Genomic DNA, 138952 nt, shown 5'->3' on the forward strand with positions numbered 1-138952 from the left:
TACTTAACTTTTACTAGCAATTTTCTGTCTTTGTTACTACATTTTACTCACTATTGCATAGTAATCTTTACCTAGATTACTAACTTTTTTTTACTTGTTAAGTAATATTTATATAATATTTCATCTACCTTTAACATAATTTGTTTTGTTATAGGCTTTTTATTGAATTAGACTGTAAACTGTAAATAAGGCTATTACAAAACATGAAATGACAGATCCTTATAAACAACAGCACCTTTATTATGTTTTGAAACACTGGTGCAAGCAACAGCTTCAAAATAAGGATACAAAATTACACACAAACAAAAGTAACACATTAAATAAAAGGTGACATTTTGAGTAAAAGCACTGGAATAATAATTTCTAGTTTTATATCTATATTTATAGGCCAAAAAAAACATTTTTATCAGTGTAGGAAACTGTGTTCAAAATTAGATTAGAATGAATTATCTTATATCTGTCTCTCGGAAAAACCCGGTATCACCATGAAGCATATTTTATAGCAAGAATTACATAATGAGATGAAACAGGGGAATGGTACCCAGCTGACAGAGGGAAGGGGGTGGGGATGTTTAAACTGGCTGCATTTGGACTGGTAGCTGTACCAGCTGTCCACCACGTGTTACACTGGCTACGTTATTAGCATGATGATGAAGTCAGATGATATATCGAGACAGGCTTTTTGTTGCGTAAGGGATTTCTGTTGGCCACAAAAAGAAGGAAAAGCTGTAGAAATGGCAAAAAAGAAAGCAGCAAGGGAATTCAGACAGCGAGTGAACGAACGAATGGGAGTTTGTGTGTGTGACGTTTATTCGTGCATGAAGTATGTACGGATGTTTTGTTTGGAGCTGATATGCCTGGCTGGCACACTGTGTTCAATTATGGCGATGTTTGGGCTTATCAATCATGATATAGCTTGTTCCCTGTGTGCCGGCCGCTCAGTCACATGTCCCAGACAGCTGCTGTTTACTTTATGCTGCTGCTCTGCAGAACATTATGTTTATGGGTTTATGGCGGAGAGTTTACATCATCACTTTGGAGCACAGCATTTTTTTTTGCCTAGGGATCCAAATGTAAGGCTGTAAATGCACACTGTAGACACAGGAAGAGACACGTGCCACTCTTGATTAGTGAGACTTCAGACTGACCTTCTATTGAACCATGTCGTGCGTTGAGTAACAAGGCCGAGGAAGAGGAAGGAACCCCCTGCCCTGATGTCCGTAAAGGTGGAAAGTTGAGAGCAATCCATCAGTGCCTGTATGTTCTGGCTCTGAAACCTCATTTTCTTGAAAGCCTCCCTTATGGTTATAACATCAGTCAATGGCGGGACGCTGCCAGCTTCCCGCAACGGCCGACTCTGAAATACAGCGACAGTTTGCATCCACTCAGCTGGAGCCTTTCTGTATTACTTGATAGCTTGCTGTCAATGGGGTTACAGCTGCAGAGCCAAATGTTTTTTTTCACATGTGATGCATGGCTGTGTGATGTAAGTAGGTGGACCGACTCTGAGTCATCCATAGTCTGTCCCGCCAAAACAGATTTATTGCAAGCTTGGAAGAGACAGCAATGGATGACAGAAAAAAAAGGAGCATCCACTATCCTAAACTGATATATTGTGTGTGTGTGTTTGAAGGTATTTATATCAATCTTGATGGGATTTTTCACTTTTCAAACTCTTGGCTCGCAATCTTTGCAAGAACAAAATGTTCCAGTTCAAAAGCAACAGAATTATAAAACAGTCTCATATTGACCAAAATAATTTCAATGCATATTTAAATTTTAAATTGTAGAACAGTTATTATCATAATTAATACGTTTTTGGCCCAAACCCTGTTGACTTGTATTGAGCGCAACAGATAAATTATCAAAACGGCAGCCCATCAAATGCTGGGGTGTAAGAAAATATTGATGAACTCAAGCGCCACTATATTATGTTCTGTGATACTGTATCAATTCTCAAAAAGACTATTGATTGTTAAAATATTAGTTTACTTGCAAAGATTCATGACTCCAGTTGCACAAAGAGGTAGTATTATGATGTTGGATGATTGATAGCGTTAATCGGTTAAAATTCTTAATGTCGGTTAACGGTAAAATTATTAACATCCCTAGTTTGTGGACAATATTTGTCATTGTTTTGTGTTGTTAATTGATTTTCAATAATAAATATATACATACATTTGCATAAAGCAAGCATATTTGCCCACTCCCATGTTGATAAGAGTATTAAATACTTGACTAATCTCCCTTTAAGGTACATTTTGAACAGATAAACAGTAGTAAATGACATGACAGGAGAGAGGAGATACTACAATCTATTTCCTGCACATTAAAAAAGCAGGACAGAGGTGAAAAACATTAGTAAGAGAATGAATAACAAGGTCTTGAATGATTTCAGTAAAGCAGCAGAAAGACCCCCACGAAATAATCTGAAGCACAGAATGAGCATTGCATTGGAATTCTCTTTCTCGCTATCTGTCAAATGCAAACTAAACATTTACTGACAATTTCGCTCTGGTTTGGTCTGCCAACTATCCTGAGAGTCTTTTGTCTGGTTTCATATTCTACTATCTTCACCAGCCACTTGTTTAGTTTGGCTCCTTGCCAGTTTGTGCTGTCCAGGTAGTGTATAATCAGCTTGTATGAGCTTGAGGGCTGAGAGTTGCTGCCCACAGTTTTATGAACAATGTTCTGGTTTGCCAGGAACCAATATTTATACTGTGACCTCTCTGTTAGGCGGTGGCAACAACATCTCTAGAAGCAGCTTTTTGAGTGCTGCATTAATTCTACCAACTACAATTCATTTGGATTCTTCTTCGCAGTCAGGTATTTTGCTGCAGTGATGAATCCCTCTCATTATGTGAAAATGAGGGTCATGTAATCTACATCACCAACACAGGAAGAGATAATTACCAACAATACAGTCACGTATGATATTACTCAACACTTTGGGGACCATCACACAACCTCAGTAGGCCCTAACGCAGGAAATAATATAGCTGGTCTGATCATTTTAAAGTTGTGAGTCGGCAAATGTTGCTGCCATATACAACCACAATTTCAACCTAGTTTTTCCCTGCTTCACATTTCTGTGCTAGGCTAAACATACCTGGACCTATCTCTCTCAGCTCAACAGCCAGCTCATATCCTGCTGCCTGCTTCTCCAGCTCATTAATCTGCTTATAACCAGCTAATGATATTAATAGCCATCAGAGCGCATGGTTATGGTCTTAACAATGACAACAGTCTAGGGTAATTAGCCTTTTACTCTGGATGGTTATGTCCGTCTATCGGTCAGTCCACTACTTTGTTCCAGACCGAAATATCTCAACAACTATTGGATGGATCGCTGTCATATTTGGTACAGACATGTTCCCCCTCAGGATGAATTGTAGCAAATAGCTTCAATGATCCTTTGATTTTTCCACCTAGCGCCATCTTCAGTTCAAAATTTCAGTTTGTCCAATACTTTGGTTTATTGCCAAATACCTGCAAATCTAATGATATTTCAGTCTCAGCTGGACTTTTTGTGGGGTGGTGATTAGCAAATGTTAGCAATGCTAACAAGGTAAACTAAGATGATGAACGTTGTGAACATCAGAGCTGCTAAACATCGACATGTTTGCATTGTCATTATGAGATGTTATCATGCTGATATTTGAAACTGCAACTAACGATTATTTTCTCGATTAATCGAATGGTTGTTTGGTCAATAAAACGTCGATCAGTGTTTCCCAAAGCCCAAGATGACGTCCTCAAATGTCTTGTTATGTCCACAACTCAAACATATTCAGTTTACTGTCATAGAGGAGGAAAGAAAGCAGAAAATATTCATATTTAAGAAGCTGGAATCAGAGAATTTGGACTTTAAAAAAAAATCCCCAACAACCTCAAACCAATTAATCGATTATCAAAATAGTCGGCGATTAATTTAACAGTTGACAACTAATCGATTAATTGTTGCAATTCTATATGAAAAAGAAGGAAATTACATTCAGTTTTAGGTGATTTTATTTCTCTTAGTGTTGTTGCATCTGTTGCTAGAGCTCTGTGGAGAGTAATGAGGATGTAGGACACTTTCCACTGACACTAATTTCTTCCACAATTGATCTCATTTAATCTTGTATAAAGACTAATTTGGCTGCTTCTTTGACTCGTTTGGAAAGAATCCCAGCAGCCGATGTATTGGCTGGAGGGTGAGAGTTGTGTCCAAATACGTAGATGGTTAAAAACAGGGCCAGCATTAAGCACCCGCAAATTACCCTCGGCTAATAATGACACGTCTAACAGATGAGATAAACCCACCCAAAGAAAACAGGGATTAGAATGCAGTAAAAACAAGATTAGGTCAGTCAATCTAACCTCCGGCCTGTTAAAGTCACAATATTTTGTTAAGAATGAGACAAGCAGGATAATAAAACCGACTCCTCTGGGGAAATAAGAGTTGCAGAAGAGGAGCTTTGTCACCTCCAGCAGCTAACACCTGAAACTAACAGAGTCATGCTGAAGTGTTGTTGGTTAAATGTTGGGTCTACTGATGTCAAGCCTGATGAGCTAAGTGAGTCATTAGTGACGGATTCATTAGCTTGAGATCGAACTGGGGCACCTTGCCATTGTGGGCTTCTTAATTATTCATAAGGGTGAGCTCAAAGGACTTAAACCTTGATCTAAAGCTTTGTCTTGGGCCTCTGTAGGTTCTAATGAATGTTTAAAATATAGACAGACAATGTAAATGTAAAAGAACATATTGCATACTGGCCAATAGTTGCTTTTTCTTCATTAAGACAACCGGTTTAGTTTCTTCCTGGTCCAGTGGATGAGAACAGCAACCTTGTGGTCACAATTTCACCTCTAGCCTCCGCTGAGTTATATTAGAGAAAACTTGAAATGATATGCTTAATCTGGAGTGGCACTTTAAAACGGACACCACATACTTGATTTCTAATGGTCAATTAAACATTAAGGCATCCTGACAGTATGGCTCACACTTTCTGATCCTGGCAAACAGAGAGCACAATAAATATTGCATTGGTTTAGAGACTGCTACGGCAATCCAAACCAATGCAATGCGTCAGTAAAAGGTTTTGTATCACGTTAAAAAGCAAAATAAATAGAAACATTTGTACTTGTTCTCAGGCTGGACCATTACAGCTAGCAAAATGCAATGCATCTGCTGTATTAAACCCCTGAATACATGCTGTATTTCTCTTTTCACCACCTGGGACTTGAGAGAAATGAAACCATATTAATTCAAGTCATATTCCAATATATGTGCCAGGTGCAACATCTTGTTTACTCTGCTACTGATGCAGCTCATCATCAACACAAGGCATGCAAAGACACACATTCAGCTCTCAACAAAACCCTAGAATATTTACTGCAAAATATACTTTGTAAGGATTAAGGCCGATATTTTGTACATTTATTTTAGCATTACATGGAGGCCATGACACATTTAAAATTACCAGTAAGGGTGGGGGTTACTCATAGTTATCAAAGGCTGAGCTGTCAGCTGTCAACATATCAATGACTCCGGTCCAACATAGTAAAGTAATTCATTCAGACAATCAGGAGACAGATGGCCCACATGAGACTCTCTAATCAATAGCTCCTTCTCAAAGTTACAACCTGATAATTCTGAAGCGATTCTTAATTATCTGTGAGCATTTCCCCACTCTGTTCCTGTCAGGAGTTTGATGATATTACTAGGGCTTCAACTAACGATTATTTTTTTTATAGATTAATTAATTAATCGATTATTTACTCTATTAATCAATACATTTTTTGGTCTACAAAGTGGTGACCAAAAAATGTCGATCGGCGTTTCCCAGAGCCCAAGATGACGTCCTCAAATGTCTTGTTTTGTCCACAACTCAAAGATATTCAGTTTACTGTCATAGAGGAGTAAAGAAACCTGAAAATACTCTCATTTAAGAAGCTGGAAACAGAGAATTTTGACTTAAAAAAAACAAAAACATCCACAAACCGCATAGTCGATTGGCAAAATAGTTAAATGGTAAATGGACTTGCATTTATATAGCGTTTTTCTAGTCGTCTGACCACTCAAAGCGCTTTACACTACATGTCAGCATTCACCCATTCACACACACATTCACACACTGATGGCAGAGGCTGCTCTGCCAACTTTGTCCATCAGGCTCTAATCTAAATACTCATTCACACACCGATGGCTAAGCCTTCGGAAGCAATTTGGGTTTGTCTTGCTCAAGGACACATCGACATGTGACCGGAGGAGCCGAGGATCGAACCAAGGACCTTCCGATTGGTGGACGACCTGTTCCACCCTCTGAGCCACAGCCGCCCACAAAATAGTTAGCGATTAATTTTAATAGTTAACAACTAATCAGTTAATCGTTGCAGCTCTAAATATTACACACGGTTAATAGGCCTTTCTCATAGGACATTTTCGAAATGTAATCGCAGGATAAGCACAGGAGTGACTAATAACCCATTTGACCCTTCGCTAAGCCCGGCCCGTTCCGCTACTCATTCAAGCTCTATTGTAAATGTTCCTATTTTTATTTTAAATTATATATATATATACTTTTTCACTGTTTATTGTTATGCACCAAATCACCAAGTCAAATAATTTGTATGTGCAAACCTCCTTGGCTTCTGATTTGATTGACGGCCCCCCAACCAAGCCCTGCCAATCAGCCAGCGTGCACAGTGGTAGGAAACTGGAAACTGGAATCTGGAAACTGGCTCAGCCATTGCAACTAATGTTATTAGTGTGTGTACACCTCTACCAGCAATGCACTGTTATTCATGATAGAAGCGATGGCTACAACTATGAAAGTAAAACTCAAGTTGAATTCTTTTTTCATAACATATAATCATGTATTATGCTAAAGATAAAGGTCGATGTAATCATTTAGGGGTGGGAATCACCAGAGGCCCCACGATACCATACTTGAGCTCCATGTTATTGCGATTTTAAACATTTTGATGCAGTATATTGCGATGTTTTTAACCTTTTTTCAACTGCAAATTATGCAGTTTGTCAACATCTGTTTTATCTAATAAGATGCAGTTTTCACTCTCCTCATCTCAGAGTTTTCATTCACATATTTTGAGTTCAGAGGTTAAGGGGACCCCTTTGAAAATGGCCATGCCAGTTTTTCCTTGCCAAAATTTAGAGTAACTTTGGAACGTTATTCTTCCCAAGAAGCTAACATGACATGGTTGGTACCAATCAATTCTTTAGATATTTTAGTTTCATATGATATCAGTATCACTCCAGATACTAGTAGGATGCACCGATCCGACTTTTTCAGGCCCGATAGCGATAGCGATACCTGGGCTCAGGGTATCGGCCGATACCGAGTACCGATCCGATACCAGTGTTTAATTAATAAGCTGTATGCCTCACTGTGTGGAAGTGACTGGGATCATTCTTTTATGTGTAAGGCAACATCAGGCTTGATTTAACAATTGGTTTCTTAACATTGTAAAACAAAATGTAACTAATAAATACATGTATATAAATTCACTAAATTGTTATTTATTATTAAAATGATAAATCATACACCAGCAACTTGGTAAAAAATCTTCAAAATTAACAGTAATTACAATTAAACCTTTTTGACGCAGCAACAAATTTGTCAAAATGTATATACTGGAATTATAATTCCAGTATATAATGTATACAGTATATAAATATAGAATTAAATTGAATAGATCGGCCCCATTGTCACCGATAACCGAAACTTGACGTCCTTGTATCGATACAATATTGCCACGCAAAATATCAATGAGTCATTGAGCTTATCCTAGATCCTGAATTTTATCAGGGACTTTCTTGTCACGAGTTGATCGCCTGAGACAACACATTGCCTGCTCACAAATCCTGTCTTCCTTGTGAGGATTTGCAGACCTTAAACGTAGTCATTTGATTGGTGGAGCTTGTTGGGGGCAGCTTGGGATTAAAAACTGCCTGAGGGGCTGGAATCAAGGCAAGAAAGTTCAGAGATTAAGAGACTTTGTCACTGTGAAATGACCTTGACTCCTCCATGACCACCTCTGAGCCTCTGACCTTCACTCTTATGACAACACGCTAATCTGCTGCAGTGCATGTAACGGGGGTTTGATTGAGGACAGTTGCCACAGTGCATGCATCTTCCAATGCTTCCTCTTTATCTACCCTTTTTTTGTATCTGAAATGTATAATCAAGCCTGACTATTGTCAGTCTTCCAAGGTGAGGGCACCGTATGTGGTAATGGATAGAGCTGCAGGGAACCTCTTTCTTTTGGGAGATTTAACCTTGCTGTGCTGCTGAGGCAGCAGACCAGAACACCAGGAAGCCTTACCGCCATGACAGAACGGGGAAAATCTAGAGAGCTGAATGATAGGTTGGGGTTTAAGGAGGACAGATGAAGAGGTAAGAGGTAACGGAGGATAAAAGGGGTGTGAACGGGGGAGGGCTAGTGTCACGACTAAAAATATAGCTTGGGAGGAATAGTCGACAGGGAGGCTCAGTGTTTAAACAGGAAAAAGGGGGATAAGGCAGAGGATGGATGAGGGAAGAGGTGACGTCACAGGTTACGTATTTGCGTCTGTAGAGTACCCTTCACTTCATTTCCCCAGCCTTGGACTGGGAACACATCGTATCCTCTTACCCTAAAACGTTCCGAATTCATCTAAAGTAATTCCCTCCTCTCGTTCGCTGCCCCAAATGCAGACAGACACACATACAAGCATGCACACACAGGCGGACACTTGTCTGTCTGCAGCTGGCTGTGGTCTGCGCTGTCTGGGAGCTAGAGTACTTCAGATCACCATGGATTACTATGGGATTTTCCCAACAGCCTCTAAACCTCTGGCTTTCAACGTTTAGGCGATTTGACTTTTCGGAGCCATAATTAACATTTAGATTCCTCTCATACTCGGCCAGCCATGGCGTAGCCGTCGTTTTACTCCGGGGTTTCAACTCGCTCATAGCATGGCGGACACGTATACGCAACATTTCAGACATGATAAGGTTTAAAAGCTGAACCGCAGATCATTTATGTATCCTAAAAACAGAAAAGTCACACTATTGAAATAAAGTCCGCCAGTTATCAGTACTTATTGATGTGATACAAGCGGCTTGCTTACATATAACATCAATAGGTTATTATATCAAGAAATCATAATGACACAGACAATTACATAAAAATAAATATAATGGAGAAACATTATGAGATAGAAATTTGAAGTTTCCAGCTTGGTGTCCACAAAGAAGGGACTCATCCACTGTGAGGTAAAACCACTGCATGCTACAGGTGCCTCAGAGAGAAAAGACACACTAATATAGTGATTCTCAAAGTAGGGTCTGGGGACCCCCAGGGGTCCGTGGCACTCTGTCAGGGGGTCCATCATTCAATTGTGTATTAAAAGGTTCATATGTACAGATGTGGACCGTTTGCCCCAATAAAACAAGCATATTGTTCATAGCTCCCACCCACGTTAGCTTTGGGCCAATAGAAACAGGTCAATCAGGTCAATCTGTCATGAATCAGTCACTTCACTCAGGGCTCAACGAACCGTTCCTGCTGCTGCTTAGCTTAGCTTATTAGCCAGCTAGCTAGCCAGCGAGCATGGAGAAATATTTTGAGTCAGTCCATATCGTCAAGTGACGCTAAGCCCAAACTAGCTTAATTGAGAAAATATGACAACAGTTATATCGAGTTTTATAGAGAACAGCGATGGGGGACCAAAATGCGTCACGTGTCTTCAAGGGCTAGCGAACGAAGCCATGAAGCCAGCCGAGCTAAAGCGACATCTGATTACAAAGCACCCGGAATATCAGGGCAAAACAAAGTGATGTTAACAGGATTTCAATTGAAACACGTTTCTCTATATCACTATCAAACAGGTCTGAAGTATTTAGGTTGAAAAGTTTTAGAATTCAAATAGTTCCAATGGCATATCAAAGTACAAATTGTAGTAGGCTAAGCATATGCTGCATCGGTGTTATGATTAAGAGGGGGGTCCTTGGAAAATGTTCTCCTCTACAAGCGGTCCCCGGTCCCAAAAAGTTCCAGACCCCCTCACTAATACAGCAGACATTGAAAGTTATAATGCAGACGGACAGAAAGTTACCAGAAGCTTGTTCTTATATCAATATTGTTTAAAGTAGAAGACACTATTTGAGTCCTAAACTGCACCGAGCTAGGGTTGGTCATATTATTGTGAAAACAGAAAAGCTTTTTTCTTTTTTTGCCTCTTTAATTGCTCGACAAAATTCAGACGGGTGAAAAATGCTCTGATTTCATCTTGATTCTTGGCGCAGAAACACAAAAGTGTGATGGTGTGGTGGTGGTATTACTGATGCATTATCAGAGGCACTTTGAAGACGGATCTGTCTTGAAATAGATACACGTACGTCTGCGGAGCCAATGTTTACAAACTTTAAAGGAGGAATATCTTGTAATATCTTTAATATGTAAGTCAAATGAGAGTTTCTCCCACTTTCAAATGGTGATTATTTCCTGCATCAACCTAGCAACTGGCACACCCTGTTCTAAAATCAGTTCAGTTTCTTACAGTACTGTGAACATTTGATCATTGTGGAGCAGAAATGATGAGAAACACAGCAGGAAAGCAAACTCAGACCAAGAAAAGACAGTCTAACAAACCAACACTGCTGAGCACACAAAGGAATAACCCATGGTCGAGATCCTCATCAGATTCTTGTTTGGTTTTCATCACGCTGACTTTCAGATAACGGCAGACAGAAACATGGCAACTTTCTTAAGTTAGAATGGAAGAAAACTGGGTTTACTCTACTATTATTATTCAAGCACTGTGCTTGGGTCTTTAAGTTGATGACTGAGAAGCCTACACACACACACACACACACACACACACACACACACGCGTGCATACTGGTAAACACTCTGCTCAGCAAGGCCGGGGTGGTCCATGACTGTTCTGAAAGACGCCACCCATCAAGGGATCAACGGACGTCAGTAAATCCATTACTAAAAATACTTGCCAATCCTTTGGGATTACTACGCGTAGCAAGTGGACACTGTGTATGCCACAAATCTGGAATTAGGCAGTGAAAGGCTGTCAATGGTGCACCAACACCTGATCCACTGTCTAGGCATGTGTGTCCTCAGGGTAGAGGTGCCTGTAGCTGTGTCATTCGACTGACATGCGACATATGTCACACTGAACTTTCTTGAAAAAGGTTAAAAGCACAAACTTTAATTTTGATGGAGAAAGTAGGTGCTTAAAGGCTTATGCATTCTGTGCCACTGCAAGAAATATGGTTAGATATGAGCAAAAATAGACATGCACGAATAGTAAAGTCCATTATATAAGTTACTGCATACATATACTGTTGAAATTCAATAGCTTTAATAGGTTGTAGTGTTTGAGTTTTGTCAGAAGACTTGGTGGCACAGATTCAGAGGAGATGCAAGATTTGTTGGAGTATTACTAATACGTATTACTATATTTTCGGATCATGCAACAGTGTTTCTCATTGGGCTACATATTCCAGGGTAAGGTATTATGTACTTAGTGAGCTCCAAAATGATTTACTTGTAATCGCCACCAATTATTAGTCCTCCAAGCTAATCAGGATCAGGTGTTGGGCCACTCTGTTGTGTGAAAAAGCTGGGTTGCATCCAGGTTAGAGCGTGTTAGGAACTAACTCCTGCTGTGTCTCAATTCCATAATACATGATACTAATAGTATACAGTATGACAATATATATCGCCTTTCTAACAGTATCGCAATATATTGAATCGTTACCCCTGTATCATGATATGTATCGTATCACCAGATTCTTGCCAATACACAGCCCTATTGCTTGCACTATGCAACTTCAGCCGCTGACAATGTGACATCACCTCATTAGCTTTGAGGCACACAAACTGCGTTATGTGGTGTTGATAAGCAGCAGATGACCATTAATTCATGGATATGAGCTTAAAGGTTAAGTGCAGCCTGTAGCCTCGTGGCTGCATAATCTGTAGAGGTTAAACAAGAGCTCAGCTGCGTGGATCTAATTATGATATGGTAATGCCAACTGTCACATTAACCCCGCTGACATGTAACTGGTTTACTTATTTGATTGATGCACTGTCCTGTTGCGACTAGCATCAAGTTAAGTAAGTGGGTTGTTCTGCAAATTTTTGATTTTTGATTTAATATTGTTTTTATTGTAACGGGAACACTAATTGGTTTGCGGTTGCAGTGGATTCTTGCGGACGAGTTCATAGATCGGTGAAATTGCCTACTGTTGAAGAAGAGCAACAATGGGACGGTGTGTTTTTGTACACTCCATTAATTGGGTTGCTCGTTTTGCTGTTTACAAAACCTATACCCCGTCGTTTTATCATAATCATCTTCTTGACTGAGCTTCGTAAATGCTCTCATTTGTTTATACCAGTTTGCTGATTAAGTCAACCTTGGCCTCAGCTGGTCCCCGTCCAATGCCTCCGCCTCATCCCTGAGGTCCATGATACCCTGATAGTCTCAGCTGGAGACGGACCAAAGCTTGCAATCCTATTACACCACTACCATCTTCCCAGCCCCAATCACGGTTTAATTAAAGCAATCAGTCATGGGACAAGAGTCCAAAGAGGACAAGTGAATTAGTAGTCATGTCTGACCCAGGAGGAGGAAGATTTGGATTTTTAATTTGTGTCAGTTATTGAGCTTGGTCTCTCGGATGTTTCAGTGACACTAGAGATGATTTACAACTTTTAATACCAAAGTTTACTGGAAATGGGACAACTCCTTAAACAATGGACACTACAGATAATGTATTCCAGTTAAGGGTGTCACAATATACCGGTATTGGTGATAACAGTGATGTTTAAAAAATTAAATATTTATATCATGTTAAAAATACACATAAGAAACAACCTTGCGCCTCTTAAATCAGGCCTTTGTACAGTTATGGCCATCATGGTATAGTGATAATCTGATATTGTGACTTCCAGTATACTAAAACAAACAAATTTTGTTGTAGGCATTACTCTAAATGTTGCCTCAAAATATTGTGAGCAGAACCCTGGCCTCTCTGAAGGATAAACTCACTATACATTGAATGACTTGCAGAAAATGAAAAGGGGCCAAGGGGGGGCATTGTAACACAATGCTGCCATCCTTTAGCTGGCCGGTGCTATTTGTGGCATAAGCAATAGCTGGCAGAGCGGGGGTATGTAATGTTTCATGTCCAGATGAGGTATTGACTGTAAGCAGAGATGACTGGATGTAATCTTAGAGACACAATGCAATTTCAGCAGGGCCAATGAGACCATCATAAGGAATCAGGCACACATTTTATCAAGCAGGAAGCAGGATATTTGGGCCACTGTACTCTGGATATTCTGTACTATAATACGAGGCAATTTCCGAGCTGTATGAGGTTAGAAATCTCAATACTAATATCTCAATTTCCACTATACATTTTTATCAAAAAATGTCAAAATACAGGAGTTCACCTATCTAATTTTTGACATTTTTACCCAGAGAATCACACCCCTCACTCATTCCTACAATAACACACTGTCGTTTCAATAGAGGAATGAGATGCATGATGTCACTTGGGATCAGAGATGAGATTTGGCCAAACCTAAAATGAAGGTTTAAGCTACATGAATCCATCTGACGCACATATTCCACTACGGGTAAATATGATTCTTGTTGTATTTATTCCCTGACATGCAAATGGGCCATCTGGCATTTACAGTTTGTTCAATATCAGTATTACTTTAAGCCATAAATCTTATGCAACATTTTTTTTTTTTTCTTCTCTCAGTACCCCTCCCTGCCCCATCAACTGTGTAACTGAAGTTACACAAGCGTTGTGTAGGGGGAAACAGTTGGCATGCCAACTAATCCAACCCAACACAAACCCAGCTGAGAGAAAAAAACGCACACAAAAAAAAAAAAAAATCAAGGGATGTCTGTTTCAATTACGATAACATTTGGATCATTACATAATAATCCAGTACCAAACATGCAAAATATCTGAGCTAATGTCCTCTCTGGTGATGTACACGGCCAGCTGCCGTTTTGTGTAGCCATGAAAAGACTGAGCGTGTGGGTTCTGTCAGTGTGGGTATGTAATGTCACATTGTGGAGAGTCTCAGTCTCACTGAATGGTGCTCTCTGACAACTCTAGTGTTTCTATTATTATTTGATAAAATATATATTATATAATGGTTCAATATACACATATTCATTAAAAAATCAAGCAAGAATGTTAATGAAATATTTAATTCACAATTAAAGGCACAATATACACGGATCAAAGTAAAGTATCTGTCTGTGTACCTATACAGCAGTGGTTGAAAAAGTACTTTTTACTTGAGTAAAAGTAGCAAAACCTCAATGGAAAAGTACTCTATTTAAAGTGCTGCATTTGAAATATCATGTAAAAGTACAGAATTAATCAAATGTGCCCATAGTATTACTTTAAAAATAGTCTCCTGTGAGTGTTCAACATTTTATAATTGGATTATTATTGTTATTGATGCATTAATCTGTAAGCAGCATTTTGTTATTTTAGCTAATTTTACTAATTTATATACTTTTAGTTGAGAAGTTTAATCCAGTGGTTTTCAAAGTGGGGTCTGGGGACCCCCAGGGGTCGCTGAGGAGGTTCCAGGGGGTCCCCAGCAAAAAGGGGAATCACCACTAGTTTAATCTATAACAGTGCATGGTATTATATAAATGGATTATATGTTTTGTATACAAAATCTTTATCTGAAAAGTTACTACTACCTAAAGTTGTGAAATAAATGTAGTAATGCAGTAAAAAGTACAATATATCATTCTGAAATGAAGTGGAGTAGGAGTATATGTATGAAAGTGGAGAAGCTGGAGCTATCAGGAATTAGAAAACGAATCAATTATGAAAATAGTTGCTGATTAGGTTTTCTACCGACTGACTAATTGATCTCTACAGTTGTCTGCTGTGCATCCTGTGTTGCTCTCCAACACCATTACTCCTTCTGCTCTCTCCTTTCTCTGTAATAAATATTCATTCCCTGCTCTTTTACCTCTTTGTACTTTTTTCACTGTTTCTCTTTAATCTTATTCTGTCTTGGTCTTTTTTCTCATTCTGACTTTTTTTCAGTAGTGGAAGGTTAAGTAAGTACATTTACCCAAGAACTGTATTTAAATGCACATTTGAAGTACTTGTACTTGAGTATTTTATTGTCATGCCACTTTTTTACTTCTACTTCACTACCATTTATAGGGAAATATTGTAATTTTTACTGCACTACATTTGTCTGACAGCTTTAGTTACTTTACAAATGATGACTTTTACAATAAGTGCTTATAAAATATGGCGCTTTATCACAAATGAAACTTCCCCACTGTATATACAAGTAGAGCTGAAACGATTAGTCGGTTAATCAATTAGACAATTGACAGAAAATGAATTGGTAACTATTCTGATAATCGTTTAAAGAATTTTTCAAGCAAAATGCCAAATATTTCATGGTTCCAGCCAGGGTTGGAAATTAACTTTTTTGTCTACCTGCCACGGTGGCTGGTGGTTTCCAAGTTTTACCAGCCCACTCAATAGTCTACCGTTGTGTATTTTTGGCTGGTGAGTGAAGAAAATCTAGCAGCCACTTGCATATTTTACCAGCACTTGGCTGCTGGCTGGTGTTAGTTTCCAACCCTGGTTCCAACTCCTGAAATGTGAGGATTTGCTGCCAATTTATTTTCAAAAGGTCTTATTGATAACATTTTTATGTAGACGGATAATAATACATGTTAGAGCTTTTAGAAAGGTGCCAAATAAAAGTATGACTTTTTCTGAAAAGAATTATGATTGTGAATTGAAAATGACTGTTTTGTTTATCTCTAGTGGAATATATCAGATGTTGGGTTCCCACTTCTAACAAGGCTTGTGAGACAATCGTATAACGACGTTGGTGTCACGTGGTATCTCTGGGGTCGTCAGTTAGTGTGAAAAACAAATAAATGGCTGAGATTGACGGTGAGTGCCTGGCAACGACTTGTTGTGAAGTAAATGCAATTGAACAGGGGGGAGGGAGAAAATAATCAGGAGTTTGATCATTAAAAATGAGCAGTTCATGTAAAATCCTGCTTTTACATGAATGCATGAGTAATAATAATAACATGATATAATGTTAAATACATTCACACAGTCACAGGGAGAAGTTTTCTGCAGTGAACTTTTAATACTTTAATTATTGTGCATACTTTACATAATGAATGTAGGACTTTAACTTGTAATGGAGCTTTTTTTATAGTGGTATTAGCAACTTGAATAAAAGGTCTTTTATATCAGTAATCACATTATATTCTGGCTAGTGTCCCATGTACAGGTGGCTGTTTTATAAACAACAATTAACCCTATAATTAATTAGAAATGCTTTCAGAGAAAGCTGATATAACAAAGTTTGTAGATGTTTTAAGAAATGAGGAGATGTATAAGTGACATTACCTCATTAACTGTGGCTTAAAATACACCATGAAGATGCTTATTATCTACTTGCAATGCATAATGAACCTTATGTTGCTTACATGCAAACAGGTTGCGTTCACACTCTAAAATGTTGGATCATGTCTGCAACACCTTCTTTGAAAGGTGTGACTTCCACAAGATGTTCCAACTAGTTTTTTTCCTCTCAAAACGACCAGTGGCTCAAACTTCCGATCACACCGGCATCACAATCTGTTTCACCGTGTTGTCTTTATTATTATTATCGCTCCTCAGTAGGAAACCAACCTGCCCGCCAGGCGAGCCACAGGACGCACACTGTAAACAATTGCTGTTAACCTCTACTTGTATTTACTGTGGGGAAGTTTCATTTATGATAAAGCATCATATTTTATAAGCACTTTGTATGTTTTAATGTAAAGGTTATCATTTGTAAAGTAATTAAAGCTGTCAGACAAATGTAGTGCAGTAAAAAAAGTACAATATTTCCCTATAAATTGTAGTGAAGTAGAAGTAAAAAGCGGCATGACAATAAAATACTCAAGTACAAATACTTCAAATGTGCATTTAAATACAGTTCTTGGGTAAATGTACTTACTTACGTTCCACTACTGAAAAAAAAGTCAGAATGAGAAAAAAGACCCAGACAGAATAAGATTAAACCAGTGGTGATTCCCCTTTTTGCTGGGGACCCCCTGGAACTGTATTTAAATACAGCCACTACATTTGTCTGACAGCTTTAGTTACTTTACAAATGATAACTTTTACATTAAAAACATACAAAGTGCTTATAAAATATGATGCTTTATCATAAATGAAACTTCCCCACAGTATATACAAGTAGAGCTGAAACGATTAGTCGATTAATCAATTAGACAATTGACAGAAAATGAATTGGTAACTACTCTGATAATCGTTTAAAGGATTTTTCAAACAAAATGCCAAATACTTCATGGTTCCAGCCAGGGTTGGAAATTAACTTTTTTGTGTACCTGCCACGGTGGCTGGTGGTTTCCAAATTTTACCAGCCCACTCAATAGTCTACCGTTGTGTATTTTTTGGCTGGTGAGTGAAGAAAATCTAGCAGCCACTTGTATATTTTACCAGCACTTGGCTGCTGGCTGACATCAAAATCATGTTGGAGAAGCTGGAGCTAGATCAGGAATTAGAAAACAAATCAAATAGTTGCTGATTACACGTCTTCATTATAAGTTCATATATTGGCTGTGCTCCTCCTATAATGTGGGCTTGTGTATATATGTATACAGTATATATATATGTATAAATATAAATAGATTTTATTTTATTTTATTGTTTTAAATTGTATTTCTTTTACTTGTGTATATTCTTTTTACTTATATATCTATTTTTTTTATATATATATGTTTTTCCTGTATCTATACTGGCTTATTTTATATTAATATTAGGTTTATTAACTTTCTTTGTACCAAGAATGTTATTATTGGGGACGTTGTGAATGTTTGTTCTGTTGTTTCAAAATGAACAAAAAAAACAATAAATATAATATTGAAAGAAAAAAACAAAACACCACTTTTAGGCTCACATATCAGCTTTTATTCTATTCTGTCTGTAGCTTTATCTATCTATCTTTTGTTTCAGGAGTGAAATCTATTAATTTATCTCCAGTTTTCACTCGAAATTGCAACAGTTTGCAAACATGCATGAGTTTTAAGATTAAAACTTTTTTAAATCAGACCTCATAAACAAACAGCAGCCTGTTGTAAAAACACATATCTAAACACAGATGACTGTAGTAGTGCATAGTTTTGGCAAAAACAGTGAATAATATACCTCTTAATGGACTCATTTGTTATATATACTTTGCATTTTACTCGTTTAATAGTAACACAACTGCTTTAGAGGTATTTTCTGAAAAGCTGAGTGTATAAAAAATATATTCTTTTTACTTATTTATCTATTTTATGTATATAATATGTTTTTCCTGTATCTATACTGGCTTATTTTATATTAATATTAGGTTTATTAAGTTTCTTTGTACCGAGAATGTTATTATTGGGGACGTTGTGAATGTTTGTTCTGTTGTTTCAAAATGAACAAAAAAAACAATAAATATAATATTGAAAAAAATAAAAAAAAACACCACTTTTAAGCTCACATATCAGCTTTTATTCTATTCTGTCTGTAGCTTTATCTATCTATCTATTGTTTCAGGAGTGAAATCTATTAATTTATCTCCAGTTTTCACTCAAAATTGCAACAGTTTGCAAACATGCATGAGTTTTAAGATTAAAACTTTTAAAATCAGACCTCATAAACAAACAGCAGTCTGTTGTAAAAACACATATCTAAACACAGATGACTGTAGTAGTGTATAATTTGGGCAAAAACAGTGAATAATATACCTCTTAATGGACTCATTTGTTATATATACTTTGCATTTTACTCGTTTAATAGTAACACAACTGCTTTAGAGGTATTTTCTGAAAAGCTGAGTGTATAAAAAATATATTCTTTTTACTTATTTATCTATTTTATGTATATAATATGTTTTTCCTGTATCTATACTGGCTTATTTTATATTAATATTAGGTTTATTAAGTTTCTTTGTACCGAGAATGTTATTATTGGGGACGTTGTGAATGTTTGTTCTGTTGTTTCAAAATGAACAAAAAAAAACAATAAATATAATATTGAAAGAAAAAAACAAAACACCACTTTTAGGCTCACATATCAGCTTTTATTCTATTCTGTCTGTAGCTTTATCTATCTATCTTTTGTTTCAGGAGTGAAATCTATTAATTTATCTCCAGTTTTCACTCGAAATTGCAACAGTTTGCAAACATGCATGAGTTTTAAGATTAAAACTTTTTTAAATCAGACCTCATAAACAAACAGCAGTCTGTTGTAAAAACACATATCTAAACACAGATGACTGTAGTAGTGCATAGTTTTGGCAAAAACAGTGAATAATATACCTCTTAATGGACTCATTTGTTATATATACTTTGCATTTTACTCGTTTAATAGTAACACAACTGCTTTAGAGGTATTTTCTGAAAAGCTGAGTGTATAAAAAATATATTCTTTTTACTTATTTATCTATTTTATGTATATAATATGTTTTTCCTGTATCTATACTGGCTTATTTTATATTAATATTAGGTTTATTAAGTTTCTTTGTACCAAGAATGTTATTATTGGGGACGTTGTGAATGTTTGTTCTGTTGTTTCAAAATGAACAAAAAAAACAATAAATATAATATTGAAAGAAAAAAACAAAACACCACTTTTAAGCTCACATATCAGCTTTTATTCTATTCTGTCTGTAGCTTTATCTATCTATCTTTTGTTTCAGGAGTGAAATCTATTCATTTATCTCCAGTTTGCACTCGAAATTGCAACAGTTTGCAAACATGCATGAGTTTTAAGATTAAAACTTTTTAAATCAGACCTCATAAACAAACAGCAGTCTGTTGTAAAAACACATATCTAAACACAGATGACTGTAGTAGTGTATAATTTGGGCAAAAACAGTGAATAATATACCTCTTAATGGACTCATTTGTTATATATACTTTGCATTTTACTCGTTTAATAGTAACACAACTGCTTTAGAGGTATTTTCTGAAAAGCTGAGTGTATAAAAAATATATTCTTTTTACTTATTTATCTATTTTATGTATATAATATGTTTTTCCTGTATCTATACTGGCTTATTTTATATTAATATTAGGTTTATTAAGTTTCTTTGTACCAAGAATGTTATTATTGGGGACGTTGTGAATGTTTGTTCTGTTGTTTCAAAATGAACAAAAAAAAACAATAAATATAATATTGTAAAAAATAAAAAAAACACCACTTTTAGGCTCACATATCAGCTTTTATTCTATTCTGTTTGTAGCTTTATCTATCTATCTATTGTTTCAGGAGTGAAATCTATTAATTTATCTCCAGTTTTCACTCGAAATTGCAACAGTTTGCAAACATGCATGAGTTTTAAGATTAAAACTTTTTAAATCAGACCTCATAAACAAACAGCAGTCTGTTGTAAAAACACATATCTAAACACAGATGACTGTAGTAGTGCATAGTTTTGGCAAAAACAGTGAATAATATACCTCTTAATAGACTCATTTGTTATATATACTTTGCATTTTACTCGTTTAATAGTAACACAACTGCTTTAGAGGTATTTTCTGAAAAGCTGAGTGTATAAAAAATATATTCTTTTTACTTATTTATCTATTTTATGTATATAATATGTTTTTCCTGTATCTATACTGGCTTATTTTATATTAATATTAGGTTTATTAAGTTTCTTTGTACCGAGAATGTTATTACTGGGGACGTTTGTGAATGTTTGTTCTGTTGTAATAATAATAATAATAATAATAATATTGAAAAGAAAAAAAAAAGTGGATATTTCTCTCCATATTTCTCTCTTGCATCCCCCCAGCAGTATAGCTCTACTTGATACTGGGTGACAGAGGATGATGGGAGGAAGAGAGAGAGAGAGAGGTGGGAGGCCACATTATGTAAATAAGGTGCAGGAGCATGTGCCAGTGAAACCGCAGTGCCGTGCGGAGTGAGACAGACAGAAAGCAGCAGCAGAGCAGCTTTTGGACGGTACAGCAGCAGCCGGGGCCGTCGGTAGATGGCGGTAACCCAAGAAACCTGATCCACAGGGTTCCTCGGCCACTCTGTCTCTCAGTTTGCAGCACTCGCACTGAAAGGCAGAGAGGAGCTGAAACACTTTTTTGAAGGACATAATACAAGAAAAGAAAAAGAGCAAAAAGGAGAGCTCACAGGCGGCTCCCTCTCCGAAGAGACGCAGAGAAAAAACCCCACCATGGAAGACAAATCCAATTCGTTCTCCAGCAGCAACAAGGAGGAGAAGGCGGATGGGAATAATGTTTTCCAGAGGCAAGACTCGATACAGAAGAACAACACAGGCAGCCAGAAGGAGCACGCTAACTCGGTGGGCTTCAACAAGGGAGAGCGAGAAGAGGCCATGGTTGGGTTTGACGATCTGGACGGTGCGGCCAGGCAACACGGTTTCATGCAGAGGCAATTTGGGGCCATGATGCAGCCCGGAGTCAATAAGTTCTCCTTGCGTATGTTCGGCAGTCAGAAAGCCGTGGAGAAAGAGCAGGAGAGGGTGCAAACGGCCGGATACTGGATCATTCATCCATATAGCGATTTTAGGTAAGAGCTGGAAAAAAGACACCTGCTCCTTCTTCTTTTCTCCTCCCTCCTTTTTTTTTTTTTTTTATCCACCCAGAGGCTCTGCAAAGCTAGATACACCTTCCACACATAAAAGCTCTGTCATCCATGCCATGCACCCTGCAGCCCCTGCATCCGATTATCTACCTCTGTATGCAGGGGCTGAAAGGATCAAGCCTTCACTTCACATGATGTGCTCGGTGCATTGGTGTTTCATTGCGGCATTTTCATTCTAATAAGAGAGAGAGAGAGAGAGAGAGAGAGGGGACACTGCATTATAAGCGCAAAGGTGCATCATCATGTGTTGAGATGTCCTTGGAAAAGGGCTGGTGAATGTCATGATTTGGAAACACACACACACACACACACCTCTTCTCTGCTTGTTATAGAAGCACATTCAGTGTCAGCTTTCTCCTCATCGTTTATTGCGACAGTATGCCTGCACACAACGTGACACACTAAGTGAGACGTTGCACCATCATGGGTTGTAAACATTTCATTGTAGGCGACGAAAGGGGGCCTTTGTGCGTAAAAAAAATGCACAGATTGCGGTAAAAAATCGTGCAGGGTGAAACGATTATGAGGGAAAATGGCCGGTGTTTTTGAATGAATCAAGTCAGAATTGATCCCTGCAAACATGCACTAATGAATGAATGATTTAGGGAGGAAAATGTGATGGAATGTGTGTTTTCATGCCACACTCTCCTTCCTTCACCTCCCTCCCAATTGGCATTCACTAAATACCACAGTGGACATGATTATTATTTATTTTTTTTTATTTTTGGGCTTGTCATTCTCTCACCTGCAGAGCCCATATTGTGATTGTGCTAAAAAGAGTGAGGCTGTAAACTACATGCCACTCTTCCTTCACCTCCCCTCCCAATTGGCATTCACCAAACACCACATCAGTGACATGATTATTTATTTATTTTTTGGGCTTGTCATTCTCTCACCTGCAAAGCCCATATTGTGATTGTGCTAAAAAGAGTGAGGCTGTAAACTACATTTTGGATTGAAAAGATGCAACGCCCCTATTATCACACATTTATGATAAGTAAGTGTTGCAAATGAGTCCACTAATGAATGAGTGGTGTGTGTTTTTTAGGGAAGGAAATGTGATGGAATGTGTTTCATGCCACTTTTCCTTCACCTCCCTCCTTGGCATTCACTAAATACCACAGTGGACATAATTATTATTTATTTTTTATTTTGGCTTGTCATTCTCTCACCTTGCAAAGCCCATATTGTGATTGTGCTAAAGGAGTGAGGCTGTAAACTACATTTTAAGTGTTGCAAAATGAGCCCAGCCAGTGTTGAGTTCAGACTTCTAATTTGTTCCAACATTTCTGGCACAGTGCGTTCAAATGGTAAACAAATGAGATCAGGTACACAGCCAGGGCGCCGGGTTCTCCACAAGCTGCGTGTTTACAGTTCACCACTCGACCAATTAAGCATCTCATCTGGCCCAGTCTCTTTACCGGTGTCCCCTGGCAGCAGCTTGATGGTGACAATCATCCCCGTTTTCCATTGAAGCTAAATGGAACGTGCCAGGACACGTTGATCCCTCCTTGCCTTTAACACAGGAGGAGCTGTCCTTGGTCCTGAAGTCAGAGCAGGCCTGAGTATGCAGCATCCTCAGCTTTTATGCTGCTGCTGCTACATCTGACCAAAAAAAGCTGAATTCTAACCTAAAGAACTGAAAGTTACAATTGCTTTTATTGGTTTGCAACAATTTGAATCATGCAAAAGTGAGATAATATACATCACAACGGCTCTATACACTTCCCTTATAGTCACACATAAAGAATAATGCTATATCCTGCACTTGACACGGGCATATGCACATGTGCAAATGACTTGATCATGAACTTTGAACTTTTTCTTTCTCTTTTTTAACCACAGACTAATCTAGTTATGTTTATGTTTCCCACAAAGATCCCTAAAAGCATCGTTATAATCATGGTTTCATCTTTATTTTTCTTCTTGTTCCCCTCAGATATGAATAGTTTTTTTCAGTGTGTATTGTTATGAAACTACGGAAAAGATGAATCATAGCGGATGTCGTCGCTGCAGCCTCTTATTAAACATTTAAAAGTAAATAAAAAGAATAAGTCATGACGCACAGAGAGACATACTTTGTCCCAGCGTGTCGGCTGAAGCGGTAGCAATAGATTGAAAGGTTGACAGTAGTGTGTGTGTTCAAAATGGTATGATTTAGGGTGTGTGGTATTAGCTATGGTGAGCGCAAATCTCATGCTCATTGTCATTGCTGCATAAGTATGTTTATGCCATTAAAAAACTCTCGGCTTCTTTGCTGCTGGAGTCTGCAAGCTGAATTTATAACCTAAAGAATTGAAAGTTACAATTGCTTCTATTGGTGTGCAACAATTTGAATTATGCAACAGTGAGATGAAACACATCACAATGGCTCTAAACTACACTTCCCGTATAATCACACATAAATGATAATGCTAAGTAGGATATCCTGTATGCGCCCACGCAAAGACACGGGCATATGCACATGCCCATGTGCTCACACAGATGTACAATGATGGTGGGCAAGGATTAGTATCACAACACAACAGTCAATGAGCTTAGCAGTCTCTGAAAACAATTATGTAAGGAGATTGACCCCCACTCTGCAAGATGGCCAAAGGGTTACTAGACCTGAACAATTCAATGATACGCATATAGTCCTTTTCACAGCTGGCAATTAATTAGTGGTCTTAAGTGTATTTGTGATCTACAGTATGCTGAACCATAAACCTACATAACGGGAAATAATGGATTTGTATTACACATACAGTATGCATGTCTTAGAGCATGTTCTATGAGACATATTGGGCCATCAATGTGGATTTTGCTATTTAATCTCAGCTCAAGGAGATTGTCCCTTTTATATCACTAACTCGGGCCCCCTAAGGTTCCTTCCTCGTGACATTTTCTAAAGGGCGTTTCATCTGGAGTCCTTGTCCTCTAGCCAGTTTAAAGACACAACCCCTTTATGCCAGTGAGATTGCTTCGTGGCTTGTGAAGTCATATCCCAGTGCTTCAAGCTACCTATCACGCTGGTGCATAAATGATGGAGGTGCAAGGGTACACTTTGTTTGACAGGTCCCCTTGTACTGTAGCTTAAAAGGTAATCTAGTTCTCTACCGCGGGGCTTAACTTAACCACTTAGTTATGAACAGCCGCGTCAGCCTGTGTGTGTGACCGGTATTGTTTTTACCTTGGTGAGTCTGTGTGTTGTCATGGCGAAATGTGGTCCTGGAGACACCTATCGTAGGGGGAACTACCGCAGAACGTGGTTTTCGGTACTCTGACAGGTGTTGTCTGTGGACAGATTTAGCGTTACAACTGTGCAAGATGCAGTTATCAAACTTTACAGGTGTGTAGTTGAGATCAAAATGAAGGCTAAGTTTGAAAATTGGATGTGGTCTGGGAAAGGGTACTCTTTGCGGAGACGCTCAGTTTTACAGATCGATTAGGCGACAAAATTATATGAGTGTTAGTCGACTAAGAAGTTCTTTAGTCGAGGACAGCTGTAGTCTCTAGTTTTAGATTGTTTGTATAAGAATATATGAAACATTTACTGTCCCCTATACTTTTCTATATCAGTGGCAGAACTTAATACGACCAAAAAGAGAAAACCCTGTATGGTCTCTTAATGAAAACTCTTACGTAAAGTACAGTCCATGAATGACACCGCTATTCACACAGGGCTTATTACGCTTTTGGGGGAGTGTTTGAAACTTGATATCCAACTTATTCTTTGTACACAGTGGCTGCTTAAAGATTAATGGCAGGTTAGTAATATTCATTATTCATAGATTTTTAGAGAGGCCTCATGCATGGCCTCATACACGCCTAGGGTTATGCTAAGGAGAGGCCTTTGTCGTAGTCTAAATGACTCTCAGGGATGTTTTCTTTCAGAGTAGGTTTTGAAGAGGGCCAAGACAGATGGGTGTGTTTTAGCCATAACAAGTAGTTAAAAAGCCACATTGCTGTTCTGTTTGTGCAGAAAATTAGGGGCAGTGTTTTTCTGGCAACCTGTCCAGGTCATTTAAAATTTGCCCTCCAAGAGACGGATGATGATGATGATTTTGACCTCCATTTATGTATGTCCAATTCCCATTTTTTCACTGTATACATCAGTACATGTATGTCACCTCTTGTAGCACAGACCCATACAGTATACTTGTCAAACTGCAGATTGAATTGGGTTGGCTTGTGCTGAGTAAGATTGTCTGGGGTTCCCTCTGTTGCTTGGCAGAAGTGGTCTGGCATTGATTATGATGGAGCACTTGTTGTAGGGAGGAAACCTACAAGAAAGAATGAGCTGGCTTGATTTGGAGCAGGACTGTTCGACTGACGCTGGTTCTTTGATCTACGGCAGGGGTGGTAGCTACAGTATGATCACCGTGCTTCATGGTTTGGTTTACAACCAAGCTGTAGCTCCAAGCTCCTGTTTTAGGTACTATAGACCGGTCCATCGGGCTATAAGAGAGTCAACCTTTGGCAAATAACCTGTATGGCTTTTTGGTTGGTTTTGTTGTCTGTGATATATTGAGGTAAGAATCACTCATTTGTATTAGTTCATACAGGGTGCGTACTGTACAACCTGGCAGATGAACCAATGCTGTGTCGGCAGTGTGAATGCGGAGCCTACTGTGTTTGCGAACAGTGATCCAGTGATTGCAACTCCCACTTTAATCAATCAGAACAGCAGTTTGTTGGTGCGTTCCAGTGCGGGGTGACAAATTGAAGAGGGACTCAGCATACAAAATGACTAGCAGCAGTACAGGGTGCAGAGCTCATAAGGATGTGAATGCATAGCTGTGGCAAAACCTCTGGGCAACATGTGGGCCGGAGCTGGAGGTGGGCGTATACTGCTAGAGCTCCGGGTGGATGTGGAAGGGAAGTAAGTGCACCGATGGAGCTGCTGAACCTGAAGCAGGAGGTTGACTGAAATGCCGGTGTATGACGCACATGCTCTCAGCTACTGGTTAAACTGGGACTGGGTGCACTCCCAGAGCTGGAGCATTAAAGTAAAGAGCTTAATAAAACGATGTAGCAAGAGCTGGGTGCAGTCTTCGAGCTGTCGTCATAGCTGACTGCATCGAATGGCTCTTTAAAAAGAAAGGGGGCAACTCACGTAGCATCTGAAATGCTCTTTTATTCTTTAACTTTGTAAACAACTTCTCTCTAATGCAGCTTTTTTTTTTTTGTTTGCTGTTTCCTGTTTTATTCTAATTCAAGAAGTGAAAACACAATGTTTTATTCATTAGATAAGTGGGTGTCTGAGAGGTCATGTACAGTATAAACGCCACCTACACAAGTCATGAGAGAAAGAGAAATATCTTGGATATGTGGGCACTCTGTGGGCTTTTGATTATGTTAATATGAGTGGAAAACATTTCTATTACTTGAAACATAGCAGTTTAACAGATGCTAATGTTTAATGTTTGAGTGGTATAAAGATCTTTTCAGATGTTTCTACCATTAAAACTTGAGGAATGAATAGCGTCAAATCATGTTCTGTGCTTCGTTGTCCCACCCAAGGTATTAAGTCAAGGCTCTTTTGTATGAAGAGTCCACTCCATAAGCCCCGGTTCAATGCCTGCTGGTGTAAAAATACCTATGGTGGATATTATGAACCACCTAGGTGACCGCTGTTTAGTTGAAGTGAAGACAATTATCGGACACATGATCTGTGGATATTTATAAAGCCAAGGCCCTGTCTTAATTCATTCAAACAGATCCATTACTGGGTGGCCAGCCAGACAGGCAGCCTGCCAAACCAGCCAGCCAGTCCATTTCCATCTCCCAACAGCAGCAATGCATGGGCAGCAAGGCGTAGCAGAGGAGCAGGCGGGGATGGCGTCAGTGGAGAGTTTTTAGCCACGAGATAGGATTCCTGAAAGCATCTATTTTCATTCACGGTTGCTCGGCCCTTTATCGAGGCCCAGGACACTTCGTGAAAAGAGCAGGGTGCTGATGAATCACTTCTGGCTCTGTTCATCACAAGACAGAGGGCAGGGACATTAACACAGCCAGGAAGGATGAGAGGGTCTCATTCTAGCAGGGCCCTGAGCACATACAGCAAGTGCCAGCAGCACATTTTCTTCGTGTCCTTGAATCATAGTTAACTTTGAGCCTTGGCAAAAGACTGAGAAGAGATTTAGGGAACATTGTACCTGCTAAACAACAACATGTTTCATTGTAAGTTAGCATTCATCTCAAAGCACTGCTGCTGTAGACTGTATATACTTTATTACTTTTACTTTAATGCTTCCTAGCCTCACTCTTACAGCCTTAATGGATGATTTTGATGCATAAATTGGACAGCTTTATCCTCTCAGACAAAGTCTTTGTGAGGCGTATTTACATTCTTTGGAAATGTGAATACATTATGTCTTGCATTAACAACATGTTTTTCTACCGCTCATTACTGATTCATGTGTGTCGCTTTGCAGGTTCTACTGGGACTTGATAATGCTCATCATGATGATGGGGAATCTAATCATCATTCCTGTGGGAATAACCTTCTTCTCAGAGCAGACTACCACCACCTGGCTGGTCTTCAACGTGGCCTCGGACACCATCTTCCTGGTGGACCTGGTCATGAACTTCAGGACGGGGATCGTCAACGAGGAGAGCTCCGAGATCATCCTCGACCCCAAGGTCATCAAGATGAATTACCTGAAGAGCTGGTTCGTAGTGGACTTCCTCTCCTCCATTCCAGTGGATTATATCTTTTTAATAGTGGAGAAAGGCTTTGACTCGGAGGTATATAAAACAGCCCGCGCCCTGCGAATCGTCCGCTTCACCAAGATCCTCAGTCTTCTGCGTCTGTTGAGACTGTCCCGACTCATCAGATACATACATCAGTGGGAGGAGGTGTGTATATGTGTGTTTGTCTTGTCTACATCAGTTAACAGAAAGGAGATTGATATAAAAGCAGATAGCAGGATGAAGATGCACAGTAAGAGAATTCTGGTTGTTTATATTCCTGTGCTGCACTGTGGTTCCCTGGCTGGATTCTTTTCCCAGCAGCACGGAAACAACCTTGAAAGGTTAACACGCAGATATAATTGTGCACATTCAATACTAATAGATGCTGTCAATCACCCCTGGTCAGAAGGCTTATCTGTGGATAACAAGTGGTAATGTCAGTTTCAGCTCATTGATGGGTGAAATTAATTGAAAATCAGTAATCAAAAGTAATTGCTTCCATTCTTTCAGGAAGAAATGCTTTATATAATGGGTATATATGGATTCAGGGCATAATATAATGTAGGCAACTATTTTATCAAGACTATAACGATGTGTCTATATAAAGGTATATTAGAGGCTAAATGAGCTACTTTCTTAAAGGGATAGTTCGGTTGTTTTGAAGAGGGGTTGTATGAGGTACTTATCCATAGTAGGTGTATTACTTACAGTAAATGATGGTCGGCACGCCCCCAGCTTGGAAAAACAGACATGAGTTGCCGCACGGAAGCAAAGTAATGTACTGCTGTGGACGGGGCCGCCGGCAGCATGATGTATTTTAGCCGCCCGCCTAAAAGAAAGACTCATCTAAACATGACTGTTTTCTTTTTCAATAGAGTCTGGTGGCTTTGGCGAGAGCGTAGCTTACAGCTTCGGTTCCCCGTCAAAAACACAGACTATAGCTAACTCACGGCAAGGTAAACTTGGCTTTTCTTTTAGTTGGCTAAAATATGTTTTGTTGCCGGCCCCGTCCACAGCAGTATATTACTTTGCTTCAGTGCGGTAACTCCTGCCTGCTTCTCCAAACTGGAGGCGTGCCGGCCGTCATCTACTGTAGGTAATACACTGACTATGGATAAGTACCTCACATAAACCCCACTTCAAAACACCCGATGCTTTAATGTTTTGTTGGTGTGGTTGTACTAGGTGACTCTGGTTGATTTTGTGTGAACACCCACAAGGTTAAACCCCACCGGACATAACAAAGAGTGATACAGCATTACCCTCCATCGAATCATTGCACTCCCTGACTCCAAAACCAAGCTCTAGTCTTCTCCTCCTCCTGGTAACGACTTCATTACACACCGAAAGATCGGTGCTTCTCCGTATCACGACTGAACCATTCCAGCAGATGGATACATTTTAGACATCATGACCTAAAGCATTACGTTTTGATTTGAAATGTAGTTTAGATAAGCGGTCGGCCATAACACCATCATTTTCAGATGAGCTAGCCTCACTCTCTCTCACCTCGTCCTGAACGTCCTTGTCTCACAGCTCGCTGTCCGTCCCCTCATTGTCTGACTCCCCTGTTGTTATCGCTGCTGTTATCCGTGCTGTTTGTTACACTGGCTGAAGCAAATTGTGCTGTTGTCAGGGCTCAACCTGGGTTTACATTCTTGGCAGTGCACACACTGTATAGTTCAATGATATATCAGTAACAATGGGGGTTGAAAAAATAGGTTATTTATTGTATAAAGATGCATTTGGCAAAACATTTGGTTACACCAGCACACTAGCAGCTATAATCACGAACAGTATCCGGCCAGAACTTATAGTATAATTGTGCAGCGTGTCCAATTCCCAGCCTCCATGCTATGGATCAGTGAACATTTCTGGAGCAGGGAAAAGATCATCTTTGTGCTCGAGCACCAGTGAGGCAACAGACTTTTATAGTGTTTATGCTAGCTTATATTTTTCTCCCAGTGGATGTTTGAAACTGTGTTATATTACCCTCGCTGCATAATGTGGCATTTGAAAAACAAAAGCATTATTCATGCTTCGGCAAAGCATTATTCAAGCTGTTACCGTAAGATACACACACACAGCACAAACCATATTCTGAAAGTGAGCACCATATGGATTGCAATTGGTGTTATTATCTTGGCATGAACACTATGTGGGAAGTCGTTTATGAATTTCAGATAGGGGCAGTACCGTATATGATATCGCCGTCTAGTTTGCGGGAGCTGCATGCAGTGGGAGGATGAGGTGGTATGGACCAGGTTAGCAAAACACAAATAGACGGTGCCGCAAGGTTAATGAAAATCTGCAGTGAGCATGCAGGCAGTGCAGTATACAGGGATGTGTCATAACGCTCGGATACAACAGCCGAGCTCGCAGCCCCGCGCTCTCACTTCGTCTCTCTCATGCTCAGTCATTCCTCTTTGTCTCCAATCGTCTTTCTGCTTATCAAACTCTGCCTGCCTCTCTGCTTCTCCCCCCTCCTTGCGTGCCTTTTTCTCACCCTTTCCACTCATCATCTTTCTCTACATGTTGTTGTGTCTAAATAATACAGTATAGAAATTAACTACAGTTATTTTGGTGTAAACCACATTAAATAGAGACACACTGAATAATGGAAACAAACAGCGAATCGGACACGTCCGCAAGAGACGTTAGAGGAAAGAAAAGGCACTCGATGGGAAATATTCCAAGCTGTCGTAACATGTTAGGTGTAGGATGCGTGATTAGCGTTTTAATGGAGGGACAAATGCAGTCCCCTGCCTTCATAATGGGTTTCAAGCAGTGAGCCATCATTACATCAGCCTTGGGACGGACTCAGTTAGTTATTCAGACAGTGAGTTTCGACAATAAATCATCTCCCAGCCTGCATGTCCGTCATTCCTTCATCTGTCGTGTGCTCCCTGCCCCCCTCTTTTTCACTTTGTCACCATCTCTTCCCTCCATCTGGGAAGTAAAGAGGGACGTTATTTCATCAGCGTCAGAACTGGGCTAAGTCAGATTTGTTGTTCGGCCAACACTCTCCGTTGGTTTTATATCCGTGTCTTCTTCTCACAGGCTCCTACAAGCTTCATTTTTTAACCTCACAGGAGCAGTTTTTCCTGCTTGGTGTGATAGATACCAGAGATATACATGTTAAACGAGTTGTCTTAATGTCTTATTTCATGTCTCTGTAAATACTTTCCGTCGTTAAGAGGTCAAAACAGGAACCTCTTACTGTATGGACGGCACTGCTGGGAAGTGGCTGCTGCGTATTGTGGTCTAAGTATAACAGCTGAGTGGCAACAGTATTAGTGGCCACAAAGGAACTGATGCATCTTATTTAAGCAGCTCACTCCGATTGTCAGTCATTAGAGAGGAGTAGTAGATGACTCCATCTGGCTCTGCCCGTTAGTGAGGAAAATAATGACGGCAAAAAAGAGAAATCTATATTTGACGCAATAGTTTGAATAAGCATTAGTACGACACCTCTGACCTCAGCTCATGCCACTAGATGCTACTATTTCTATCTGTATGCGTGGTTCTCTCTGTGTGTGCTTGTTCAGTAATTCATTCGATTGTTTGCTCACACATAATTATTGCGATGCACGGTGCTTAGGGAAATTGCAGCATGCAGTGTGAAGGTCACGCAGAGCAGTAAATACGCCGTGTATACTCAAACATCCCAATTTAAACAAGCACCGATCAAACGGAGGCCGGCGACACTGTTTGCACAACCTGGAAGTTACTCAGTGTTTTTTTTAATAATCTTGTGATCATGTAAGCACTTGGATTACACATTATAAGTGATTCTAAGTGACATCAGCATGTTTTTCGCTGCACAGTATGTGTAGCTCGATTCGAAGACGTGTATAACCTGCTCGCTACACAGAAAGTGTTTTGGGCACTTTGTATGTGCGCCAGAAAGGGCAACAAGAAATGTAGACTAAGTCACATCTTGTGCCTAGGGGAATGTCTTTTCAAGGGCATGTTGTTTTGCCTCGTTGATATCATCTTAAGCATTCTGGTCATTGTAACTACTTAATAAAACATTAGTTAAAACAGTGTTTTAATATAAAATTAGTAGGGCTGTCAATCGATTAAAATATTGAATCGCTAGATTGTCTACAGTTAATTGTGATTAAGCTGTCAGTGTGTCAGTCTGCAAAGTGGAGACTTGTGGGTACCAATAGAACCCATTTTCTTTCAGATATCTTGAGGTCAGAGGTCAAGGGATCCCTTTGAAAATGACCATACCAGTTTTTCCTCGCTAAAATTTAGCTTAAATTTTGAGTGTTATTTAGCCTCTTTCGCAACAAGCTATTATGACATGGTTGGTAACAATGGATTCCTTAGGTTTTTCTAGTCTCATATGATGCCAGGATCTTCACTCTCACTTTATAACTGAGCCCACTACAACCTAAAATGCATTAAAGAAATTAGTGGCGTTAAAATAATCTGATAACCCGCTCTACACTACCCACCTATAGCACCAAACAGCAGGCAGACAAAGTTAGCAACTAGCAGGTGAACATAGTGAAGCATTTAACAGCTAAAGCAGCAGATATTTCCCTCAGGAGTTGGTGGAGACCAAAACAGAGCTAAAAGGAGAGTGAATACTGGACTGAAACATGACACCAAATGATGCTCCGAACTTTCGCTAATTTTGCAGAGGAAAAATGATCATGGCCATTTACAAAGAGGTGAAAATGGGTTCTATGGGTACCTACGAGTCTCCCCTTTACAGACATGCCCACTTTATGATAATCACATGCAGTTTGGGGCAAGTCATAGTCAAGTCAGCACACTGACACACTGACAGCTGTTGTTGCCTGTTGGGCTGCAGTTTGCCATGTTATGATTTGAGCATATTTTTTATGCTAAATGTAGTACCTGTGAGGGTTTCTGGACAATATTTGTCATTGTTTTGTGTTGTTAATTGATTTCTAATAATAAATATATACATATGTTTCCATTAAGCAGCATATTTGCCCACTTCCATGTTGATAAGAGTATTAAATACTTGACAGATCTCCCTTTAAGGTACATTTTGAACAGATACAAAAAATGTGCGATTAATTTGCGATTAATTGCGATTAAATATTTTAATCAATTGACAGCCCTATTATATATGAATATATATATATGCCCACATGTTGCCCTAGTCATAGATTCCTACCATTCACTTATAGTGGCCCACAGGGGAATTATATTTAATAATTCAATGGACTAATGAGAACAGTTATCAGGGGCATTTTTTGCCCTTTCATCTTTATTTTCACAGGCATTTTCAGATCTTTCAAGGGCATTTTTGCCCCCTGCTCCTATTCATTTCTAACCCTGCTTCCCTTATGTTTTTCCTTATTATTTCATGTCCTCTCAGATACAGAGCTAATTATCCCAATGACCTTACAGTCACAGTTTTTTCCAACTTCTGCTGTTTCCTTTGGATACAGTATGTGCTAATGTTGGAGAGATCTTCTAGGAATAGATTTACTGCTGGTTTTGGTTCATTATTTTTAATAAAAACACACGAAAGCAGACCGAGGGGATAACATTTGTAAACTGCTGTAGAGAATCCCCACAGCTCCCAGTGCCACATCTGGCTCATCACAGCCACCAGGCCAACCGCCAGATCCCAGCTCAAGCACGAGGGCTCAGGTTGGGCTTGTGGCAGCATACCATCCCCCCCCCGGGGGCGGTTGTAGCCTTTACTGAGGCCTCAGGCACAATTTATCTGTTAACTCTACAACAGTCTACAACTGTATTACTTAACTTATGTCGTGTCTCACTGCAAACATTAGCACATTTCATACTGTCTAGTACCACGCCTGTGCTCAGTGAAAGGTATATTGACTTGGAGTCTAAATCACAAGTTTCATCATGATATAATATTATATTGATTCTTTAAACAACAATATGATATTTGCTGATATGACAACCAGGTGGCAATTTCCCCTTATTCAATTCAGGGGCCTGCGATCCATATGAGATGATATCATATTCCTATTTAACACAATCAGTTACATTCATATCAACTGGGCTCTCTAGCGAGGAGGTGCGCTTGGACGGAAATGGTGACGCAGACGTGCCATGGGAGTTTCAAAGTAAAGGTGAATCTTAAAGATGATTGATGTTTTCACTATACATCGATGATATTGGAGCATTGATCACTGAACCGATATATCGATCCAGATCGATGTATCGTTACACCCTCCAATATTGACCATAATTGAGTACATACTAAATACTAAAAAGAGGAACATCTCAGCTTCAGGCTAAAGCTTTTGAGATGTTTGTTATAATACTTCAGACATAGCAAGCTGCCAATATGTCCGTTACTGTGCTATAATCTACAGTATCTAAGGTACAATATATTCAAACATTCTCAGTTTTAGTATCTATTTTAACTGGCAAAAATACAAACATCAGTTTAAATTAGTTACTTTACTGTTTGTTGTATTTACAGTAATAGTAAATAGTATATATATTGTGTCTTTTCTCTGCAGAATTGTCATCGATGATTGCTTTATAAGACATCTGTTGGGACCTAATTATTATTTTTCTCTGTGATGCTGCATTGAACATCTGAATGAATACATTAGTATTACATTTTACAAGCTAACTTAGCAAACTAGAGAGAGCTAACATTATTCTAACCTTGTATAATCCCTACTAGTATGTTGGGACAAATAATTGATATATGGCAATATATTACAATAGCTTTTTTTATTGATAAACTAGCTGTAAAATCATGATTTATTCTCTTATGTTTGAGGGATATTTGTCCTATTGGCATTTAACTGTGAAACTGTTTTGTGGCAGCTGAGGCCATACATTTGAATGATGGCACACCATTTGTGTGTGTGTGTGTGTTACACACTGTAACCTTAATTAACCATAATTATTAAACATACCTACTTAATAATACAGTGAATGCATACGGTAGATAGATGTGTTTTGACACATTTTCCCTCCAGTTTCGGGGTTGTTTTCCTCTCTTAGTTAAACAGATATTGAGGTGTATCACAATACATGTTGTCTGGTCATGTTGCACAGTCAACTGTATTCTGATACTGTTGTAACACACTGTCTCACATGGTGAGTTACACAATGATTGCCACCCCCTGTAGTCATTATAAACATACTAGAGTAGCAGGAGGTAATGTTACCAGTTTCACCCACCACCTTACTTTATTCCTCTTATTTATTTATTTCTTCTTTATACACATAGAGTTCCATCATATCTTCACTAAACAATTTAACATTTTGGGGTATTTCATGTTTAAATGTACTTTACATGTTGTTGAGAGTCTTGTTATTCCACCCCATTCTTACTCTTTCTCTTGCTGTGTTTCTGTCTTTCTCTCCTTTCCTTCTTTCTCAGCTTCTTTATTTTCTTTTTTTCTCCGTAATAATTTATTGGGAGTAACAACAGGTGTATAGAAACATACAAATAGAGCACAAATGTAAATGATTGTCCCTCCATATTTTGGTATTTTTCCCAAAAAGCCCCCTCGCACTCAACCCTCACCCATTACCGATGCAAAAAGGATAAAGAACAAAAAACAAAGTTGAATTAAATAAAAAATTAAATAATAAAAAATAACAGAAGATAAACTACACATTGACAGTAATGATAATAATTGGATAAATCCCAAACTACAGATAAAATAGGCTCCTAAACTTTACCATGTACTGTTAATGCTCGTTTCCATTTACATAAATCATATTTGTATTGTTTATTCTTATTCCTACCCACAATTCTGAGCCACTTCATTGATAAAACATACAGTGTAGTTCCTGAGTGGTGTACTTTTTCTTCTTTGCGTGTTCCAATTTCTTTTTTATGCTTCTGAGAGGGCGCTCCTGGTGATGAAACTGTGTCATCATCATCTCGTGACTTCGTGTCATCACCAGAGCTGGGGTTTGTGGCATACATATGCCCTGAAGCGTCTTTTTACAAGGGCCTCTGCCAATCAGATGCACAGTCTTGATGTGGGGTAGAGCCTTCCCTGAATCACTGATGTTTATTTATTTCATGATCTCTGGCATGCAATAAGAACTACATTAATTTTTTAATAGGAGGTTGAACTGAATGTGCGTGAGGCACATTGCGAGTGTGCTACGTAACCCCCTACACTATGTGCAGCTCCACTTTGTCAGCATCAGAGTCATCGAGCTGTCATGCAAAAGCAACGTCAAAGTGAGAGACTGAGTCACTTCTCGAGATCAGATTGTTCTATTAATTCACCGCTAATTGCCTGGAAAAGATACTGGTTGATGATTTGTCTTTTTAAAGGTACAGTGTGTAGGATTCAGTGGCATCTAGAGGTGTGGTTGCAGATTGCAACCAACTGAATACTCCTCCGCTAACCCCTCCCTTTCCAAGCTTGTAGAGAACCTACGGTGGCCTTCAGGTAACGTTATAACGCGACAGGCTCTCTCTCGAGCCAGTGTTTGGTTTGTCCGTTCTGGACTTCTGTAGAAACATGACGGAGCAACATGGCGAACTCCGTGAAGAGGACCCGCTCCCTTTGTACTGTAGATATGAAGGGCTCCTTCTAAGCTAACGAAAACACAATGATTCTTAGTTTCAGGTGATTGTACACTAATGAAAACATATACCTGAATATTATATTCCATTTCTGCTGATAAATCCCCCTAAATCCTACGCACTGGTCCTTTAACTAGGTGGTATTTGCTACGGCCGACTGCAGAGCATGATGCAAGTGATCTGTTTAATTACAGTGTCTGTAGGGATCCCTCGTCCAAAGTGAAGGTGCACGGTTGACTCACAGCTCGGTCTGTAAATTGATCTGAAAGTAGGGAAAATGTCAGCCAAATGACCTGGGTGTATCTACTTCAGCAGTAGAGGAGACTTAAACTACATCACACTGGCTAAATTTGGTCTCCACCGAAATAACCCACTATTGTGTGACAGTCTGACAGCAGACCTGTTTTTAGCTCATTTGACACAGTATGTCAACAGACTGACATTGGAGGTGTGAATGTTGGTCTGTACCTTTCCACAGTGTTTTCTTTTAGTTTAATCGCAATGCAGAATTAAAGCCAAGACAGAACTTCAGAGGTGTTTCTTGATATACATTGTTATAAAAATAGCTTCTCTTTACCTGTTGCATACAGCACTTCTTTTAAAGTACAGGGCAGTTACAAAATTAGATACTAGGGGTTGTAATCACCAGAGGCCCCACGATACGACATTATCATGATACTTGAGTCAGGATATGGTCTTATTGCGATTTTAAACATGCTGAGTATTGCGATAAGATATATTGCGATTTATAACTTTTTTCAACTGCAAATTATGCAGTTTGTCAACATCAGTTTTTTTCTAATAAGACACAGTTCACATATCTTGAGGTCAGAGGTCAAAGGACCCCTTTGAAAATGGCCATGCCAGTTTTTCCTCGCCAAAATTTAGTGCAAATTTGGAGAGTTATTTAGCCTTCTTCCCGACGAGCTAACATGACATGGCCGGTACCAATGAATTCGTTAGGTTTACCAGTATACCAGTATCTTCATAGCTTTACAACTTTGAGCCAACTACAACCTTTGAAAGTCAGAATAGCATCGGATTTTTAAGAGGTTAATAGTTTATATAATAAACGATTGATACTTGATATCTGTGTATCGATACAATATTACCAGGCAAAATATAAAATATATTTTAAATAATAAATATATATTTCCCCCACCACTATTAGATACATTCATGTAAAAAAAAACAGACATTTCACGTCAAGTTATAAGACAAGAGAAGGTTGATAACAGGGCTGCAAGTACCGATTATTTCCTGTGTGTACATTACTTCTTTGGCAAATACCCATGTGATGCCTTTCAGTTGCTTTTTTCTCCAACCAACAGTCCAAAAGTCAAAGATTAACAGTTTATGTATATAATAAACCGACAGAAAGCACTGGCATCGTGAGATGACAAAAAGGAGATGACGATGAAGCCACACAGTGTACTGTAATTTGCCACCTCAGCAACAGATAGTGCGGCGTCAAAGGAGATTAGTCGGCTTTGGTTTATAGACTCCTGTGGACTTGATTCACCTGTCTCTCTGAACAGGCTTTGCCAAGTCTTTGGTGCCTTGAGGCCTCTGCCCCAGTCCCATGCAGGGACACAGGTGCATAAGCACACACACACACACACACACACAGAAGGTGTGTTGTATCTTGAAGTGCTGAATCATGCGTCAGGTTGAGAGAGACTAAGAAAGGCAGATGGAAACAGAGAAGAAACAAAGGGAGGAGGGCAGTGTTTGTATCACACAGCAGCAACAGTGATTCCTGTACTATGTTCCCTTGATTGATTTCCTATTGTGTTGAGCCTCTTTCTCTCTGTAATTACAGCTTGTAATTGAAGTAAGAACAAAGGTTTTTAAAACGTGACCCGGTAGTGTTTTTTTTTGTCTGTTTGTATGCAATCACGCAATCGACCTCTGCTCTGTTTAAGCTGCGTGTTCATGTAATTTATCACAGTGACTGCAGCACTATACCTTCCACAAAGACAACACGAATCTATATACGTCTACAATGCATTCATCACAGAGGAGAGCGGATGGCATTTATAGGAGGGTAACTAAAAGGAGCCTGGCCTCATTACCCTGCTCTCTCAAATGGCATTTAGTTGTAGGACACACATACGTACAGTAGTGAGGAGGAGCAGGATGTGACCGGCTGCAGGACTCTCCTCCGTCAGCCAACAGCTCTGATGACTGTATGCAACTGTTTCCTGTCATGTGATTTGATGTGATGTGACATTGGGCTGTGTCATGTCTATACGTTTGTGCGTGTGTGTGCTTCTGGATATTTCATACCCTGTAGCCTAGAGGTGAAATATGACAGCTTGGTTGCACAACCGATCTCTTTCCTTCCTGAAATATACTCTAAATATCAACCTGCCAATACAATGTGGGCAAAAAAATATTAATTATTGACTCAAAAATGAGTGTTTGAAGACATCAAATCAAAACTGATAAATAACTTTAAAGCACCAATGAATCAGATCATCTTTTTTCAAGTTCACACACTGCTGGTGGAGATTTACAGTAACTCTGCTAGGAAAGTTGTATAACCCAGGACATTATTTCAACTTTGCAGCAGGTGCTGGTTAGCCCAGATTCTCTACGAGGCACACGTAGGCTACACAGCTGGTTGTTTATATTTGTGTCCTCAACAAGACAAACTTGGGTAATTCAACATTGTTTTGCAAAGCACACAAAGGTCTGGCCTCACTCGAGGGTACTGTAGGTCGAGGACAGTAAAGGAGCAACTTCTCTGTGCCTGGAGACGTACATGTCATTTATCAAACAGAGGCAGCAGCCTGTGCGTCATGAGTGAAGATAACATGTAATTTTTTTATGCATTAAAGGAGGAAGGATGGAGCTTTACAGATTGCATGAAGATTAAAGAATACAGACACATTTTTCCACCTGCAAATGTTGCAGTTGTTCTAAACTTGATATCCAATGCACAATGACACGTCGATGAGACATTTCTAGTGGGCATTTGGATACAGTAACGTGGTGGGAGTCCAGGGAGACATCAATCATATCGGTGCCACCTACATCCTCCGTGCAGCTGCGATGTGAGCTTCTGCTGGAGCAGTTGCTCTGTCTGGGTCACCTGTCTCTGCTTTGGTGCTTCTCCAGTGACTTTATGCTGCTTCTTTGTGTTCTGTATTTCACATTATGTCCCTCCGTCTTATTTGACTTTGTCTTTAAAAGGTACTCTATATGATATCCAGAGCATTAGTATAGCATCAGACAACTATTGTCTATGTAAAGATATAGAGGAATAATGTCTACCTGAGCAGATAATGAAGTCTCTCTCCCTCTGTGTGTGTTGTAATCCCAGCTTCTCCGTGCTTTGTTGACATAGCCGGGGCTGGCCACGCGTGTTTTTAGTGCATGTTCATACATGTGAGCGTGCGCCTCCGTAATATAGCTCACGGCTGCCGCTTCGCACTGCTCTTATACGACAGTTAGTGTGTGTACAGTTTATGTGTCGGTGAATAAATGCTACAACTCCTCCGCTCAAGACCCGAGCCAACTTCCTGTATCCTGCAACGCCGGCTCAGACTCTCTTAAGGCGGGCTGTTAAGGTGGACCAGCTTCTCTCCTTAAAGTGACAAGCCACTCCTCTGAGTTTTGCTCAGCTTTTAATTCATTTTGACTATTTCTTTAAACCGTTTAACCGATGGCATTAATCGGTTAAAATTCTTAATGCCGGTTAACGGTTAAACGGTTGTTTATTAACATCCCTAGTAGGAAAGTATGTACACACTGTGTAGTGTATTGAGAGGGGACCCACTATTAACCGTTACACTCTCCGTAGTTGTTGGTGTGAGCTTTTGCACCCAACTGTAGCATTGCTTGGGGATGCAGCTATGTCATGGCAGGACCCAAGGAAGCACAGTCTCGAGTGTGAAGTTGTTTGGATGAGCAGTTCTGGAGAAAGCTGCAAGCAGCAACACCGCAGGCCAAGCAGTCGGCCTGTTCCGAACAGGCACGTTTTAAAAACGGGCGCTGCACTAGTATCCATAATTGGACAAACACATCATAGTAGAAGCAAATTTTCTGTCCAGTGCTACTAAGCACTTGGCTACGGAACAGTGAATTCACTGTTCCGTAGCTCCATAGTGGTGTTCGTGCATGCTTTATCCCATTTGGATGAGCAAGTCTTAAAACAGCAGCAGCCCCCTTTTCATGGAAAAAGCTAACAAATTATCATTTTCATGTTAACAATGAGCATGTTTTTATTCAGGTTTGGCTTTCTGACAGGATAGCTTGTGAATGCCTTTATTTGATATCCAACTCAGATTGTATTCCGCTTTGAATAGTTTTGTTGTTGGAGGACGCAACAGAGTATTGTACTGTAGCATTTTAACGGATTTGGGAACCCCCACCCTGTATGTGGTACTGCAGAGCATGACAGTGGCCGGCTGTCGGAGGCGAAGCAGACCTTTGTTGTCTGGACTGTGGGAGCTGCAGCCTGCGGGGGGCTAAAGAGCTCTGTCACGTGTCTTTATGTGTGACAATCTGCCTGTCACACATTTGACATGTTCTGAGGAGGGGGACCTTCCTCTGCGAAAGACGCACCCACAGTGTCACAGGACCAGCATCAATGTTACATTTGTTGTACTAAAAATGTAGAAAATGTGCTTTTTAAACCACATATTGTCATTTCTGTGACCTATAGTTGTTGATTTATTTGAGCTTTAGATTGTGCATCTTTAAATGTATTAAAATGTAGAATTATTAATTAATGTAGTATTAAATTTAGTTTGACAAAACAGTAGCTCACATTTGTTGGGGTGCAGTTCTTTCTTTTAATTCATCATTCAAACAATCTCTCTCCCTCTCTGTCCATTTCTATCTATTCACCCTGTCACACACACACACACACACACACACACACACACTCACACACTACAGCCTAATGGACTCCTCCGGTCCAATTTTGTCTCGCAGACAAAAATGAAAGACAATGCTTTTTCCACTCCGCTGCCGTCTGGGTTGTTGTTGTCCTCTCTGTTTTAAGACGCGGCTCTCTGACGATGAACATAATGTGCCTTGAATCATGTTGCTGCTCGGCTCACTGAGGGGAAGCTCACTCTTGGCCCACGGGATGGAAAATCCCCGACTCCACCGCCTGAAAGAAAGAGTTTTTCCCTCCTCATCCCCTGTAGATTTAACCCATTTTCCCTTGCCAAGTCACTCAGTGCTCCTTCTGCTGCTAGTCGGTCTTGTTAACTGCAGTAGAGAGTGTTAATTGCTTGACCATATGGTTTAGAGTACAGAGTTAATTGTCAGACCCGCGTTGTTAAAGTGGAGAGGAAAGTATAGCTTTAAACAGACTGATTATTCCGACACTGCTTTATTTGTGTTTTGTTCAATTAGAGACTGGAAGTAGTTTTACACACACTACTGTATAAATACAAGCTAATTAATGTCAACAGTAATGCCAGCACAGCAGCTCAAATACTCAATTTTATTATTGGTTAAATGCAAAAAAAAGTGTGGATGTGTACAGGCGTTGCTCTTGGTATATCAAATATTGGATGTACCACACATACACAACCAATGTGTGTCTTCCTGATACCTTCATGAATAGATCAAACAGGATAAGGGAGAGGAGGGCTAGAAAGCATTCAAGTGAGAGGAAATATAGGTTAAAAATAGGCTGGATCGTCAGCACATATATGTTTCAAGCTTAAATAAATAAATAAATCACTAGTGAAAACCATGTATATATATAAAAAAATTGTGCTAAACTCTGCTGTTCTAGCTTCAATTGCAATGCAAAACTGAGGTCTAAGAGACTTAGAGTCGTTAATGCTATGTCTGTTCTGTCCGCTGAGGCAATTGAGTACATTTTAATAAATGTATGTGATTTTAAAGGTTATTAAAATATCATATTAATCAAGCTTAAGGCAGGCCCACACTAAAAGATTTTTCAAATCTTAACCGATGTTGAAAATGTGGGTGACCCGACACATCCAGAGTCCTGAACTCTCAAAACCGCAAATCTCGCAAAGTATCTCGCGATCAAACGTGACTTTAGAGTGAATAAACTTGGCGTTGTTGCCACAAATCAACAAGTTGTTCCTCCGTTTCTGAGGTTCATCTTACTACTACTTTATGCTTAGTGTTTTTCTTTTTTCTTTTTGTTTTCCTTAATTTTTCAGTCAGCTTGGTTCTCAATTGGCTATCGTTCCTTCTCATATGCGTCTAGGGATGCACCGATACCGGATCGGATATCAGGCCGATACTGAATCAAATATAGGTGACAATGGGGCCAATCTATTCAATTCAATTCTATGGTTATATAGTATATACATTATAAGCTGGAATTTTTAATTCCTGTTTAAGTTTTGACCAATTTGTTACTAAAAATGTTTACACTTGAATTGTAACACCTGTTAATTTTTAAGATTTTTTTAACCAAGTTTCTGGTGAATGATTTATTATTTTAATAATAAATAATTCAGTAAATTTTATATCTACATATTTATCTGTTATGTTTTGTTTTACAAAGTTAAAAAGCAATGTTTAAGTCAAGCCTGATGTTGCCTTACACATAAAAGAATGATCCCAGTCACTTCCACGCAGTGAGGCAAGGAAAAAGTCGGATTGGTGCATCCATAACTGCGTCATTGGCTGTCCTCGGGGTTCCCCACACACAACGGGATATCCGATAGTGAATATTATTATTATTATTATATGTTTAATATTTGTGATTTGAAATTGGTGCAGTCAGGATGGACTTCCGAGCTGATCGGGGAATGTAAAAAACACTCTTGACATACTGTACTTCACATCACAGGAATATCAGGAAAGATAATAATCGGGCACAATATCGGCTTGATTCTCGTGTAGTGTGTGACCGGCTTTAGATTCCCGGCTTTAGATTCCCTTTACAACAGCTACTGCTGGCTTTACAGGTCACTTTGTGTACTGTCACTGTAAGCAGATATGAATGAATGACATTTGAAATGTTGTATGCTCCTCCACTGGGAGTATATCTCTGTCTTCTCATCTCTTACTGTCACTGTCAGTCCGTCTCTCAGCTCGGCCTGTTATTTGATGTAAGATATAAACAGACATGTCCGCACAGTAAAGACAGAGACACAGACGGGCAGTGGCACCGAGAGGCCGACTGAGACAAAGAGAAGGAACAGTTTGTCTTGACGGGAGGCCAAATCTCATGCAATACAACAAATATAAGTCTCTTAATCATAAATGAATTGTAAAAAGATAAATAGAACCAGGGTTTATGCTATATAAAAATGAGTAAATCATCAGTAGTAGTGAGAGATACATGCACTGCCATCTTCTGTTATTGAGCCTGGGGTGTAACTGTTTCTGCAACCCCATAGCAGCCAAACCAAATCTACATCTGCTATTTTCTTCCCAACATCTGCTTCTTATTTTTTTTTTTATCACGATTTTGTTCCTAAACTTCATTATTTTGACATTCGGAAGCAATATGAATCATTTTCATGACTTATATTAAACCCCCTCTAGAGTTCTGAGTACGGAAACAGTCAGCGAAAGCGGCTTTGATCGCCGGTCCGTCCCCGTGGGATATCCCACAAGTTCCCTCCTGCATGGTGTGCACAGTACAGTAAGCAGACAGATGACAGATATAGTCTTGGGAGGGGGCTAAAGTGATAAGTGTGGAGATTAGGCTAATCTCGGGTTATTTCTGTTCGCTGGGCTGTTGTTGGTGGTTGCTGTGTGTAGGAGGTATGTCGGGAGGCTCACAGTGAAGAACACAGACCCGTCGGTGATCCCTGCTAGTTATCTAAGAAAAGCTCTTAAGATCTGTGTACTACAGCCTCTCTATACTTGACTGACTGATTCTCCGCGAGGCACATAATGATCCCTTGGTTATTTAGAGCGGAGGAACACCGCTCATGGCAGCCGTATCCTGTAATGATGCCTTGTGCAAAATAATTAATTTGTAACTAGTGAAGCATTTCTTCTACTTCCTAAGAGTTAATGTTGTAGTGGATGGATTTACCATTATCCATCTGTCATGACGACGGCCGTGCTCATCTATTGAAGTCTAGCTGCTAATATGAACGTGAACAGAACAATTAATATTGTCTCATATAGCGATGTTATTTATGGATGTCCATTTGTGACTACAGCACAGATTAGATTGTGTTGCGTATCAAGTGTAGTTGCTCATGATGCTACGGCTAACACAGTCAGAGGTATGTGAGGCTAGATAGTGTGTTGTTGCTCCACTCTGATTGTAATATCATTCTGCCCCCATATGGCTGTGTATTTACAGTGCTGCTGATGCATTTTTATGGTTATAGAGCACTTAATGTTTCGCTAATTATACTATGGTATGTATCCTTTTTCCACATTATGCTAAGAGGAACCATGTTTACTATTAGAGCCATCGTAATTTGTGTTTGCACTCCAGAAGCCATAGTTAACAGAGAGGATCAAATGCAGTATCAATTTAATAAACCAATTAGGGCTGTCAAAGTTAACGCGATAATAACATGTTAGCGCAAATTAGTTTTAACGCTGCTAATTTCTTTTACGCAACTTGCGAATTTTGAATCCATTGGTACCAACCATGTCATACTAGCTCATACTAGAAGGAACTCTAACTCTCCAAACTTACACTAAATTTTGGTGAGGAAAAACTGGCGTGACCATTTTCAAAAGAGGGCCCTTGACCTCTGACCTCAAGATATGTGAATGAAAATGGGTTCTATGGGTACCCACGATTCTCCCCTTTACAGACATACCCACTTTATGATAATCACATGCAGTTTGGGGCAAGTCATTGTCAAGTCAGCACACTGACACACTGACAGCTGTTGTTGCCTGTTGGACTGCAGTTTGCCATGTTATGATTTGAGCATATTTTTCTATGCTAAATGCAGTACCTGTGAGGGTTTCTGGACAATATTTGTCATTGTTTTGTGTTGTAAATTGATTTCCAATATTAAATATATACATACATTTGCATAAAGCAGCATTTTTGTCCACTCCCATGTTGATAAGAGTATTAAATACTTGACAAATCTCCCTTTAAGGTACATTTTGAACAGGTAAAAAATTAAATTAATTTGCGATTAACTCTTTTAATTGATAGACAGCCCTAATATCAATATATAAATTGCACTAGTCTAAAATCATACTGTGAGTATGCCATCTCAGTATATGGGGAAGGGTGTGCCCTCGCTGTAAAATGTGGAAAGGAAGGGTCCATCTTGCTGATGTTTCCATGAGCACAGCAGGTCACCCTGTTCAATCCAGTCAAATCCGTCCTGCTCTCACATGGGCGCTAATCTTCCCTGACTGCCTTCTTAGCACAATCACAACTCTGGCTGCAACACCCACCCTTCCTCTCTTTCACTCCTCCATGACATTTGAGAGAGAAAAAAAAACTGCATCTTGCTGTCTTCTTTCTTTCTTTCTTTCTTGCCTGCCGTCCTGCAGTATATTCTGTTTGTTTGTAAATTAAGTGTGGTTGAGGCTGCAAGATCTCTCCATCGTATTTTGTCCGTGGCAACATGCTGCTCCTCTCCCCATGACAGGAGCATCTTGTCCAGCAGCTCCTTCAACTTAAGGACTTAATGACGCAGCTAGCAGGGCTGGTTCTAGCTTTTTGAGGGCCCAAATGCAAAATCTTGTTTTTTGACCAAATGCTACTTTTTACACATTGAAAATATTTTAATTTAACTTAGCTGCATGGTTAACATCAACATAATTAAAACAAACATGCAAATTATATAAAAAAAAAAAGTTTTGGATAAATTATAAATTTACATTATGAACAAAAATGAACCACTTTCGATGTTCGATTTATGTTAAAGGTCACTTTGAATGATTAACTAATAATAATGTAGAAAAATAAAGATTTTAAATTTGTCCACATTCATTTCAGGAGGATGGTGAAAAAAGTGAATTGAGAGCCCTGATATATGTTCACCGTCTATAGACAAATAATGATAACTGAAATCAAACACAGTTATTGTGCATCATTCTAAATATACTACAGATCGAATCTGTTTCTGTTAAACGACAGCAAGGCAGCAGCGCCTTGGATCGATGTAGCGCGCCTCTCCGTTACTTCCCTGTTATCTCTCAGCTCTTTCCTTCTTCCCTCCATCATAGACCGACTGACAGCATCATTCCAGGAATTAAATCAGCGTCCTCAGTCAAACTGTCCCGCTGAAACAGACTTGCATAACCAGACAACCGGAGGGAAAATGGGTCATGTTTTGAAAAGAGTTCTTCTTAAGCCTCGTGGCGAGTTTGTGGACAATACGTCCCAACATTTGTTTTCTCAGAAATGTTCTGAGATAACTGATGAGTTATCAATGCTACAGTACCTGAGCTTAAGAGCACTGCTTTGTGTTTGGAGGTGTCAGTCATGCGTTTATGTTTTTCTTCGAGCTGAGTTGATGTTGTTGTTTTGTTACCGCTGCTCAGGTTACAGGTACAAATCAATAGAACATTCAACCTCCTCCTCCTCATCCATAAATACATTTACTTGTTCCCCTGATGCGCCGAGCCTTTCCCCGTACAGAGCAGACTTTTATAAGCTTTGAAAGAAATTTTCTAAAAAGAATGTGCATAAATTAACAGCATACATTAATCCCCACAGGTCAAAAAGAAGACTTAGCACACAATATATAAATGCTGACAGGAGAGGAGGATTCTTCCATAACATTTCAAGTTAATGTTTAAAAATCAACAACGCAGTATCCACCAATGACATCCATGCAAGAAAGCATGCTAAATGTGACCCCTGTGGCTGTGTGAGCTTCTGCCCCGGAGCATGCTGCCTCTGCCAATGCAGCTCTGAATGGTTGAGCACAGATTAAGGCAGCAGAACAGTAGTGTTGAGGTTATCACGCTCACACGACCGAAATAGACGCAGAGCGGGTGAGACAGCGGGCAAGGCAGCTACGCTCGCAGTACAGTGTGATGTGCTTAGTGGAAGAACCGGAGAGAATACTGCTGACGGACACAGAAAATGATGGAAAACAGAGCGGATGAGCTCCCATAGGAACGAGTCTTTATATGAACTCATGATTGGCACACTATTACCAAGGGATGACTTTCCCAGGGAAATGAATGCATTGATTGATGGTTGGTTGGTATGGGCTAATCCAGTAGATAACAGTATCACCATCTATTTTTATCCCACACGTTCACATCAAGTTGTGATATTTGAGTCCTTATTTGATGATCAAGAATCTGCTCAAGCCACGAGGCTACATTCAAACATTTTGTAGATTAAATATGTGGCAGAATTTATATCAAAGTAAGTGCACAAAATAAAAAATAAAAAACAAGAGCAGCATACAAAAAACATAAAATAAGTCCCCAGTACTGTACGTCATTTGTTTTTTGCGAGTCGGAAATGAAATGAAAGACTTTAAAAGAAAGCCAACTGTGGGTAACACTTCAATGTGTGATTTGTAATTAGTTGTCGCTGTAAAAGTGAGGTTATCACTACACTTCTATTCCTAGTGGCTCATTAGTGGCGGTGAGTGCAGTGAAGCGAATACTCTTTTTTGTCTCTCGCAGAAAAGACTTTGAGCGCTTGTCAAATGTTGGTTAGCTGCCGAAATGATGAAACAATCAGGTTGTAACAGCTTAAAATATTTTAACTAAATTAAACAAGATGAATGAGTGGCACAGAGGATGGCTGGGATTTGTGTTTTGAAATGAGTGGCATGTTAAAGAAATGTTTTGATGGCTATTTATGACAACTAACAGGAAGAATAATTTCATTTTTTATCTTCTTCATCTCCCACTGATAGTTTAGAGATCAGCAATACATACCATATGTATAAAATCTGAGTTTAAAAAGTCACTATGTGGATTTGCTACTATGGGGACTGACATCATTACACAGGAATACAATTTGATCCATAAGAGTCTCAGCTTTACAGTCATACCAACTTTATGTAATTCTAAGACTGTTTAGGGACTCCAGTATGCAGCAATATATATATAATTTGCACTGAATGCAAAAAAACGTCATGGTTTTTGCCCAAAACTGCATGTGATTATCACAAAGTGGGCACATCTGTAAAGGGGAGACTCGTGGGTACCCATAGAACCCATTTACATTCACATATATTGAGGTCAGAGGTCAAGGGACTTCTTTGAAAATGGCCATGCCAGTTTTTCCTCGCCGAAATTTAGCGTAACTTTGGAGCGTTATATAACCTCCTTTGCGACATTCAAATATATGGTTGGTACCAAAGGATTCCTTAGGTTTTTCTTTTTTCATATGATGCCAGTATGCCACTGAGCCCGCTACAACCTCCGAAAGACAGAAAAGAAGTTAATTAAAAATCGATACAGCATTTTGGGAAAATCGATACAGTATCACAAAATATAATATTGCGTTGCTCATGTGTATAGATATTTTCTTACACCCCTAATATACAATATTATTACACTCTGAAAGGGGCCATTCGGCTTACTTCTTCTTCTATTAGTAATTCCCTTGTGGATATCATGCTTTACTGTGCATGTAAAACAGGAGTGCATGCAGTGACAAAATAATGACCTCCTTTTCCAAAAGAGTTCCCAGCTACATTAATAGATCACTACTTGTTTTCCTTCCCTGTAAAGATCACCACCTGCCTTTTAATTAAGTCTCTGACTACAAATTACCGCTGGGCCTCATTACCTAAATGTACCGCTTGATACTGCTGCAAGATCCACAGAAACAACAGTTTTCACACATGGCTTGGAGAGCACAACGTCCTCTTCTTGTGAAGTTTTCTAGTCTTGCATCGTAGACAGATCTGCAGACTGATTATTTTTTCTCAGAGTTTACAGTGTGCTGCCTGAAGCACTGAAAAAATGCCAACTCTATTTATGTTTATTTATTCCCGAACTACACATACATCAACATGATTGTGCATACGTACGTATGTGAATTGTAATTACTTCCAGCATGCTGCTTTTCTTTGGGGTGGGGGGTGGGAAATAGCACTGGAAGTCTATTTCCAGTGTATATAAAATATTCCACGTCTAGCTTTATCTGCTAAGACATACATTGTCTTCGGGAGGTTTTTGTTTTTTTAACTAAAACATTTAAAAGTTTAATGGTCAACAACTTTTCTGGTACATAAAAGAAGAAGAAGGAGGTAAACATGAGACTTGCTAAATCCCAGTGAACTCCCATTACATGATAATATGATTTTTCAAATCCAAGTTCAACTGTAATTTTGTGATTAAGCAACACCGAGAGAGATCCAAAAAGGAGATTTACAAGACGATGTTAAGCGGGAGAATTCCAGATTTTCCTGGAAGCAGTTTTGTCATCCTTCAATGTAATAGCCAGTGGTGGATTTAATCCCCTCAAATTAGTCCCTCGCTAATCCTCACTAACCTCAAACAGAGGTCACTCATCTCCAATTTGAAGATGCATAAAGAACACTTTGTAATTGCGTGTTCGAGGCCCACAGCTTGGTGATGAGTAATTCTCCTGCGTGCTCTTTTCTCTCTGCACATCACATTCAAAACGTCGGCCTACAGTGCGTACATCAACCTGACAGATTGCAGTTAGAGTAACCCCTTTTTAAAAGGTGAAGTGAAACATACAAAGACTGTAACACATTGACAAACTTTTGATGCCCACAGAAGTGTATGTAAACACACCTCCCAGGTTCCTCTACTCTACCGTACCGTACTGATGAATGGATGGGGACGTGCCAAAATGTGAATGAGCTCCGTGCTGGCTTGACACAAACCGGCGTGTGACCTTGTGTCGCTATCACATCCCATCTTGGCTGTTCGTCTCCACTGTATTAGAGGATTATGCCGACCTTTGCCCCCGGTCAAATTTAAGCTCGACGCACTTAATTCTAAGCCTATATTTCGCCGATGCCAACCGAGAGCATTGGCGGTGCTTTTGGCTCTCAGTCAGCGCTACCTATTTCCTGTAGTCGCGTAGTTAATGAGAGCTTAGAGTGGCTGGCGGACACACGGCTCGGTCAATTGTTGTAACTCTGAAATATAAATCTACTCTTGCTGCTTTCCTCTCCTGTGTATTTGTAATGTGAGCAGGTGGTTAAAGATTTCACAGGAGCCTCTCGACATATGGCACAATCATGCAAACTCACAAACACCGCACCGAGGACGTAGCGGTGTTGGATTATATATTAGACTGGACTTTGAAATTACATGAATCAGCACAAACAGAGTGGGACAAAATCAAAGTGACAAATTGATGAAGGAACAGCTCAGCGACACATCAGACCAAAAAGAAGCAGGGTCTTGCATGTTTCTTTCTTCACTTCTTCTCTTGTTTCTTGCATTATAACAAATAAAGTGCTATATAGAGACATTGTTTTAGCTCTAATAGAGTGTATTTCAGCAGTTGTAACAACTGCAACACCTCACTGTTTCAAATGGTTAAAATGTATCCTCATATATCCCTACATCACAGTGAAGGTTATCCTGTCTAATCCTGTGACCTGACCGGTGATCTACACCTGGAGCCCCGATTATTAAGAGCTCTATTATTAGACTAATACCTCGTGGCTACCTGCCGACTTTTCAAACCGGTGCCCATGAAATACAAACCCAAACAAATCCCACATTGTGTTAATGAGTTTCTCTGGGTGACCCAGAGGTCGCAGAGGCTTCCCAGCAAAGTGAAACGGTCCCTGGGAATTCATAAAACCTCTCTGCAACCTTCACAACCCGCCACCGCCACCTTATCGCTCGCTAAACTCTGCGCCCCCCATTTTTTCAGTCTCTTTTGTTGTGTTTTTCGATTATGCTTTAGCTGAAGGAGGAAAGTGCAGACAAGCAGTCGACCCTTTTTTCTATTTCTGCCTGCTGTGAATCATTTGCAATTCAAAGAGGGACCAAAGAGCTACTTTCTGTTTTCCAGTCTTGTTGCAATCCTCCAAGAATGTATACCTTTATTAGTCACCTTTCTGTCTTTGTTTCCGTCTCCCCCGTTCTCTCTTTGTCTTGCCCTGTGCCTGTTGTTCTCTCCTGTTATGTCACCAAACTATAATGAATGTGAAGACACACACACCCAACAGAGGGAGAGAGAGCACTGCTAAATTAAGAAGAAAAGATGTAGGCAGCAGAGGGGAGATACTGGGTGCATTGAGACAGCCGTCCTGTAAGCTAGAGGCTAATTTTAGCCTGTGAGGGCAGTGCACTGTATCTCCCTGTGGATGAGATGAACCATAGAGGGATCTGAGCATCAGCTCAGCCTCTTGTTCTCTCATCTGTTGTGTGCGTGGACACTGTCCTTTGTGCAGAAAGGTTACAGGACAGTCACAATAGAGCCGGGGGGGATGTGGATTCAAAGAGCTTTTTAAACACCTGGGTTTTAATGGCAAACTGGTTCATAATTATGCCAGAACACATGTCAGCACAACATGAAGTCCATGCTCAGGCTCTCTGTCTTTTCTGGAGTGATTGCACTCTATGAGAAGAGGAAATAAGTAGCCCTTGCAATCTGGTCAAAAGTGGTCAGTATTTTTTTTCCAAACTCTGAAGTATATAAGCCAGAAAAAGTAAAAATAGAACTAAGGAGAAAAAATAAAAGGCAGGTAACACCAAAATACAGCGCCAAAGATCACAGGGCGTCTGAGGTTGTCAAAATTAGATTTGCACATGTATAACAAAAATCATAATAACACACTTACTGGATAAAAGTCTATATAAAATTATTTAAAAATATATATTTTTTTGCTACTTAGTAGGCCACATTCTGATTGAACCTGGTATTTTGCACAGTTGCAGATAAAAATCAGGCTACACTAATATTATTAGTATTATAGTATTTGTAAAATTAGATTCCAGTGGTGGCCACGTAGGTTTATTTGTGACTCGTGTTATCTTAACGTTTCCAATAACTCCAGAGTGTTGTAAAGTCCAAAAGTCTAAATTTATTGAAAAAAATAAATAAATATGTATGTATATTTGTTGGCGTTTAGCTTTTCAAAAACAAATTTCACTTTCAAATGTTTAATGTAACAAAGTATTACTAATTTCTGCTCTAATTTAAGTAAAATATTTCAATAGATCTTAGTTAAATGTACATTCTATACCTCTCTTTTACAGTCAGGCATCATTTTAGTCCATTTATTACTTCAAGAACCAAATATTTTTTTCACTTACAACTTTGAAACACTGCTCAAACTTTTCATCGCTAGTGGAGAAAAACAACTAGTTTACAATTTCCCACTTTGTGTGATTTATTTTAACCTCATGACAGTGTGGCATACCGTCCCCCGAGGCCCGATTAAATGGTCGTTACACTTGATATAATAAGTACATGATAAGTCGAATGGGCAGTTTACAGAGAATGTCAAGCCGTAAACTTAAAAATAGATACTAATTACTTGAAATCTTCCATTCAACAAATTGGCAAATGGCGCAGGTTTTATTATGCAAAACCCACCAATCAGTAATCACCAATCTTATTCTCCATATTTAACTTTTGTAGAGGGAGAAATTTAGCTTCCGTGTGAGGGCGATTATGGAATAACTAACCTGGAGAGAAGTAATGGGTTTCTCATGCTAATGAGACGCTCTGAATTAGTGCCTCAGCCATCCGGGCGTGAGTCCATTCTCTTCGCCCAGATCGAATGTGAATGAAACCGCTGCACATCGCACATATGCTCACTCACCCTGCTGATGACTTTCTATTCTGATATTTCCTGCTCTGATGAAATAACACCACACCAGCTCACGGTTTTTAAACACACGTACCGGCTGATTATTCCACATGCATGCACTCCCTTTATCATTCTCATTCACCTCGCTCGCTCTGCATTACCTGCTCTGTGCTGATGTACTGTATGTGCGTATTTCCTCCACTGGTCAGTTTGTTTTGGAAAGCTGCCATGTTGAATTATGCAGCTCAACATCTGTGTGAGATGCACACACGCCCACACATACATGATCACTGGCGGCAACCAAAATATCTGGTGGCCAAACAGGCGCACCATGCCCTCCACTTCAAAGGTGACTTTGTACTTTTGTGAACGTTTAAAGTATCTTTTTATCTTTGAAAATATATATCTCTTTTTGTATCTCTGAAACACCAACGCATGTGATGTTTCAGAGACACTGACGGATCTAAATCCGCTGTCTGTCTGTTTCCTGCTCGGAGTTTCATACTTGAACATGATCAGAATCTGAACGTGCATTTTCACACAACAAAAGAGATGCTAAAGAGGTCTAACCGAGGTCTGTCTGTGTCTCTCTCTCCTTCTCTTTGGCAGATCTTCCATATGACCTATGACCTGGCTAGTGCAGTGGTAAGAATATTTAATTTGATAGGGATGATGCTGCTTCTGTGTCACTGGGATGGCTGCCTCCAGTATCTGGTGCCTCTCCTCCAAGACTTCCCCCCTGACTGCTGGGTGTCCCTAAACGGTATGGTTGTAAGTATTACACACTCTTCTCTTTTGTTTGTTATTTTGACACTTGGTATATGTAAAAGCAATTTTGCATGCCATGGCTAAATAGTTGATTTTGTGTTTTAAAAAAAACTGAGGCTAAAGCTGCAAAAAAAACACATCTGATGACCTTTGTAGAAGGCAAGGAAATAAAGAAACAGCATTGTTATTGTATTGCAGTATAGGACTAGTCCGTCCTAGTGTTACAGTGCAGTATGATAAGAGTTTGACCTATGTTCAAACAGTATGTTGTCACTTTTAGCGGTACAAGAGGAAAGGTTTTTAAGATGAGGACTAACCGATGTGTTTGCCAAATGTAAAGCCAGGGTCTGAAATTAGCACCCGCCAAATGCGGGTAAATTGTTGGCAGTGGCGGGTGAAATCATCAGGACACCCGCCACTTTGGCAGGTAGGGGAAATGCTAGTGATGGGAATAGAGAACCGTACTTGTCCGCTTTCTTGGCATCTCATGCCTCCGTGACCATCGATTCCTCTTTTTGATGCTTTCCCCACAGTTACACGCCGTATCATGTTTCAGTTTGTTTTGGACCGGAGCCACGGCGGAGAGAAAAAAAAGCTGAAGGGCGCACCCTATTTTTCCCTGATAATGCCTCACTGTGAACAACAAATCCGTGCTGAAATCAACAGGATGAGTGTTCGTAACGTTAGCTGTTACAAGCCGGTGGGCAGCACAGTCCTGCTCGAATAAATAATGGAGCTACTAACGTTAATGGAGGTGCCATTCAGTTATTATTATGAGACGTTCATGTCTGCACAGCAAAATGACAATTGGGTGAAGGTAAATTACAACGTTATCATGATGTATTCAAATGTAATTTCGTAAAATTAAGTTTTTGTCGAGAACCTTGAATAAATCCATTTTTTTTTGTAGGAAATGTTTTCACAGCAATATAAAATAGATATTAAAGGGGGAATTATGACCTGTTTAACTTCATAACAACTTACCAATATTTGTTTTAATCAAAGCAAATATTTAAATAATCATAATCATTTAAATTGTGTGTTTTTATGCAAATAACCACTATAGATGACAATAACAAAGTACAGTAAAGTACTGTGTACAGTAACCTCCTCCCCACCAAAAACAGGGCTCCCCCAGAAGCTACAGTGTAAATCGAACACTGTGATTTACCATGCATATAATGTTTTTTCTATAAAATATATCAAACATTGTATGACTTCAGATCTAAAATGTTATTCCTTCATTTAGCGCAGAGATTTCAAAAGTGGCAGATCAAATTTCTGAGTGGCAGATAAAAAAATAAATACTTATCTGCCACAGTAGCAGGAAGTGAAAAAGGTTAATTTCAGACCCTGCGTAAAACTATATGAAAAATATAGTATTTCTGATAATTGCAGGTGTATTGATAAAGAAAATGCTGCAGTTATAATGAGCATTTTTAAAAACATAAAAATACAGACTTGGTCTTGTTCTCTCTTGGTGTTTTGTTTTCATATACAGTAGTGTCGGACTAATTTGGAGCAGGAGTCTATCTATAAATAAGAGGTGCAGGTAGATTTCATTCGGGACATTGTTGCAGGTACATTATCGATCTGCCAATCGACAAAGAAACAGAGCTTAAAGAGGCAGTGAGACAGTTGTTTAACCAAATATTACTACAGTGCATGAATACCAGTGGCAGTGTAACAGCAATGAGCTGTTTTTATTCTTGTCTTATTGTTTCATAGTATTTACACATATTGCACTTTTCTTAACTTTTTTTAAGCAAATATGCTGCTTTATGCAAATGTATGTATATATTTATTATTGGAATCAATTAATCAATTAACAACACAAAACAATGACAAATATTGTCCAGAAACCCTCACAGGCACTGCATTTTGCATAAAAAATATGCTCACATTTGTTTTATGTGATAGTAAAAGGAATGTCTTTGGTTTTGGACTGTAGGTTGGACAAAAACATGAAATTCTCTAGGAAATTATAATGTAAATTTTTTCACAATTTTCTGACATTTCATATAATTAATCGAGAAAATGATCTGCAGAATAATTATTATCAGAATCACAAATACTTTATTAATCCCCGCCAGGGAATTTGGGACCTTACATTTGCTCTTATATAAAAGAAAAATAGAAATAAAGGAGTATGTAATATGTAAATTATGTACATAATGCTACAATTAGGGCTGACAATCGATTAAAATATTTAATTGTGATTAATTGCATGATTGTCCATAGTTAATGACAGTTATTTCCTCACCAAAATTTAGCATTTGGAGCGTTATTTAGCCTTCTTCCCGACAATCTAGTATGACATAGTTGGCACCAATGGATTCAACAGGTTTTCTAGTTTCATATGATGCCATTGTCTTCACTCAGGCTTTAAAACTGAGCCTTAATGCGTGAAAGAAATCTCCAAAGTCTATGTGGAAGTCTAAAAAAAAGATATTTGCCTAGTTTGAGATCTATGTGGTCCCCTCTGTATGTGCTCGTCTTTCTCTCTCTCTGAGCTGAGGTCAAACGAACTGTGGTTGCTCGTCTGGGAGCCATGTGATAGTGTAGAAGTGTGTATGGGCCTCCTGGGTAAATGCTGATTGTAAATGGTCGCCCGGGGAACTCTTCGGCCCTCTCATCTCCCTCTCTCTGACAAACATTTCTGCACTCCACATGCATACTGACTGCTTAGAGGCATCAGACTCGAGGTGCAAATATCAGCTTTCCTCAACATCACAGCCCTGTACCCGACTCTTATTTTGTACTTTAAGGCAATGAGTTGCCCAACTAACATGTGTTATTCATCCCGAGCAGACATTATCCATCTCTGCTTGCACCGAAATGAATTTGCAGTGGTATAATTTCCCACATAACAGTCACAATTCAGCCTTGCTAATGGTTATGTTCACAAAACTGGGCAAACAGCTCCTTCATTTACTGCAGCACCTCTGATCAACATTGCTCTGGATTCATATTAATCACTGAGCTTAATTATAAACGTGTCCTTGCACTTGAATCGGCTATATTCCCCTTCTCGTATGCAAATCGATAGGAAATGGGGATGATGTAGAAGGCTAATTAGCTGCCCCCCCTGTGTGGCGGGATCATTTGCACCGTTGAAATCTATAGTCATAGCTGGGGATTGCAAAAGGGCCTTTGAAACATGGAGCTAATAAGCTGTCGGATACCTGCCTGCTGGACACTTATAGGTGAGCTACACAGCTGTGACGACTGGTAAAATGAGACTAGAATCATTTGTATGCAGTATGTCGAAACAACATTACAGAGATACGTCCCAGCTGCTCACAGATATAAAGTTTCTAGTGACACGTTGTGACTGCAGCTGAGTCTAGCACACCTATATATAGAACCTCACAGAGTTCGTCTGTTCAGGAGTCTGAAGGGACAATAATGCTTTCACATCTCAGCACTTTCACAACTTCTTGGATTAGGATTACCATATATTTCATGAATCTAGTGCATTTTTGCTTCTTGTGTTCAGGTATGAGAATACTGATTGTGACAGCGTTCAGGCTGCTGAAAGGATTAGCGGATTGATCGATTAGTCGATAGACAGAGAAATGAATCTGCAATGATTTTGAAGAGCCAAACATTCTCTGGTTCCAGCTTCTCAAAGGAAAGTTTGTCTGTTGTCTTTCACTGTAAACAGAATATGTTCGACGATTGTTTTGTGAGTAGTCTATGATGTTTTACAAATGCATTTTCTAATCCAGCAACAAATACCAACCGATTTGAACAAATGTAAAACTATTTTGCCAATTAATACAACCCAACTTGAATAAATGTCAGCATTCAACGTGGATATTTCCAGATTTATTCGTTCATTCTAATTATATCTGCTCTTGAAAAGCTTCCTGTGTGTATAAATGTCCAGCACTTCAACTTCAAAAAAAGTCTCCCAAATCACATAAATGCACACACGAGAGTCGCATTCAACAATCTGTAACTAAATGTAAAAAAAAGTAAGATAAACATGTAGAATACATGTATTTAATCAAAGAGCCTACATTTTGGTCACTAGACCTTCTTCAGGGCAAATGTTAAACAACAGATAATCCCAATAATTACATTAAAGATAACACATCTGTGCTTTTTAACCAGTGGGCCAACCGTCTGAAAACATCTGAAAAGTAAAGCCAATGCTAAAGTGCCTTAAACTTGCATTATTTCTAATAGCCAGCAGGGGGCGACTCCTCTGGTTGCAAAAAGAAGTGATTGTATAGAAGTCTATGAGAAAATGAGCCTACTTCTCACTTGATTTATTACCAAACATTGCAAACATGAGTTTATGGTCTCAATTGCTAGTTTCAAGTCTTCTTCAATACAGCATGATGTTCATTTAGTAAATTATGGTCCCATTTAGAGTCAAATAAACCATAAAGCAGGGGATGCTTTAGGGCGGGGCTACCTTGTGATTGACAGGTCGCTACCAACTCTGGGAGTTGTCCGTGTTTTTGTCTTACAACTTTAACCGTTTCACAGTGTGTTTTCAGTTCATGAAAGTTAACTGTAACATTTTGGTCAACTGAAAATGTCTTATTCAGCATTTGGTTGTACATAGCTTCACCCTCTCGTGACACTTCTGGTTGCAAATAAAACAACATGGCGACGGCCAAAATGCCGAACTCGAGTCTTCAAAATGACAGTCCACAAACCAGTGGGTGACGTCTCGCTGACTACGTCCACTTCTTATATACAGTCTATGGCTTTAATGCAAGTACACTTAGGAAATGCAGTTCGCAATTGCACTTCTTGTGTTGAAATACAAACGAAGCTCAACAGATTCAACATATCACAAAAAAAAAACTGAGGATGAAACAAAACAGGAACCATTCAGCAATTCAATTTAATTTCCAGCTTGCTTTCTATATTGATTTCTCCTCAGTTTTGATGACTGAGTACTCGCATTGGACCTAAGTGCGCAGAACACAATCAATCCAGAAAAATAATTGATGAAAATGATCGTTAGTTACAGCCCTAAATGAGACACATTGGAGGCTAAATCTTTGCGTATGTGATTGGTCCTGTAGGATGTCAGCAGCTAACATAGTGCTACTGACTGTGATGTGGTAGAATGAGCAATTTGTGGATTCTCTTCCCTGTGGATCCTCGCAGGAGTCGAGGCCTGTGTGCTGACTGCGGTCTGGCAAATCCAAAGTGAAAAGCCCTGCCCACATTTGGGATTCCTCTTCTCACACCATCGCAATGCATTAGTGTTCATGGGCTCAGAATCTTGATAAGATATCTCCCCTCCTGTTTAAATACCTAATGAGATTCTCCGGGCTGTCGGGAGAGCGGACTGTCAGGTGAATGTCGCATTCGAAGGTCGCTTCTTTGTCTTGAAGCTGCCTCAAGAACGTCTGCTTTTTAAACTCTTGATTGCGTCACGGTTCAGTTTCTGTCGTTGGTACGTTCTGTCTCCAGCTGTGAGAAGAAGAGTGGGGCCATCGAGGACTGCAGATACTGCTGAGTGGTGCAGCACCGGGTGTAGGACTGTTATCTTGTTGACTAATGGCCTGAAAGTAGCTTCTTACTCTTTAGAGGCTGCATTTACTTAATCACCAGACAAGATAATGGTGCTGTCGCTGCGTCGGCTCGGCTGAGAGGGGTGATGGGACGTTGCTTTTGTCTGCATGTACAGTGTAAAGATATAGGAGCACGGGGGAACATGTGTGTGTTTTGTGAGTGTTTGTGTGCTCTCTATATCAAAGAGACGGACAGCCGAGCAGTAGCCTGCTGAGGATTCGTGTCTCAGGGAGATTCAGGGCTAGACAGATAGACGGATACTGTAGGTAGACAGACAAAAACAAAACAGACAGGCCCGGCCTAACCATGCATAACCACCCTTCAGCCTCTCTTATCCCCGGACCACCCACTATTTTCCCATCTCTTTCTTCTCCATCCTCTGAATGAGTCACTTCCAGCAGCCGGGCTCAGTCCAGAGTTTATGAATTAATCAAACTTTCTTTTATATCTCTCCTCTCTGATGGCGCTTCCCTCAACATGAGGACAGGTTTCATCTGAGTGAACTATTTTTTTTCCCCTGATGTGAACAGCTGTGGCTTTCTTAATTATTTTGTGCAGAGAAACAATCGGTTGGTTGACATTGTTGTGTGTGTGTTATTCTCCACCCCTCCTAGAGAGTCTTTGCTGATAATAGGAGATTTCAATCTTTCTTTATTCAGAAATGCGGGAGGATTTCCACCTGAAATGTCAAGATGTGGAGTACGGCTGCTGAGAATAGCACTCGACAACAGTGGTGCTGAGTTATAAGTTTGACAAGATCACTTTTGTTATACATAGAGGTAGGGCTGCACGATTATGGGCAAAATGATAATCATGATTATTTTGATCAATATTGAGATCACAATTATTATCACGATTATTTATAGATTTCAGAGACAAAATATTGTTATTGCAATTTCACATTTAAATAAACAGAGTTTTCACTTCCATGTTGTGCGACATTACAACCATCACAAATTCTAAATGTTATCCTTTTACTTTGTTTTTGTCATCTATTGTTATTTGCATAAAAACACACAATATAAATGATAAGAAAATAATATTTTTAAATAGTTGCTTTAATTAAAAAAATCTTGTCATTAGTAGTTCTAATTATATATTATAAGCTGCTTAGAGCTAGTGTTAGGAAGTTAAACATAATTATAATTCATAAGTCATAATTCCCTCTTTATTATCAATTATATATTGCTATGAAATATCTCCTTCAAACAACTGGACTTGTTCAAGTTTTTCGATGAAAACTTAATTTTACATGATTACATTTGATGCATCATGATAGCATTATAATTTACCATTGCTTAATACTCATTTTTATTAATTTATGCATGAGTTTTCTAGTAGCGGAGCACACATTCTATCATGTTTATTTAATTGTGACAAGCCAAAATCGTGATCGCGATTCATTTTTGATTTTCAATTGTGCAGCCCTACATGGAGGCTACAGCCATCTGGAGAGAGTGCAGTACAGTTTCTCCATACCAGACACAAAACAGGCTGCTTCCTTGTTTAGTTTAACCTTTCTGATTGAGGGTGTGCTCAGTGAAAGTGGCCTCTGCTTACTAAGTTGCACATGATTAGATACCAAAAGAAAAAGCAGAAGTTCCCTCACTCCTCAAAGTGCGACTCTTGTTGTTGTTATTGTAGACAGGAATCCATTACCCTTTAGAGAAAGTAGGAAAGACAGGGCTTCTACCAAGGTGACAAAATGTCGTTATTTATTAAGCGATAAAGAAAATAATGAGGGAAGTAAATGTATTACAAAGCACATTAGTTGCAACCCCACTAACAACTCAAACTTACAACCGTGAGGAAAGAAAGGGAGACCTCTGCAAAAAACAAAAAGAAAAACAATAACAGGAGAAAACTGTTGAAAGCTTTGGCAGTCCAAGATGCATCATTCATCAGGACTGTTGAAAATGTTGGAGACAGAGAAAAGCACAACCTTCACACTGAGATCTACCGCTGCGAGTGCTTTTGTTGCCAACTTACAGTTTGGTGGTCATGCAGGCCGGCGGACCCCTGCACGCCCTCGCTTATGTGTTCAAAGACTGCCGTGCCTTCTGTGCACTCCCAGCGAGAACAGCTTGTAGTTTGATTACGTAATTGAAAAATGAATATTGTGCATCATTTTTTTTCCTTCCATGCATGGGACAGCTTGTCGGGGTTTTAGAGAGTTATATGATTGAGTAATTAAAAACAGTTAATGCGGATGTTTGTGCTCATTCGTTTTAAAGGGCAGCATTTACCTGGAATGAAACATGGAAATGAAAAACACAAAAATACGATGGAGTATGACACCAAAACATATTAAAAATGGAAAATCTACACATGCACACACATTCTACAATGTTTAATTTTCATAAGAATATGGAAGGAAATTGGTCTGTGGTTGTACAGATGAGTAACAACTCTAATTTATGTTTTTTGCCCTGTGAGCACTGGTGCAGTCGAGGGGTCAAATCCTGTCCTCTACAGCCGTGCATTACATCCTGTTAGTCTCATAAATGACTCGTCGGTATCAACAACAAGCAGGGCCTCTGGGTCACACTCCGCAACGCAGCGACGATGGTGAAGCATCGATTGCCTTCCCGGTCACATCACCAGTCACATCTTCTGTGACGGGACTGTTTGACGAATGAATTCAAATGCTGGCAAGTTGTTAAACATTACAAGCACAAGTTAAACACTTGGCTCAGTCTAATTATAGAAACTTTGATTTGAATACTAGTTTTAATGCGTGTGTTAATGAAGTTTGTGAATTCACTTTTTCACTGTTACTTTAAAGAAAAGGCAGAGCTGCTGCTGAGAGATGAATATGTAATATCTGATGTCACTTGTTTTGCTGCATCCAGGGCTTCATTATATTTAGACCTCTGGACAAACTGAATACATCTGTTGTGTTAGCCATACTTATTAAAATCAAGGGGATTGTAGAGAATAGGAAAAACAAGTAGAAACTGCATTTTCTGGTGTTTAATACTGCAATGACTCACTCTCCCCAAAGAACAGGCAAGAAAAAGAATAAATACATAATTCTGTCTATCTATTCACTACCCTTTAAACATGCAATCACTATGCACTGCACCAGACCTGCTGTGACTCACTTAACTGTAATTGCAGGACAAACGCAAAATCAAGGAATCGAACTAGTATCTATGCTTTTGACCAAAGCATAGATACTTTCGTTAGTACACTGTGTGCACACTATGTACTTACTTGTGTAGTGCATGAATTTTGACAGGGTAGTGTTGTCTCAATTCGCACACAGCTGTTGTTCACCGCTGTTGATAGTCAACCACGGACATCAGTTCAGACAGTTAAATCAACCCGATAATGGCTTCTATCCAGGGTCTGAAATTAACTTTTTTTCACTGTCTGCTACTGTGGCAGGCAAGTTGTTTTGTTGTTGTTGGATGGATGGATGGATGGACATTAGTTTCAGTGGCCATTTGTATAAATTTCCACCCCCTCCTACCATGTTTTAGTCTCATAAGAAACGCTCTACAACACGCCACATAACCTGTTGCATTACCCCCAAACAATGCTGCTTTACTGTCATTTCGACAAAATGTTGCTAGTGCGACATTTTTAATGAATACTATCCGACTCATTAGCAATTAAAAGTACTAATAACTTATTTGTTATGTAACTGGACCTCTTTAAAAGACTTTGTTTCATTATGACATTATGACAGTAGTTAAAGCTGCAGTGGGTAGAAATGGAGCAAATATGATTAAAAAAGTTATTTTTATAAAATGGTCACTATATCCTGACCGTAGTGTTTGAGACAGGTATCTGAAAAAAATCATGTTCCTCTGTGTCCTCTGGTGCTCCTAATGGCATCTGCAGGATTTCACAGATCAGGGAAAACAAGCAGTAAGAGCTGATCAAATATGAATCAATATTCTGTTATGCCTATTTATGCCTATTTCTCTCCTCAAATATTTTCAGAAACATCTTGTAGTGTACTGTTTGAGAAAGTTTGTGACCCGGTCATGTTGAGATCTATTGAGGAAAAACCAAGCACCGCCCACCAGCCGGAGCACAGCCAATAGGAACGATCTCTCTCTGAAATGACCTGTGATTGGTCAAAGTCTTCCATCACGGGCTAGATTTAGTTAAAGCCTGATAACAGAGCCATGAGGAGGTCTAGTTTTCTCTCTGAACACTTGAATTACAATATGCTGAATTTCAACATAGAGTACATACTTTATTCAGGCAACTTTAGGCGAGCAAGTTACTGTGACGGATGAAAACATCCTCGACACATGTCTGGCCACTTTCCCAGCTCCTTTTAGATCTTCATTCAAAAATATGTTTTTAAATATCCCGTCTGCATCATATGCTCTATAGATAAACCGACATCAGAAATATGACATACGGTCTAACGAGATATGACGTCAATCCCCAAGCCCTATATAACCTGTACTACAACAGGATTATATGACACGCTCATGCAGTGCATACATTCCCCCGTTGGATCTGTTTGTCTGCGCACCAAACACATACAAGTACAAATAGCAAAAGGTGCGGTGAGTCACCCCGAGCTTATCTGTTTTTCATCCGGCAAAACTACATTTCTCTGCTTCTCCACGCATACGAATATGTCAAAACACACATTCTGCAGTGTTGCTGCCCACCCATCTCTACCACACAGGCTGAATGTACACATATGAAAGGACACCTAAGGCTCATGACCTCACAAATGGCATTTGTGCCAGTTGCTTGGTCGGGTGGGTTTGTTCTGTGTGTGTGTAGATAGATTATTCAGTCTATGTGTTGTGTGCCACAGTAAGATACAAGAACGCTACATATTTCTGCGACAAAATATTTGCCTTACAGTTTATATTGTGGGACAAAAATGGTGGTTGTTTGTATGAAGACAGTATTTTTTGGCTGAACCCGTTGGAGAAAAAAAATCAAAGCTGCCAACAAACTAACTGGACTCTGTTTGCTATTAAAGCTGTCAAATGTAATTATCACAAATTTTCTAATCAGTGTCTGGAAGAATAAACTAATCAGCATGGAGATGAGAATTGGTGAGTCATCCAGGGCAGATGATTAGCTGTGAATTTACTCATTTGCTAAATCCCGGTTGATGAACAGCGTGGAGTCGAGCAGAATGGTGACAAAAGCAGGCACCGGCGTGTGAACGTGATGAGATGTGCTATAATACAGTGTGGCATGGGGAACCAAAAAGACAGAGATTAACTATATTTTCTGGAGGTTTCATATTTCTTTCATTCTATATGGAGCGCTTTCCTCAGCGTTTCTTGTTCACAGGAGGTGAAGCTATAATGGAGGAGTCAGCAACTCTGCCGTGGCTACGCGGCGGCCTGTACCGGAGAGCTGTCGCATTTGTCTCCAGATAGGAGCTTACTGGGTTTCACAAATGTAGCCTCCATGGGCCTGTTTCGGGTTGCTCACTGGAGATTCTGCATGTCTCCGAGCAAAAAGGCACACATTTGACACGCACTGTGTTAATGAGGCGTCCAAATCCTCCTCTGACACCAAGACATGCCCTCTCCTGAGGCTGAGACCAACACAAAGTGCGGGGAAAAAATAATTCTGGAATGCTATATAGGTAATACTGTACATTTTCAAGCCTTCTATAGTGATACTATCTGATAATGTGCCCCAGGGGTCCTATAAGAGCCTCTGTTCAGCCGATTAGACTGTTGTCAAGCTATTAAATAGGTGTTATCAGTCGCTATAAGCCCCATAGATGTGTGTCAATAGGGACCTAGTACACCCACTAATAGGTTTATCATCTATTCACATGGTAGATCACCGAAAGAAGGTATTAAAGACAGCGACCTCTAGTGACCGTAGTAATTATGACGGGAGCAGAAGCGGAAGTCAGGCGCTGTAGTATAGACGGTGTGAAACTCCATAAGGGGTGGAGATCAAGGACAATGGATGGGACACAAAACACAGGGTTTTCACCCAGGAGACTGGAATTTGCATCCTGTGTGGAACCAACAATGTGTGGTTGTTTTTGGGTTTGTAGTTATTTCAACCCAAAACACAATGTGTATACCTAAACTTAAACAAGTGGGATTTTGTTTGCCTAAACCTAAAGAAATTGTAGTTTTATTGCCTAAAGAAGTTGTATTTTTTTTTGCCTAAGCCTAAAGAAATTGTAGTTTTATTGCCTAAAGAAGTTGTATTTGCATTAACGCGTTATTATCGTGTTAACTTTGACAGCCCTAGTTCATAGCTGTGCTGAACGGCTACACTCTCTGCCGGAAGGAATTCATGGCGTTTCACTCATTAGTACAATTGAAAAGAGACAGAAGCAGCTGTGGGAAGAATATAAAACAGAGCTTCAGGGAGAAGTTCAAATCCTCTCTACTTTCTTACCTCCCCACGCCTCGACAATAACTGCGAAAAGTGGCCGCAATTATGGCATTTTTTTTTTTAAGTTAAAGAAACCAGCCCCTTAATTCTGATATCAAAAAGGTTTGGAAAGAGGGGGTTTCGGACGCTGTTTGATGATCCGACAAGCACTGCGCTTGAAGCATACTGACCCCTAAAACATTCCCTTTGAGGTTACAAGAAAGCGAGATAGAGTGTTTATTCTCATCACTTATGCAGGATGCTATGATACAAGATGGGCCCTCTGAATCTGCTGAGAGAAATCCTAAAACTCTGCAACTGAGAGGCCTTTAAGGCGTCTGTGCCCAGGGGTCCATCTTGTCACGATCCATCCATCCATGCCTCATAATAACCCAGTCTCAGAGAGCATATCGTCAAACACTAATGACAGACAAGAGGAGTCCTAGGAGCTAATCTCGAGCGGCAGAATTACACTTCTTCCCGGCTGCGTCTCTGCGTGCTCCCCAGCCGGCAGCGACCGATCGGGTTCTTTTCAAACGACTTAGCCTGAGTAATGACGGGACGACAATGAAACGGCTTCTCATAAACCCAGCTGGACACATTATTGGATAATAGGGGCCTCACGAACCCGACTGGAGATATTATCGTGCAGTAGTTAAAAGGCAAACAAGACGACGTCACCCTGAGAGGAGAACACATGCCGTGAACGATGAAAGGAATGACTCTCGCCCAGCGCAAATCACTTCCCGAGAGTTCAAGAGAATCTGACTCACTACGTTTTCAACTAGTTATACCCGCAAGCTGATATGTTATATGACTGCATGTTTGCTGTGTATATCTGTTCCCCTGCCTCCAACACACTGAATCCCATTACAACACAAATCAAACCAGAGAAAGAGAGAGAGAGGGCCAGTCCTCCTTTCCTTTTTCCTCGCTGTGAAGGTTGCCCCGGGCTTTTTTGAGGAAACAATTCCTCAGACATCTGTAAATAATGCAAGTTTTTTTACTTGCACAAATGAGCTGTTCTGCTCCCCTTGGCGAATGGGAAAGTGAACAAAGCCAGGTAAGGTCCATGCAGAGAGGGTGTTGAAAGACTGAGAGAAAGAGAGACAGGTAGAAAGTTCAGCCACTCAGTGAGGGCATTAGGATGTGAGGCATGAAGAGTACGTTGGCAGAGTGTTTGGTAGAGATTCAGTGATCCATCAAAGGAACGCCTGTCTTTCTCCTCTGCCTGCTGGAGTGCCTTCCCTCCCTGCCTTTGCCTCGCAGTAACTCCCTCCCCCCCCACCCCCTCTTTGTCTCTCTTTCTCTCTCTTCGCCCTTGCAGAACGTTTCCTGGGGTAAGCAGTACTCTTACGCCCTCTTCAAAGCCATGAGCCACATGCTGTGCATCGGGTACGGCGCCCGGGCGCCCGTCAGCATGTCTGACCTGTGGATCACCATGCTGAGCATGATTGTAGGAGCCACGTGCTACGCCATGTTTGTGGGCCACGCCACAGCTCTTATTCAATCACTGGACTCCTCACGCAGGCAATACCAAGAGAAGGTAAGCACCAAACACTGATATTATAATATTAAATACCTCTGAGATTATGAAGAAGATGATTTCAATTAAGTAACTGTATGAAGTACAAATCGTTCACGTTTTGTTGTTTTGAAGGTAAGTAATGCTAATAACCAGTGGGATGCTCTTAAAGTATTAATCTGAGGGTTTTGCTCCTTCCGACTGCATAAAATCCTGCTCATTGGAGCTCGACTTAAACAAATTAGGCCTTCTCTCAGTGGCCCCATGGACCAATGGGTTGAGCTCTCGCAGATCACAATATCCGGGGCGATGACTAGGAAAGAGGATTTTCTTCCCCCCAAGCAGATCACATAAGGCCAGCGGGGTGAGGAGGTCTGTGACATGACCAGCCACCTCATTGTCTGCATGCTGCCAGTGAACACATTTTATTCTTCTCTTTCATTTCAGTCCCTATTGCATTCGTTTTTTGTTTTTTTTTTGCGTAGAGGGTGATTATCCAGCAGTTCAGCCGAGCCACCATCTGTGATCCCGCTGAGGGGCCTGGGCAATTCCCAGAACACACGGCCATGACTGATGCGCTCTGTGCTCGCACGCAAGAACTTTAACTCCCAAACTTTTCCTACCCTTACGCTGCAGAATGTACATACGCGATGGTAGTTCAGGGGATTACAGTCCTCTATTATAGGTCTTTATCCACTTAAGGACGTAGTTGTGATTAAAATGAAGAGCTGACCTTTTAACTTATGCGGTAACATAGATGATGTAAGCACCAGACTGACTGATTCATCTACCATGTACGTATGTAGACATTTTTTAATATACATGATGCGTCAACGGAAACAGTTTTTCATTTTCCATGTGCCGGGTACTTTTTCTAGACGGAAGTCGAGCCATTTAGGCTTCAAGCGCCACTGAGCAACTTTCATTGGAATGAACGGGGCCCCGCCTCCAACGCTGTATCCAGTTCTCTTTTTATCATATGTGCTCAAACTGTCATTATTATTATGTCACTATTTTGACCCTAGTTGAAAACAGTCAAGCCAAAGCCAAGCACAGCCCACCGGCCGGAGCAAACTCTCCTTTTACAGCTAAACAGTCCACTAAAATGTGTTTCTAAAAACATTTGAGGAGAGAAATAGACATTAGAGTAACAGAATCTTGATTCATATATGATCAGCGCTGCCTAGTTTGACCGTTTGGTCGGAGTTCACGAGCTTCACGAGCAGTGATTGACAGCTGCGTTAGAGACTCCCTGGCTATGATTGGTTGTTTTTCGTCAGTTGCAAATGCCATTAGGAGTACAGGAGGAGGCAGAGGAACATGATTTTTTCACAGATTATCTGGCTCTATCTGGCTACTGTCAGGATATAGTGACAGTTTGAGCAAATATGGCAAAAAGTTATTTACCAACTGTAGCTTTAATAGACCAACGACTAAAAATTAGGGCCGCAACTGACAATCGTTTTCATTATCGATTAATCTACTGATTAATTTCTCAGTTAATAATTTTGTATGTAAAATTGTTTGTCTGGCCAACAGTCTAAATATACAGTTAACTATCATATATGACAAAGAAAAGCAGCAAATCCTCACAATTGAGTGAATGTTAAACATTTTTGCTTGCAATCAGTTAATCGATGAATAGCCCGACTGTGTTTATGTGAGCATATACACAGATACACGCTAAGGCAGGACTGGACTGATGCACAAAGTACACATCAATTATCCGCCGGGAGGTTGTTTCCATGATTCTTATCAGAGCGTCGACTCGGCAGAGTCACCTTGGCCGTGACTATAACAGGACATGCTAAAATACCACTTCATTAATTTACACCTTGCGCATAAAAGCATTTAGTCGTTATCAATTCATTCTAAAACGGCGGGACGACCTTGCCAGCCGCTCCCATGGTCAATGAAAATCTAGGGAAACCACCCGTCTGTTATGTGGCTGGTCTGTGGGTTTTGGTGCAGTGTTGCAGTGGTGTTATACATGGCACTTAGAATTCATCATCAGGAGCACAAGCTTTTATGCCTTCATGCAATTTACAATACTAATTGCTGCGGTATCATTACCGCACAAAGCCACCCACAACTCAAAAGTGGTGGAAATGGTGAAATCCACACAAGGAGAAGACTGATCTAGTCAACTTCATGATAAAGAAGTTAACCCTAAATGGGATCATGAATGCTGATTATTCAGTTTCATCATCCTCTAATAGATGGAGAGAAAGAAAAACGTCATCCTCACGCTAATAACCAGCAGGTCTATTGACAACAGAACTGATAGCAGATCAGAAAAAGTCAAATAACTTGAAAAAATACTTGGCAGAATAACACCACTATTAGTGGAATGGGTATTTAATTCACGACATGGAGCTGAATTTAACATAATTGAAAACATAATTCTAAGATTGATCATAGCCAGACACTCAGATGTCACAGCAGACAGCGCATGACAGAGGGTCGCCCACAGCAAACAAGTCAAAGTCACTCTCTGAATCAGTGACATGTGTCTTGCTCAGTATGTGATGTACATCTGCTGCACAGCAAATCTGCTTAGTCTACATCCCACTTTAGCCTCTCCACATTCCCTCCGGGCATCGAACTGACAACTCCGAGGCTCGCGAATGCCACGTTTGTGGTAACAGAGCCCCAGTGTGCAGCCAGATCCAGCTATGGGGCAGATTTGCTGCATGGCTGTGCATATGAGTGGAAGCAGCAGGCTGAGGAGCAGCAGGGATGAGTTCAGGGTGCTCAGCCTGGAGTCATTACATCTATCACTGCCACGGCTGTAGGGTTGGGAACATGGAGAGATGGATGTTGGTGTGAGGTTAGTTAGACTTTAGCAAAGGACAGACAGAGGATGTTTATGAGATGATGAGGAGCTAAGAGATCCCAGTGATCGTTCTGATCGATGTGTTTTACTTAAATTGCAAAACCGTTTTTCATGCTCTCGTGTGTTTAGAATCAGAGAAAGGGAAAAAAAAGTGCAAAGAAAGGAAGGAAACAGACTAGGAGAAGGACATAGAAGAAGAGAGCAGGAGGGGGTGGAAGGAAGTGATGGTGTAAAGCATGCATGGTCTCTAGACAGCCTGCTGTGGTGCCCTGGTGCTGAATCACTGTAAACCAGCAGACAGCTGTATGTCACTCAGCAGCTGAAGCTTTAAGACATACAGTATATAATCTGTGCCTTATTCATATACAGGGTTAAGAGTGTAATCTAAATCATAACTTAATTACTTGTCTGCACTGAAATACTGTAACATTACCCTAGATGACACACAAATAGATGTAAAACCCATTTGAGAACGATCCGTTTGAGCTCATGTAAACAGCAGAAACATTTCTAACCTTCCCATCTTAGAACCTTCACCAACAGCAAATGCCTTTTATTGCAACACAAATTATATTTGATTGGGATTTACCGCATCTTACGGTACCTTAAAACATATTTCTCTGGGATGTTATGTTTTGCAGATAACAAAGTGCCCCTCGGGCTGAGCAGGAATGCCTTACAGCGTCACTGGCAAGAACAGAAGTGGGTTAATTTTGTACCAAATGGTTCATCCCAATGTGAGTGTAGAAGTGACTGTCTCTAGAGAGAGAGAGGCACAAAGAGACACATGGATGAGGAGGAATGTTGTCAGCATTTATCTCAATTGCTCCGTTAGAAAGTATAATTGGATAATGAACCAATAAAATCACAAATTTGGGAATCAAGTCATCATTATGAAAAGACGTAAAGCTGGAGGCAACATATCAAACTTGAAGTATCGGGGGACTTGTCATGTCATGCTCAGTGCCTGACTCTGGGAAAAATTTGAGTTTCTAAGACTTTGTTTTTCTGCATTCTGGTGATTTTAAAAGAGTGAAAATAACAAAACTGAATAATTCGCCCCTCTGGTTTGAACTTGGCATGTGAATCTCTGGCATAAACTAATATTCATCTGTTTTTATTTATTTGTGCCCCTGCTTCAGTATTTCTTTCTCTTAGTTCTCTCCATTGTCCTCTCCGTCTCTCACTCACTAAAGGTCCTTTCAGACACAACGCGACAACGGCATCACTGCGCTCTAAAACCCATTATTTCCAACGGCTTGCGCCGCGCAATGAAACAACTGTTGGTGTAGTTCTATTGTCGTCCGTGTGGAAACAATAGGGCTTTTTACACACTGTTCAATCAATCAATCAATCAATCAAACTTTATTTATACAGCACCTTTCAAACAAGTCAAATGCAATTCAAAGTGCTGTACAGATGATTGACAAAAATGTAGAATGTTAAAAATGGATTTAAAACAACCAATATAAAAAGTAAAATTGAAAAAGAAAGCAATAAAAGATGGGTATTTCAGATAATAAAAGATAAATAAAATACAAGGAAATAAAAACAACAATAAAAATAAAGAAAAAAATTATGAAACTACACAAAATAAGCAGATTGTATTAAAATAAAGACATTTTAATAAAATAAAATAAAATAAAAGAGATAATAATGATCAGCAATAAAATGTTGATTAAACAAAATAGAGTAAAATAAACACTGAAATGATGATGATAAATAAAAAAAAGTATAAACAATAAAACCATAAAATTATAAAACACTACATAAAAGTCAGACTAAATAGATGGGTTTTTAGTTTACATTTAAAAATATCAACATCAATATTTGATAGTTCAGTTCCAGAAACAGAAAATGTGTCATAAATCGTGAGAAACACGGGAGAATTGTGACCCCGGGAGGAAACCAGGAGAGGGAGATGAAAAACGGGACTCTCCCGGGAAAATCGGGGAAGGTTGGCAAGTATGCATAGAGCCCCTGCCACTGGACCGGACTACCACCTCACAGCTGCTGTTGGCTCTCACCCACCGCTCTATTGTGATCACCAGAGGCAGTGAGGTAGACAGTGTTTATTTTCAGGTGTCAGGGCCTTGGCCTGGCTGGGAAGATTGTTTTCACGACCCTGTCTCCGTCTGTGTGAGGAAACAGGGACTGATCAAAATAGATGAGCCGAAGTATTCTCTCTCTCTCTCTCTCTCTCTCTCTGTTTCCCTCTCCTTTGGGTCAATACTTGGCTTCAGGGTAATGTGGACAGAATTGTAACTCCCACTAAGATGGAATTAATGACTAGAAACAGGACGGTTATCACGTGTGGTTACTGGGAGTCCTGTGTCCAGCCATGCGTAAGCGCAGTAAGAACAAAATGTAGAGTCACAGGCCATCTGGCTTTCTGATAGTGAGGCCACAAAATATTTCATCCTTTCTTCTATCTATTTTCTCCATCCCTCTCCCTCCGTCCCTCTCTCGCTCTCTTCCTCTGGCCTGTGTACTGTACTGTGAGTAACAGAAACTTTTTAATACCATGATGTATTTATTTCAAATTCCCGTCAACTCTTTGGGAGAATCATCCCTCTAAATCCAGAGAACTGAGACATATTAAATATTTATGTAAAGCACAACTATTAACTGATTAACCAGTGATTTAACTTACAGTAAATATACCTTAAAATAGATTTTAGTTTCATTTCTAAGTGTTCAGTAGTAGTAGATATATCTGAAAATTATAACAAATAACTGCTTATTTTGCCTAAAAATGATTATATTATGGTTGCTACAGTAGTTGTAAATGTAAATACATTTTAAGTTAGCTATGTTTCCTTGCAGTAAGAATTAAAATAGGAAACTACAAAAGACAAAAAAAATAACAAATAATTCAGGTTTATAACAAAACTTTTATGACACTTTTATTATTTGTTCAAAAGAAGCCAGTAATTACTACTAAAGGATTATGAAATTTACAATTTTTAATTTTTTTGCTGATTAATGTGCCCTGAACATGAAGTTAGGTGAAATATTTCTAATCAATAAACTGCAATGATGCTACATTAGCGGATTGTAGGCAAGGAACGTTAACTTATATAGCATAATTCATACACTGAGACATTTTCAAAGTGCTTTACATACATTTTAAGTTAAACAGGACACAAAACCAAGAGAACGGAGTCACCTTGGCAGATGCTAGAAATCAACACTGTACTCTGAACTACTGGTGTGCTCAGAAATATAGAAATCACAACAAAATATTCAAGAGAAATTATGCAAATAATGATGAATCATTGGTTTGTTGTCTATGCAGCTCCTAAATCTCTCCAGGATATCAGGTATACCTTGCTAGTTCACATTAGATCATAGCTGGGTTGCCATTAGGACCGGGCTTCCTGCTTGGGTGAGATAATCGGAGCGGCTACCTTGGCCTGACATCGCCCCGAGCCTGTACTTGTTCCTACTTCCCTTCACCACCTGCCTCCCTCGTCCTGTCTCTCCCCTCCCTCCCCACTCATAGAACCAGGACATGGCACTGTGACTATGTGAGAGCACGGCTTGTCCTCAATACAGAGACACAAATACACAGTCGCTGAAGACCACACTTTGGTGGAGGTGTACTCTGCTTGCTTGTATTACTTCTTAGAATATTTGGTGTACATATACATGCAGCAACTGATATCCATCTGATTTCTTTCCCTTTCCAGTACAAGCAAGTGGAGCAATACATGTCCTTCCACAAGCTTCCAGCGGACATGCGGCAGAAAATCCACGACTACTATGAGCACCGCTACCAAGGCAAAATCTTTGATGAGGACAACATCCTGAGTGAACTCAACGACCCTCTCAAAGAGGTGAGACAGCTTCTTTCTCAAGACCTTAAACTGAGTGGAAGCGTTGGTTCTTTCACTTAGCAACATTTAGAAATCTTTTTGAGAGTGTCCATTTGAAGGGTTTTATTTTTGGAACAGGTAAAAAATAAAACCTCAAAATCCAAAAAAAAAGAAGAAAAAAAAGTCCTTGACAGGTAAGCTGTCACACAGTGGTTTTTAGTTTGGGAACATGAATGAGTTTATTCCCGAAAGATGAAGAGTGAAACTGAAAATGAAATACCAACAACTGTCATCTCATCTTATAAGGTCAAAGGAGAAAAACGGCAAAGCGGATTCTCCTCAACATTCTGGGTGGACCCGGACTGAGCATCCGTCAAGATATGAAAACATTCTGCATAGAAACATTACCTAAGCCTCACTTTCACTTGTGATAAACAACCTTATCTCCAGAGCTGTTGAACAATCGCTCTTTTATTTCTAATATTTCAAGTCAGCAGTGTAGCACAGATACACAGACACACTGGTTAGACTCAGAGGGGGATGCAAAAGTGCTCTCTTAGATGCCCCTATGGTAGATAAAACATGACAAAGTGCCCTCTAGGGCGTCCTTCCAGGGGAGAAAATGTCATAAAGTGCACTCTAGGGCGCCCTTCCAGTGGAGAAAACATGATGAAGTGCCCTCTAGGGTGCCCGTCCAGTGGAGAAAACATAATAAAGTGCTCTCTAACGTGCCCTTCCAGTGGAGAAAACGTGATAAAGTGCCCTCTAGGGCGCCCTTCCAGTGGAGAAAACGTGATAAAGTGCACTCTAGGGTGCCCTTACAGTAGAGAAAACATAATAAAGTGCTCTCTAAGGTGCCCTTCCAGTGGAGAAAACGTGATAAAGTGCCCTCTAGGGTGCCCTTCCAGTAGACAAAATGTCATACAGTGACCTCTGGGGTGCCTTTCCCGTAGAGAAAACATGATAAAGTGCTCTCTAGGGTGGCCTTCCAGTGGAGAAAACACAATGTTGTGCTATATAGGCTGTCCTATGCTAGAAAACTTTCTGCGCGCTGGTGCCCCTTTAATTTCTTTCGCCCCTGCCCCTCAGACAGCCTGAGTCCGCCTCTGCACAGCCACACAGCTTGAGGATCAACTGAGTATACTGTATCTTATTCACAAAGAGAGGTAACGAGAGAGAAGTTGAGAGTCAGTAGCAAGTTTCTAAGTTCCTGGCTGACCTCCTCGTATCAGCAGATTACATGGGTAATTAAGTAGAGGTGGATGGGAGAGAGGAGAGCACTAAAAAGCAAAGCAAGCGTAGGAATCGTGACCATCTCTCATGTAGCCCCATTAAGTCACCATGCGGCGGTGTGGGGGGGAGTTGCTGCACGATCCCAGACACTCGCGGGGAGGTGCAGGGATTTTAAGGTATGACTTACTACACAGAAAATCCTGCAGGCTTAGTCCACCGTGCACAGCAAGCAAAGTTAAAATCTGCATAGAGACAGCGTCGCACAATGAAAGCTATGCCCATGGGACGGACGCATAAAAACAAACTGAGTCTTTCCAGAGCAAAACAGGCCACAAGAACTAGTTTACGTCACCACTTCACTGAATAACTGTTGTTTAGATGTGTCAGTTATGGATTATTTCACCAGCCTCTTCCTCCCAGAGACTGTAGAAGAAGCAGGTTGATTCAGAAACAGACATAGTGTTTGTCTGTGTGGCTCATTTTCTTCCCTCTGTATAATTATTTTCCAATAAGGCAGCCTTGTGTTCTGCATAAAAAAATATTTCCTGAAATTTGCTCACATGAGATCAGAATCAAATTGCAATATTTGCAATATAATATTGTTGCAGGGGAATGTAAATATTTAATTTGTCTTCTGCTGTGCTTCTGGTTCAGGATTTTGTAGTTTTGCTACTTTTCCTCCGTGTCTGCTGGCACAGATGGGACATAAAGATAAGGATTGTACAGCCAACCAAACAACTTTTGTTCCGTTTTACAATCTTTCTAATCCTGCTTCTACCGTACTATTAACTCTATGGAGTGCAGTGGATTGTTTCCCCCCTCATGACAGGTATGCAGCTGGTTATTCCCAGTCTCTAAAAATGAAGATATTTGTCTGATCATCCATCAGAGATTGAGGCTACTTGAGGGTTGATTGAGCAATATGTCCATAGGGGCATGTGTTATTATCTAATTTTGTTATATTTTTATAGAAACCCAATTAAAACAAAAACATACAAAATCAGAAGAAGCTTACAAGAAGTATGGCTTAGAACGGGTCAGAACCAGCGGGCAACTCCGGGGCTGAAAAGTGAAGCCAATGCTGAAGTGCCTTAAACTTGCATTCTTTCTAATATCCAGCAGGGGGCGACTCCTCTGGTTGCAAAAAGAAGTCTGATTGTATAGAAGTCAATGAGAAAATGAGCCTACTTCTCACTTGATTCATTACCTCAGTAAACATTGTAAACATGAGTTTATGGTCAAATAGACCATAAAGCAGGGGATGCTTTAGGGCGTGGCTACCTTGTGATTGACAGGTCGCTACCACGCCGTTGGGAGTTGTCTGTGTTTTCGTCTTACAACTTTAACCCTTTCACAGTGTGTTTTCAGTTCATGACAGTTAATTGTAACATATCTATATTATAGCATATACTTATTCAGCATTTGACTGTATTTTGCTCCACCCTCTCGTGTCACTTCTGGTTGCAAAACCCAAGATGGTGAGCCTTCAAAACGGCTGTCCACAAACCAATAGGTGACATCACGGTGACTACGTCCACTTCTTATATACAGTCTATGGTCAGAAGAGTACAGTGAGTGAAACAAAGTAGGGAAAATACTCGGCTTTGAAAGATTACTGTATTATCAACATTTATTGCCAGGCTTTACCTTGATCGTTTTCCTTTACCCGCCTACACACCACCCCTCACTTCTTCGTCTTCTCTTTTAAAAAGCCAGATGAGTAATGCCAACCTTCATGCGACAGCCAATGCCACCTTTCTAAATGAGCTTGCGTTTGCCAACTCCTCTCTGAATCATATCAGACTAAAAGCAGCTGCACACTTTAAAGAGACAGTAATAAATTATAGCTTACTCGGTTACATACATCTTGATTTTTCAGTGCGCTACAACTAACAGCAGCTTCTCTGCGAGGCTCGGCCTACTTGGCCTCTGTAGTAAAGTGGCCATAAGTTTTGTTTTGAGACATAAAGGCAGGGAGCAGTGGGGTTTGTTTTTCAATCTCTTCATCCCTCGTCTGTGTCCTAGTCTCTAAACCTAGTCCCTAACCATTTAGCAGCCCGAAATCAATTAATTCAGCTCCATGCCAGACCCGTTCCCGGTAGACCGACTGAGACCGAGGTAGCTGAGCTGGGCTGATTGCCGCTGAGTGTCCAGCACAATTTTGGGGGCGCTGACTTACAGGTCAATTTGAGATCAGAATCAGCTCCACTTAGCAGCACTCAGACTCGCTTTGGGCCGAAGGAGGGCCGTGAAATCAGCCCAAGTATACTTTAACTGATTCTGGCATGTCATTCATCACAAGTCTCGCATGAGTCCGTCAACCAGGTGTGCCAGATTGAGGCTGCTCAAGCAATTCTGACTATCTGGGATTTTCAGTGGATAAAACAGCTTTGAGTTTGGTGTGTAGGTCAAAGGTAATGATGCTTAGAGCAAAGTCCTCAGTTAATCATCCTGGTGTGCAGCTATGGACAATAGAAGTAATTTAAAATCCATCTGCTGAGATGTGAGACTTAACATTAGTGGGGTTTTATATTTTAGTTTTACCGTCTATAAAATATTTCCAAGAACTCTTGATTGGTTTGCACTCATTTTGGTACACTCTGAAAATCAACATGTGCAGTGACGTCACACTTGTTTGACCCAGGTAATCCATCACATCGAACAGTTCGCCGCTGTACTGCAGCTGTGGGCAGAAACCACTTTAAAAACTCTCCTTGGTGTGGCTTTCAAGGACGCTCCGACATCCAGTAATTGATTGTTTGCTGCCAAAAAGCATTTAATTGATAAGCTCTGGTATCGGACAATCTGGTCAACAAAGACGCAGAAGCAAAACATGAAGTCATAGCAAAGGAAAAGGAAAATTGCTCTGCATTAAGTGGTTTGCTATTCAGCAGCTTATGTCTCAAATTTCAGATGTCCATTAATGCATCAACAGGGGAGAGTTTTGCAAACAGCCCCTGTTGCTGTATTAACACTATTACCTGTATTGCCACGCCTTAAAGCATCCCCTGCTTTATGGTCTATTTGACTCTAAATGGGACCATAATTTACAAAATGAACATCATGCTGTATTGAAGAAGACTTGAAACTAGCGATTGAGACCATAAACTCATGTTTACAATGTTTACTGAGGTAATAAATCAAGTGAGAAGTATAGGCTCATTTTCTCATAGACTTCTATATAATCAGACTTCTTTGCTGGCTGTTAGAAAGAATGCAAGTTTAAGGCACTTCCTCATTGACTTCACTTTTTTACTCACTGATTACCACAAAAAGTCAAAGATTTGCAAGTTGATTTTCAGACCACTGAAACACATAAACAATAGAATATAAAATGTAAAAGATGTGTTTGTCATGAATGGGCTAAAATATAACAGCCAGACGGTTTTGCTATTCCCTCTACCCTCCCTTTCCCTTTCCTCTGTCTCGCTGCCTCTTATTCTCCGCCATATGACAAATCTTTAAATAGGCATAGCCAAAGATTGTTTCCCCAAGAGGACTCCTGGCTGGGCATGAAAATTGCTTACTATCTAATTCATTAGTTCTGGTGCATGATTGAGGTCAGAGCCCCGTGGCATTAGCCGACACCGGCATCTGAGACTGAGCTAACATCTCTTTGCGAGCGTCCCAGAGATTGGTTATCTCTCTGTTAATGTCCTGTTGTCACTGGAGGAGAGTTATCCCTCGCAGGGGGGGCAACACCACACCAGCGCAGATGCCAAGTGCCCCGGCTTTTCCATCTGCACAGCAACAGAGATGTGTGGGTAAACAGACAACAAGCTCCTAATCTCCTGCTGGGTCTGAGGGGACAGGATGAGACCAAAGAGATGGCCTGCAGCCGGCACCGGAGGGCAAACTCATCAGGATGTGACTCGTGTGCCAAAAAGTTTCTCCTCAGGAGTGATGGGGGAGTGCTTTAGACGTATTAGGGATGAAGCAGCAATACGCATCCAATTCATTTATGCCGGCAGAGATGAAGGATTTGAGGTGGTGTTTTGTGTCAGACTACCTCACTGATGCTCCTTTTTCAAGTTGTAGGTGTAAATTATTGAATTATTTATATGGCGTGATCTCATCTGTTTGACTTTATTTTCTTTCTCCACCAGGAAATTGTCAACTTCAATTGCCGTAAGCTTGTGGCCACCATGCCTTTGTTCGCCAACGCAGACCCCAACTTCGTGACGGGGATGCTGAGCAAGTTGAAGTTTGAGGTCTTCCAACCCAACGACTACATTATCCGAGAAGGCACGGTCGGGAAGAAGATGTACTTCATTCAACACGGCGTCGCGAGCGTCATCACCAAGTTCAGCAAGGAGATGAAGCTGACGGATGGATCCTACTTTGGAGGTTAGAACCAAACATTTTTTTTTTTTTTATGTTTTCTTTACAGGTTTCCACATGAAAATGCAAACATGAATTATATACGTGGGTACTGCTGCCATGCAAGAACACCATACTGACAGTCACGCATGCATTCCTGCAGTATGTTCATACGTTTATATATTGAGACATGAGTCTAGCCTGAGGTCTTGCGTTTGATGCTGTTTGAAGTGAAGTTACTGTAGATGTAGATTCTCATTAACCACTGTTGGACGTTAGTCAGCTTCTGCAGTTACGTAACCACTCATCTGGTTGTTGGAGAAGGCCAAGGCGTGGATCAGGCATCCCTTAGGACACACAGAGGTTCCTCCCCCACCCTAACACCCTCTCACACACACACACACACACACACATGCATGAACTCTTCCCCCCCTCCATCTCCATACGTTCCTGCTGCATCTACATGGCTCTAACAAAAGCTCATTCTGTTCTCTTTCTTTCTCCATCTCCGAAACATTACAGAAATCATACATTTTTGAAATGTCAAATGTAATTTCATTGCATGTTGTTTACTCAGACACGACAATGTCTGCCTGTGGATTTTGTCAATGTGAAAGCAAAGCAAAGTTTCCTATTTTAGAGGTTCTTGCATATTTTATCTGGTGAGTTCATCCCCACTATGGAGGAGTCTAAGAATACCTTCTCTTTGCTGTGTCTTAGCTGCATGCAGTTCACGTCTCACAGGCGAGCCAAGGAAGGCAGTGAAACAAAAAAAAAAAAAGAAATATTTTTTTTCCTGCTTGTTCAAACCGCAGGATTGCTGTCACGCCACTAAGTGTGCAAAGCTACTTGATGTACAGTGTATATGGGATTGCCGGAGGAGAGGGTGTATTTTAAATTCTCAGCACAGAGTGGACGTGTCATATGTATAAGATGTGTGGCAGTTGCAGAGCTGTTCCAACTATTAATCCTCTGAGGCTGCAGCTCAAGAGAGATTCTGCTAAAGAATAATTGTGGCACAGAACAACTACATCTTGTTTAAGAAACTAAGCTGAAATGTCAGAATAAAACCATCGGCCAATAAGGCGCTGACAAATGGACCGTAATGGCAGCGAGTGCATTTATCAAACAAGTTCAGACAAAAAGAAAAGAAACCACAGCAGTGGTTAACTGGCTACTGTTTCCAGTTAGAGGATGGAAATAATTATACTGCAGTTCAAAGTCGACTGAACAGTGGTGGGCAATGCTACACTTTGATAGTTAGACGCTCGCATATCATCAGTTAAATTCTAAAGATCTTCGGTATAACAACTATACAGTTTGTGCCGATTAAGGCTTTGGAAAGAGCCCATACAAAAAGATTAAGGAAGCTAAAACTTTTAGTCTTGTGTATCCCCTGGTGGCCCTCTGGTGGCTCTAACTTGTAATGCACCTAAAGCAGCTATAGTCAATATGTTTACACAAACTGTGTATCAAATGACGATGTGAAAGGGGTCGCTCATAGTGGTGAACCGACAGAAAATGATCACCTGAATCTGCAGCTCCCCTTTTGCTTTACAGAGATTTTGTAGTTTCAGCTCATTGTTTAGCTGCAGCTCTACTGTTTTGGTTCACTCCCACCGCTCTCATAGCGTCACTTTCAGCCGCAGCGGGCTCTAAAAATCCACTGCACTCTACCTGCTCAGCACCAAACAGCCGACAGTTACACAGTTAGCAACTAGCTGGTCAACAAATTGGAGCATTCAGATTTTTCCTTCAAGAGTTGGTAGAGACCAAAAACAGAGCTGAAAGAGAGTGACTATTGGACTCGCATTCATCAGGTGCTACACGGCAGCTGGATTCTCACGATGAAGATCTCGCGAGAATTGCGGGATCGCAAATCACACAAAAATCCATCTTATCAGGCTTCAAGTAATGCGTTTGTGTCTGGCAAGCCAGAGCACGGACAAATCGGCTACCTGTGAGGAGCTACTGGCATTTACAGGCGTGGCTTAAGTGTGTGTGTGTGTGATGGCACGGAGAGGCGGCTGTTTGTTGTAAACAACAATGGCGGCTCCTGAAGAGCTTAGCGTAGATGCTGCAATAGCATCAGTTATATCAGAACTTCATTGAAATTGAAAGAGCAAAGAACAGCACTGAATGCTTTTCTCAATGGAAAAGATATTTTCAGTCCTCTCCCGACTGGTTTCGACAAGAGTTTTATTGACAAATGGTTCATCCAATCACCTGCCAAGTATTTTTTTTTTGTAACAAACCATCTAGCGGGTCAGGTTACCCCCGCGACCCCCTAACGGGATAAGCGGTTGCAGATGATGGATGGATGGATGTGTTTACAACTTTGTTTCTACTGCCCCCAAGTGGCCAAAATAAAATGCAGGTTTAAGGACTAGAATAGAGCTGCAACTAAAGAATATAAACCGTGACAGAACCTAGTGAAAAACACCCAAGCTAACACTTCAAATTGTTTTGTCTGAGCAACAGCACAACCCCCCCCTAAATTTACTTTAGTTTACAATCATATAACTCAGTGAAAAGCAGCAAGTCCTCACAGTTTCGAAGCTGGAAACAACAAATGTTTGGCTGTTTAGTTTGGAAATCAACGATCATCATCAGTTAACAGCTGATTTTATGTTTGTCTGCTTGATTCATTAAGTAATTATTTCAGCTCTTGATTGCGGTATAATGAAAGCTATGAAAAAGGGCAAAATGATTGGCTTCCTTCCTGCTGGAGATAAAGTTAAAACGAGCTAGACTATTCACTCAACAAACTGCTCCCTCTAAATTGACCTCTGGAGACCAAATTTAGGGAATTCAGGAAATGTGTTGAGGCAGCTAGACAGTTAGTGCTTTTCAGGGATTTTTGGATTATCTTTTTCGAGCTTTGCCTAAAACATTTTGAAGGTTATTCTGTACCAGAAAATATTAACTCTAATTTTGTTTTGTTTGCTGTCTGGTGTGCTCTCATTCTGTGCAGAGATTCACAAATAACAGCTCAGTCCAGATTGATTTAGCAGAATCCAACGGAGTTCGTACTCAGTGCAATAAATAGTGCAGGAAGCTGAAGGAGAGTTCATCAGCATCTAAAATCTGCTCAATAAAAAGGGAAAAAAACATGCGGTGAACATACAGCAAAAATGTTCCCATTTAATCTTTTAATTAAAAGATATGTGTTGTATCTGTCCAAATAATAAAGGGCGCACTGTGTTCTGTCCGTGCCGGGCCACCTGCTGTTGCCTTTTGCCCAGCTGGTATTCTTACCCGCTTGTATGGCATTAGTAGATGAGCCCTGAGTTGGGAGCAGCTGGCTTTACCAGGCTCCTCACTCTACCCCCTTTTCTCCGATGATTCGCACTCCCCTTACAACCAGGCCAAACCGTGGCCAGAATGAGAAATCAGTGAGACAGACACAGAGGGAGGCAGAGTGAGTAACAAAACTGAGCCCAGCCACAGGAAACTATTAGCATAGTAATGAGCAGGACATCTATGAGGACAGTAGGTCACAGAACACCTCCAACCACGGTCAATGTCACGCCTGCATGCTACGAAGGTATCATAGTAATCACTTCTGGGCCTACGTGAATGGGATTACATATCAGTGGCACGCAGCTGTAGTGAAGTCACTGAGGCTAAGAGACTAATAGTGTAATGCTAGGACACAATGACAGACAGTGCATGGAGATCCCTATTGGGCTTGAATGTCTTAGTCATATGGGACTCTCCTCTCCTCGGTCGACACCACGTTAGGGGAAGGGAAGCCGGTTGCCATGGGAGTACGTGACACATGAAGTGATGGCAAATTTCCACAAATGCTCCTGGGGTCAACTGCGAGGCTTTGTGGCTAGGCAACAGACACGTGTCAAACTGCATCATGTGAAGTGTTGACAGGGCTACACACACACACACACACACACGCACACCTTATATATAAGTATGCAATAATAATGTATAATTCCCCAAATACCTCATGAAATAAGGAATAATCCCACAACATTATTCATTATGGCAGTGGCACTGAAACGGGGGAGATGGAGACAGACAGACAGAAGAACATGTCAGCCAGTATGATGTATGTACTGTATATACAAGTGTGAAAACAGTGAACGTAAGCGTAGTCTAAAAATACAGCTCATTGTCAGCTTTCATGTTCTCAAACAATCACTCACAACTGGAGTTCAGGGTAGTCTGACAAAATTAATTAGTACAGTCTGAAAGTGCTATTCCAACAGAGAGCAAAAAAATTGAAAAAAAAAGTTTCTTCTCCCACTTTTGCTTGCTCCATTATTCTTCTGCCGGTACGATTCAGTTTTGGGAGCGGTTTGGCTACCCGACAACGGAAGGTAGAGCAAGTTGTCCGCCTCACTGACTTTTCTGAGAATAAGCGGAACATAAATGAATGGCACCACCACATAGGCCAGTGGTTGGATTCCTGGTATTGTGATGTCTGGGTTGTGTTCTTGGGAAGCCGGCAAGAGTTCTCATCCTTGTTGCTTTATTAGTGACTCCTATTTGCTAGGTTGGCCTTGTCAAAAAAGTTAAAGAGGACCTATTATGCTCATTTTCAGGTGCATACTTGTATTTTGGGTTTCTACTAGAACATGTCTACATGCTTTAATGTTCAAAAAATGCTTTACTTTTCTCATACCGGCTGTGCTGCAGCACCTCTTTTCACCCTCTGTATGAAACGCTCTGTTTGAGCTCCTGCCTCCCCCCCCCCCGATAAGCCCAGTCTGCCCTGATTGGTCAGCTGACCCACTCTGTTGTGATTGGTTAACCGATCCAAACACTTCGTACTCTGCTTCAGCTCCGCTCTAACTATCTTGGTTTGAGGATGTGCCAAGCTAGCTGCTAGGCAGGTATTATGCAAATGTATTACTTGGTGACATCACCACATTACGGAAGAAAAGGCGGGACTTCAAGCAAGGCGTTTCAGGCAGTTCAGGAGCTGTTTTGTGAGGGTAGTAGCTTTGGGCTTTGTAACTTTGCAGACCTTGTACTTGCATGAAAAACTATATAACACACTAAAGGAAAGGGTAAAACACAAAAGCATAATAGGTCCCCTTTAAATACAACCTCCTGCATGTCTTGCTGAAAGTTCTCCAAATTCAACCATACCATTCAAAGGACAGACAGTTTTGGAAATACACTTTTTCCCTTTCTTGTTAAGAGTTCGATGAGAAGATTGATACCACTCTGGTGTCTGGACGTCAAATATGAAGCTAGAGCTAGAAGACTTTAGCTTAGCTTAGCATAAAAACAGGAAGCAGGGGGAAACAGCTGGCCCGGGCTCTGTCCAAACATAATAGATATGCCTGCCAACTCTATTATCACCTTATATCCCACTGTCAAGTAACACATTCACCTCTGGGTGTAACCACACAGCATCATGCAACCACTTCACTATCTGTCTTTGTTTCTCCGCCCTTCGTGAAATACATTTAACGAGACACAGGTTTTTCTTTCTCTCTCTCGGTGTATCTTCCTGTGTTAACCGAGGTACCACTTAACGGTAGCTTTTCCATCATAACAGCACTAACACCTTATTCACACCCACAGCTTGAGAGTGCTGCTCTCACGTCTTGTGCACACGCTGTGCTCTATTTCCATGACAGCTCATGGCGTAGCCCAGTCATCACGACAAGTTAACATTTAACAACTTAATGAAGATGGAAGTTGTGCTGTAGATTGGACGGAAGTGCAAATGTGGGTGGCGGCTGAGCGGTGTGCTGGTGGGTGAACAGGATGGAACAGGAGCCAAAGGAAGTTGATACTTAGAGGACGGACACTGTGTTACAAGCTTATATAAAGAGGAGAATGAATGTAGGCTGAAGGAACGGGGGGGCGGATAGATAGACTGTGAACTCTCTGTCTTGTGTCACTGATTCATGAAAACACTGAGGAGACGAGGCGCTGTGAATGTCAGGTGTTACCAACACATGTCATCTGCAGTAGCACACGTATTCATTTCTTTACATAAGATGCTCAGTTGAGGCAGGTCTGATTGGTTTGCACGTCTTTTACAGGCATCTGCTGCATGGACAGCAACACTGAGATTAGGGTTGTATCATACTATACTAGTAGTACGTACTGATTCGGCCAAAATGTAGCATGTAGTATGCAGTAGGCGAACAAAAGCTGAATCTACAGAATGACAAAAATACCCGGACATCGTACTGATTTGGAAAAGTATCTGACCAGTCTAACTCGCTTACTTTATCCCACAATACAAAGTGCTGGAACAGTACAGGCTATGGCTACAACAACAACAACAGCCAAAAACAGCTTGTTTTTTTACATTTTTCGTAGCTATTTCATCACTAAATTCACTTTTGAATATTTTTGAGGCCGTGTCGTTTTTGAATATTGGCAGTTTTACGATATTAGACGGCGAATCGAACATTTGCTCCAACATTTTCAGAGTTTAAAAGCTCCATAAACTGCCGTGACAGATAGCTAGCGCCTGCCGGGGTCGCTACCTCGCCAGCCGGGCGGTCACTCTCACAGACCGCTATGAGCTGGCCAGAGCTCTCTAGAGACCGGTCTGTAGACAAGAGGCTTTTATTTCCTTGTTGACGGATAGTTTGTTTAAATATCACAACACAAATATTCATAATCTCCGTAGCGTAGCTCACTCGCCAGCTGGCCAGTGATGCTCACAGACCGGCTACAGAGTGGCGAGGGAAGAGACGAGGGGAAAGAGCAGCGGGCAGAGAGATCCCTGCTGAGAAAACACGACCCTTTTTACCTTTACTCTTATATTTGTAGGGATATCAGTTCACTGTTTTGTTTCTGTAACTGAAAAAGCAGTTTGAGTAAATTTTTTTCGAGCAATGTTTTATATTTCCCGTCTCCCCTCGTTGATGATCCTGTTTGTCTCACTTCACTCTGAGCTGTTAGAGTAAATAGCTTAAACCTGCAGTATCTTACAAAGTAAACAAATATAACATAAACAAAAAAAGTCAAAGTTGTTTTTTAATTATTTTAGTGGTACTAGTTCTTTTTTTTTGTCCAGTGCTTTAAGAGGTTTAAAGGCTAAATCCTGGTCTAGCATACTACAAAATACAACGCTTTAACCGTTTCATACTGCATACTACTCCTCAGTAGAAACTGTATTTTATTCTGTTGTTATTGACATCAGAAGTGAAACATTTCTTTTGGTCTTTTACATTTTAGGTCCCATTACTTTAAGCTGAATCAACGGCATGACCTTTTTCTCTCAACAGGAGTTCATGCAATCATCTAATTGCTCTTTGAAAGATTTTAATAGGCTACTTGAACGACTATTATAGCAATTATAAGCATCCTACTGTACAAAGAGAAAATGACCAATTTTAGCATTGCAATCCAAGAGCCCAAATTTAATCCAAAGGAACATTTTATATGACTGTTCATTATCTGCTGTAGCAGGTTTATTAGAAAGGGCCAACCTGAACAGACCACTGTGCCCGGTCCTGTGTGTGGTGTAATGGTAATGACCATCAGTGTTGGAAAAGTACTAAGTACTTTACTGAAGTACATATTTGAGATACTTTACTTATTAGTATTTCTATTTCATCCTGCTTTTTAATTCTACTCCATTTCAGAGGTAACATTTGTACATTTTACCCCACAGACAGGTGTTTTTTAGGACAGTCAGCATGTGTATAGTGCGATTACTTTTACATTTAGAGGTAAATATAGTTAAAGAGGACCTATTGTGTTCATTTTTAGGTGCATACTTGTATTTTGGGTTTCTACCAGAACATGTTTACATGCTTTAAAGTTCAAAAAACGCTTTACTTTTCTCATACTGGCCGTGCTGCAGCACCTCTTTTCACCTTCTGTCTGAAACGCTCTGTTTGAGCTCCTGCCTCCTCCCTCCCGAAAAGCCCAGTCTGCTCTGATTGGTCAGCTGGCCCACTGTTGTGATTGGTTAACCTATCCAAACTCTTCGGACTCCGCTCCAGCTCCACTCGAACTAGCTTTGTTTGAGGGCGTGCCAAACTAGCCGCTAGGCAGGTATTATGCACATGTGTTACTTGGTGACATCACCATGTTACGAAAGAGAAGGCGGGGCTTCAAGCGAGCATTCAGGCAGTTAAGGGGCAGTGTTTTTCTGTGGGGTAAAGTCACTCCCTTTGGCGAGGATTTGGGATTTGTAACTTTGCCGACCGCTTGCATGCACAAAAAACTATACAACACACCAAAGGAAAAAGCCTAATAGGTCATCTTTAAACATATACACAAACAGGAAACAGGATGTATGCTGTGTTATTATCTGGTGTGAGGGGAGCAGCTGCAAGGTCAAGTGTTTTGATGGATTGTCAAAACACAAAGCAGCACAACTCTGCATGTAAGAAACTATGTAATGCTACGTAACCATACCTCTGTTTAGTTATCCATTACATTTGAGAACTGATGCAGTGATGCCTTTTTTTCTCTTTTTTTGTAAAGCTGTATGTTATTATGGGACCATTAGCTCTGTGCAGGATGATGAATTATCTTAGTATAATGCCAGTGACAGCACCGCTGATGGGCTTCTCATTTTATTTACATCCACATCATCTTCTGCTTCTGTACCTTTTGTACCCGAGGTTCATCTGTATGCTAATCTGTTTTGCAATTTACTGGGATGATTTCCTTAATGTCCCTCTGCACTCTCCACTTCTGGTTTCTTCACGTGTCAAATGTGTTTATTATGCTCTCACTCTTTGTCCTCCTTTGTGTCTCCGTGTCCATGCAGAGATCTGTCTGCTCACCAAGGGCAGACGAACGGCGAGCGTGCGTGCAGACACCTACTGTCGACTCTTCTCCCTCTCTGTCGATCATTTCAATGAGGTGCTAGAGGAGTACCCCATGATGCGACGCGCTTTCGAAACCGTCGCCATCGACCGATTGGACCGCATCGGTAAGACCTGCCTACATCTTATTCCTGCCCTGTCTGATTGGTGGTATCTCTTGCCTGTCATCGTGCCTTGTTGTCTTGTCTTTATCAGTATTTGTTTGCCTTCTTTCTTCATAAAAGCATTGTGTCTGCCATCTTGTGCTGCATGACCTGTATGCTATTTTTGTTGTTAAAACTTCCGTCTCTTTCTTTGTCTTAAATAACATTAAAGAAAATTTTGTGTAACCAGCATTAATCCTTCTAAAGAACCAAAGTAGCGTTTTGTGGTTGGATTAACTGGAAGGCAGTGCATGTCGCTGTCCGGGAGGGAGTCACTTCGCCCCCTCGTTGGTTTGGTGTTGACCCCCCCGCTGGATGTCAGCGAGTGGATGGAAGCTAACCTCACATGCATGTGTGTCTGGCCCTCTTTCCACTCATCTGCACTCCTGGGTATGAGCAGCACCCCACCCCATATCAGATTTCTCCAAATCAACCAGTGGAGAGAAACAAAGAGCAGAGCCAGGTGACGTCAGGGAGCTGGTTCAGGCTCTGACTATCCGCTGTAGAGTTTCATTCAGCTCCTCATCAACAACACTTCCTTATTTTCACTGTCTAATTCATAGAAGAACCTGGCCATGACAGATTATAGTTGAAATAATGATAATGCTTCTGACTCACACATTTGATGCAGTTTAAAAAGGGGCACATGTATGTAAATACAAACGGGGCAATAATTGGTTGCATTGACCCTTATGTTGCACATTCTCCCACTCCTTATTCAAATGGGTTCAGTCTGCTCTAATGATTGGAACTAAGACATTGATGAATTAAACATGCAGAAGATAATAAGGATAATTTTTTAACTGACGGAAGTAGAACTAATGTCTTTGTCTTCGCTTATGTTTTGCTGCATTAGAAATATGTATCTAGTTTTCTCCTTTTATTACTTTTTATATATGAATAACAGCGGTAGCATATTTCAGTATCACATTCAAGTATTAAGAATGGATCTAAGGTCCAGACGCACCAACCCGACATCAAAGACCTAGCGGCGACGAAGGCCTCACGTCGCGTTGCCTCACGTCGCCTTTGTCTTGGCCAAAAAGTTGCACTCGAACACACCGCAAAGACTACAGCCGACAGCCAGTTAGCACGTACGTTCTGTGCCTGCGTGAGATGAAATAACTCTCCACACCAGCAGGCAAAGTGATTTCTCTCACCGACAAGCTCCAACGCCGATTCAAGATGTTGAATCAGCCAAAAAAACTCCGACGAGGGCAGACTAGAGCCGACGGTGTGGGACATACCGCAAAAACTAAGCCGACAGACGCTCACCGACAGCCTCAAACTGTCCGACGGATGACCGTTGGCTTGGTGTGTCAGGGCCTCTAAAGAGTAAACTTTAAGTGTAAAATGAGGATTATTTTCCTCATCTGTTGCTATCTCAGATATTACTGTACGTATTTTAAGATCTGGTATCACCGTCTTATCCAACCCTGTTTATTAGAAAATAAAATGAAACATTTGTCAAAACTTGACCAAAGGGCAAGTTCAGATTCAAAAAGCACAGTAATGTATGAAAAATGCATTACAATAATTACAATTACAATTCTTACAGTACATGATTGTTTTCTTTGTAGCTCAGCTACTGTACGCTGTCAATGAGGCGGTATGAGGATACAAGGATGCTATGACTAATATAAGTAATGAGTTTGACTAGTGTATTTCCACCTGTGACAACTAGCAAAATCAAAACGTAATTTTAATTTGCAGGTGGATGCTCTCTAAGTTAACTAATATTTGCTATTTAGGCGACAGGTTACTGCTGGTGAATAAAATATTTTATAGAATGCTGCTTCCTGCCTTGTTACACAGAAATAGTAAAACCGATAATGAATTTTTACGGCTAATGATTATTTCTTATGCATGAACAAATGGAATTTGTTAAATAAACCACTTTTGAAATGAGTTATGGTTCATATCGTTAGTTTTTATGGCTGCCACACGGAGCAGCTCATCATCACAAATGATCAATTCAAACAACAGACTTTAATGCCTGCCGACAACGCTAGCGGCCATAATGTTTGGTGATTTGTTTCCCTATTATTATAACCAGAAAACAACATCACCTGAATACAGAACAAAATACGAATTTACATAATGACAGTGTGTCAATGTTGTCTCATATCAGTGGTTAAAGCTTGCAGTCTGTATCTACTTTTCTATCTGTTACTGTGTTTTTTCTTTGTCATGGCTTTGTATTTGTGTATTATTTTGCCTGACACAGGCACGTCAATATTGAATTGCTGTGCAACCCAAGTGTTGACTCAACATTGAAATACTGTAGTGTCAGGCAAGACAGCAACAAGCAATGAACAATAGAACAAGACCGCTCAGAGCCAATCACAATCCACGGTAACTGTTGAGACAACCTTTTCTCCTCACAATTACGTTCATATGGAAACTGTATTTGGGAGGTGGGGGGAGGACATAATGGATGACTGGATTATAGCAAAATATCTGACAAAATGTGCAAAACGCTCACTCCAAAATTCATACAAGCCATGTCTGTAAAAGTTTATTTTAAACAAATCAACTAAATGTTCAGTGCTTGTCCTACAATATCTACTCATGACAACTGACGCCAATAAAACTACTTGATAGAGTTTAGGGAACGAATGTGGTCAAGTTTGAATTTTACAAATGACAACACTGATTTTTGTTTAATACAAGACACAAACCCTCCGTCTCCATACAACTAAACTGCATTCTCAAGTAGGGAATTTGGGATATAGACGTCTGTAAGGCGGGGTTAAAGGAAAACGCTACAGCGCCTGCTTTATGGGCCAATTGGATGCGGAAGATCGCCGGCCGATATGGGTACTTTATCTCTCGCAGTCAAGGCATTTTGGCATCATGCCCCACTGAGCAACTCTCATAGGAATGAAAGGGAGCCGCCTCCAACGCTCCACGGTATAACAACGCTCTTGAAAGATACGTGGTATAATAACAAGTATAACAAGTGAGAAAGTCCACTACGGGCTGGTGGGACGGGTGGTGGATGGGTCCAACACATACAGGACTTTCCCCGCAGTTTGTGTCCTGTGTGAAACTCATTTTAAGCCAAACCATGATGTGTTTTCACTAAACCTAACCCAGTAGTTTGATAGCCTAAACCAAAGAAAGTAGTGTTGTTTTTGTTTTGTTTTGTTTCAATTAACAACGTAAACTACGTGTTTAAAACTGCGATCGTAAAAAATATGTTTTCCTCAAATCCTCATTGAGAATGCAGTTTAGTTGTATGGGAACGTAATTTAGTAGGAGACAGGATTGGCCTTTATCCACCTCTACGTTAAACACCCACACTTTGCTATATGAATGTCCCCCATGCTTCTTGCATTATAACTGAACACTAATAACTAATTGTGAAGTAGCTGCATATGAACGTAATTCACAGGAGACAAGGTTGCATTTTCTTTTTCCTGGACTAGCATAAAATAAAAATAAAACTCTTTATTTGCCCTGTAGTGAAGTCCCTTCACAACATGCCGTTTGGCCTCAACAGTCCAAATCTACATTTGCCCTTTTTAATGAGAGCTACCAGCTTTTCACCAAATGTTGTAAACTGAAAGCTGCCCACTCTGACGGCCACCTCTCAGAGTGACATAGATTCGATCCATCCTTTCAGACTAACCATGAAGGGGGTTTTGTCTCATACGAGGGAAGATACTTTGTCATGATCCGTGCTGGTTGTATCGTTTCTATATATGAACTGCATTTGGTTACATGCTTGTCTTGCTCTAAAAAAAAAGGAAAGAAGAAAAGTAACCATGCTTTGAAACCAATAACGTGTTGCACATTTGACATTATCTTTTATCTATCTAAAAATTATTTGACCAGGAGTCCGTCTTGAGACGAGCACATCTCGTTTTCAAGAGTGTCCTGGCCGACGAGTAGGCATCAGGTAAACACTTTATTCCAATTCCAATATTCGAACAGGGACTAATAGGCTTGCTAAAGGGATCCGGTCTCAAATTCATCCTCCAAGAGTTTGACCTCTTGCTGGAGGTCACATGTTTTAATTCCTTTAAGTCACCCACACCAGTCCTGCAGATGTTTTGATGGACACATTCAAAATGTCAACAACTAAGACAATCAAAGAAACAGAAGATATCTCATCCAGTGTCACATGCCATGTTTATTTTGTAAGAGAATAATTACCTGGATTATGAACACATGCTCAGCTCTATTGGTGTGACATTTTAATCTTTGAACCCTTCGTTCAAAGTGAATTCACAAACAAAATCATGTCTGCAGATTAGTAAAAACTTTACTAATGCAATGCCACATACACTATTTGTTACATGCAGAAATCCCATTTCATTATTTATTCATGTTGTCACCAATAGAAGTTTCTGATTGTCTGGCTTGAAATATGAATTCTGTCTTTTGTGTCAATAATTTGGGGGTAAAATTTAGACTTTTCTGACACTAATAAAAGGGAAGTCTTAAACTGTATTTGGACACAGAGCTACAGTAATGTCATGTTGACTACATGTGGAGGGCAAAAGTTGATTTAATCCATTTATAATCATTGTCACACACATTAACACCAGGTATTCTCTCTAAAATAAGCACTTAAAATAAAAAACAAAAATAAAACTGAAGAAAAAAAAACATTTCCTGCAGTGACTCATAAAAGAAATTATTGGTGAAATTATTTATCAAATTGCATTGAGAGTCAGAATGAAAAATGTGTCTCTGTAAAGCCTTGAATGCACCTCAAAATCTGTGTTTTTTTTGTTTTTTTTAACAAATACAGCCTTCATTATTTATATGATGTTTGTGAACATTGTATTTCGCTTGTTTTTTTATGTGTTTGTGTGGTGTGTTAGCTGGCTTTTAGACTGTTTTACAACACTTATCTTTTATATGTCAGATATGGGTTGATTACTGTATTATTATTATTTGTTCGAAATCATATTGATTGGTGAAGTTTGTATATTGAACTAATCTCACTGGTTCTATTTTGCCAGGAAATGTAAATTACTAACACAATACTGTAATTGTTTTCAAATGGTGATTTGACCCATAGCTGATACATTTCAATTCAAAGTTTTGTATGTAAAAAAAAAGAAGCATTTCTTTACCCATGAGTGGTGTTTACATTTTGTTTATGTTTTTGTTTGTGTTTGTTTTGATTTTAAGGGTTACTATTTTTACAATCTTCTGACAATGTTACAAAATCAGCTTATAAATCATTTTATAAAGCATTTTGCGGACATGTTTAGAAATGACTGGCATTCATTCGAAAAGCAGTCAAGGACATTTTGAGCAGAAAATATAGAAGTTAAGAATGATAATAAAATAATTTAACGTTAATTTAACGTTCAGAGCAGGTCAGTGTTTCTATAAGAACAAGGTGTGTATATATTTCGTAGTGGGACTCATTTACCGTGTCATTTACTGTGATATAGTTTTAAGTAACCACCTAATTCAACTGTTGTCAGGTCATTAAATAGGCGTTATCGCTCTCTATAGGCATCATAGATGTGGGTCATTAGGGGCTTACTACACCTACTACATTGTAAAAGTGAAATTAAAACTTAAAAGCAACACGTTCTAACCAGGCCTGTCAATCGATTTAAATATTTAATTGCGATTAATCGCAGGATTGTCCATAGTTATCAACATGAGAGTGGACAAACATGCTTGCTCTATGCAAATATATGTATATATTTATTATTGGAAATCAATTAACAACACAAAACAATGACAAATGTTGTCCAGAAACCCTCACAGGTACTGCATTTAGCATGAAAATATGCTCAAATCATAACATGGTAAACTGCAGCCCAACAGGCAACGGGTGAAAGCCCCGTGTTTTGTGTCCCATCCAGCGCCCCCGACCTTCACCCGGTACGGCGTTTTACGCTCTCTATAGCACAACGCCTCACTTCTGCTTTTGCTCCTGTCTAGGGATATCACGGTGAAGAAATTTTCCCACCAGTTAATAATCTTGTGACAACACCGGTGTTACCGATTACACCAGACATTTTACAAGAAAATATGACGCTCAATATCTGTAGAGCGATTTTTGCCATTGGATGGCTGTGTGTCTGGCCTCTCCGGTCCAGCTTTCACTGCGGGGCTGCAGGTTTCCACCTGGTGCCGCTGTACTACGCGTACCAGCTGTGACCACTCTGTCCTCCTCACGGCGATTGCTATTAGCGTTACCGTTCCGTTATAGAATGAGGTTTAAATCTGAATTATTGCGCTTTTGCTTTTCGCTTTGGCACCAAATCCTCCGTCATCGTCTTGTCTGTCAACTCTCTCTGGTCCAGTGTGTGAAATCAGACTCTTCCGTCCACAGCTGCTTTACCTCGCTGTCTCCTTTTTGACAGTAACTTAAGCCGTTATATCGCGGGCTTCAAGACCAGACCAGACTCCATTCACAAAACAGTCATTTTACCTTGCAGAACGCGGAGATATACATACAACCCCACTTCAAAAAATCCGAACCAACCCTTTCAGTTATTTCCAAACTTAGCAGAGCTAACTTTGACTCAGCTAGTGCTAGCGTTCTCATTATTCATAACCTTACTGATTAGCTTTGATTAGCTTACTTTGGAAACCAACGTCACTAGTTTTGAGTGGCCGTTTCCATTTTTTAAAAATGGAACAGATCACAGATGGACCCGACCTTAAAGTTTTGTAGCATCCGCCATCTGACTATGTATTGAGAACAGGGCGCTGATACGCCAAATTGAACTAATTGGGTTTTATTTCTATAAAAAAAAAGGCAAGTAATGTAATGGACACCGTGTAACACTGACTACCACGGCAATCGTACTCCTGTCGTAATTACTCCGGTTGCTAGAGGTCGCTCTTGTGTTCTTTTATACCTTCTTTCGGTGATTGACCATGTGAATAGATGACAAAACCTAATATTGGGTGTAGCAGGACCCTACTAACCCACATCTATTAGGCTTATAACCACTGACAACGTCCATTTAAGGACCTGATAACAGTCTATTGTACGGAAGCCCTGAAAGGCAAGTGAGAATTGGTTTTTTTTCTGGTGATCCATTTTCTAACTCTGATCTTAATCATTTTATCTCCTGTGTTTATGATTTAAGAACAGGTGGAAAAAGAATTTGACAGGATAATCTTTCTAAGTTTCTAAGTTTCTAAGTTACTTTTTTTTGCCACTGTGTGAAAACAGGTGAAAAAAAATGTCAGGTTAGATTGTCCAAATTAAAAAAAAAACAGCTTCAATCCCAGAGGAGCTACGTTAGCCTTAGCGACGATTGCGTCCAGTATGCCTTGTGACCGAACGTTACAGCGTTTGTTCCCTCAAACAATGTGACAAAACACAATACAAACTAATGTTACAGTAAACTAACGTTAGCTAGACTGTCGACTTAACCTGGGTTGTACCTGTTTTCACACAAAGGCAAAAAAAAAGTAACTTAGAAACTTAGTAACTTGTCTACCTGTTTCACAGAGAAAAAAAAAGGAACTTAGAAAGATTATCCTGGCAAAAAAAACCCACAGGAGATCAAATAATTTAGATCCGAGTTAGAAAATGAATAACCAGCAAAAAAAAAAAAATTCTCGCATTTCAGGGCTTCCGTACTATCGGCTGAAGTAACACTCAAATATTTCCAGCTGGTTAGTTAGTTAAGTTCTTTAGCTCCGGGCTGCTGAAAAGTTTATATTGACTTTCACTTTTTACAGTACATATATACCCTACAGTATTCTACCGATGCACAATAGATTTTCCCAGCCACTCAGATAATTTCATCTCTGTTGCCATAGCCATAATGTAGCATGGAGAATAGCAGCTTTCTAGGAGAAGATGTGAAGTGAAATGATTTCTTAAAATAACCTAAATGTGTATATATATAGCACTAAAAGTCTGTTATATTGTTTGATAAGTGTCTATTTTAGATTAGAGGAGGAGAGAAATACGAAGAAGCGCAGCAGGAACAGCAGCTGACTGAAATCCTAACAATCCTCCCGTGTCTCCTTACCAGCAAACATTCACTTCTTCAAACTCTCTATTTGGAGGAATAGTAAATAAGTACATATGTGTTGTCCCTCCAATCTACAGAGTTTAACCTTGACACCTTTAAAAAGGCACAGACAGCAGCCTTGTAAGTCAACAGTAGTGTAATAGTCGGTACGTGGTGCTAGTTTTAGCTCTCAACCCGCCCCTGTAGTGACTGTTGAACAACATCAATCCTGTCTTACAGCCCGATGCATGGCTTGTTGGCAGCCTTGAGAGGAGAAAGCCGTCCAGAAAATGCCGCTCAACTGTAAACTCGGAAATCTTGTGCCCTCAAGGACGCGGCTTAATGATTGATTGACTGAGGCTAAAGCCTTCAGCACGCTAAAAGTCAGCTCTGTCTTCTTTACTGACAAAATAACGCGTCACAGATACACAAGGTCAGCAGTAATTACAGGAAACACTTCCTCTGAATACATAATGGACACAGAGTAAAGTAAATCTTTATTATTACTATTCTTATTATTGTCAAATGTGGCATATCTTTCTACAAAAGACCAGTTTCAAGACATCCTTCATGCTTTTTAGTACCACTTAGCATTTTACCACAGTTTTGCTTCCAAACTCCCAAAGCCACAAAAGTGGTGTTTAAAGAAGCCATCTGTCAAGTTTTTATTATCACAGTTTGTGACTTGTGACAGGCTGGGAAAGATTTCCAGGCCTGTGGGCTAAAAAAAATCCCTTTATAGGGCACTTTAACAACCAATTTGTTTACCGTATTAACCGTATTATTATCGTAAATGTCGTAGACAAATGTGTATTTTTGAATAAATACAAATTTTAATGATAAAGATAACATAGCATTCTGTGGTAAGATGAGTTTAGTTCTCCATAAAGGTATTTAATGTATAATTCACAATCTGTACCCATTGTGGTAGTGTGTTAGGAGTAGATCTTTTCTCTTTCTTATTGTTGTTTATACATTTTTTTTTTCATTTTTTTTTTTAAAAAGGTTATTCTAATTGTCCTTGTGATGTGTTTTAGCAGAGGTGTTATTGTGGCTTTAAATTTATCCTTAGAGTTTAGTCCTTTTTTTGTCCATTCTTCGACACAATCTGTCCAGTAACGTGAAGTGTGGGTCCAACTCATCAGTATTCTTCTGTGTCTCATCGTCCACATCAGCACCTCCACAGTCTGCGCCATCACGTCACACTTTCAGTAATCTGTGTCTCCTTTTGTGTCCTTCACTCCTCTCAAATCGTGTTTTTCCCATAGTCATTACCATTCAATGTCCTTCACACTTTTATATTCAATATGAAAAACGTTAGTGGATGTGAAAAGATGCAGCTTGTAAGATTGAAAGAGTTGAAATTTATACATTTAGTAGAAATCAAGAGGAAGCTAATCTATTGAAGATGTGGTGATAAAAAAAAAAGATGCAAGTTTTTCCTATTAAAACATACAAGCTGCATCTTTATTATTACTGTCCTGACTCCTGCACCTTTCCTGTGGTTTATGGCAACCAAAATGTGCCACTGCTGTATGTGCTCACCTCTCCTGACTGCACCCCAACAGGGAAGAAGAACTCCTTGCTGCTGCAGAAGTTCCAGAAGGATCTGAACGCCGGCGTTTTCAACACGCAGGAGAACGAGATATTGAAGCAGATTATTCGTCAGGACAGGGAGATGGTGATGATGGTGGACCGCAAGCAGTCAGTCACCGGGATGAACTCAACACCAATGTCAGGAAACTCCATCATTAACTCACCAGCCTGTCAGCCTCCCTTCCCCACCGCCTTCAGCACCAATCAGCTCCAGCAGTCCTCCGTTCCCATGACTTACAGTGCTTCAGCTATTGCCAATGCCTCCGCCGCCCGCATGCTGCCCGCCGCTGCCGCGGCTGCAGCCGCAGCGCAGGGGATGTACCCTGTTCCCAGTCTTTCCCACCACAGCCTGAATTCATCCTCAATGAATCCACAGGCGCCGCTCCAGCAGCAGGGAGCGATCATGTCGCCCTGCTCCTTCACGGCGGCTATGTGCAGCCCGCCCGTGCAGACCCCTCTGGCTAGCCGGAGCTTCCAGTACAGCTCGCGCACGGCCTCCCAGCTGTCACTCATCCAGCAGCCCATGGCTCAACAGTCCATATCCACACAGCAGCTGCAGCAGCCCGCTGCGTCGACTGCAGCCGCAGCCTCTGCAACGCAGCAGCAGCCGTCGCCTCAGCAACAGCAGGTCCCTTCACCTCAGCGGGGTGACATCCACAAGAGCACACAGGCCCTGCAGTCGGGCAGCTTGGGTCGAGACGTCAGACATTTATCGGCCTCCCAACCATCACTGCCACACGACACGTCTCTGGTGCCCAGAGTGCACCCAGCCTCAGGAGACTCTCTGGCCTCCATCGTGCCACCGACGGCGGTGGCGATCCAGGGGATGGGTCTGCAGAGCGGCCTCCGCACCACAGTGCCCCAGCGTGTCAATTTATTCCGGCAGATGTCGTCAGGAGCCTTGCCCCCGGTGCGCTCGGCGGCCGCGGCGGCAGCAGCGGCGGCGGCGGTGGCAGCAGCAGCATCCTCATCCTCGACCTCAACCCAGCACAGGGAATCCCCCGGATCTAGGAGAGATTCTGTCCTGAGCAGTACGGAGACTGAGCAAGACAAAATGCGTTTCGCATCAAATTTATGATCCCATTTTTTTTCCCTTTTCATTTTTTAAACTTCAATATGTTTCAACTCATTTTTAAAAACGGGAGATACAACAAAAGAGATAAAGATGAGGAACTTCAGCATTTTTTTGTTTCTCTCCAGTTTTCTTCTAAAATAACCTCATAGAAAACCCTGTACATACGAGCCCTTGTATTATATTTTAGACACATTGTCTCCCTAAACTTAAGAATGTATATTATACAGATACATCTCTCTTTTCTTTTGCGCCATATATATATATACTTATGTATATATATATATATAAATATATACTGCTGTGTGTATGGGTGTGTGAGAGTGTGCGTGCATGTGACCGCGTGTGTAAAATCCAACTAGAATATTTGGCAATGGCAATTTAAAAAGCTGTAGTATAAAGTCTTCCTTTCTGAGAAATATAAAGAATTATATACAATGTATGACATTTTATTAATTAATTTATTTTCTGTTTTTTTTATTTTATTTTAACTGGGATGCATTGTGGATTCAGATTTTTATTTTCTTTTTTTTTACCGTTGAGGAAGAGAAAAATTGTCCTATTAAGCAGCTTTAGGCACCACTGTGGAATAAAACATGCAAGCAACTCTTGACAAATAATCTCAAAAAAGCACACACACTCTCATGAAATGAATCTCACACCAGTTTCCTGAAACCAACACAGATACTGTAACTAAGTGTTATGTTGCTCTCTGCAACGACAATACAGTGTGCGGAGCCGCCGTATCCCCGCAGCGGCTCCCGTACCAACCATGACAGTGTTATGGGTCCAAAGGGAATAGATAACAGAAATGCTGCTTTCTTTGTTTATGTTCGAGGAGTGTGGAGAAAGACGTGGATGGATGCTATTGTTTTCTATTTCTAATTTCAGATGGCTGAGATGTTACGTAATGTCGCTTAAAAATTCTGTGTATATTTATAATATTTATAAACTAAAGAGTATCACCATTATGCAATAGACTGTGACATAAAGATTACCTATATGTGTGCTGTAAATAGTTTTGTAGAGCTAGTATTTACAGATACTGTGTGGTGCATTCTCTATCATAACAATGTCTTACTTCTATCAGGAAACCTGGATATCATCTATACACGAACAAGGTTTAGTGACACATGTTTCATAAAGAGATTAACAAACCTTAATGCAATAGCTAGCACTACTTGATGCCTGATTGGAGGACATTCAAGAAGGGTTCTCTCTGTATACTATCCTAGCCCTAGTGTAGTTTTTGATTTCACATCAAGTGAACAATATTTATCTACAATACACAACTTGATTTCAAATTGTGTCTTTTTTTAGTCGCCTCATTTCCCCAAAAACTGCTGAGGATCATTTTCTGCATTGTATTGTTCGAGGACGGAAATGAGGCTTATTCTCTTTTCTTCATCACACCTTTTATTTTGTACACTGTACTGTACGCTGTCATATCACATTTACTGTAGTTGAAGAGCCTGCCACCGCATTTTCACACCCATGTGTTTTAGGTTAAAGACGTCAGGTATCACTCAGTTTTCACCCAGAGGTGTGTTTTTTGTGCTGCTGCAGAAGAAGAAACGCTGGTTTGCATTAAGGTTTCTGTCTCATGTAAATCCATCATGTGGGCTTAGGTACTCTAAACTGAGGCAGGGAAGCAAGGTCAAAGCCAGAATACTGTGGTCCTGTTCAGACCTGGCATTAACATGCGTCCCGAGTGATCCCATCACAAAAGGACAGCTCTTAAGTACATCTGTTCACACCTGGCATTAGAATCCGTCTCCACATGTGTCTTGAGTGACCACTTGTGATCGGATCCCACTCTACCCCGCTCTACATGCACATAAACACGTAAACACACGGCTAATACAGCAGACATTGTGACGTAATATTACATGAACGTCAGTACTAATATCCTACATATTCGTGAATTTCGGTACATTTTATTAACATCAAAATAACAGGCAACAGCGCCGTACAGAGCTTCAGAGAGCCGGGGAGGAGAGAGAGTGAGCAGGAGGGCGGGTGTCAGCTCCGTGCAGAGCACTTGAACAAAAACACCGACACATCTCCGACAGTATGATAATAATGGTATTTTGCATGCCTAGTCTGATAGTCTGTAGACTATGTAGCCTATTCACGTACACACTGCTAAAAGAATGTGGCCATATGTGGCCCAGACCACCTCTGAATGTGGTCTGAGCGATCGGATCTCAACGCGTCCTCAATGAGTGCTTTCACACCTGTACTTAGAGCTGTCCGCCTGTGATCCGATCACTCAGACCACCTCTGAATGTGGTCTGAGCGATCGGATCTCAACGCGTCCTCAATGAGTGCTTTCACACCTGTACTTAGAGCTGTCCGCCTGTGATCCGATCACTCAGACCACCTCTGAATGTGGTCTGAGCGATCGGATCTCAATGCGTCCTCAATGAGTGCGTTCACACCTGTACTTAGAGATGTCCGCCTGTGATCCGATCACTCAGGACGCATGTTAATGCCAGGTCTGAACAGGGCCCCGTGACTCTAAGCATAAAAGCATATTTTGACTATTTTAATCTTAGAATAATTAAAGTACTTGATGACTCAACTTTAAATAAGCCAGCAAATATGGCTTTTTCTGTGCAGGAGGCCGTCAAATGTGACAAAGTATTCAGCGCTATCTGTGCAGGATTCCTATTCAGAGTCGTAGTTTTTTCATGGCGCCAAACATCCCGTCAGTTCAAAGTGACTAAGCCCCCTCCAGAGATGCCGTTTTAAAAAGATTACTTCGCTACAGATTGTGTCGATAGTGTACCAACGCAGTCAAACCCACCACCAATGTCATGAAAGCATGCACTGTCACAAATACTTAAAAAGATACTATCTCGAAAAATGTTGACGTTTAAATGTAATGTTAGATTATGTTTTTGTTCATTGTCTGTCTGCCTAGACGTTATCTGTGTGTGAACAGAAGACTTTCCACATGGACATTCTTAAGTATTTGTGCCTAAACTATAGCCATGTTTCCATCCTTTTTGTTACGAGTGTGAGCTCGGTGCGTCTGGGGGGGAGGGAGGGGAGGATGGGGTGGGGGGGCACATCTGCACACAACTGCGCGTTCATTGTTACTATACTCTACGTGTTGTATGTCTCAGTGTTTTTAGACGGGAAAGGAGTAAGCAACGATGGCCAAATGTCTCAGTTTATCCAATTGGTATCTTTACTTACAATGTGAACTTCTAGAGGCAGGTTTTTTCTAACGTTCTCGGTCAAGCTATATAGAATATTTAATGAGGTTGTGTACAGTTTAAAAAAAAAAAAAAAAAAAGCAGTAATATCACGCTCAATGAGACATTGTACAAAAATTCGGAGCACCTTTATACCTTTCTTTGTAGCTAGCCACTGATGTTTGGGTTGAATATTGATGTGTGGAAGGAAACTGGCCAAAGCGAAACATTCATTGTCTTTGTTTTTAAATTGCACTTTCTGTAATAAATAAAAAGGTACGGATTCTTTCAACTAGGGGTTAGATGGTGAATGAGTTAGTGAGGGAGTATATTTGTGCTGCCCTGATCCTGTATGAGGTTCTAAATGAGGTGGGAGATGTTCTATTTACAACGGAAAGCGCTTAATCGTGAATATGCCATAGTGTATAGGAACTAGTACACAGTCAAGATGGATAGCAGCACTGTTGCTTTGTGCTGTTTTTGATACTTGCCTTTGGAGGGAGAGCTTCCCAACTATGTGCTTTTTTCACTATCACAGCTAACATACTGGAATGGGCATTAACGGTGATGTACAACACAAACTAATGAGCTTACATATTATTAGCAGTATAGAGACTCTCAACAAACCAGCACATATATTTGTATATTTCTTTTTGTTTGTTGTTTTGAGAAGAAGGAAGAAAAAAAAGATGCAAAAAGGAAGTGAGAATAACACTAATAATGCCCAGAGAGGACAAACCAAATGTTGATTTTGGTTGTGATGACCACAGGTTTCATATGTTTACCGATGATATGCGCAGTGGAGAGAGGGGTCCTCTTAAACGCCCACTCACATGGTCATTGTTCAGCTCATCTATGTAATCCAAGGCTTAGAGAAAAATCAGTCGGTTACTTGATACAGACGAAAGAAAGGTACATGTAAACTTTCTTACAACAATATGCAGACAAACAGTGTTTGTCAAAAAATCTTTTTTGATTTTTTTTTTTTGTTTTATTTTGTTTGTAAATAATAAACCTTTAAAAATATAGAAAATAAAAGACATATTGTCATTTAAAAAACAACGAGTGTGTGTCGTTCTATTGTGGAACAGTGTGTGTTTGTGATGGAGACGGGCGCTTTTTTTTGCTCATTTGCAATTTGATGGAGGGAGAAAATGGAGGAATGATTTGAGAGATGAGACGGTGATGGAGAGGGTCATTCGGGAAAAGTGTCCGTCAGCGGTTACAGACGAGTCCGTGTGGCCTTCAGGGATTTCCATTCATTACCTACAAATCCAGTTATCTATCATAAAGGCATCATACAAAAGACAGATGACTATGTGCTCAGTGAGTCATTTTTCAAGAAGTCAAGATTCTCTGATTCCAGCTTCTTAAATGTGAATATTTTCTGGTTTCTTTACTCCTCTATGACAGTCAACTGAATATCTCTGAGTTGTGGACAAAACAAGACATTTAAGGACGTCATCTCGGGCTTTGGGAAACACCGATCGACTTTTTTTTTACCGTTTTCTAACATTTTATAGACCAAACAACTAATCGATTAATCGAGAAAACGATCAACAGATTAATCAACAATGAAAATAATCGTTAGTTGCAGCCTTAGACAGGACCTTGCTCATATTAAAGCTACATTGATTTAGAATTGAATGTTCAATACAGCTGCAAAAATCAGTCGATTAATACATTATTCGCCAACTATTTTGATAATCGAATTATTGTTTTAGTCATTTTCCAGCTTCTCAAATATCTGGATTTGATGATTTTCTTCTTCATATATGTTAGTGAACTGTATATCTTTGAGTTTTCTGCTGTTGGTTGAACATCACCTAGGACTCTGAGCCATTTTTCACTATTATCTGACATTTAAAGGTGCAGTGTGAGGTTGCAGATTGCAACCAGCTGAAACTTTTCCCGTGTGCCAAGCGTGTAGAAGAACTACGTAGGCCGACGACAAAACATGAATGGCCCTATCTAGAGCCAGTGTTTGATTTGTCTTTTTTTGCGCTGCTGTAGAAACATGGCAGCCGGCTCCGTTAAGAGCGTGGATGTATGAAGAGAACTGGATACAGCGTTGGCGGCGGGCTCCCGTTCATTCCTATGAGAGTTGCTCAGTGGTGCATGAAGCCAAAATGTCTCGACTGTCGAGAGATGAAGTACCCGGATCATCCGACGATTTTCTGCATCCATTGGGCCCATAGAGCAGGCGCAGTAGCATTTACTCCGCCTCTCAGTCACTCAGTCTGGGACTCATTCACATAACTCTGAATTTGGCTATGAGTGTATTTTACAACTTTTAGATCCTAATGATTTAAATAATGACTATTCAAGTGTTCATACTGGGAAGTTGATTCACCTCAACAACAAAAAAATTATCCGCTGAGTTACAGACGTCTCTTGCCTAATGGCATCACGCGACGGACACGGAAGTTGTAATTCCACCGTTTGGCCACTATGAAAATTTGCTTCAAAGCCTGGCGCTCTTCCTGGATGGTTGGTTAAGAGGACCCGCTCCCTATGTAGATGTAAACAGTTCATTCTAAGGTAACGAAAACACAAACAATTCTTATTATCGAGTGATTATACACAAAAGAAAACATACTTAATAATATTATATTCCATTTTTGCCAATAGATCCCTCTAAATGTTACACACTGCTCCTTTAATGGACAAAACGGTTGATTAATTGAGAAAATAATCTTCCTATCGATCGATTGTGAAAACAACACAGACTTTTATAAATACATTTGAACAGTAAATGCATTTATATACACTTTAAATGAAATCTCATGAATGAACTCTGAGTGCTTTCCTATATATTCACTCTATATACTATATACGCTGTTGTCTGTTTCCTCCCTCCCAATTTAAAATTGAGCACAGCTCAAATTGCAGAGGTGGTTTGCGGTTACCTTTTGAAAGCCGGGCTCACCGGGGTTACGCCAGGGTGTCGCATGCTTCAGCTGATCTGTAGCTCCGCTATCAGACACACGCTGCCCTCCATTAGGCATTTATGCTTCATTACATGTGAGTAATTGTATTCAGGGGGGGAATTAATTTTTCAGCATGTGTGATGGGACTTAAGATGACAACCAAAGTTTGATTACAAAAGGATCATCACAGGAGCATCGTTACCTGAACACATAAAGACCGGAGACAGTCATGTAATGGTAATAGATATTGAGAATATATTGATATTAATATGATTTATCCCTTGTCCTTTTATCCATTTACCAGCTTTTTTCCATAACTTTTAACCACAGTCTTCTTCAGAAAACTGGAGTTTCCTCAGTTGTCATCACTGACTGAAGTATGAAACTTATATATCTCACACTTGATGGATACTTGTATATTAACAGATGTGGTTGTGGAAAAAGCTGTGTGGACCTTTCTAAATCGTTGTTACCGTTCTGCGAGTTAAAGGAACAAAGCCCATCCATTCATCTTCTATTCAGCTGGTAAAACTGTTCAACTTGTGTTTAATTATAGAGATAGTCAGGCTTAATGGGATGAACGAATGGCCCGCTGATTAGCATGCTTAAACACTGGTGATGGAAGTACAGCCAGCATTATTAGACCCTATTAAAAAAATTAAAAATGTGACCTGGAGTCATAGTTTATATAAGTTAATTTCTATCAGGATTTGTTTTTGTGGCAGAGACAGAGAATCCTTAAAGAATATTTTGCATTGTGTTTAACTCATTTAAAGGGGACATATCATGAAAAAGTCACTTTTTCACCGCCACTACCCAGAAGAGAGCGAGTTGATCAAGTCCACCTGATGGGAAGAGAGAAGAACCAACCAGGGTGAGTGACGTCCATAAACACAACAACACCTCCTCACGTGTTGAACACCGCTCTGTCTTTTATTTAGGCTATTATCTCGTTGCTGGTTGTTACTTTGGATAAGGAAACATATTTGTCAAATTAAAGAGGAGAAATTACTGTTTATAATGGGGCTGCCACATTATCAACAGAGAGAGACAAAAACATTATAATAAATTAATAAAATTAAAGTTTAAAAAAGGGGGGTATGACCGGGAGGGAGTGAGGGAGGAAAGAAGAGAAATGTTGGCAATTTATTTTCCCCTTTAATATTTTATTTTATTTATTTATTTATTTATTTATTTATTTATTATTCATCCATCTTCAACCGCTTATCCGGGGTCGGGTCGCGGTTTATTTATTTATTTATTACTTGTATATTTTAGCTTGCTACGATACAGTCTTGTTGTTTATTGCACCATCAGACTTCTTGAGTCACTTCATGGCTTGTTTGGCTTCTTTCCAGGGAACTGTGATGTCAGATGTTGTTACTTTGGATAAGGAAACATATTTGTCAAATTATAATTATCATTTCTGTTTTTTTCTTGTTTAGTATTTATTTTAGGTAAGAGACAAAAAAAACTGCAGCGCAACAGAAGCTATAACTTTCACTTGTATATTATATTATCTTTATTTATTAAATTATTAAATTATTTAAATTAATAAAGAATAAAGGAAAGAAGAGATTTTTTTCCCTTTATATTTAATTTTTATTTTTTTTATTTATTTATTACTTGTATATTTTAGCTACGATACAGTCTTGTTGTTTATTGCACCATCAGACCTCTTGAGTCACGTCATGGCTTGTTTGGCTTTTTTCCCCAGGGAACTGTGATGTCAGCAGGTTGTTATGAATCCATGAGCACTACTGTAGGTCTAACTCCCAGGGTGCACCTGTCAACACCGTTAAAACCAAAAGTCTCTCATCCCAGCATCCCCTCATCATCCGTCACTCCTCTTCACACACTCCCACTTCTCTCCTAGGCCTGTGTGTGCACGGTTGGGATTAGTGCGGGTTATCTCCTTTGAAATAAGACTAAAATAAGGTTACAGGCTTAAAGCTTGACCATCACTGATCCAGCACAAAACTCAAAGTTGGCGAAAAATGTGTTTGAGAGAAGGTGTTATATTTGTAGACGATATTATTATCATTAGCTAGAATGTGTAAAGCCCCTTAGAAAGTAACCATCACTTGGACAGTTTGACGTCCCTTGGTACCATCTGCGTAGCAATTTCAGCGTTACACAAACACAACATGTGCTTTAACCTTGGTGTGACTTGTGACCTACAACTATATCTGCTTGTCCTTTAGAATAATGTTATCCTCTCCTATACTGTAAACTCAATTATTTAGGATTGCATATCAACACATTTTATTTAACCTGCAGCACCGGGTTCAACAATCACGTAAGTTAAATTATACCAAGGTCATTATAATACCATAAGGCCGGGGAGAAAGACCACAGAATGTGTGTGGTAAAGCCTTTCATTGGTGACCAACAGCCAGAGAGGGAATTAAATGTACACTGTAAAGAGTTATAATGGATTAGAAATTTAATTATTTTCCCATTCAGAATGAATCTGTTATTGGTGGCATCTCTGTGCTGTTATTCTGAAAAACAAATAATGCTGCGAAAAGCCTAAAAATATCACAGATACAGAAGTATAACTACTCTAGTATCAATATGAAAATATTCTAGATGTCTTATAGACGCATTCCCCAAAATTCAGCCTGACATATTTGGTATCTTTTGAATCTTTGAGATCTCATAAACCCCGACAGGGCGATGCGTAGTGAAGGGGTTTATTTCACAATAATGACTCGCTAGCTGTACATTATCTTGCTTATTACACGGCTACTTACTCAAGAAATCAATAATTTGACAAAAAACGCCAGAGTCAGATATCAGAATGGCGCCCATTGCAACGATCTGTTATAAAAAAAAAGAGTGCTACAAGAATGAGTCATAAAACCAGGAAATGAGTTAGTATTTTAGCACTTCCGGTTCCCTCGTCTGGAAGTCAATGTTTTTTTTTAAATGTTTTTTTTGTTGAATGCCTGAAATAAGGTCTGTGGTTAACACAAGCTTAAGAGATTTTAACGTTTTGTTCTACGACATAAAATACATCAATAAATATCCCACTCGTGAATTTTGTAGCCTTTACGTGTCTTAAAAAATGCGGTTGCTAACAGGTGGCTAGATGAGACTACTAAACGTCATCACGCCGACTTGTCCGCCTTTACAGCCTCGTTGTGTAGACTCGCGCTCATGCGACCGTGGTGTAGTTCGTTTATAGCCTATAGCGTTAGCTTTTTACTTCTGGCGATTGCATTCACACTTCAAAAATCATAAAAGTGGTGTTCATTTGAGGAGATTATTTTACGGAATAAATGCGTTTGTCACAGAGTTTACTTTCTGCTATAATCCAAAACCCAATGGAAAAATCCCGTTGGTTTATTTTCGAGGGAACCAGGATGATGCTAACTAACCATAGAACGCCGTGATTGACCAATCAGAATGGAGTATTCAACAAAGCCGTGTAATAATAGAAATGAAAATAAAGCTCTGTGGTTTAAGAGGTTAGTATAATGTTACAAACTGCTCCTGTTTTATCCTTGTCCATGCACTTCGTGACTGCATGCACAGCAACACGTGTCAGTTTTTGTCCTGTTTGTCCCCGTGATCGAATTTCATCAGGCCAGTCGAATCAATGTTAACTTCCTTCCCTCCATCGCATTTCATTTCAAACAATCACCTCGAGACATTTGTAACATTGAAGAACTGAGCGACCGTCCTCGGGTGCCCATGTAAGGTCGCACTCACCAGGAGAGACGACCGCGGTAATCCACAAGGTGATTTCTGACGGGGGCTGATCTAAAGTGAGTCATATTTATGCAGCCTTTCATTCCAGAGATTGATTGTGGACTCTGTTTAGAGGGGTCACCTCATTTTCTGGTTTGTCCCACGGTCACCCGCCTCCTCCTTTCACATCCCATATTTCCCCACTGTCCTGAGTCAGACTCATTTTGCTCGGTCAGTGTGTGTTTGTGTTTACTCCGTATCTGTGCGAGTACTGATGAGATGCACAGTGTCCAGCCTGTTGGGCCTGCGAGAGCTTCCTCGGAGCCAAAACAGGACTCTGATTAGGATGCAAGAGCAGCCTTCGTCTAGTTGCTATGTCTGCGTCTGGCCACCCTATTTGTCCACAGATCACGTCTGATTTATGACCCTTAGTTTAAACCCTTTGACCCAGCTGGGAATATAATCCACTACCATTTTAATATAGTGAACCTGCCTTCTCAAAAACACGCTTTTCTTTCTGCTCCGTGTTTGCGTGTTTAATAAATACACAACATGGCCATAACCTGTGATATCAATAAATATTATGCTGAGATGACACGCAGAAAGTCTTTGTATTGTCGTGCTATTTATACTTTCTTTTAACATGAATCTCACAGCACAATCACACAATCTTCTCTACTGGACTTTAAATGAGGCTCCGTCCATTTACATGCACCAACATGGACGGTAAAAGGTCAGAGGTCATTATGAAGCCATCTCATTATGCATCTTCTTCAAAGAGGAAACAGCGGGAGTGCTGCCTCTGTGCTCTGAGCTCAATACTGAAGTCTGTAGCAACAGACATTTTCTATGTGGGACAGTAACTGTTCTGGAGAGTGTTGTTCTGCATCTCGCTTCGCTTTTGGAAAACTTTAACATAATTTCTGCATGTCATTTAAACACATTTCACTAAATGTAACAACGCACGTACAAGCTGAAATTGTGCTCTGCTGAAATGCGTGTATATTTTATTCGCTGCAAGGTCGATGGGGATTTGGGTTCAATCCGTAATTCAATATAATCTCTGATTGAGCATTTCTTTCATCGCTCTTTCTGACAAAATAAACATGCTCCTCGGGTTTACTACTCATATTGTAAAACAAATCAGCATCCACTAAAGCGTATTCTATTAGAAGTTGCAACCTTCGTTAAGTTAAACAATGATTACTTTGTGTGCATACAAAAAACTACAGCTCCCATGAAAATGTACCAGTGCTGTAGAGGCGATGCTTACAGTGTTGTAAACCTGGTTTTATCCATTTCCCTAAAATCCACCAACACTCTCTTCTAAAGTATATTTTTCAGCTCTCTAGCTATAACCTCTGATATCTGTTATTACAGTCTGTCTGACACCTCAACTCGCCTCTTCTGTCTACTGTAATGTTAAACCTGTGTCGGTCATGGGAAATGCTGTTCTTTAAAAGTCTGCTAAAAGACAGAAATATGAAATAAACAATTTTTATTTTTTTTAATTTAAAAATAAGTTGTGGTGCAAAACTTTACTAAAATAAGGTTTTGTATGTAGATGTAAAGACTTTTGATGTGACAAATTCACCATTGAATTTTTCACATTTTTGTGCCATTTACTCGTTGCCATACTCCATACGTACTGATCGGACAAATTATACCGCGCTGAACACACAGAACAACAGCAGCGCTCAATGAAATGTCATTTAAAATCAGACACAATAGCTATATCAGTCCCTATAAATGTATCAAACATATTTATTTTTCTCATTGTTTTCCACCTTTTGAGGTTTGACTTTTAATTATGTGCAACTTCTTCTGACTGGAGAATTCGCTCCAATGTTTATTTTTCTGTTTATCTCAATGAACCAACTAACGGTATAGTGGATAGAAACCCACATTAATTAGATTTTTGGTTTGGTTAAGATTTGCACAACAGTTGGATGGAAACTTGACTAATATACGGTGATGAGAAACAGGAGAACGCTGCAAATCTTCCTCACATTTTCCCAACTGATTGATAATTATTAAACCATCATTGATTGAGTTTTAGTTGATTGAACAATTGATCCTGTTACACCAGAAGACTGCATGCAGCAGCTTGTCCCTCCTCCCACAGGGAACACCAGAGACATTTCTTCAGTCTAGCAGGATCTTTTTTTTCTGTTTCTGTTTTGTTACTTGCGTGTGGAACCCAGATGTGCCATGAGTCACTTTAACCTTTCCCGAGCACCTCGCCTTCACATAGTATTTAACCTCAGATATGAGCTGGACTTCTCCGCTGACCTCACGGTGGAGGTTAGAGGCTTCTTGTTATCTTGTTACTCACACTCTCTCTCTCTCACACACACACATATTCTGTTTCTCCCTGAGCTAAAGCCTTTCTATTTCCTGTAATAGCAAAAGCTGCTCTACCTGATTATCAGCAACAGCATTTTGAGAGAAAAACGTGACCAGGAAAGTGAGGGCCAAACATAAGGAAATGAAAGATATGAGGTAAAATGAAATGTGAAAATTATTATATTAGCCACCTTGACTCTTTATCTAGCAGCCCTTCACTGCCCACACACCTATTGATGAACTGTCAGCAGATGGTGTTTGTCGTCTCTTTCATGGAACACAACTTTCCATCAGTTACACCTAAAGGATTTCTCCCCATTCCTGCATTTTGATTCTCCTCACTTGCACCCAGATCTGCTTTCAATACAGAGGAAATAATAGTCTGTGGAGTCGCTTTTATAAGTAGGAATTGATCAGAATCACAATCACAATCAGAAATACTGAGGCGTTACAGCTGCTCCTATATAAACATCAAGAAATGTATGAAAATAGAAATAAAGGAGTACATAATATGTAAATTTTGTACATAATGCTACCATATATAACACAATATATGTATGAGAAATACTAAATAATAAAAGTAAATCAAAAAAATAAAAATAAAATTCAAAATTTCCAACTTCCTGTTGGGTTTATGGTATACCTTCAAGACCCTTTTTTTTTTTAAACATTTCAACATGTTACATATACCAACCAAATTTCATACATCTAGGTGAAACGTGCCAATTTGCTTCACCCGAACACGAGACCCATATCAGATATCTATTTCATGCACGTCTGACGCGTGTGCCAAATTTCAAATTTCCTTGTTTTTGCGCTCGAAGACATGATAATAATAATAATAATAATAATAAACATTGCGATTTCAATAGGGCCTTGCAGACCCCTGGTCGATGCTCGGGCCCTAGATAAGAAATGAGAATATAAGAAATATGTACAAATATTTGCATTAAGAAATGCAATATATAACATATAACCACAGTGCAAATAAGTAAATTACAAAATGCTGAGAAGTGGGATCTATTAAGTGTGTTAAATATAAATGCAAGAATGGTATAAATAAGATTTAAATAAGAATATTTCTTGAAATGTACAGTATAAATGACATCAAACATCAACTTTGCATATTATCATCATAACAGATTGAATCCCTTCAGAAACCAAATGTGAAAATCCATAGAGTTGTTTGATAATTATAGATAAAAACTACATGTTAAAAATCAATGGTAGAATGATGATAACTATTTTTCCAAAGATTTTTCATCCCTTATTTGTTCATCTATTCCTTTTCATTCCTATACACAGCAACATAAACAACTGGATTAAAATCCCCCCCAACATCTACACAATGTAAAGTATCAGTCGGCACATATTAGGAGAGTAAAATGATTAAAAAGGCGCAGAGCACCACAGGTTTGCCTCAATCCAATTGAGCGTCTCAATCTAGAGATAATAGCTGTATGAACTGCTGATTAACTGCAGTGAGAAGGATAATAGATCAGATACAGTAAGTGGGGGGTGTTATTAAATTTATAGAAAAAGTTCCTTTTGTGGCCTCTCCAATAATCATTTATCTTCATTTGCACCAGGCACAAATGAGATTTAGACGTCTTCTTCTGCAGGTTTGTGACAAGAATTCATTCGTCACTGTGGGTAAACGCCATAAATGCATAGCCTACGTGTCATCCAGAGATTCAAACACATGACTCATGTGGATGAATGCATCGCCCCACAAGAAGCTCCATATCTTCAGTGTCTCATCTTCCTCTGACTGACTCTCTGATCCCACACACATGCAGCAGGCAGGCGTCCTCTTAAGGGTCTCGATCAGCAGATTATCTGAAAACTACATCAAGGACGACACACAATATCCCTTTACCCAGACCCACTCTTCCGCTCTCCACCGTTAATCTGTTTGAACGAGCCAGGATTAATTCTTTCCCAGAAATGCCAGCCTACAATATGAACAAGTGAAGGGGCAAAGGCGGACCTGACATCCTCCTGCTGATCCACCTCAGGTCAAGGCCTCGTACACAACAGAGACTGTCGACAAATGCGCAGTGAGTCAGTTGTACACTGAACAGATCAGGAAGAGGTCAGGATATTATAATCCAGTTTAAAGTGCACTGAAAACTTCAAATCTTCTCTACAACACTGCATATTCCTGGCTAAATAAGCAAGAATCAAAGTGGATGTTATATATATATATTTATTAAAGGTCCCATATTGTAAAAAGTGAGATTTTCAGGTCTTTAACATTATAAAGCAGGTTTAAATGCTATATAAATACTGTTAAAGGGACTGTTTGTAACTTTCAGAAATGCTTGTTAACAGCGACACCTGTGGCCGTTAAGTCAACGAAAGAAGCAAGAAAAGAAACGTTATCGTCTCCGACCGGGTGCCAGTGTCTCCCTCCGGCGGCGGTTAGAGACGATAACGTTTCTCGCTGCGGAGTTCCGTCACTTCACAAGACACGGAAAACCTCTGTTGGTCTGGAGTAGCTGCAGTATTTCTTTCTGCACAAATGTCCACTGTACATTTACTAGATATTGCTACGAAGTCTACGAACGAGCGCGGTGCGTGAGTGAAGGAAGGCAGGCAGGCAGAGGAGCAGAGTACAGCAGAGACGCCGGCCCTGGAGACCAAAGCTACAGTCTCCCCCGCGTCCTCTGACCGCGTCCAACACTGTTTTGCAAGACGGGCTTCACTAGATATAACTTTGCGCTTTTGGTGCTTCCGTGTAGTTTGTGTTGGAGTCTGAGCCTGAACAGCGTAGCCACATATGCCAGCGCGCATGGGACACCGACCCGGTAGATTTATACGTGTAAGAAGTTACAAACAGTCCCTTTAATTTTTTTAAATTTTTTTAATTTTGTATTTAATTTTGTATTTTGTTTCTGCACAATTTCCTGTTCCACACTCCAGTACAGATGGTGGCGGTAATGCACCTCTAAGATGGTTCGCCAACCGCCAATAAACACCAAAGAAGAAGAAGAAGAAGCAGCTCACCTGGCTAAAATGGTTACCTTAAAGGACAAGTGCAAATACGAACAAACTCAATATGAAGACCGGATGTGGAGCACAAATTGGAACTCTAGACAGGTGAGCTTGCAAATGAAAATGCTACATACTAGCAGCAGAGGTAGAAGCTAATATTATTCATTTCCACATAAGTTTCAAATTTGTAAGCTGTTTATTCTAAATATTAATATGTACATATCCAGGACACCCCTTGCTGAAAATGCAATCCTGTATGCATGCATGTGTATTTGTATACAGTATGCATTGTACTGTATTCACATGTGTAGGTTACATCATGTTTAATTAGTAGTAGTAATTAGTAGTATTGTTATTAATTAGAAGTAACTCATTTTGAAAACATTGTTTGCTGCTGGGCAGTCTATGATCTATATAGCAATGCACCATATAAGATGATCATAGATTTTGTTAAGTACAGTTTTAATCATAACAATTATTCTGTAGCTGTCAGGTTAATGTTGAATGGTAAAAAAAGTGTGATATATCCCTCTGAAATGTAGTTTTGCAGAAGTTTATGTAGCATAAAATGGAAATGCTCAAGTAAAGTACCTCTAAAGTGTCCCTTTTATTTATTTATTTATTTATTATTTAACCTTTATTTAACCATACAATAGATGGATAGAATCTCTTTTCTGAGGGAAACCTGGGTTGTTTTATAAGATAAGATAAGATATTCCTTGATTAGTCCCGTAATCATGTGACTATTATGTGACTATCATGAGCGTTTACCTTTTACGATAGCGTCTCTGTGCAGATTTATTAAGTCTAAAGAAGAGCTTCTGCTCAAAATGTCACTAACTAAGATGTGCCAATAAATTGCACTTAAAGGGAGGTACAGTGTGTGCAGATCTTCTACGTCTTTCAGACCTGGTCCAAGACAGTACATCAGTTACAGTTTGAATAGAAATGAAACACAACAGACAGGAAATACAATCATCAAACACACAAGGAAGGAAGTGACTAAATCCAGCTCAAATTAAACAGTTGCAGACTTAGTTACATGGACTTTTAACATGGCTACAGTAAGAACTGGTGACACACATGTAACCTCAATCACTCAAAATACTATTTCTGCCTGATGCCACATCTGATGTTTACATTTCACCAGCATGCAACGGGAGTATTGAATTCTAATGTAGTGAGAGCAAATGATATATGATTACATAAGATCATGTGTTATATCATCAGTTTACAAAGGGAAAGATCAGCCGGTTGTGAAGGTTTTATTGTGGATGAATCTGTTCTTTTGGAGAACAATAAACAACTACAGTGCAATATTGTTGGATTATATTTGATCTGAGGGAATGACGTCTGCATTGTTTTCGAGTATGAATGACCTGAATCTGGTCGGACAAATCTCACATGTGAGGGCATATACGGATGAAAGGTCACATTCATTTTGATAGTTTATAAAGTAAGATACAAAAGATTATTTAGTGTGTATGTTCAGTTAAATACTTACCACTAGTTGTGTCACCCAAACACATTTTCCCCTCCTTCCTGGTGTGAATCCCCGTCCTCCCCAAAGCTGTTAATGTATTATCATTACAGTTTATTGATTAGAAATGTTTCACCTGTCTCAACGTTCAGGGCACATTAATCAGCAAAAAAGAAAGAAAATTAGTAAATTTTAAAATTGTTTAGCAGTAATTACTGGCTTCTTTGGGGAAAAAAATGAATAAAAGTGGCATAACATTTTTGTTGTGAACCGGAATTATTAAATACTTTTATGTCTTTTGTAGTTTCCTATTTTAATTCTTACTGCAAAGAAACATAGCTAACTTGCCGGTTTTTGGTTAAAGGTACAGTGTGTAGGATTTTGCAGCATCGAGTGGTGTGGTTGCATATTGCAACCAATTGATTGATTTTTTTTTGGGGTACTCAAAATGGCAAAAAATTGTATTTGAAACATGCAACAGCAGCATCTCTTCCAAATATAATGACACAGTTACAATAATCTACGGACCTTAATTTGGACATTTTCACGTGTGCACAACTGCTCGTCTTATTTCCATGCAGATAACAGCGTCATTATGTTAGCAAAGTGATTTTACATTAGAAAATGTGACTTTAAAGTGTGAGCACTGTGTACCTGCACAGTCCAGGTGTGTGGCACATATTGTGGTAATGCATTTATTGTCACGGTGTGCCTCGATGGACTCAAATCCTGGTCATTCAGTATCAGTTAGTCATCACTAAAGCTAAACTGTAATCTGGTCAGTTGGAGGGCAAAAGGATGTAAGAGGTTTCCTCTGATGTAGAGCCCTATCCCAGACTCCATGGACATGTGACACCTAATGCCTCCTGCGTAACAGTAAATAATCCTGTCATCGTTAAACCCAGCCAGATTAAAGCAAATCCCTTATGAATTGATTTTTTTTGTTGTAGTTTTCATAACCATATTAATGATATATTATGATTTCTCCCTTTCGTTTTCTCTCTGTGTGTTCTTCCGGACAAGGATGCGAACAGATTGCGAACTGTTGTGGTCGGTGCATATAGAGGAGGATCGAGCCACGTCGCTCCGTAGGGAGACTGCAGTGTAGGCACTCAGGCTGGCTAACGTAGCACGTTCAGATGTTCAAAACATGCATTTGTAATTTAATGGATTGAGAAGTGAATGACCTCTGCAGCCTGTTAAGTCTAAGCTGTGGGATCCTGAACCGTCTGTTAGACGACATAAGCTTTTATTTTATTTTTTTCCCGAAATAAAATATGAAAGGGATCTGAATGTAATTCTATTATGGTACTGCTTCTGCTGCTGGTTCATCTGCGAATGCTTTTACTATTCTAACTTCTAGTACTTCTAATGTCATGAAAAGTACTAATACTATTTTGCCATAACTTTATTGGGATGTTGTATGTGTAATACTAAACTCTCATTTCATTTTTCCCCTGTTCTCTAGGACAGACTCCAGGTTGAGCTTCAGGACAGCACTGCTTCAGAGGGGACTAGAAGACAACACTATGGGACTGCAGGTGCTCCATGATTTACACATACACTGTCTTTACTGTAATACACGGTCTGCAGAGTTGCTTGGTGTCACACATGGGAGAAACTGTGGGTTATTGCACCCTGTACAGTTGCCTTTTCAAACTAAAAATTTACAAAAATGCTGGTTTAACAATCACCTTGCATATCAAAAATCCCTAATTATAACATAATTTCAATCAGAAATACCTAAACTACTCATCTACAATAACTCCCAGTCCTTCTTTTTGTGTTGCAGCATGTCAACACATCTTAAACTCTTTGCTTCCTAGGTCAACAGATTAATTTTCCCATCTGTTGCATTCACAAGTCATATTGTGCAGTTTACTCAGCTCCTTGCATGACAGATGTCTTATGCAATCCTGAAATAATCTGGCATTAAGTTTGGACCAATAGAGAAATTCTTTCTCTTTCTGTCATCGTAGCTGTCTTAAGTATATCTGTGGCATCTTTTACACGCAAGTCCTAGATTCTAAGAAGTGTTGTTATAGTGCAGATTTGTGCCCCAATTCCTCAAATGACCTATGAAGTATGCTCAGTCACTCTTAAAGGTACAGTGTTTAGGATCTGGTAGCATCCAGTGGTGTGGTGGCAGATTGCAACCAACTGAGTAGCCCTCCGCTCACTCCTCCTCCTCCTCCTCCTCCTCCTCTTCCCCAATCTTTTAATGTATTATCATAACAGTTTATTGATTAGAAATGTTTCACCTAACTTCACATTCAGGGCACATTAATCAGCAAAAAATAAAGAAAATGAGTACATTTCAAAATCATTTAGCAGTAATTACTGGTTTCTTTTAAAAAAAAAAATAATAGTGACATGATGTTTTTGTTATAAACCTAAATTATTAAATATTTTCATTTCTTTTGTATAGGGCTGTCAAAGTTAACGTGATGATAACTTGTTAACGCAAATTTGTTTTAACGCCAATAATTTCTTTAACACATTAATGCAACTTGCAATTTTTAGGTTGTAGCGGGATCAGTTTTAAAGCTAGAGTAATGACATCAGCATCATATGAAACTAGAAAAAACATAAGGAATCTATTGGTGTCAACCATGTCATACTAGCTTGTCACAAAAGAGGCTAAATAACGCTCCAAACTTACGCTACATTGTGGCGAGGAAAAACTGACATGGTGATTTTCAAAGGGGTCCCTTGACCTCTGACCTCAAGATATGTGATTGAAAATGGGTTCAATGGGTACCCACGAGTCTCCCCTTTACAGACATGCTCACTTTATGATAATCACATGCAGTTTTGGGGCAAGTCATAGTCAAGTCAGCACACTGACACACTGACAGCTGTTGTTGCCTGTTGGGCTGCAGTTTGCCATGTTATGATTTGAGCATATTTTTTATGCTAAATGCAGTACCTGTGAGGGTTTCTGGACTTGTCATTGTTTTGTATTGTTAATTGATTTCCAATAATGCATATATACACACAGTTGCATGAAACAAGCATATTTGCGCACTCCCATGTTGATAAAAGTATTAAATACTTGACAAATCTCCCTTTACGATACATTGAACAGATACAAAATTTGCGATAAATCGCGATAACTATGGACAATCGGGATTAAAGGCGGTTAAATATTTTAATCGATTGACAGCCCTACTTTTGTAGTTTTCTAATTTAATTCTTACTGCAAGAAAACATAGCTAACTTGCCGGTTTGTGTTAAAAGTACAGTGACGTAAAAACACAAAAGCCTCTCTTTAGAGCCAGTGTTTGGTTTGTCCATTCTGGGCTACTGTAGAAACATGGCGGTGCAACATGCAGGACTCTGTGAAGAGGACCCGCTCCCTGTGTAGATATGAAGGGCTCATCCTAAGCTAAGAAAAACACAATAATTCTTAGTTTCAGGTAATTATACACTAATGAAAACATAGTGATGAATATTATTTCTATTTCTGCTAATAAATCCCCCAAAATGTTTACACACTGTTCCTTTAAGGACAACCAACAGTATTTTCTGTCTATTGTCTATTTAAAGCTCGTTGGTTTTGTGAAATCGTATCTTACACACATTTATATTATTTATACGTATTTCATTAAATTACTGGGTCATATATTTGTCATAAAGAGACAATATGAATAAGATAGTATTCTCGCTTTCAGTCTTGTAAACCGGCGGCCACTAAGCACCATTTTATGTATTCATGAGATTTCTGACTACATACTTGCCCAAATCAAATAGACTACAATCTTTAAACAAGAACGGAGGAAATTGTGGTGTCAAGAGTATCATTTCATTTTTGTGAAAATCATGAAAACATGAAATAAGATTGGAGCCTCGCCAGGAGGAGCAAAAGCCTTTTAAGGGTAAAACACGTCAAAACAAAACAAAAAGCCATCTGCGTGACCTGACATCCCCCCTCATGTTGCAGGACCTCGCTGCTCTGACAGAAGCTATGTGATAATCAAATGGTTTCCTGTGTCATCGGGAGGAAGTATTACATCACAGAACGAAGGGACATGACATGTACAGATGTGGTGTCAAAGTAACCAACCAGACCCTGATGATCAGCCTGAAGTCATAACGGGCACACTGAGTGGCCATGTGGCTGTTACGCAGTCAGCAAGGTTGCACAATCACTACTTCTAACCTAAAGAGGGCTGCGACAGTCTGTTTGCATTACGCAGTCCATTTGATATCTCAACTTTTGCATGGATCGCCATGGAATTTTTAATTTGTGATTCCTGAACATTGTGTCCTGTGACTTTGGTGACCCTCTGACTTTTCCTCCAGCACCACCGTGAGGTTGACATATGATTCGAGTGAAATATCTCTCAACATGTATTGAATGAGTGCCAAGAAATGTGCTACAGATGTTCATGCTCCCCTCAGGATGAATTGTAATCACTTAGGTAATCCCCTGACTTTTCATCTAACACCATCATCAGGTCAAAATTGAAATGTATGCAATACTTTGGTTTATGACAAAATACCTGCAAAACTAACACTTTTTGTTTAGTGCTAATTTAGCAAATGTTAGCACATGAACACTAAATTAAGATGGCTAACATGGTAAACATCATACCTGCGAAAACATCAGCATGTTAACACTTTCATAGTGAGCATTTTAGCATGCTAATATTTTCATTTAGCTCCAAGTACCAATCTTGGAACCCATAGGCTATCGTTCTGCCGACGGATAAAGCTTTGGTTATGCTTTCTGCTGGTAGGGCCGCACGGGCATGACCTGATGCGGGATCGTGACGAGGAAAGGTTTTGATTGGGTTTTTTCCTCGTGGCAAACAGACATTCTCAAAGCCCCTCAAAGTTCTCCATTTACCCCGCCCATCCACGTCCCTGTGGTTAGAAAAACGTTGCTATGCGCTGGGTGAAAACCTTCCAATACGGAACCCCCGCGAAGAGCCTTGTCTGCTGATGTGACGTCACTTTGGCCATGCGGACACTCGCGACCCTCACCCTCAGCATATATCATGCTTAAGCTTCTGGGGGCAAGGGGCTATATTTCTAGTATATCCGGGCCAAGACTTCCTTTTCTGTGCGCCGCTCATTCTTTACAGTCTGATTAGCACCTTGAGATGCAAGAGTTGGAGTTGAGAGACAACGTGTACGACTGGATTGTTTCACAAGTTGCCAGTTTACCAGCTAATTTCAAATCAATAAAAATCAAAATCATCATCAGACGATAGCCGGTGGTTTATAGAGTTATGGCCAATGCGTTCCGCCTCTTTTGCTCTCCACACTGACTGTTCAACCAAAGCCTGCTCGAACACCACTTGGACTACAAACGGAAACCAATACGCTTCCGATACCAAAAGCTTGTCCCGTTGCCTACAAATGATGCATATGAGTGCAGAATCTGTTCATAGAGATTACCTAAATTCATTCTCACAGAGCTGCTGGCATGTCTGTAGCCTCTTAGTCATGTTGTGAAGTGCTTGGTTCAACCACACCGAATATACATATTCTAAAACATCTTTTTTGATTGTTAAAGTTTTAAATTGACTGACAAAATTCAGTCTATTTATTTGTTATTAATCAAACGTCTCCTCATGTATATATCAAAGAGGTTTTGGTAAAAAGGCAGTTTAATCATCGGCAATGGTGCTACACAGCTTCCTCAGATTCAGAAGTGGAAACCCTGAGCTCTGGTTTCTGTGTGTTGCCATCTAATTCACACTCTGTCCATTCATATGCAACCGAGCGTGCCATGACGATTTACGTAGCTGACACGTGGATGCCATTAATCAGGTATTGGCTCGTGTCTGGGGGTGGTGATAAGACCAGCGGTTGAGGATGAATGCCGGTGGGGATTTTTTTCCCCCTTTTACAGTACATTTGTCATATTGATTCAGACTATTTACATAACAAAGAGGCCAGGTGAGCTCTCTCTTGTTGTGAGTTTGTGTGTTTGCATGTATCCTGCTCTCAGATGTTGCTCTGGAAAGTTTCTCTTTGTCACCCTGACATTGGAGGAAAGCTATTTCTGGATCAGTGTTTGCCTTTTTTTTTTGGACTCCGATGTAGCATCCCAGATGATGTATTGACAAGAGGGAAACTGTTGGGTTACCTGAAATTAATGACCTCAGAGAAAAAAAATCAATGACTATTATTAGATAAGTGAACATCTTTCATGGATTCAGATTCTTATTTTTAAATAGATAAACAGAGCAATTTCTATTATTCATCGATGGGGTATTATCACGATACTTAATATGGTCTTATTGCGATTTTAAACATTTTGCAATATGCTGATTATTGTGATAAGATATATTGTGATATATATTACCTTTTTTTAAATGCAAATTACTCAACATCTGTTTTATCTAATAAGATACAGTTTTCATCTCAGTTTTCATTCATATATCTTGAGGTCAGAGGTCGAGGGACCCCTTTGAAAATGGCCATGCCAGATTTTCCTCGCCAAAATTTAGTGTAACTATGGAGCGTTATTTAGCGTTCTTCCCGACAAGCTATACCAGTATCTTCGCTCTAGAAGACTGAGTCCGCTACAACTTCTGAAAGACAGAATAGCGGCTGTCGGATTGTTAAGAGGTTAACAGTTTATATAATAAAAGATCGATGCATGATGTCCGTGTATCGATACACGCAAAATATCGCGATACTATGCTGTATCGATTCCCTCCCAACCCTATTCATCATATATTGTCTTGTTCTTTTCATAAACCATCTAATCAATGTTTGCCTCACCTAAAGCCAGCATACTGCACTGAGTTAGTGGTTTGTTTTGTACAGAAAAAATACAGATAAAGTTCTGTCTAGTTTTGCTCTGAGGTGACCCTGCCCTCTGTGTGATACTGCACATTTCAAACCGCACCACTTCAATCACTGACAATCACTTTCTTCTTCTCTTTGTTGATTCCCTCTCTTTTTAGAAAGTGGTGCCCATAACGTGTAAAACTCAGTTCAGGTCTTTTTTGTTGCACAAAAGTAAATATTTTGCAGCAAGGCAGGCAGGCAGCATAAAAACATAAACACAATAAGACAGTAAGAGAATGAGGACATTAAATGTGCCGGTGCTATAGGCACGCAAAGCAGAATACAACCAAGGGTTTAGGTGATAAAAGCAAGAAAAACAGTGAGAATAAGACAAAGTGCTAGAAGCTGTAAGAGGAACCAAGAGGCAGGTTATGGTGAATCAGTATTAAGAGTGTTTACTACACATGGGATAAATGGTTTCTAATTTTCTGCAACCGTTGTCTCTAACCAGAGGGGACGGGATGTTAAATTCCTCAAAGAGAGGATTGTCTGGATTTGCTATTAGCTTTCTGGGCTATTAGCTGGTTAAATGTCTCTTGCAAAGAAGGCTGCTGCTCCGCAATTATTCACAATGACTACGTTTACATGCGCAACATATTGTGTTTTTTTGCCCTTATTCTGTAAAAAGACAATATTCCTACTAATCTGTTTACATGGCTAATGGAAATGAATATTCCACTAATATTCCCGTTTACATGCAGCCGTGCATACTCCGATTAACGTAACCGGTGTGAACACAGCCTCTCTCATTTCATTCCTTCAACCACCTTCTAGAAAAGGTCGGCGTTGTGACATTTGCACATATCTAAAAACCTGTCGATATCCAAGTCTTTCATAATGTTTAAAAGGAGGTATGTTTCTCCTTCCGACCAGAAATGGGCATGAATCTCTGCAAACTGTCGGCTAGTTGGTTTGTGTACAACGCACAGAGCTGGCCGTAAACAGGCAAGAGGTTATGTGTTTGTAAACTGCCTTAAAACACAAATTGAGACTCATATTCTGAATTTGACTTAATTAGATTTGTCATATACCTACATGAAATTTGACCTCTGCATTTAACCCATCCTTAGGAGCAGTGGCTGCAGGGGTTCAGCGTCTCAAGGACACTTCAACATGCAGACAGTAGGAATACATGGGATCGAACTGCCAGCCTTGCTTTTGAAGGACGACCCGCTCTACCCACTGAGCCACAGCCGCCCAGGATGGAGATGCTTCATCATGAAAGACGGGACTACAGGTGAGACTGAAAACTCTTGAGGTCTTTTGAGGCCTTATAGCCCCTGTAATGCTGAGTCCAGCAAGTCATAATTCAGAGCCTGTGTTCGAGCTGGCGCTATTGGCTTGCTCAGGCAAATTATCCTCTCTCATCTCACAGAGCAGAACGACGTTCATTTTGTTCTTGTCATCTTGACATTAGAGAGAATAGACAGTAGTTCTAGAGGAAAAGTGTTATGATGAAGGGATATTTGTTCCGGCAGAGGATGAGAGAGCTGACAGTGTTTTGGCCAGGTGGTTGTGTACAGCCAGAGACGGTTCAGAGAGGAGATGGTGCACTGAGAGTCAGTTTCCTGTTATATAGCATCTTTGGTATAGCTCAGTGTTTATAATGCATCTTACCCATGTAATTCCATCAATAGATCAATTTTGATCCAATAGATTTGAGTAGCTTTTGATAGTCTATTGTTCAGATGAAAGGCACACAACCACAACTAGTGTGTTTGGTCCTTATCTGTCATTTCCCACCATTGTCATCCTTATAATAAACTCCTTATCTATTCTTTAACATCCTTTAGGATCACTTGACTTGTTGACTCCTGGATGAACTAATATCCTGATAATATGCAAGTGCATTATTACTTTTTACTGTAGGAAGATGTTTTTAGTATATGTTTTGTTCATTTCCCTGGTTTTGTTTTTATTTGCATTTATCTGGAAACCTTGTTGTTGTTGTGTCTTATTAGAACACATGTAAAGGCAGATTTAATTTTGGCAGCAGGCTTCTTTCTCCCTGCCAGCGGATCATGCAGAGAATCAGCAGTAACTGACTGGGGATTCATCCACAGGTGGATGGCAGCAGGCTGTTGCGGTGTGATTGCACAGCAGAGGTTGAGCAACTCCATTTGACAGCTTAAATAGACTTTCCATTCGGTTAATGGCACTGCACAAATTCATCCAAGACATGAGCAGGTCAGAACACAGCTCCACTTAAGTTGTCAGCTGAAGCTGCTCTGCAGGCTTGGTTTCCATTTCAGCACTTAAATGCTCTGTTTGGATGTTTCTGAGCACTGTTCGGTCACGCTGAACACTCTAGGCAGAATATTTGAAGCACCCGACCCAGGTTATCGTTGCTTTATATAAATGAAAATTGTAATTCAGACAGATGTCATGCCAGGTCAATGTTACGACTGCTTTGCTGTATGTAAAGTGCAATTAGTCTGCCAATCTGTATACCAAAAAAAGAAAAAAGGCCCTGAATCCCTAAACACGATGGCTTAGGATGCATTTAAATGCATTGTGTAACATGGAAACAGCTTCCAATCTTTTTATTTTTATAAAAATGTAATTAAGAAATATAATATTTATAATCTGTCTCGAGTACTTTTCATGTCCACTGTACATCTCTCCACTGTTCACTCTGTATTTTCATGATTTATAGTCATATTTTGCTGTCAACCAGGTTGGTCAGATTTTTTGCAGCTTCCTATGGAGCCACAAAAGGTTTTATACACTTTTTTTTTTCATATATAGTGGGGCGGCATAGCTCAACATATTATAACAATTGTTCATCTTGTGATAGAAGCACCAAATACACCAAAAACCATCAATTTTTACATTTTATAATTCATTTTTACAATAAATTATATACTGTATTTCTTTCTTTTGGTGTATAATGAATCAAGAGAACAGTTTCTGAGGATTTATCCCCATCATAATGTTTCACAAAGAGAAACTCCCCTAAGGCTGAATGCTCTGGACCATTAACTCCTGTTCTTCATACATCAGTCATCCGTAGCACCATGAAGAGGGCATGTGCCCTTAGTCCATCTACGCCATAAGTCAGCTTAAATGCTGCCAAATTAAATTCTGACGAACAGATGAAAAGAGTTTTTTTTTTGCTGACCTGGTGAAAGTCATTCATGCATTCACCTCTTTCAACGGCTGATTTACTGCAACACTCTCTGTACCGTTGCCTCAATCAAAATCAAGTCGCACGCTTGCAGTTTGTGCAAAATGCTGCAGCAAAGCTTTATCACTGCACTTATTATTTATGTTATGTATTATTATTAGTTATGTATTATTTCCCTACCTTTAACAGTGTTTTAACAAATTTTGTGAAGGACTGAGAAGAACAAATTCCTCACTCGTTCAGTCATCTGTCGGAGTGCGCCCCTGCCCTCTCTGTTTCTCTCTATCATGTTCTGAATTTTAAGTTTGTCACCACCATCCTCCGTCCTTGAGCCCGGCTCCCTGGTAATTAAATTAGCAGGATGACATGCGCAGGTACTAAAACCAATTCATATATTTCCAAAGCTAACAGCCCTCCAGGGGACCGACAGTGTTGCACGTGTCTACGTGTTGATGGTAGCTGCATGTTTCCTGTCTGTCACTGCGAGTAAACAGCACATTACAGATAAGACGGTAGTGTCAGATAATCATTAATTTACAAGCTGTTTCATGATATCAGCATACAGCGTGTACTCCAGTTGCATATTAGATAAGGGTGGGAATCACCACGATACTTTAGTCAGGATACAATCTTATTGCGATTTTAAACATTCTGCGATATGCTGAGTATTGTGATAAGATGTATTGCGATTTATTACCTTTTTTCAACTGCAAATTATTCAGTTTGTCAACATCTGTTTTGTCTAAAAAGAAACAGTTTTCATTCACATATCTTGAGGTCAGAGGTCAAGGGACCCCTTTGAAAATGGCCACGCCACCTCTGAGAGACAGAATAGCGGCCGGATTGTTAAGAGGTTAATAGTTTATATAATAAAAGGTCGATAATTGACGTCTCACTCCCAACTCGTCAAATACAACCGTTTGGTAAGTGCTCCTCGGCATCGGTAACCGACGCTCGGAGGCACCCTTTAGCAACAGTATGTGACGAACCAGGCTTTTAACTAACTCCAATGTAAACCCACCCGCTATTTGACCGTAGTGACATAGTATTAATAGCGTGAGAGTCCACTCAGGGCGGGCGGGAGCAGTGGTGAATGGGTCAAACAAACTCAACACCTTCAACCAGGAGACCACTGTTCGTGTCCTGTGTGAAACTAAAAGTAACACTGACTTATTTTATCATGTCAGTCTTTAGTCACGTGACTCATCGGTATCGTCAGCGCCGTCAATCACGTGAGTCGTTAGTATTGTCAGCTCTGTGAGTCACTAGTCCTCCTAACTCTTAACTAAGTGGTTGTGTTGCCTAAACCTAACTTTCTGTGAAAACGGAAGTTTATTTTGAAAGGACACTATGCATGTAACGAGCGTATATTGACACGCCGTCCCTGGTCCATCCAAAGGTAACGCAAGAGGGGTACCCCGTGCGTCGGTCTTCGATGCCGAGAGGCACTGACCAAGTGGCGGTATTTGACGAGTCGGGAGTGAGAATGTGTTGTGTGGCCATGCAAAATATCGTAATACTATGCTGTATCGATTTTTTCCCACCACCCCTAATATTCAATTTGTTTTTGTCGTTCTGTGACCTTCCTCTTATGTGGTTTTAATAGCTTATTTCACCTCATACTGATGTTTTCGGCTTGTTAAATGACTCCTTTGATGCACAGTGAAGGAAAGAAAACACCCGACCCGCTCCAGAATTCAGTTAGCTCCATTTCCTCGTCCGTCTCACATTTTTCAGCATATCACCTGAATTATTACTGTCCTATACAGAGCAGACCAAATTATGCCACTGAAAGAAGCATTAATAAATGATAAACCAGCAGCTGTGAGTGTCGGTGTTATGCAATCACGCCCCTACCAGTAATGTGAGTATGTGAGAGAGAGAGAGGGAGAGTGAGATGACCATGTGGCTGAGGTGAGAGAGAGCGAGCGAAGTGGCCAAGACTCCAGTGATGAGGCTGCATGAGACGACTTATCCATATTGATGCAGTGTTTACCACCACCGCCTCCCCGCGTTGACCTGAAAGTTACTGTTGAATGCATTATTAAAAAGGCTGAAGGGCTTCAAGTGTTCTGAACAATATGTAGAGTTTGATATGTAACGCTACAGTAAATGCATTCATTTACACGCTGCCTTGTTAACACTAGTACCTTTTTTTTTAAAGGTGCTCACATTCAATAGAGAGGCAAGAACGCCAGGAGTGGCAACACTTACTGAAACAGCATGTTATTGCACAATACGAGTATCCATGGAGAACCATGTGTGAAGTGTGAAAATGGTTTCAGAATGTTGTTTGTGCACATCCAGTAAGCAGCCAGTTAGTTAACCGCGTGTCATGCTGTGTGCCTCCTCTGCTAACGACGTTGTTCATGTCTCCTCAGGAGCACAATGCATAACAGTTAGAAGGACTGTACAGTTACAGTCATTTGTACATAAACAGTTGAAGTGTAAAGCACCGCATGAGATGGCAATCTTTGTCCATTGCGGATAACGAAGTATTGACAGTAATTGTATGCAAACCCGAGGGGTTTAACACTGGCAATATACTGTAGATCCACGACGCTTTGCTCCAAGTCTAATAAGACTGCTTTTTCATCATTATGCTCTAGTTGTTGCAACAATCTCTTGGTTGACCAGAGGTGTGCCCCAACTCTCATTCAACTAAACTCATTTAGAATTAGTCTATTACATAAATTGTGTGTGTTGGACCCTGTTTTTATCCGAATGCCATATAAACTGGAAAAAACAAAGTTTGGAAACTTGTGTTTGGTGGATTATTTCTCTGTTGTTACAATGCTAATGGTCATTGTATTTTATATCGTTGGAAAGCCTGTTTATTTACCTTCGCAATGATGTCCAACTTGTAAGGATCATGCATTTGTGGGATGAGCAGCACAGCTGATTATGTGGGTAACGCCCAAGAAAAATTTGCCAAAATGCTCCGTCAATGGTAAACAGTGTATTCTCCTGTTGGTGTTGACTCTTGTTTTAAGTTGTTTGGTGGATTGGATGATTGAACTCTCTATCAGTAACAAGGAACAAACAAGACATATTGGCAATTTTACACTTTATTCATTTAATACACCGTCAGGAGCCTCAGTAGCGGTGGAAGATCCATACGCAGCCACGACAGCCTGGCACCTCCTCCTCATGCTGGTCACCAACCTGGTCACACGTTGCTGTGGGATGGCATTCTGTTCCTCAACCAGGATTCGTTGCAGGTCAGCCAGGGTGGTTGTGTCTGTCACTCTAACACGTACAGCAAGCCCAAGCTGACCCTACAAGTGTTGAATTGGGTTGAGGTGTGGACTCTTGGCAGGCCGTTCCATTGTCTCTACTCCCACATTGTGGAGGTAGTCTGTGATAACCCTGGCTCTGTGGGGGCGAGCGAGAGTTAGGTCCCAGATTGTGGAGATATGGGATCGCCACTGGCTGCAGAATCTCATCCTGATATCTCCCTGCATTGAGATGGCCTTCAATGATGACAAGCCTTGTTTTGCCAGTGAGGGAGATGCCGCCCCCCTCCCCCCCCCACACACACACACACCATGACACTGCCCCCACCAAAAGCTGTTACTCGATCGGTTCAACAGTTTTTTTCAAATGGAAACGCCCACTCACCCGTTGCAAACAGCAGTGACGTAGGCTACCAAAGTATGCTAATCAAAGCTAATCAATAAGGTTATGAATAATGTGAATGGTAGAACCAGCTGAGTCAAAGTTAGTGGTGCTAAGTTTGGGAAATAACTGAAAGGGTTAGGTGCGATTTTTTTGAAGTGGGGTTGTATGTATACTCCTGCTTTTGCAAGGTAAAATTATTGCTTTTGTGAATGTAGTCTGGTGGCTTTGAAGCGATATAACGGTTTCAGTTCTCCGTCGGAAAGGGCTGTCTGACGGCGTGGTGAAGCGGTTTCGGACGGGAGCAGTAGAAAAACGTATTCAAGCCACCCTAAAAATATTCAAGTGCACGCTATATTTAGAACATTTTCATTGCTTTATCTCTCCATCAGACAGTCCTTTACAACGGGGGACTGAAGCCGTTATATCGCTTTCTTCAAAGCCACCAGACCAGACACTGCTTTATTTTAAGGTGTCACAATTAAAAAAAGGGTGGGAACCACAGCTACATATATAAGAGGGTGAGATGCAGACTCTTTGTCCCCGTACAACTATATCCTATCAAAGCGATCCAACAAACAGTTTTTCCCCAAAGGCAGAGAAGAGCTGATTCCAGAGTTTTCTCATCTTCACAACACGTTTTACACATATTGATTCAAACTTGTAAATGCAGTCGGCTGAAGCTCTGTGGGACCTCATTGACATTGCAACAGGAAATGCAGCGAGTTACCTTTGATGTTCTGGCACTTAGCTTGTCATTATTTTTATAATGTGCGTTGTTGTTCAGGTTCAAAGCTTTTCTCCTCAAAGTATTCTTGCCCGTTTCCTGGCTGCCTTGTAGAAGAATGAACAACATGGTTAAACAGGAAGGATGCATTTACATTAACATTTACATTTGAAAGGTTGCCAAAACAGAATAACTTAAATTCTTAGATTCTTGGACGTTGTAAAAATTAGAAAACTCTTTTAACCATAGACTTATCAGAGATTGTAAAGCTGCATTGAGGCCACATATCACTGATCCAGGTCAGATTGCTGTGAATTGATACTAAGATATCAGTGCATCTGCGCTGCATGTAGATGCCAGAGATTATTTACAGTTTAGGTGTGAGAGTGCTGGCTGATGGGGAAACCTTATCAGCATGTCGCAGGGAGGTGTATGCGTGCGTGTGTGTCTGTGTGTGTGTGTACTACCTGTGTTGGGGTAGTATGGGGAAAGCAGGTAGATAATCTTCATCACAACTTTTGAATTTGGGCTATTTGTTGCAACATATAAAAACAGTCTGCAGTTGTATTTGATGGAAAATGGAGGCTACACACTTGAGGATGCTCCCTACTTGAATCCAAACAGCTTTTGTACTGATTGTGATCTCCCCAAGACTGTGACACAGCTGGACAGAAACCCACAGTGTGAGACCCACAGTGATTTTGAGCTGTGGCCACCACCTACGCAGCCAGTTTGACTTTCTGTTTACTTCTCTGCCAACTGTTGTCACCATACTGACATTTAAAAATGTATGACTAAACAATCAGTGACATTTCTGAAGGGTAAATCAATCAAAATAAGAGAACCTGTGAGGCTTTTGCTGGCTGTGGCCTGTATGATTGACACCTTGGCCAGCTCACATGGAATACAATTAGCTGATTCAATCAGCTGATGACCTCTCAGACGGGTCAGTTGGACTGCGTAGCAGCAATCCGCACCAGCTGAAGGACTGAAAAGTGTTTTATTAGGCCAAATGAGAACGACTATACATAATGTTGAACAAAGTGACCAATATCTGATTCAGTAGATGTTGTGAAGTGCAAACCTGTCATAGGGTTTTGGCAGTAATTATATTATCGGGTGTTTGGAAGTGTTATTGACGAAAGCTGCCAGTTGCTGCTGAGAGATTTTCTATACAAGCAGCCCAGTGATGGTGTCTGCTTTTTGCTTTTATTAACATCTCTCCCTCAAACATTTGATTAAAAAAAAAAAGGAGAAGGACATCAGCAATAAAGCCTAAAAGCAAAGCTAGAAAGGACATATACAATCTGTAGAGTGGCGTACCATTTTAAAAGCAGATGGAGATAAGCACTCAGAAAATGAAGACTAATGTGAAGTTGCTCTTATATTTGTTCGACATGTTGCAGCCAAAGTAGTGTTGGCTAGAAATCCATATAAGCATTAGTATAGTGGGCCAGCAGACAATAGCTATATGCATGTCATACTACACCAGCATTAGGGAAAGGCAAGATATACTACCAGCTGGTGATCAATACTAATGATTTTCCTTAACCTTAATGCTAAGTTTCAAAATATATCAGCTCAAAAATATACTTAACATTGTTTTATCAGCTTGATACTTTATTACTTTTTCTAATTTAATGGGAATTTCTTGCTTTGGACGTGATGACATAATTCAGAAAATGAAGCGTTACCTTTGTTTGGGGTCTCAGTGACGGTACGGAAGTACAGATGTTACGTGACGAATAACTCAAAGTGACAAATCAACGTTGACTTCTGGTTTCACACGGGATACGAACACAGGTCTCCTGTCGCGAATTACAGTGCATTACTTTTCCTAGGCGTTAATCTATATACTTTATTTCTTTATGCATAGCCCATATAACATATAAAAGATACCATGTTTTCCTAGAGTAGGTGTCTGCTTCAATAACAGCAGTATATGAGAGATGAAGACAGACAGGGAAGTAACCCATCTGGAGGCGATATCCTCACCTTTGTGTTTACAGCTTGCCAAGAATGATCAGTGTACCAGTGAAAGGTGCTCCTCTGTGTCTGAACTGTACGTGCAGGTCAACCTTAGACCCACCTAGGGACAAATCGAAACAAACCACTGTGTTAGCTCAGTTCACACGAAACTAAATTTAATCCTGAAGTAACAGCTACTTGAGTGGAAAATCAATGATGACTGTTATTGCTGCAAATTCAACTATCCTGTGACAGCGAGAGAGGGAAGGAATGGGTATGATAATGGCTTTCCCGAGCTAAACAATATGGCTCTGTGTACTGGTGCATGTTGCCACAACCGGGCCATAAATTCACTGATACCCGGGGCCAATTCTGCCTAATGCTTCAGAACTAATTTAAATGATGATGAGCCGCATTACCAGACCTGTGCTAGTCGTGATCACCACCACAGCCCGGAGGAGCTGTTCTCTTAAGATAGCGAGAGTTGAGGAAAAGCAGGCCAGGAGAGAAGAGTGGAAAAGGTAGAGAAAAGCATGGAAAGACGTGAAGAGGATATGAGGAAAGGAAGCTCATTTGTCACCATTTTAAAGGCTAATTTCGCTATTTCTCAACCTGGACCCTATTTCCCAGTGTTTTTGTGTCAAAATGACTAATAGAGACAACGATTGTTGAAATTGGTCGAGTATTGAAGGAGAACGCTGTAACCGGCAGCCGCGAAATGAGCTGTGAGGGCAAGTGAGCAGCGTCAATGTAACGTTACATTCACTAAAAGAGCTTGTTTTTGCCACTGACAGGCTCAGATTGTTAGTATCTGACAACATTATGGAAAGGACCCTACAGAGAAATAAACCGTTTTTCTTACCTTTCGCTTGATCCAGTCTATTTGTTTTTGTGTCCAAGTCCCGCTCAAGGAGACGTCTCATTGTGAAATCTGAATATCCATATGCTCTGGCTCAAATAAATATGGGGGGCCATCTAATTCAAAGACCTCATCCACATTGTGGAAATCATCTAAATATTCAGCCATGACATTGAAAATCTTTTAGATTACACTAAGCTACGCTTTCTGTACTCCAACACAGCAAACTCTGCCCGTTTCCACCATGGATGTATTCCACTATTCCACCGCTGTCTTCCGGCAACACGTCATCTCACGACATTTCAGAGCAAGACTTCTCCTTAAGCGAAGCTTTTTCTATAATGTCAGACACTTATTATAGCAATCAGAACCTGTCATGGCAAAAACAAGCACTTTTAGTGGGCGTAAATGACGGTGCCATCTTGCCCTAATAAGATAACATTTCAACCCGTGAGCGTCTGCCGTCTGCAGTGATATCCCTCAATACTGGACTAATTTCAGAAATTGTTGTTCCTATTAGTCAGTTAGACACAAAAACATGGGAAATATACCAAAGTTACACTTTAAAGGTGCTATTGATAACATTGATAACATTCAGCCATTAGATGTTGCATTTCTCCTCCCCCGTTACATTGCATTTACTTCACAACAAGTCGTTGCCAGGCACTTACCCCTCAATCTCAGCCATTTATTAGTTTTTCCCACACTAACTGACAACCCAGAGATACCACGTGATACCAATGTTGTTTTACTATTGGCTCAGAAGCCTTGTTAGAAGTGGGAACCAAATGTCAGATATCTTCCACATAGATAAACAGAACATTAATTTGGACCCAAATTTCCATAATAACCTTTCAGCAAATTGTAATTCAAGTGTTCTGAGAGAAAACTAGACTTTTGCACCTCCTCTTGGCTCTGTTTTCAGGGTTTAAAAAATCTACTTTGGTCAATTACTGGTCATTTCAGAGTTCTTATTGGCTGTTCATTCAACGGAGGCAGCTGTCAATCACTCGTGAACTCCGATCAAATGGTCAAACTAGGCAGCGCTGATCAAATATGAATCACGGTTTAGCTGTACAATGAGAAAGTTTGTTACCAGGCAAGTGATTGACAGCTGCTCAGAGACGGCAGACTCCAGCTCGGCTCTGGTTGGTTGTTTTCCTGCGGTCTGTGAAATCTTGCAGATGCCATTAGGAGCACCGGAGAACACTGGAGGACACAGAGGCACATACTTTTTTTTCAGATTACCTGTCTCATGCACTACTGTCAGGATAAAGTGACCGTATTATAAAAATAACTTTTATAAATCATATTTGCTCCAATTCTACCCACTGCTGCTTTAAAAGTTGTTGTGACTGGATAACTACAACATAAACCTTTTCCTAGAAATACTCTGTTGTCATATGTTTTGTTGAAATCCTAATACATTATTTTAGAACTGGGAAATGTCATTAGTGCAAAGGGCCTGTCGGAGAGAAATAATCTCTTTTCATTCCCATTTCTCCTGCATGGGTTGCCACGGTCCAACCATCTGTTCACTGGCTGTTTATTTCAGTGCATCCAGATCAAGAAATATGCAGAACATTCTCCATGTTTTAAAAAAATAATTAAATAACCATCTGACACGAGAACTGCCAACAGTCCTGTCATGCATTTTACTGAAGGTTAAGCCAATCAGCAATGTCCGCTTCACTCATAACTTATTTTTTTTCTTATTATGAACTCCATCAAAGAGTATGTGGATCTGGTAGGAGGATAAAGGGGAAGGATGAATTCAAGGAGGGATGCAGTGGGCTGTATGTGTGTGTGTGTGTGTTTGGGGGCAGTAAAAATGAGCCAGGAGATCCAGAGGAGGGGGAGAGACATAATGGCCGGGAGGGGCGATGAAATGTGGCCATCCCAAGGACACTGCACTGAGGTTGGATTTATTGATCGCAGCACCGTTGAGGGGACATATGCAGTGACATGTACTGTTGAAGAAGTATATTCCAATCTCACTGCAATTGTTACAGTTTTTTTTTTTATTTGTGTAGTAATCGACGAGAGGGGGTGGGGTGAGGGGACTGCTTTCAATCGGCTTAGTAGTCCACATTTTGATTGTTTCCACAGTGAATCTGTAAGATTGAACTTGTAGGATTATAAGAAATATAAATAAATAAAATGCTATGTTTTACTATGTAACAGTATTTTTATGACGTGTTGTTTAAGATGCTCTTTTGGCTAAAGGACAACCGTCGTGTTCATATCCTTCCAGCATTGCTTTCTGTGTGTACATGGGCATGTTTACAGCTGCTGACTTCCTCACACATCACATTACACCTTGTGTGACTCACCAGTGAACCTCTGAACAGCTGGTGCATGTAGAGAGAGAGAGAAAGAGAGAGAGAGTCACAGTGACATGTGGTGGGGGAATCGGTTCGCACTGAGATGACAGGAAGAAAACTCTGTATTAACCTGCTGCCATCACAGTGGAGGAGTGAGAGCCAAAGTGATGATGGCTGCGCTCCATTTGCTCTGCTTTGCCTTCCTGATTGGGATGCTGTATATCATCTACCCATGATAGTTATTGGAACCCCCCCCCCCTCCAAAAAAAAGACACAAATAATGGACAAATAAAGGCATCTATTATCATTTGTTATAATAGCGTTTCCTTGTATCACGAGCTAGATCCATGCTTTTTACTTTGGGTTTGGTTGTTATATCCAGATTTGTTTTCAGCCCGTTCTCATTCCCAGGGCGTCGAATACAGATGCTTTGTCACGGCCGTCTGCGTTCGATATCGCCGCACAAGGCACCCTTTAGCGGCAGTATGAGATGATGGGCGGTGCTCGGTATTTCCTCAATAGATCTCAACATGGCAGCCGGGTCACAATCTTTCTCATTTTACAGCTAAACAGTACACTACAAGATGTTTCTGAAAACATTTGAGGTGAGAAATAGGCATTACAGGAACAGAATATTGATTCATATTTGATCAGCGCTGCCTAGTTTGACCATTCTGCTAGATGGCAGCTGGACGGCAGACTCCAGACTCCAGATTTTTTTTTTCAGATTACCTATCTGATGCACTACTGTCAGGATATAGTGACCGTTTTATAAAAACACTTTTTTTAATCATATTTGCTCCATTTCTAGCCACTGCTGCTTTAACCACGTGTTTACTGTGACCAAAAAGTTGTCTGACAAAACGTCAGTGTGTGACGAGTTGGGATGAGAACATATTGCTTAATTTGAAATTGCATTAGGAAGGGATCTCTTCTACGTCAGTATGGAGACGACGAACACTTACGGCAACCAAACGCAGTTTCATTGTACTTATGAGCGTGTGAGGAGTGTTTTAAGACTGACTTGGAAAAATGTGATCGTTTGCAGACTATTTCTCCTCCACCTGGCCTCCACTTCATTCTGTTTGACGCAGCAAAAGCATCATCGAATAGTGTAAAAAAACATAATGTCCAGACCTACCAACACACCCACATGTCTCCTTTTTACTTTTCCACCATTTGAGCTCCTTTGATGTCATTTATCCTGCATTTATTTAATCTTTTAGCGAGTTGTGAATCACACTTTTGTTTCCTCATTGATTGCATCATTGATCTATTTCTGTTTCAACAAGCACAATGAATAATGGTCTATTGCCATGGCAAACAAGCAGAATAGAGTAAAATATGCAACCACCAAGATTCCTCTAAATGAAAAGCCTGGCTATCAGAGATACTAAGCCACCATGCTGTTTGAAAATGAGACTACTGGCTACATTTATTCTCAGATTGCACTGGTAATTGTTTAATGTAGCTTGCTATGGCATTATTGCAACTGGGTAGGACTAGTTGTTTAATAAAGTATACAGAAAAAGGAATCATGCTGAGATTAAACTAGTAAAAAAAGAGAGTATGGCACTCCAAAGATAGTTAAATATAGTATTAAGCTAAAGCATGTATTAAAAAAGGAATTACTGTTATGAAAGAAGCAGACATTATAGACTGAAGAGAGGCAGTGTGCATATTAAAGCTGCACCGACCACATAACAGTTTGCATAAAGAGCTTGTGGGCGGCAGAGTGACCTTGAGACAAAAGAAAGCCCAGTAAAGAGAAAGTCACAGGTTTGATTCTCGTGACGGCGAAACGTGTCCCTCTCGCTGCATTTTAACCTTTTAAAATGCCATCGAGGAATTCATTTTCAGTTGCGTCAAATAAGACTTTAGTTCGTAATGCAATACACAGCTTGCAGGAGTACATGAACGTGTCTGTGATGCAGCCTGTTAATATTTTTCTAGTGAGCTCAAACTTGCGGTGGCTCTCTCCCAGTCTGTCTGGGCATGTGCAGAGAGGCACTGCAGTGCTGCGCTGTGAAAAGAGAGAGAGACAGAGAGAGAGACAGAGAGAGAGAGAGAGAGAGGAGTCTTGACAGTAGGGTGCTCGTGCCCTGCAATATCCGTGTTGCCATCGCCATGTGTTGAGAGAGCATTTAGAGGTGTATAGTCCACTGCTGCAGCCCCGCATCATGAGACATCCATTAAGAGCGTGAAAAGGTTAATGTTAATGTCAATGTCAGCGACCTATAAGGCACCGAATCAGTTTTCACGGCACATTCTCTCATTGCACAGCTCGTCAGCGTACTAGAACTTTGCAGATTTTCTCTTGCCAAACAACCAAACCGAGTCCATTTGGTGCAATGTGACCCCCTAAAACCATCACATCTTAGATTTAACAGTGTAGTTCTGCTCCACAGTTCAACTCTCTTGCTTGAGATCTCAAGGACAGCTCCTTAATCAAGAGGAAGTCCCATCACAGACAGTTTTAGTCTTTATTTGTTTTTTTCCCATACAAACATCTGCCAACTGTGTCCTTTCTCCCCGGATCACTTCTCTTTCATCTGATTTAATTTCAAGTCTATTTTGTTCTCTTCGTGGTGCAGATTCTTTCCCTGCAGAGGGAGAAAAGATACGTTTCACTTGATGTGGCACTGTTGAGTCAAAATGTCCTTAAGTTTAAGGAATGTGGCAACTAGATGGACTCAAACCGAGAGAGAGAACTGATTAAAGCAAGGTAAACTCTTACCTAGAAACCCAGACAACATGATAAAAGTAGTTAATTTGAAAGAGACAATAAAGTACATTGACAGAGTGAAGGGTAAAAAGGCTTCCTCTGTTGTTCTGTGATGTTTTCTAGAAATTGATGAGATGGCAAAAGAGGCCCAGATAATTATTTCATATCTCTAAGGCAGAGAGGATGTTGCCAGACATTATTAGCCCTGCAGCTTTGATACAGTATCGGCCTGCGACATTAATTGGCTCTACTTGTGCTGTTGCAGGCATGATCATTCTCTGCCTCTCGGCCAGTGCTGATGCATCAAAACAGGTGGAACATAAATGGCACAGCATGTGCACCTCAGAGTCGTGACGCACCCTGGTATTTCTAAAAGCTGTCATCCATTTTGTGGGCAATGATGACGATAGTGGTCGAAAGAGGGGCGGGGGGGGGGTGGGATCTCTTGGTTGAAAGGGCCATCAAGTGGCCGGGAATTGAACTGCACATTTCAGAGACGGCTGCTGAGCCAGAGGAGGCTCTGCTGTAATGAAGCAGGTAGACCGGTGAAAAACACTGCTTTCCCTTCGACTAAAATGGTCACGCTTGAGCGGGCCCTTTGAAGCAGGCTCCAGGTGCTATTTTCCTGCTAAACGATACAGTAAGATTCCCTTTCAAT

General features: G+C 40.2%; 1 protein-coding gene across 1 annotated transcript; it reads left to right on the forward strand.

Annotated features, from left to right (window-relative positions):
• Positions 1 to 21282: 21282 nt before the first annotated feature.
• Positions 21283 to 101437, forward strand: LOC119478264 (potassium/sodium hyperpolarization-activated cyclic nucleotide-gated channel 1). The gene is made up of 8 exons (XM_037752883.1): positions 21283 to 21638; positions 28133 to 28556; positions 54165 to 54326; positions 67534 to 67752; positions 74260 to 74406; positions 79725 to 79965; positions 88658 to 88822; positions 98385 to 101437. The coding sequence occupies exons 1-8, from the start codon at positions 21283 to 21285 to the stop codon at positions 99488 to 99490; spliced, it is 2820 nt and encodes a 939-aa protein (XP_037608811.1). The 3' UTR covers positions 99491 to 101437.
• The last annotated feature ends 37515 nt before the right edge of the window (positions 101438 to 138952 follow it).

The sequence above is a fragment of the Sebastes umbrosus genome, chromosome 19, assembly GCF_015220745.1.
Source record: "Sebastes umbrosus isolate fSebUmb1 chromosome 19, fSebUmb1.pri, whole genome shotgun sequence".
In the NCBI taxonomy this organism is placed as follows: Eukaryota; Metazoa; Chordata; class Actinopteri; order Perciformes; family Sebastidae; genus Sebastes; species Sebastes umbrosus.

What these genes read in the sequence shown, in the direction of transcription:
- LOC119478264 (XM_037752883.1), top strand. Translation starts at nt 21,283, where the DNA reads ATGGAAGACAAATCCAATTCGTTCTCCAGCAGCAACAAGGAGGAGAAG. An exon ending in TGTCCCTAAACGGTATGGTT is followed by an intron (nt 54,327 to 67,533) that starts GTAAGTATTACA and finishes TCGCCCTTGCAG; the next exon opens with AACGTTTCCTGGGGTAAGCA. An exon ending in TCAACGACCCTCTCAAAGAG is followed by an intron (nt 74,407 to 79,724) that starts GTGAGACAGCTT and finishes TTTCTCCACCAG; the next exon opens with GAAATTGTCAACTTCAATTG.